Genomic DNA, 144,179 nt, shown 5'->3' with positions numbered 1-144,179 from the left:
TCACATACCATAGAATTCCCTCATTTAAAGTGTACAATTCAACAGTTTTTAGTGTATTCACAGAGCTGTACAGCCATCAATCACCACAATCAATTTTAGAACATTTTCATCATCCCCCATCAAAAACCCCACACACACCATCAGCCACCTCTCACTTTCTCCCGAACTCCCCAACCCTAGGTAACCACAAGTCCACTTTCTGTGTCTTTAGATCTGCCTATTCTGAACATTTCATAGAGATGGAATTATATAATACATAGTAGGAAGGTTTTTAATTATAGATTCAATTTGGCCAGCAGGTATAGAGGTATAAAGATTTTCTATTTCTTCTTATGTTCCTTTTGGTAAATCATATTTTTCAAGAATTTTGTCTGTTTCATCTCAGTTGTCAATAATATTGGCATAATGTTGTAAGTGATCTTTTTATGATTTTAATTTTTGTATGATCTTTTGTGAAGTCCCCTTTTCTATTCATTTTATTGGTAATTTATATTTTCTTTTTTTCCCTGATCAGTCTTTCTTAGGAGCTCTTTTGTTTTCTTTTTAATCTTTTCCAAAAATCAACTTTTGGGTTTGCTGATTTTCTCTATCATATGTCTGCCTTTTCTTCTTTTTATCGGTCACATTTTTCTGGACATTGTATATATTTCCTGGATATTGTACATAAACGAACAGCAAAGATTGAAGTTGTGTTATTTTTCACCAGAAGGGAATCACACTTTTCCTCTGTTAGAGAGTTGAACTGGGTGAGAACGGGGATGCAGCTGTAGTTAGAGGCAGTTCGCTTCTGGTTTTCAGTGTCTTGAAGGTGAGACTGCTTCATCTAGCAGAAATTTGTCTCCTAAGCTTCATAAAACTGTGGGAGCTTTCACTCTGCCTTTTCAACCCATACTCATCCAATGTCCCCAGGGGATAAATAGAAAGGCAAGAGATCTCACCTCACCTAGGGAGGCCTTTTCTCTCTGTTTTGTTCAGATCTATTTATATAGTCAGAGGAATTTTGTCCTCTTATTTTGATGGGTTTTAGTATTGTTTTAAACATAATTTTCTAATTTATTCTTTGTTCTAGTGGTGCAGTGGGATCGATAACATGCCACTAGCTATTACATTCTATCCAAAAGTGAAAATTCCCTGGATAGCTTTTTAAAGAGAGATAAGCTACTAAAATCACTTTCCCTCAAACATCTAACTAAACTGGAAAGCTAACAAAACGTTAAATATATGGCTGTTATAACTTGCACATTCATTTTAGGGATATTGAATCTATGCACAGTGGTTGCACTATTATAGGTTGTATGCACTTTACAGCATATTAGGGTTCCTTGTATAACCAAAATATATGCTACATCTATTATCATATGAGAGGCAGTGGGCAATAGCAGAAAGAACACTAAACCCTTGATAGAATACTGAGCTTTAACCTGAACTCGCAAAAAGCTAGACCAGGAAAATATAGTGAGCACTAATTTCCTGGAGAACATGTGAAATAAATGCTCTCTAAAGTCCTCATTTTACCTGTTTCAATATTAGGACACGTTTTACTGATTCATAAGACAAAAATGTCAGGTGTAAGTGAGATGAACACCTGAGCATCTGCTCTCAGATTCAATAGAACTTACCAATGTTTTGGGGTTTTTTTGTATAAATTTATTTATTTATTTTTGGCTGCATTGGGTCTTCGTTGCTGTGTGCGGGCTTTCTCTAGTTGCAGCGAGCAGGGGCTACTCTTCGTTGCGGTGCACGGGCTTCTCATTATAATGGCGTCTCTTGTTGCAGAGCACGGGCTCTAGGCGCGCGGTCTTCAGTAGTTGCAGCACATGGGCTCGGTAGTTGTGGCTCGCAGGCTCTAGAGCGTGGGCTCAGTAGTTGTGGTGCACGGGCTTAGTTGCTCCGCGGCATGTGGGATCTTCCCTGACCAGGGCTTGAACCTGTGTCCCTTGCATTGGCAGGCGGATTCTTAACCACTGTGCCACCAGGGAAGTCCCCTACCAGTGTTTTTGAAGTACCTCTCTTGATACCTTCTCCCTCCCTCCTTTCCTAAGAAGTATCCATTATCCTGAATTTTGGGTTTCTCATTTCCTCAATTTATAATTTTTGTAGTTTGTTTTTTGGCCACACCATGTGGTTTGTGGAATCTTAGTTCTCTGACCAGGGATCAAACCTAGGCCCTCAACAGTGAAAGTGCAGAGTCCTAACCACTGGACTGCCAGGGAATTTCCCCTCAATTTGTAATTTTTCCCACATCTGTAGGCTACCCCCAAAGAATAAATTGTTTGATTTAAAGGTATTTAAACTTTACATAGCTTTATACTGCACAAGATCCTCGGCAACCTATTTTTTCCCCTCAAAATTCATGCTTGTGAGATGTGACAAGTTGATGTGGGTAGTTGTAATGAAAGACCTAATTCTTGTCCCAAAGTTTTGTGCTTCAGTTTCTGCCACTACAAATACACAAGGAGAGTTTAAATTGAATCATCTATCAATTCTCTCCAGATCTGAAATTCTGCTTTTTACAATACATATAGAGGTGTACAGTTTACTCCAAAAATACAGCACTGATCATAATTATGATTTATCTGAGGTTGACTCGTTGATCAGAAACACAACCCCATGGGAAATGTGTCATGGTATCATTTTCAGACATTTTGGCAAAATTTAAAGATTACCTGAACATGAATCTTCAGTATGTAAGACAAATCATTTTAATACCAGGTTTGAAGCGGCACGGGCAATGATGAGAAAAGGCAGAATTCACAATGCAAAAATGCAAAGTTTATTTTCTTAAATAAAATACTATATTCATATCTATACAAATAATTATTACAACCATTAAAATGTTACATTTACCAATAAAAATTTCAAAACTTTAAACAAGAGCATGGTTCAGAATATTCACACCCTAATACAATGCATTTGTAAAAAGATGTCAAAATAAACAGGACCTATTCTTATTTACAACTGTAGGACAATCCTGACCATATTATACATATCTGCTCTGGATTCTATTACAAAACAAATTAGTTCCCATTAGAATTATAAACCAGGTAATTTACAGTAATAGGACACAGTGCACAGCAGATATTGCTGGCGTGAGAATAGTTACAAATATTACATACACTACTGAAAGCACTACAGTTAAGATTTTTTTCTGGTGACTGCCCTACAGTAAGCTTCTCACCCAGTGTATCTATAAATAATTTGTGAAGGTAACTATGTTCTCAGATTTTTCCACCCACTTATATGTGTGTGTGTGTGTGTGTGTGTGTGTGTATATATACACATATATATATACACATATATATATACATATATATATATATATATATATATATATAAAATCTCCTGTTGAAAGTGGAAGCAAATCTTTTCTTCACAGTAACACAACTGCAGCATTTTAAGCAACACTGTCTGGTCCCTTTCTTCTTGGAAGATCAACAGTTCAACTCCCCCTAAAAGTTACCAATATAGTCATGTCCAGTGCCTCACAGATGAAAAACGGTTTTAAGACTTAGGGGATGGAGGAACAGAGGTCCAGAAAAGTGAAGAGGGGACTGACATGGAGTAAACTTTAAGTTCCTATGACATAGTATGGTGTATAGCTGTACACACAACTGAGGGGAAAAAATTAATCATCTTTTCAAAAAAGTGTTAACAAATGAAGAGTTGTCTTCTATGTCTCATGAGATCCCTAGTGACAGGTTATGCGGTCATTCAAAATAACACCAATTTGGATACTATCCCCAATATTTTCAACCCAGGTTGGCTCATGTTTATGAAGCATCTGAACACAGGCATGTGCCAGAAAATGATTACAGTTGACAGGGTTTGTGCAAATCTAGAAAGAAGAATGTTGAATGGCCACCACATACAAGCTCTGAGTTTAAAAGGAGTCTTGCATCTAACTACTAAGTGTTTTACAAGATCGGCTTTAAAGATGGCTCAGAGAATGATAAGGCAACAGTGAGAAACATCAGCTGTACTTGTCGTCTAGGTGTTTGATTACACAGCATGGACCATCCCGGCCGGTCCTTTGCTGTAACAGAGGAGTGAGTGAGCAGTATGTTCCAATGGCTGGTCCTAGGACCAGAGGCACAGTTGCAGGTAAAGTGCAGTCTCAGGGTAGTGGCATGGGGGCACAACCAGAAGCTCTGTGTCCAAGAAGTTCCTCAACACTTCTTCCCAGAACACCTGGATGGCCTCAATCTGAACCTTATGTCCCCCACAGACTCTAGTAGAAACACTCTTAGGTTCACACAGGAAGTGTAGAATGCAGGGAGGATATTGTTAAGTAAAAAAAAGACCCTTTTCTGTTGAACTCTGGAGGAAGGAGAAATGGTATCCTTCAGCCAAAAAGGTATCGGAGAAGAAACTAATTTCTGGCCATTAATTTGCATAAAGGTATCATAAAATCATCATTTATTATTGCCCTCTGGAAGTACACAGCCATAGGTCATTACCTCTGGGCAAAGGCAGATTTAGAGAGACAACACAATTAGAACAACGACTTCCAGGTTCCGAAGGATATCAACCCAAAGCCGTCTGATTTTGGTACCACATTTGCCCTTTCTTTACTCCTCCATGGGGGGAAACAAAAAAAACTCTCCCAAACAAGGGACAGAACTATATGGCACATTAAACATTTTCAGTCGGTCGTGAACTACTTTTGTTTTGAGAAATTCTTGTTGCCCCTTAATAGAATAGGAGGTATAATGGTTTCCAAAGGCAGGCATTTGGGAATCACTGATTTGGAAGTATGAGTCCCTATCACACACCGATCCAATAGACACTGGACTCAATAAATGTTTCAAGGCAGAGGAGTAATCATCCTCCTAAGGAAATGACCAGATTCCCTGCCGCCTGTTTGACATGGAGCAGACGGAAGAAAATAAGAGCCTAAGTACTCATGTATCAAAGGAAGGATAAAGCTAAGAAGATGCATATTAGTGAGTCTTTACCCTTTCTCAAATTTTAAAAACTTCACTCCCATTAAAATGTATTTCTACATGTTTTGGGGGGTATAAATCTTAGCCTCTCCATGAAATGGCCAATGTTAGAAGGCAAGAGCAAGGCAAATGAATTATCTTTAAAATGTTTAAATAATTTTGTATATTAAGAAGCCTGATTTTTAAAAGTTGATCCTCATTGCAGTTCACCCTGATATGTGACTGAAACTCACTGAAAAAGAACATTCCTTCCTCGTCCTTCTCTTCCCAAAGTTCTGATACATTACATTTTATAAAGCATGATCACTCTGGAATTTGCATTCCTTACTTAGAAAAAGGGTGCCACCTCTGGTACACCCCAAAGGTCTTAAAATAAAAATAAACTTCCTGGAGCAGTATAAAACACCCCGAAACAATCTGTATGTACCAAAAAAAAAAAAAAAAAGAAATGACATCAAAGTTGATTTCTTTTATCCATGATTGACACATTAGAAGTTTTTACGTGATGAGAAATCTGAAAATTTTCACCTCATCAGAAGTTGCTGTGTAAAATGTCTAGAGGAATCAACCACTTTCTGAAACTGATTCTATGGGATCAATAACACTACAAGAGAGAGAAACGATTTAATCAATGACTCTCACTTATGACTCCTACCTGTTAGTGTATTTCTAGAAATTACAAATTTATCTGTGGAAATGGATTTACATTCTATAGACATATATTAGAAAGCCACGAATAACATTAAATTTACTATAACAAAAATTGACTATGTTCTCTGCCATTCCTTTGCCAAAATTATATCCAGAGCTCGTTAGATATTAAATAATAAATTTCCTCCCCCAGATCATGTAGCTCTAATTATCAAATACTTAATACTGCTGGTAAATCTCATATACTCGGGCTTCCCTGGTGGCGCAGTGGTTGAGAGTTCGCCTGCTGATGCAGGGGACACGGGTTCGTGCCCCGGTCTGGGAGGATCCCACGTGCCCCGGAGCGGCTAGGCCCGTGAGCCATGGCCGCTGGGCCTGCGCGTCCGGAGCCTGTGCTCTGCAATGGAAGAGGTCACAACAGAGAGAGGCCCGCGTACTGGAAAAAAAAAAAAAAAAAAAAAAAAAATCTCATATACTCGTGCTTATAAATCAAGTAAGATTACTGTGCTCTGAACACTTTCAGAATCGAGTTTGTGTAAAAAATGATCTCTTACATACATACATACATACATGTCTGTAAGATAATTAGAGCTACATGTAAGCAGGAGCCAAATTATTTGCAGATGGTCGTATCTTTCCTCCAATGGTCAAATAAGCCTTACTTAGGGGGTAGAGACTCTTTCGCGATCAAAGTGTTATATTCCTGGAATGAAAGCTCTAAGGAATGTAAATGCTACCTCTGAACAGAGCTGAGCAGAAAAATACAATCGAGGCAACAGAGAAATATCTGCAAGTACCAGGCTTGGGGCCTTTCCACTGAATGTTCAAATCGAGCTTCTTCTTAGCCTGTTACCTTAGCTCCAATTCTAACAGTCCCCAGTTCTTCAGAACTCAACCGCCACTGTGTGTGTGTTGGCGGGTACAGGAGGAGGAGGGGGAGACAGAGAGAGAAAGACAAGGTAAGAAAGAGAGAGGGAGGAAGGGAGGGAGGGAGAATGAATAGCTGAACACATTGAAACCAGTCTTTGCAATTAGCAGACTAGACCTTTCAAGAACAAAGAAAAACCTGAATGTTAAAGCTTAAAACTCAGTTAGTTTTTCTTTTCTCTTTGCGGTACGCGGGCCTCTCACTGTTGTGGCCTCTCCCGTTGTTGAGCACCGGTTCCGGACGCACAGGCTCAGCGGCCATGGCTCACGGGCCCAGCCGCTCCGCGGAACGTGGGATCCTCCCGGACCGGGGCACGAACCCGCGTCCCCTGCATCGGCAGGCGGACCCTCAACCACTGCGCCACCAGGGAAGCCCCAGTTAGTTTTTTTTTTAAGTTATAAACCTCACATATTTTTTCTCAATTGACTACTGTGTTTATCTGCTGTCTTGTTTAAGTAACTAATTCACGATGCTCTCCTATTCCTCCCCGCGAGCGTTTTGAAGGGAGAAAATACATTTTTCTTATTTTTTTTTGCCCCCAGGAGGCTGCCTCAGCTGGCAGCAGGAAGAGACGGGAAAATTTGGTGAGAACAGTTGAAGAGGCACAGATGACCCTTTTGCTGAGTCTTTAATAGAGGTATTCACTGGAGTTAACTGCTCTAACCAAGCCTTAGGAGGTTTTTTTTAAGGAAAAAAACACAAAATTCTGGTCCGTGGGTTCACTTTGCTAACAGAGTAGACAGAACAGTTTATATCTCCCACTCCATCCCATTTTTGGCAGACTATAACAACAACGAAAGTTAATGGGCTTGAGAATGTGAGTACATATGTTTTCTTAATTAAATTTTCAAAATTCAATTCATGAATTTTGAATATATTTTTAAAATTCATTATTAACTTCAGCGGGGCTTTTAAAAAACGCTACATCAAGTTCTTCTACACTTCAGCAGGTCTCAGGTCCCAACTCCTCATTTTCAGGTGGCAGGCCTATTTTTAAAGAGCCAGTTTATACTTTAAAATCTATGTCCGAGTACACACACACTCACACACATGGACATATGCAAAGACAAGGTTTTGAAGCACCATTTCACATCTACCATCAGGAAAAATAATGAACAAATACATCTTCTCATTGTAATTCTACTATGAAGGGTAATAATGCAATATACAATGCCATATTTTAAATATAAATATCAGTAATGAAAATACTGACAGAGCTTAAGACTCTGTTCAGAAATATTTTAAAAGTAAGGCTCAAATAACTGTGTAGATTCCAAACACGCTATTTACTGATCAGTCCCTAATGATTAAACAAATATAAAAGAACTTATTTCAAGATCAAATAAATAGAAGAGAATTCTACAACAAAACTCAATGGATCAAACAATCTTTAACTGAACACATGCATAACTCCACAATACAACTGCTTTTATCCTTATGGCCTGATGCAAAATGCAAGTACAAAATGGAGAACATCTATGTACTCTGCTTTTTAGCTTTCCACTTTTAAGGCTACTTGTTTAAGGAAGACCTTTGCTTTTACAGGATCTTGGCACATTAAAGGATAACATGGCTCCCTAATTTGGAGAACAAGACATGACATTCAGATAATTTATGAATTGTTATAATTAAGAAAGAAGCCTCTACCTAAACCAAACCTTGGGAACACAGGTTGATTAAACAACTCATTTATTTGCTAACTGCTTGACTTGAATCATGGACATTCATTCTACATTAATTCAACACCTGCCATGGGTAAGAAACTGTTCTAGATGCTGACACTGGCCCGTACTTGGTTATGAGCCATTGTGTTACAACGAACTGTCTGTATTTTTGGAAAGCAACTCAATCAGCTCAACTATTTTACAAATTATCAACAATCAAATTTAAAATCTAGGTTCCTTCCTACCACCCAGGACACACCCAGATGATCTCCCTCAACTTCCAGCCGATTAATATCTAGGGAATGTCAGATTACAGATCAAACTTGAAAATGTAAATCTGCTTGGAAAATTTAAAAAGTACACCATGCAGTTAAAAATGAAAGATAATTTGTTTTCGACGACCCAGTATTTGCCTCATCTCTGACACGGCTTCCCTACATTCAGAAGATAACTGACAATAGATTATACAAACACAAGGAGATACACTCACACACTCTCTCTCTTCCTGTGCACATGTGTGAATACACACACAAATACATTTGTAATCTCACCCATTACATTTATGTACAGTCAGTCAGTATTTAAACAGCTGAACTGCAATCATGACCTAAAATATGGCTTATGTTGTGGGCAGGTCTGTTTGAGGACTGCTTGGAAGAGTCCGAGGCAGAGGAGTTTGCTATCGTAAGCAAAGGTGACATTGCTGAGCCGTCAGGGAGAGCTGTAGCTATTTCTGGAAACAAAGATGTCATATTAAAATTGGATAAGTGAGAGTTGGTCATGTGCATTGGGGGCATGTCAGGGAGAAGAGGAAAACTTGGTTGAGCAAAACCAACAGGTCTGGGAGGAGATAAAATTGATCCAAATCGGTTATTCAAACTTCCACTGTTTACCTTCTCTGTGCTAGGATTCGAGAACATTTGATTAGAAAAATAGGGGATTGAAATATCATTGGACAGTGTAGGATGAGCAGGAGAGTATGGGGGATAGAAGGAGGGGAGAGTATTTTGGGGATCTACAGGGATGAGGGCTGGAGTTCGAGTGGCACTAGGCTGAGTAACCTGTGGAATGAAAGAAGTATTCGCATTTATTGGTGGATTCATGCCACCCTCAGGAATAAACGGAAAACCAAAATTTTGTGATAGTGTATGCTGGTCGGGCGCTGAATTATCATTAGGTACTTGTGGGCCATCGGGCATGAAACGAACAATACTTCCTCTCTTTTCTGTAGCGGGTTGTTGGCGTCCGAGAATCATACTGCCACTAGTAGACAGAGGAAGATGGGGAAGACTTGGATCAAAGACATTACTGTGTCTTTGGTTTCCAGAGCGATTCCTTTCAGGTTGACGAATTTTGGAACCGCTGCTGTCCTGCAAGGGATGCCTTGATCGCTGGGGAACTGAAGAACTAGTTTGACGTACAGGAGGCCCTTGGTCAGCATTTCCGTGAGACACAGACGGATGCAGCAAACCTGGCCTTGCAACCCCATGCATGTTGGTTGTGACTGGAGGGTTCATGTGGCCCTTGGTCCCGTGACTGTCAGTAATCCTCATGGGATTGGACTTCTGTACAGAAACGTTGGGACTTGTGTTTCGACCTTGAATATCTCCTGAGGAAGAAGAACTCGAAAACGGAATATTCAAAGTGCTGTTCCTGGTGTTAATTGCACCCAGGGACATGTCACAACTCTCCCTATTCTGACTCTCACTCTCTCTTCTAATATGGACACTTTCATGAGTTGGGGGACAATTATATTCGATTGCAGAGGAGGGACCACACTGTGTATTCCTCTGATGCTCTGGCAGTGATCTCTGGCTCCCAATGACCTGATCACCCAGGTGAGGGGCAAGTAAACTCTGCATGAAACTTTGGTGACATGTATTTTCACTGTCCCTTGGTGGGACAGCATTTCCTGTTGGGATGCTCTGAACTGGTGGGTAAGGTAATCTCTTTTGGCGGTCAATTGGTGGTGGACCAGGGTTTTGACTAATTCGAAAGGCCTGGGACTGCATACTCCTCAAGGATGACACAGGGTTACCTATTTCATTATTTCTTGAAGACTGTACTTCAAAATTACTCTGGGGCTGCTGACTGGCTCCGCTCGGCTTAAATGTCTGACAGTCAGAAAGGCGGATATCTGAGGTAACAGTATGGTCCACACGACCCTGCATATTATGAATGGCCAAACTCTTATTTCTGGGAACATCAAGGTAGCTTCTCATTTCAAGCTGATCTGAAATTCTGGAACCCTGAATCGATATGCCCATTCTCTGCTCTGAGTTGGAAGATGTCTTTCCAATGAGTGCCTCCGCAGAGTAACTTGAAACTCTGTTTCTCTCTGGCCTGTGTGGAGTACAAGTCATGTCTGAAGGTCTCGTCACGATACTCGGTTGGGACACCATTTGCTGCTCTATGCCTCTTGAAGTCAGAAGCCTCTGCATTGGATTATGCCCAGATACGTGTTCAGAAGAAAGCCCCGCACCTTGCTGCCGGCTCCCCACCTCCTGCTGGTGCATGATGTCTTGACTGAGGTGGTTATGGTGACTGCGGCTTGTGGAAGGATTTTCACGGCTCTTCTCTGGCTGGGAGCTTCCAAAGTGTTGCTGCATCTGTTGCTGCATCTGCTGATGGTGGGGGTGTGGCTGACCGCTCTTGGGTCGGGATTGGTCAGTTCCATGGTGCTTGGGTTGTAGAGGAAGCTGAGAGGCCTGAGTGCCCTGGACAAGAGTCCTCTTTTTCTGCATCTGGACTTCCTGTTGCAGGGTTCTCTGTTGGTGGACGTGGGGCTGAGCGTGGACAGAGCTCTCCGCGTGAGGTGCGTGATGCTGCAGCTGGTATAAGTGATGCCTCTCTCTTAACTGCCCCGCCTGCTGCTGCTGCTGCTTCAAGTAGAGGTGGTTACTATGCAGGAGAGGCGCCCCTTGAGCTGGCACATGCTGCTGCAGGGCCTGCAGATGTTGGCTGGCCTGCGTTTGCTGCTGCTCAGCCACGGAAGGCTGCGAATTGCACTGAACCTCAGTTTGCCTCAACGCAGGGGCCACAAAGTTGTTACCAGGTGGGAATAACCGCGTAAGGCCGTCTCCATGTGCTGGGTTGCTAATAGGTACAACTGAGTTTGACGAGTTGGGAGGGATCTGACTAACCATCATTTGAGTTTGATCGGAAATGCTGTCTGGAGTTCGGCTCATCAGGGACAGACCTTCAAGCCGGAGGGGAGCCGGCTGACAATGCTTTTGACGTTTAGCTGAAGACAGTAAAAGGTCATCTTGGACAGCACGCTTAGCAGAGTTTTTGCGGCTTTCGTGACTTGGCTTTAAGAGTGGCTCTTGAATCTGTGGATTTGGTATGGTACCGGCCATGGTACTGAGCTGTTCTTGGGAGTATTCGGTCATCAGAGATGGGCCAGGAGGCTGACTGCCATAGGAGCTAGATGAAACCGTCAGATTAACCGTGGCAGGAGCAGCTGTTGGCTCTGAAGTCTGGGCTAAACCAGCGCAGCTGACCAGAGGATGGCTGATGCTGCTCTGATGGATAAGATTGTTCACACTTAAACTGGTGATGCTTGGTGGCTGAGAAGTCGAAACCTGTAAAGAGGCATTTGATGTTTTCATCCCTATAGAACAACTTGGTTTTTCAAGCGGCCGACCCACAGTTGCTTCAATCGACTCCTGAGAATTAAATTCATTTGGTGTCGCTTCTGCCTGCCCTGGGCCATTCTCTTTAGATATCTGGGTTTTGAAAGGCTGGTCTCCCTCTAAAGAGGATGCTTCGGAAGGCTTTGAAGGAACTTCCCTTATATCAGCCTGGGCGCCAGCTCTTCCCTTCTCAAGGTTCTCCTGGTCAAAAATAGCTCTTGCTGCAAGAGCGACTATATCAGTTTGCTCTACAAAGGTACAGCTGTCACACGTATTAGTCGTTGCACTGCTGGTGACATCCTCTCTAGTTGTTTCAGGAAGCATGGATGCAACTGAGAAACTACGACTACTGCCAGAGCTGGTTGACATGGGGGAGTCAGCCTGCCTACTGGTGAGCAAAGAACCATTGATAACCTCCTGATCAGAGATGCAGGAATGATGCTGTCCTGGATCTCTGTCCTCACTGCTCATCAGTAATAGCTCCTGTTTGGGATGTAAATCAACACTTGAATGGACTATTTTAGAATTTTCTGAAGAAAAGTCAGGATGGTCCACCTGGACTGAAAGAGGTGATTTCTGAGGGTCTTTTTCTTTAGCAAGACCAGATAGCAGTGCAGTTAAACCCTGCCCCTTTAAGAGACCTGTGGTTTGCACTGTAGCTGATGAACCTTGCTCAGCCCTGCAAGGTTCAGCAATGACTTCTACCTCAGAAACACAGTCAGTACTTGCAGTGCTCGTGGCAGACGACAAATCAGAAACCTGAGAAACCAAAACGTGGGGATCGTTCGCAGACGAGATCAACACGTTGGCTGAAGTGCAGGAGTTGGCAGCAGCTGGCAATGCCAAACTAGCTGCTGGCTTATCCTGAGATGTCTCTCGTTGCAAAACGGGGAGAGAATCTTTGGATTTTGCTGGGGCCATTGTAAAATGTTCACTTGTTACGGATTCTTGGGAGGATGAGCTAGACTCTTCTGCTGACTTAGATTTGGGTATGGACTCAGGTATCACTGATTCAGAATTCAGAACATCCAAAGAATGTGAGCCAGAAACACTTACACTATTTACCTGGGACATAGTGACCGATGGTAACACACCAGGGAGGCTGTCCAGGAGTCCATCATTACACGATGGCTCTGTGGAGCCTTCGGTGCTGGGGCAGTCTAACTTACCCACGTCTCTGGCTGGATTCAGGGTGCAGGCTGACTTATTAGTGGCTACGTGTTTCTTGACACTCGGCTTCTTATTCAGCCTTTTGGGCTTCATGTTAGGCAAACAAGCTACAGTGTTCATTGAGGAAGTAGTCACTAGATTATACGTACTGGGTAGTGTGGCTGAATTCTCCGTTGTCATGGGAGATGCTACAGCTGTTGTTAATGCAACACAGTTCGCTGGGGTGGTTTGACTATTTGCAGCAGTTTGAGGATTGGCAGGCTGGCTAACAGACAGTTGTACACAGCTTTGCCCAGCCATCTGCGATATGCTTTGATTGAGGCTGGCCAAAGCGCCAAATGTATTCAGGGCAACATTGGTATTTGGATCTTCGCTGGTGGTGGGTTGAATAATTTGCATAGGGGTTTGACTTGTAGTTCCTGATGAAGACATGACAGGCTGCAAAGCAAAGAGCTGTCCATTTAAAGAAATCGTTTGAGGCTGTTGTTGGTTTGACATGGTTACAGAAAAAGTCTGTGTTGAATTAGATGCTGATAAAGATGAAGGTCTTGGTAATATGTGGACAAGGTGCTTTCCTCCAAAACTCTGTGGGGTCGAAACATTTTGCACTGAATTGTTAGACCCTATGATAGCACTGGCTCCATTGACAGGGAGGCGAACAGAACCAGGAGGTGGAGCGGAGAGGAGTGGCAAAGGGTTCTGATTAGTTGCCTGTATGATTACTATCTGTTGACCTACTGTTTGGTTGGGAACCTCTGCCCTCATCATTGCTGGGCACGGGGTGGTGCTGGGTGGCTGAAGAATGATAACGTTTTGATTAGCAGGAGCTGCGTTAACAGCCGACCCAACTGGCTGAGCCATCTGAATCACTTGCATTGCTGAATTCAATGGAAGGATACTTTTTGGAGGCTGAGATTTAACTTGTGGCTGGGCAATCAGTGACTGCATAGGTAAAGATGGACAAGAAGGCAAGGTTACAACTACTTGCTCAACTGGCTGCCCATCTGCTGGAAAGGAATTATTCAAGTTGACGCCTGTAGCCACACATCTACTGTGGTTGGCCGTGGTGGGGCTAGTACCAGACTCATTTAATACCGGAGTCACAGCAGAAGATGGTGTCTGGCTTAAGGGCTGAATAGTGTTTCCCGCCAGTTGCAAAGTAGTCCACGTCGTCTGCGTGTTTCCAGCTGAGGAAATTCGGGTAAGGCTATTAATGTTTTTCAAATCTGAAGCACTAACAGCTGAAGAAGGCAAAGAGCAAGAAAGAGTCCAACCACTGTCCACAGGGTTTGCAGAAAGGGTGCTCACAGGGGTGGTGGTCTCCCCTCCTCCAGGGGCAGACGGGGCCACCACCGCAGTAACACTTGTCAAGTCTGCACCCTTGCTAATGCTCGCTGGACAAGAATCACCTGCAGATCTTGGAGGCTGGGAGCAGACTGTCGTGGTAACGGAAACAACAGAGGTGGTCTGAAAGTCACTTCTGCACTCCTGTACGCCCAGGCAGGACTTGCTTCCTTGGTGTCCTTTAGTGGCAGTTGCTGAGCAGCTGGGGGAGATGCTTGTGGCACAAGGGACTGTTTTCTTCAATAATTTGGGGCTCTCTTGCCCATTCTTATTTTCAGAAGAATTTTGATCCTTTAGACATGTGTGCAATGAATGGTGCTGGGGTGGCACAGGCCCGACAGGGACAGTCATCAGTGAGCCACTGCTGGCACCACGCACACTCGACTCGCTTTCGGAGGTGGAAACCTCAAGAATATTTTGAGCAGAAATGGTAGCAGGAAGACAAAGAGGAACAGGCTGGTTGGCAGCCAATGCAGAAACCGTGGTCTGATGCCATGGCTTGTTTTCAGAAGGGTAAACTCCAGAAATAGACACAGGAGTCACAAGATTGCAAGTCCTCTGTACTGGTACCACATTGGCAGTTTGCTTCTGTAAATTATGCCCAACGTTAAAGGTTATCCCCTGAACAGCTGTTCCCTGGCTATTTCCACCAGGCTGACTCCCGCTGGAATAAACAATGATATTCTTTTGAACCTGGTCACTGGGAATAACAACAGAGACCTTTGAGTTTTTAAGATTTCCTTTCCAGTGGATTGTGGGGTCGTCATATAAACATATGTCATTTGCTTTCAGTAATTCAATATATCGGCCATTTTCTTTTTGAATTTCTTCCAGTTGCTTACGTAGCTTTTTAATTTCTTCAGCTACAATATCAAAAACAAAAATGAAAAAATTACCTCTAAGTGTCAATATTTATAATAATTTAAGAAACAGCTGTATACTAAATTACTGAATACTAATTTTAGCATTCTAAATACCTCAATTGAGAATCTTCAGCTCTTTTCTAATATAAGTTCTTTCTTCTTTTTAGAATGGTGTCTCAAATCCCTATCCTAATCCTTTGAAAAGTATGTATCTTTAAAGGTCAACAATTCAAAGGTCAGAAATTACTCATAATGTAGAAATCTCAAAATTCAAAATAGGGCAGCAAGGAAAGACATACTGATGTCATGGTAACATGCTAGGAAAATAACACTGAATATCAATATAATAGCATTTAAATGTTGCAATAACTAACATTACTTTATGGTGGTAAAAGAGAGTTGTTTTTTTTTTTTCTTTTTTTTGGCCCCTCTGTACGACTTTCAGGATCTCAGTTCCCCAACAAAGGACTTAACCTGGGACCACGGCAGTGAAAGCCCAGAATCCTAACCACTAGGCCACCAGGAACTCCCGACAGTCTCTTTTATAAATGGCTTTAAACTGGTTTCTATCTTACCCTTTGAAACGACAGAGACCAAGCAGAACATGTAAGAAGTAAGATGGGAGAGTGCTGAAGAAAGGACCACTTTTTCCTTGGTAGGGCCAATGTGTGTATGCTGGTGAGTAATGAAGATGTCCGTGATGCCCTACACTGTTTTAAAGGAGACAGCCTCAACCACGGATACTAAGGGTCAGCCTTGGCTGTTGGTAAGCATGCTCTGTGACCCTGTACATCCCCACCTGCCGTGCCATAGTAGGTATTCTCCCCCATTCCCTCCGCCAAAGGCAGCCGATCCTCAAGGCCAGTACCTTATGAGGTAGCCTGAAGTAACAAGCTCTGTTCCAACAAGGAGGAGCTGAGACTATCAGATTGTTTTTCTCAGCTATTTAAAGAAAGAGCCACAGAAGAAAGATGCCAATGTGCTATGGACATTAGAAATTAAAGGACAATTATCATGGACCAAATAATAAAGAAGATGGTTCTCACTTATTGTGCACTTACTCTATGCCTGGCGCTTTTCATTCACTGTCTCATTTAATGATAATAATAATAACAACAACAACAACAGGTAACACTTATCAAGCATTTACTCTTGTGCTGCGCTTTAAGTGCTTTACCTGTGTTATCTCTTTTAATCCTCATAACAACCACGAGATGGGACAAACACCTTTGTCATCATCACTTTTAGCTGTAAGAAACAGGTTCAGAGTAGCTATATAATTTGCCTAAAGTCGGCTAGATAGATGCTATGATTATCCTCATTTTAAGACAGGGAAACTGACACTTGGAGAGGTTAAGTAACTGGCCAAAGGTACTGAGTGAGCAAAGGAAGTCAAGGCTCAAACCCAGGTGGGCCTGACTCCCAAGAGCACTGCTGTGGCCACTGTGCAAGACTGTCATGAGGACAGTGAGTATGCGGAGGAAGCTGCTGGGAAAAGAAGAGAGAGCAGATACAAAACAGAACCAAAGAAAGGATCATGACCGCGATGACAACACGGTCGGACTTAAGGGGCCTCGGGTGCTGCCCCAACCCCTGGCCTGGCTGTTCAGCTCTTCCTGAACCGCCTGCAACTTGCATTTCTTCAAGTTTCCCTTTTCCCTAGGGTAACTCGATTGCCTCAGATGCTGGACTGTGAAACCAGAGGAGTCCTCATTAGAAAAGTCTATACATCACTCTAGCCTTACTATCCCTTTTGTGGGTGCCTCAAAATGGTTACCAAATATTGATTATGTATCTAATTGCCTGACAGCATCATAAAACAGGACCTGGACCATAAAAGACAGCTGACTGAGGGGAGGGGTAAGTTGTCAGCTAACTGAAAGTAAACAAGAATTCAGACTGCCGACCTTCTGGATGTGCTTTCCAGCACTTCTTACAATAAACACAGCCCAGCATTGCTCCCACATCAGCAAATTCTGAGGTTTGTCTCCTTTTAAGGTGACCTACTGAGTTGTCACAGGAGATTCTCATTTTTCTTTTTAGCTGTTACAAGGAAACCTTCTCTCCAATGCAAATGGGAAAAGAGAACTCATCTGATAGCATAAAAAAGTCACCTCTAAAAATCAAATGTTATTAAATGACCAGGCAGTCTCACGCACACATTATATGCAGTATAAACAATTATGAACTGAATGTTTTGGCCTTCGGAGTTAACTCCTAGTTAAGTCCTGGCACAGGCGTATCTTTATCTGTTTTAAGTTACACTGAGCAGGACTCCCGCTGCATCCTCTTATGGGATTCCCCTAGCTGGAAGATCCACCTGGAAGGAAGGAAATCCAGTATTATTTGCATCATGATCCAGTATTATTTGCATCATGAGTTTAGCAAACATGAAGTACAAGAAGAGTAAAAAATCAAAATTGTGTATGCCTACAAGGTTAGAGTTGCTCAAAGAAGGGGGAAAAGAGGTCAACTAGGTTGAATTTATTTGCAACACTATTCTCACAGGCCCACCCAATGCATGATCTTAATGAACTGGGGCAAAAAAGCCTTCTGTATCCTAATATAAGTTGCACTGTGACACAAAGGCCTGAACATTGAAAAAACAACAGAAAGTAAGAATCTTAAAATCTTTACCTTGTTCATTGTTTCCTCCATTAAGCAGGAGTTCATCGTTTTGCCTTTTCAATTCTGTTATATACTTAAAGGCTTGGTCCAGGATCATATTCTTGCTCTGCCAAAGAAAATCAACCATTTAAAAGTTTCACTGAAGGGTAAGAACTTGCCACAATAAAGTTAAAGCTTTGGTTTTATCACATATATGTGATACGTATCTTTTCAAAATTTAAAACTGCCACCATATTCAAAACTTCTACTGTTCCTCTTTCATTTAGTAAGTATTTATTGAGGCTCTGTTCTAGGCACTGGGGATATAATAAACTAAAGGGACAAAGTTCCTGACCTTGAGGAATATTATTTATTTATGAGGAACTATTATAAATTAATATCTATTTATATTTATAAATAAAATTAGGTGGTGATAAATATTATGAAGAAAAAGCAAGTAGGGTACTTCACTCACTGTTAATCTAGTCACCTCCCTTGCCCGGTCTAGGTTTGAGTTTAGATGCATCTTTCTCTAGGAACTCTTCCCTGGGCCTCTCTGTTCAAGAACTCTATATTTCCTTGGCTAGATGGTAGGTATTATTCCCCTCTTACTATGATATTTACTGTGTGCTTTATTATTCCAGATCACAGAAGAGCATAATGGATGGGAGCGCAGATTCCCCCACTTAGCATTTCTGTAACTGGGGAAAGTTACTTAGTCTCTCTAAACCTCAGTTTTTCATTTGTAAAATGGGGATAATAAAAGTACGTACCTTGAAGGGTGTGGTAAGGATTAAAGTCTTTAATATAGAGAGAGCATGTAACACTCTGAGAACACAGTTAGTGGGGTATGGAAAGTGCTTAATAATTGCTAGCTTCTTGTAGCTACTGTTTGTCAGGTCCTATGTTAAGTACGTCAAATCCATTATTTCTTGGACTCATTAGAAGAACTATATTGTTTTTCCTTATTTGTTCAGCTTTATTGAGGTATAATTGACAAATAAAATTGTAAGATATTAAAAAAATAATAGTAAAGTAGGGTAAGGAGGGGGCCAGAGAGATGGCAGAGGTTACTCTGTACTGTGGACTGAATGTGTGTGTCCCCCTACAATTCATGTTGAAGCCCTAATCCCTGATGTGATGGTATTTGAAGGTGGGGCCTTTGGGAGGTAATTAGGTCATGAGGATAGATCCCTCATGGATGAGATCACTGCCCTTAGAAGAAAAGACATGAGAGAGGTGATCATTCTCTCTGTCATGTGAGGACACAACCAAGAAGAAAGCCCACATCAGGAACCGAACCCGGTGACACCTTGATCTTGGACTTCCAGCCTCCAGAACTGTGAGAAATACATTGTTGTTATTTAAGCCACCCAGGCTATGGTAATTTTCTTATAGCAACCCAAACTGACCAAGACATTCTGCTACAATCTATTTAATATAGGGAGGCTGGGGAAGGTCTCTCTGTAAGGTGATATTTAAGGAAAAATCTGAAGGGAGTACAAGAAATTATGCCCTGTGGATATGTGGAGGAAGAAGGCTCAGGTATCAGGATCAGCAAGGACAAAGGTCCTCAGGCGGGGCTGAGTTTGGCATGTTGGAGGAATAGTAAGGAAGTGAGTGAGACTAGAGTCAAGTATATTGGGAACAGTAAGAGGAGAGAGGCCAGAGAGAGTCTTCAAGACCATGGAAAGATTTTAGATTTTAATGTTATTCTTTACTCTGTCAACCACAACTACAAACTGTTGAGATAACAATGTCACTTGATTGAGTTTTGGTGTCATGCTCCCAATATATTCCATTCCTAAGTTTTCTCAAAATGATCGTATTTTAGGTCAAAGTTCCTGTATTCTTTACTTAAATTTTTAAAATTGAAAATATAATATATGCATATGGCAAAAAAAATGTAAATAATATGAAGAGATATATAATGAAAAGTACATTCCTTTTGACTTTAGCCCTCCAAACCCCTTTCCGGAGTCAACAACTGTAAGTTACTTATGTATCTTTCCAGAAATATTCTATGCCAATACATATATATATATATATATATATATATATATATATAAATCTTTTTTTAAAAACCCAGATAGAAGGACATAAAGGACATAAACAGTATGTTACATGGATGCAACTAGAGATTATCATACTAACTGAAGTAAGTAAAAAAGAGAAAGACAAATACCATATGATATCACTTATATGTGGAATCTAAAATACAGCACAAATGAACCTATCCATGAAACAGAAAGAGACTCACAGACATAGAGATCAGACTTGTGGTTGCCAAGGGGGAGGCGGGGAGGGAGAGAGATGGACTGGGAGTTTGGGGTTGGTAGATGCAAACTATTACATTTAGAATGGATAAACAATAAGGTCCTACTGTACAGCACAGGGAATTATATTCAGTCTCCTGGGATAAACCATAATGGAAAAGAATATTAAAAAAAAGAATGTATATATGTGTATAACTGAGTCACTTTGCTATACAGCAGAGATTGTCACAACACTGTAAGTCAACTGTACTTCAAAAAAAAATTTAAGTATGTTACATTATTTTGTTTTAATTTTCAAAAATATATTTTGGGGACTTCCCTGGTGGTGCATGGTTAAGAATCCGCCTGCCAATGCAGGGAAACAGGTTCGATCCCTGGTCGGGGAAGATCCTACGTGCCGTGGAGCAACTAAGCCCGTGCTCCACAACTACTGAGCCTGCGCTCTAGAGTCCACGTGCCACAACTACTGAAGCCCGCATGCCTAGAGCCCGTGCTCCACAACAAGAGAAGCCACCGCAGTGAGAAGCCCGCGCACCACAACAAGGAGTAACCACCGTTTGCTGCAACTAGAGGAAGCCCATGTGCAGCAACAAAGACCCAGTGCAGCCAAAAATAAAATGAATTAATTAATTAAAAAAAATATATTTATATATCTTGGATGGTATGGTCATTTTATGGATCTTTGAATCCTTGAGCATGGTATATCTTTCCATCTGTTTGTGTTGTCTTTAATTTCCTTCATCAGTGTCTTAAAATTTTCCAAATATAGGTCTTTTACCTCCTTAGTTAGATTTATTCCTAGGTATTTGATTCTTTTTGATATGACTAAAAATGGGATTGTTTTCTTAATTTCTTTTTCAGATAGTTTGCTGTTAGTGTATAGAAATGTAACAGATTTCTGTATATTAATTTGTATCCTGCAACTTTACTAAATTCATTAATGAGTTCTAGTAGTTTCCTGGTGGCATCATTAGGATTTTCTATGAAGAGTACCATGTGTTCTGCAAACAGTGACAGTTTTACTTCTTCCTTTCCAATTTGGATTCTTTCTATTTGCTCTTCTTATCTGATTTCTGTGGCTAGCACTTCCAGTACTATGATGAGTAAAAGTGGCAAGAGTGGGCATTCTTGTCTTCTTAGAGGAAATACTTTCAGCTTCTTACCATTGAATACGATGGTAGCTGCGGGCTGTCATATATGGCTTTATTATGCTGAGGTATGTTTTCTCTAAACCCACTTTGTTGAGAGTTTTGATCTTACGTGGATGTTGAATTTTGTCAAAAGCTTTTTCTGCATCTGTTGAGATGATTATATGATTTTTATTCTTCAATTTGCTAATATGGTGTAACACATTGATTGCTCTGCAGATAGTGAACCATCCTTGCATCCCAGGGATAAATCCTTCTTGATCATTGTTTATGAACCTTTTAATGTACTGTTGAATTCAACTTGCTAACATTTTGTTGAGGATCTTTGCATCTATGTTCATCAGTGATACTGGCCTGTAATTTTTGTGCTCATGGATTGGAAGGACTAATATTGTTAAAATGAGCATACTACCCAAGGTAATCTACAGATTCAATGCAATCCCTATCAAAATACCAATGGCTTTTTTCACAGAACTAGAACAAATAATTTTAGTATTTGTATGGAAACACAAAAGACCCCAAATAACCAGAACAATCTTGAAAAAGAAGAACAAAGCTGGAGGTATCATGCATGATTTCAAATTATACTACAAAGCTACAGTAATCAAAACAGTATGGTACTGGGACTTTCCTGGTGGTCCAGTGGTTAAGACTCCATGCTTCCAATGCAGGGGATGTGGGTTCAATCCCTGGTCGGGGAACTAAGATCCCACATGCCGTGCAGCATGGCAAAAACAAACAAACAAACAAACAGTATGGTACTATCATAAAAACAGACACATAGAGCAATGAAATAGAATAGACAGCCCAGAAATAAACCTATGCACTTATGGCCAATTAACCTATGACAAAGGAGGCAAGGATACTTTGGGAAAAAAGACAATCTCTTTATTAGGTGGTGCTGGGAAAACTGGACAGCTACAAGTAAGAGAATGAAATTAAAACATTTTCTCAGACCATATACAAAAATAAACTCAAAATGGATTAAAGACCTAAATGTAAGACTGAAAACCATAAAACTCCTAGAAGAAAATATAGGCAGAACGCTCTGACATAAATTGTAGCAATATTTTTTTGGATCTGTCTCCTCAGGCAAGGGAAACAATAGCAAAAATAAACGAAAGGGACTACATCAAACAAAAACTAAGACAGTGTCCTTTCATAAAGCAAAAGTTGAGACAAAGGCAGAACCTGATAATGCCCACCTACTGCACAGTGAATGAAACTATCAACAAAACAAAAAGGCTGCCTACTGAATGGGAGAAGATATTTGCAAATGATATATCCAATAAGGAGTTAATACCCAAATATACAAAGAACTCATACAACTAAATATCAAAAACCAAACAACCCAATTAAAAAATGGGCAGAGGATCTGAATAGACATTTTTCCAGAGGAAATGCAGATGGCCAACAGGCACATAAAAAGATGCTCAACATCAGTATCATGAGGGAAATGCAAATCAAAACTACAATGAGATATCACCTCCCACCTTTCAGAATGTCTGTTATCAAAAAGACAACAGGGACTTCCCTGGTAGTCCACTGGGTAAAACTCCGTGCTCCCAGTGCAGGGGTCTGGGTTCGATCCCTGGTTGGGGAACTAGATCACGCATGCATGCCACAACTAAGAGTATGCATGCCACAACTAAAGATCACGCATGCCACAACGAAGATCCCATGTGCCGCAACTAAGACCTGGAGCAACCAAATAAATAAATAAATAATTTTAAAAAACAGAAAAAACAAACAAACAGAACCCAAAAACAACAAATAAGAAGTGTTGGCGAGGATGTGAAGAAAAGGGAACCTGCATGTCCTGTTGGTGAAAATGTAAATTGGTGCAGTCACTATGGAAAACAGTATGGAGACTCCTCAAAAAATTAAACATAGAATGACCATACAATCAAGCAATTCCACTCCTGGATATTTATCCAAAGAAAACAAAAACACTAATTCCTAAAGATATATGCATCTCTATGTTCATTGCAGCATTATTTACAATAGCCAAGATATGGACACAACCTAAGTCCTCATCAATAGATGAATGGATAAATAAGATGTGACATGTGTGTGCATATATCTATATCTACGCTATACTTTCTAAAGGCTGTATTTATTTTGTTTACCAGTCTATTACTGATAAATACTTAAGTTATGAAAGAAGAATTTCGTTTTTTTTATTCTTCAGCTTTTAAAAATGTTACAGTGAATGTTCAAGCTCTACCCAGTATTTATACTATTAACTATCTCCAGTACTTTATCTGATAGCTCTCTTCATGTAGGAGTCAGTGATTTAGGGCTTTGGTTCAGCAAGTTACAATTTTGGGTCCCTTAGGCTGGGTCCCATCAGAAATCCAGTATAACCCAGGAAACACCATACTTTAGAGAAAGAAACTAAGATAGTGTCCTTTCTTAAAGCAAATGTCGAGACAAAGGCAGAACCTGATAATGCCCGCCTACTGCTTCTCTACTGCAGATGGGGGTGGGGACATGCGGCAATAGTTAAGAAAATCTAAATCTATTCAGCTTCTGGAGACCAAATACTGACTTCCATTGCACATTCTAGGGCACCAAGAAAGAGAAATGATTATGGTTTCCTTTCAGATAAACTTGTAGGAATAAAAGCCAAGGGGAGGAACGTTTTATTGGGCAAACACCAGTGCTTAGTGAGCAGCTACTATACATTGATATGTGGAGAAAGAAAAACAATCAGAAGACATAGTACAGTACCTGCCCTTAAGTTTGCCTGTGTGTTAAGGAAACAGAAAGTACCTTTTTAAAAAGACTAAAAAAGCACATTTATGCAAGACTAGGTATCATCTTGTAGGGGAGAATGAAAAGAAACTGAATTGTAAGACCTTGCTGAGGGAGACAGTGTTGTGAAGTGAACACATTGATCTGGCCCTCCCCACCAAAAGCCTGGGATGGTTTGGGACTGGGAAGCTCCAGCTACCCCAGAAGGTGGGGTGAGGCATGGGTTAAAACTGAGGGGACTGATAGAAAGATTCTTCTTTTGCAGTAATAAGAACTACACACACTCACACACACACACACACACACATCCTATGCAGCTGGATGACTTCCCCTCTTCCCCAACCACAGGAGACAAGTTTATTTTCTGTGAAATTTGAACCAGAAGATTTCAGCCTCAAGGATACTTACTTGGCACAGAAGTGGACAAGATGAGGCTCCTAAATGAAAACAGGGAGGTAAAGTAAAATCCTGCCTTCTAGAGCATGAGACTCTCCAGCACCCCTTCCCCAGCCCAGCTCCCAGAAAAATGGCAATGAGCCTTATAGTTCTTTTCCCACCATTCCCACTCCTAGGTAGGGTGCTGAGGATCCTTCTCCGGAAAATAAAAATTAATAGCTAACCCCGAAAGAAGAAATCTACAAATACTGATATTGTTTAGTTCAGCAACAATAACAAAAACATCAGCTCACTAGCCAATCACCGGACAGTTAGGACCACCAAACCACAAGCCTGTTCAATCAGCTTTTTAATGCCTCGTTCTCAAATATGAAAAAGACAGCTAAGTATCATTAAACATTTAAGGAATGTCTCCAAAAAGAAAGACAAAACATCAAAACAGAGGAGGCGAAAAGGAAATCAGAAGAAACAAAGACAATATAGAAAATAGAAGAAACATTTAAAAAAAACCAAAACCCTATATAATATTCTCAAAGCTGAGATGATATTATATCCATAAAAAACATGAATGAAAAGGAAAAAAGAGAATAAGAAAAAAAAGACTTGGAAATTAAAAATATAAGAGCTGAAATTAAAAACAGAAGAGTTGAAAGAAACCAACTAATTGAGATTGAAAAGGAAGGGTAGAGGGTTCCAGAAGTAAAGGTTCAAAGGAAAAATTGGGAACATGGAAATTTTGTGGCAATTTGACCATATAGAAAGAGACTGTTGGAGGTGTGGAAAGAATTAAAGATAGGCAGGTATATAGAAAATTGAGCAAATGAAAAACAATGAGGCATTATTAACTCTAAAAAAACATTAATGGCAGGGAACAAAAATAATCATTCTGAGCACAGAAACAACTTAGGGAATTATCTGATCACAAGCAATTGGTGAAAGTATGAGTGGATTTCTTACCTGTTTCAGCGCAGGGGAGCATGGGATCAGCTCTCCTATTCTGTTTATCCCAGCATTGATTTTCTTCTTTCTATGCCTCTCCACTAGATAGAGGAAAAATTCATTTATCAAACCTTACAATACTACTGCCAAAGTGTCTCATTCTCCCTGGGTAAAGAAATTTTAGGTAAAGAAATACCTAAGAAAGTCTTATCAAATAGTATCTACTGAATACAAATAACTACAATAAGATTTCTAAGAATGTCATATTCTAGGTTTAGTGTTATGGAAATCAATATAAGCCATACCATTCATTAGGATTTAAAATAATGGAATCTATAATAATTAAATTCAAATTATAAACACAATGTGCTAATACTACATTACTCTTAGGCCATTATTATATTTCAAGTAATTATTAGAGATTCTAATGATAACTAAATTACAAGAACCCACTAGCTATGTTACTAGAAAGCTGCTTCTTTATAGCAAATGGGCAAATTAGACCTTTCTAGACAGATTAAAGAACTTTAACACACCTTTTAGGCTGACTAGAAGGCATTTTTGGAATAGAAACGGCTATTAGTTGTGACTTAAAATAGACAAGAAAAGGCATTGGTTTATTTTTTTCTATGGGGTCTGTGCTGTTCACTTTGGCCCATCTAAGAAACTGAACAACTGACAACTTCTCAATTAACTGAGCAATGTTCCAGGCTTCCGTGTTACAACTTTAAAAGTTGTATGAAAGGGGCAAGAAGATACAAGCGATGATCTAAATAGTTTTTCTATAAGACACTGTAAATAGAAAAATCAGTCTACTTTCTGTCAGTTTTCTAAAACCTTCCTTTTTACAAAGGACTTCAGCGCTTCTAAGAGGATGATCTTTCAGATATAGCATAAGTAGGTCTTGTTTTTCAAAATATATACTTTTTGCTTCATAATCTAGCAGTAAGAACATCCTTTCAATGACATCCATTTACTCTCTCTTAATAAATTACTATCAGGACATATTTATGGTCCTATGTGACATTTGATTCTAATAAAAAGATTTAGTTCATATGGCCAAAAAAATTAGATTTATTGATGTGGCCAAAAAAAAAAAAACCCACAAAGCAATAAACTATAGCTCACCTTTCTTCTGAATTCTCTAACAATAGTATTTGCTGTTATCTAAGAGCATATTTTTTAATGTGTGTAGATAAAACAACAAGAACAACAACATTAAGACTCTATCCACAGTGATAAAAGGGAATTCAAAGGTAGTAAACTCCCATTCTGGGGAACAGCTATGTCCTACCAGTGTTCAACACAACTTTCCATAGATAAAGTTTTCCCCAGGGTCCTTTCCTTAGGGAAGGGAAGAGATTATTTATAGAGTAATAGAAATTGAGTCTAAAATGTATATTTTTAGATCTGACTGTAGTCCCTGATGGAAAATAAAATGTTAAAAATGTACCAAATTGTCAATGTATGCACAATTACTTCTATCAATGTTTACCTGGCTGTGGCCTCTAATTTTGACGTTTGAGATAAAAATCAAATATTTTTTTCTACATTTCTTCTTATAATTGAGAACTCCACAGCTTAATTTAAGACTGTTCACATTTCAAGTACCTTTAAGATTTACAGCTGCTCCCCATTTCTTCCCTACTCCTGTAGGCAGCTAGCCCACTCTAGAATTTCTACAGAGGTACATACTCTTCACTCTTTTCAGAAGGAGTATATCTGAATTCCTCAGTGGGTGAAATCACTTAAAACACTAGCTCCAGGGGTATATTAATCCTTAAATTATTTAATAGACTGTGAATCAGAAAATGATAAGCCATCTTCATGAGACTTAGGGAGTATTTTGTCAACTAAAAACAATATAGAACAAATTATTTTGTATTAAATAAGTAAGATACAAGGGTGTATTGTACAACACAGGGAATACAGTCAATATTTTATAATAACTATAAATGGAATATAACCTTTAAAAGTTTGAATCACTATGTCATACACCTATAATTTATATAACATTGCACAAGTATACTTCAATATAAAAAATGCAAAAAAAAAAAAATAACCCAAACAATAAAGGAACACTTTCCTAAAATGTAATGAATAATGATTCTGTGCTTATAACATAAAAACACAATCAACTGCAGTATAATTTCATTTTGAATGCAAAAAGTGCTAACAAATAAAACTTAAATTGCTGTTTCTACCTGCATTGTGTGTCTCCCGATTTTTCTTTCTGAAACAAAAAGTACAGATAAAAGGAACATGAAAATAATAGGAAAACATTTTACATTATATTTTGAGAACCATAAAAATTAATTTTATGAATTTGTATTTGTTGTATCAATGAGAAACCATTTGAAGGAAAATTTTCTTAATAATATATTATGGTATAAAAACCTAACTGCAGATACATCAATATAAAGTTAGAATTCAAAATTTTCTCAAAGTAACTACAATTCTCCATTTTTCCATACCCAGAAGTCATTGGTTGGGAAGTAAGTCAATCATTGAAAATCTTACCTATTTGAAAAATGTACTTAAGGGGCTAGTCAGCTCTCTAAGTGATGTGCCAAGTACAGCTGCCCCTTGAACAACATGGGTTTGAACTACACGGATCCACTTATACTTGTATTTTCTTCAATAGTAAATACTACAGTACCACAGGATCCATAGTTGGTTGAATCCATGGATATGGAGAACTGTGAACAGGAAGTCTGGCTATACCCCTAGCTACACGCTGTTCAAGCGTCAACTGTTGTTGATTTCTTTTTTTTTATAAATTTATTTTATTTTATTTTATTTATTTTTGTCTGCATTCGCTCTTCATTGCTGCACGCAGGCTTTTTCTAGTTGCGGTGAGCGGGGGCTACTCTTTGTTGCAGTGCATGGGCTTCTCATTGCAGTGGCTTCTCTTGTTGCGGAGCACGGGCTCTAGGCGCGCGGGCTTCAGTAGTTGTGGCGCGCGGGCTCAGCAGTTGTGGCTCACAGGCTCTAGAGCGCAGGCTCAGTAGTTATGGCGCACAGGCTTAGTTGCTCTGGGGCATATGGGATCTTCCCAGACCAGGGCTTGAACCCATGTCCCCTGCATTGGCAGGTGGATTCTTAACCACTGCACCACCAGGAAAGTCCCTGTAGGTGATTTCTGATGTTTGCTCTGGCACCTGGCCAGGGGTAGGGATGAGTATGTACAGAAAACAAGCAATGGTACAGAAGAAACTTGTAATCCCCAGGGAGGGAAGTGTGGTAGTCACTAGCACTCACGCACTAACAACTGGCATCTGAGCCATCTTTTGCATTTATGTACCTTAGGTTATCCAAACTCTTACATTTTCTTAAAAGCTAATCTACTAAAAACACCAATTTTCCCTTTTATGTACAATTACTCAATACATAAGAATTCTTTAATAGCTATTTGGTAAGGAAAGAAAATAATGATTTTAATATTTAATAATGGAAGCGTTGGCCATGCAATTCTAAGCAGAAACATTGCCCAAAATGCTAGAAATTTTGAAGGAGGTATTATACAAAGAACCAGAACTAATACTGTACTAATGTGCGTATTGGCATTAATGGTTTGTAATGTCACAAAATGTCTGTTGAAACAGACTGCAGCCTAAGTGAACTTAGTATCCACCACAAAGACTAATATTGAGGGCAAGTAAAAATTTCAGGAGAAACTAAACATTTAGCATAGATTAGGTATTATACTATTTTAACTACTGATAGTCATTTTATTTCTTACACTGCTAGTAGAATTTAAAGGACAGGTAAATTTTAATTATGTACCCCTTTCAGTAAATCTATTTATATTTATCCACACCTATTTTTGAAGAGTAATGGTTTTCTAGGCATCCAAATGAAAGTTCCCTAAAGGACTACCTATTTAGCAAAGTGGGGACTAATTCTGCCTCTTATCTGCCAAACTATATTATTTTTGGATTGTGTCTTCATACCTGTGCTGCTTTTTTGTAGGAGTCTCATTCTCTGTCATTTCTGGCATGGTTACAGTGATAGGAACCTACAAGGCATGGAAAGACATGTCAGAAAGTCTAAACGCATTCTAGTATCTTGGAGAAACTGATTAATAGCAATTTGGTTTGAATACCAAGACGCTAAGAAATAAAAGTGACATCATGAAAAAGCACTGGATTAGGTGTTGTAGATAAGTACAAGAAGATAGGACAAAAAATATTATAACCAGCAGGTGGAGAACATGGTGAATGTCAAATGTGAGGTATAGCCAGAAAGTGCTTGAGAAGATTGGAGGAGAGAAAGGTCATTTTAGGTTTGGAAATCAAGAAAAGCCTAAAAGGGGTGTAGATTTGAGCAAGACCTGGAAAGACAGGTAAAACACACTTGTTGGGAGAGTATGGGAGTTCTTTGTTCATGATACTGTTTGTTCATGATACAAAATTTAAAACAATGGTCCTCCTCTCTGAATGCAGAAAAAACAAAAGTGACAAGTACACAAATAAATCATATTCCATACATGGAAGCAAGCATTCATTCATTTATTCATTCACTCATTTGCCAGGCTTCTTTCATTTCAAACTGCTAGAAGTCTTAAACATTACCACTTGAGAATCGTTAAAAATCTGAGTTTGAAAATTCTATTTATATTTACAATACCATGATACTAAAGAATATATGTATAATATGGAAATATACACCTATGCCAAAAAAGCCTGAAAGCAAATACATTAAAATATTAATCACAGTTATATAAGGCCAGGAATATTATAGGTGACTTCTTTCTCTTTTCTGATTTTTCAGAATTTTGTAATGACAACTTTAATGCTTTTAAATCCCAGGGATTGACAACTTTTCAAAAGAGGTCTGTCAAGTTGGGATACCTGTTCTGATACACTGGAGGAGGCTGCAAGAGCAGTTTCCTATTTTCTCTTTGAGAGAAAAAGAAGGCAGCAAGTAAGGAACCGAAGTCAGTGTGAGTTTAAAATCTGGTTCTGCCATTTCCTAGCTGTGAGGTCCTGGGCAAGTTATGTAACGTCTTGGAACCTCAGATGCTTCATCTCGAAAGTGGATCATAATCACAGAATCTAGATTATTGGGCTGTTTCAAGAAAGGAATGATGAAATAATGCAGGGAGAGGACAACAGCATGGTGCCTAGCTGGAGTAAGAATTTAATCAACATTGGCCATGGATATTAATGAGGTATTTCAGGTTAAGGCTTTAGCTCTAGAAAGGAGGGGGAAGGGTCCTGGGAAAGAAAGAAGTAGATGCAGACAAGGTGCTGACAGAAAAGTACTAACTGAAACAGCCTGAGGAGAAATGTGTGCTCTAGACCCATTTCCAGCAGCTTATTCCAACCTTCTCCCTAACATTTATGAAGGTCCAGATCAGCCTAAAAAACAAGTTCACATTAGATAACCACAGACTGACAATGCGGGACACGTGAGTAAATAAATCAATCCCTGTCACCTTTCTCACCCAAGGGCTTGCAGAATTTCTTCACTTTTGATTCCTGGCTTCCAACGCCTCCCGTTTCTGATCCAAATCTATCATCTTCTGCCAGAAGATGGTCTATAAGTTATGTTTTCTTCTTACTACGCAAGAGAAAAATCAGTGAATGTTTATAGGTTTCCATTAGCAGCATGGAAAACAAGGACTAGCAACCTAGAGCAGGCAGGCAGATTTTCTGTGGCATACAGAATGATCCTGAATTCTCCCCACCTCTCAAAAGTTAATGAACCTGGTTGCTTTCAAAAGTCACTTCCCCGTGGGTTATGAGTGCTCCACCCTGCACAAAGATGGTAGCACAGCAACCATTGGACAGTCTCCAGGAGGTGATTCTCCCCTTTCTCATGCATGCTCAGTGTTCCTTGCCCTCTGCTGTCCTCAATTCTAAAATTATCTTTCCTTCAATCTCCTACTTCCCCATTCTCTCTTGTGCGAATGACTGAAAACTTACTCGAGGACCTACCACTAAGGCACCAGGAAGACAGCCCTCAGATCTGCACATTGTCTGTGCTCTTAAAAAATGCAAATATGGGGAGGGGAATTCCCTGGTGATCCAGTGGTTAGGACTCAGCACTTTCACTGCCAGGGCCTGGGTTCAGTCCCTGGCCGGGGAACGAAGAGCCCACAAGCCTTGCAGCATGGCGAAAGAAAAAAAAGCAGACATATGGGGGCTTCATCCCAGACAAATGAGAAGTGCTAGGTAGGGCCCAGGAATCTGTATTTTCAACAAGGTCTCTGGGTGATTTTTTTCTTTTTCTTTTCTTCTTTTTTTTTTTTTTTTGCGGTACGCGGGCCAGGCCTCACGGGCCTAGCCGCTCCGCAGCATGTGGGATCTTCCCGGACCGGGGCACGTACCCGTGTCCCCTGCATCGGCAGGCAGACTCTCAACCACTGCGCCACCAGGGAAGCCCTTCTCTTTTTTTTTTTGGACAAACTTAGCTCCTCTTTAGGGCAATATTTCCTAAACATTCCTGATCATCTGAAGGTACTAGTTTAAAAATACAGATTCTCAGCCCATCCCAGACCCACTGAATCAATCTCTAAGGAAGGAATTCAAATCTCTGATGGAGGGATATGAAATTTAATGAGTGCCCCCAGGTGGTTCTTATCAGGACAATTTGAAAGCACAGGCAGGTATCTTGGTGAAATTTCAGGGACCTGACCAATACTCTACTGTAGGAGAGATTGTTTGGGATGTGGTATGAGAGTTGACCAGATAATTTTACCTATAAACCAGTAAGGCCAGATTTGCCTCATACCCACATGAGTCAGCATTTGGTCATTAATATCACAGTTCCAGTTGTTCCCCTGTAGCCCTTTTGCAAGTCTGCAGATTCATGTTACAATTAAGATACATGAAGTAAAAGTTTTAATTTTTTTTAACATCTAGAATCTTAAAGTAAATGACACTAGAGGCCTATCACATAAGTAAACACATTCAATAAACTTCACTGTGGTGAAAGCCAGTAGTTTACTGAAAGAGGAATATAACAGCAAATCAAAATCATCCAGTTTACCAAATGTCACATAAATATCCATCTCAAAGCACATTTTAACCAATTCAATTAATCTAATTCAGTGCAAAATTATTTCCATGTCCATTACCTCCTGATATTAAAATTGCATTCCTGACACTGAAAAAGAACATTTACTGGCATGAAGAACTATATAATATTGTCATAAATCCTTGTCCACTTATTAATTAACCTACTAATAAGGAAATGGCACTTTTAATACAGTATTTATGTAACTAAATACAAATATACCCTTTAAAATATTTAAAGTGCCATGAATTTTTGAAAATTGTCAAAACGTTACATTAGTAATCTATGGATTACTGTTTTTCACGGTAAGAAAGAATTATTTCTGAAATCAGTCAAACCCAGTGGTTCTCAAAGTGTGGCCTTCAGATCACCTGCATCAAAATTACATCTTTTAAAACTTTTCTTCCCCTCAGGGTAAAGCTTACATATTAGTCAAATGCACAGATTTTAGTGTAATATTCAGAGAGTTCTGACAAATGCATACACCTGTGTGACACAACCCCTAGCAAGGTACGGATTATCATCATCAGAGAAAGTTCTCTCATGACCCTTCCTAATCAGTGCCTTCCCCCTACTCCCAGAGAGGTGACCAGCCTTCTCATTTTTTTCACCACAGAGCTTTATAATGTATTAACTGAGAATGCTACTGTTTCAAACTTTTACTCAACATGTTAAAATTCATTTGTAGTTTGTTCCTCTTTACTCCTGAGTATGAATATATAATTGTGTGTGAATTTATAACCCAATTTGTTCATTCATTTTTCTGTTCATGGCCACCTGGATTGTTTCCATGTTTTGGCTACTATGAATAAAGCTGCTACCCAAGAACACTGTTGTGTAAGTCTCTTTGTGGATACAGTCTTTCATTTCTCTTGGTAAATACCTACAAGTATAATTGTTTATCACGTCCCCTTAAGTTCCACTCCTAGGTATTTACCCAAGAGATGTCACACTTTCTCCAGAGTGGTAGTACCATTTTGCACCGCCCACGATGTAGAAGAATTGCTCGTTGCTCCACAGCCTCGCCAGTACTGGGTTTTGTCAGCCTGTTAATTTCAGCCATGCTGGTGAGTATATAGCGGTATCCCATTATAGTTTAATTTGCACTTCTTCATGACTAATGATATTGAATGCTCTTTTTTTTTTGCTGCATCACGCACCTTGCGGCATCTTAGTTCCCCAACCAGGGATCCAGCCCATGCCCCCTGCAGTGGAAGCGTAGTGTCCGAACCACTGGACCGCCACGGAATTCCCTTGAATGCTTTTTATGTGCCTATTAAGACCATTTGTAGATCTTCTTTTGTGTGTTCATATCTTTAACCAGTTTTTTAATTGGACTGTTTATCTTTTTATTATTGATTTATAGGAAGTCTTTATATATTCTGAGTTATTAACTGATATATCTTCTGGACACCTGTCCTTTGTCTGAAATATATTTTGCAAACACTTTCTCCTATTACGTGGCTTGCCTATGCTTTTTCTTATTTTCTTTTTTTCTCTCTTCAAGTTCATTGATTCTCTGATTTGATTTGATTTGATTGATTTTTTGGCTCCACCTCCAACTAAGGGCACGTGGGACCTTAGTTCCCCACCCAGGGATGGAACCTGCGCCCCCTGCACAGGAAGCAAGGAGTCTTAACCACTAGACTGCCAGGGAAGTCCCTGCCTATGTATTTTCTTAAATGTGCCTTTTGGTGAGCAAAATTCTTGATGAAATATAACATCACTTTTTCTTACCATTTTTTTTTTTTTTTTTTTTTTTTTTTTGCGGTACGCGGGCCTCTCACTGCTGTGGCCTCTCCCGTTGTGGAGCACAGGCTCCGGACGCGCAGGCTCAACGGCCATGGCTCACAGACCCAGCAGCTCCACAGCATGTGGGATCCTCCCGGATCGGGGCACAAACCCGTGTCCCCTGCATCGGCAGGCGGACTCTCAACCACTGCGCCACCAGGGAAGCCCCTCAATTTTTTCTTTTACGATTATTTCTCTTTGTGTCCTGGCCAAAAAACCTTTACCCATCCCAAAGATATTCTCCTATGGTTGCTTCTAGAAAGTTTATAATTATAAATTAATTACTAATTAATTATAATATTTAGGTCAATGATCCATATTATTTATGGCATGAGGTAGGGGTCAAAGTTCTTTGTTTTTCATACAGATATTTAGTTGTTCCAACACCATTGCTTGAAAAGATTTCCTTTCTTCAATGGCATCTTTGTTAAAAGTCAAATATCTGTAACAGTGCAGTTCTGTTTCTAGGCTCTCTATTCTGTTGCTCTATATTCTGATCTATCCTTATATTATCACCACACAGTCTTGATTAAGCTTATGTTTAAAATATAGATTCCTACACCCCACCCCAAACCTAATGTATCAGAATCATGGGAGGGAGAGGTCCAGAAATATGCAGTTCTAACAAGCTTCCTGTTGATTCTTATACACCCCAAAGTTAGAAAGTATTACATTACTTTAACACTCCTTCCTCTAAAACTGATACAAATTGGTGAGCTTACACATTAGGGTCCACTTGGAAAGACCAGTGAACTTGGATTTAGGAAACCTGAGTTCTGTCTCAGATTTGCTACTCAATAGCTATATTCCATTTTATTTACCATAACCCAGGGCCTAAGTTTTTTCATGTGTAAAAGAGGGTAGGTCTAGACTCAACTGTTCAAGTATGGATTGAGTATGTACACTGCCTAGCAATTGCAGAAATAAAGATGAATACAGTCTAGATCAGGGCTTTCCAAAAAAGCTTTGTGCAGTGGAAAATCTACTTTCCATATGGTCACCACTAGTCACACGTGGCTATTAAGTGCTTGAAATGGGGCTAGTGACACCATGGAATAAAATTTTTCATTTTCTATATTTTTAAGTAATATAAATAGCTACTTGTGGCTAGTGGCTACTGTACTGGACAACACGGGGAATGTAAAAAATAAGTTAAAAGGTGAAAGATGAATTAAAAGATAGGTTAATGAATGTCAGCTTCCTGGTTTTGGTATTGTCCTACATTTATAAAAGATGTCACCTTTGGGTGAAGCGGGGTGAAGAGCACATGGACTCTTTGTACTGTGTTTGTATCTTCCTTTGAGTCTATAATTATTTTTAAAATAAAAAGTTTTTAAAAGCGAATTTAGGGAATTCCCTGGTGGTCCAGTGGTTAGGACTCCGCACATTCACTGCCGAGGGCCGGGGGTGTGGAGGGCAGAAAGAGAACCTGGACCAGACTGTAAAGGAATTTTCTATGCCTAATGAATGTGTTCAGATTTTACCTTAAAATCAGTGGTTCTTGAATAGCAATCCAAGAAACTAGCCTAGCACCACTGGTCTGAAGTAAAATGAAGTCCCCCGGTCTACAGTAAAATAGAAAAAAGGACAATGCAGTTAGGATATTTTTTCTTTTTTATTGGTAATATAACTTACGTACAGTAAGTCACTAACTTAAGTTCACTGCTCCATGCTTTCTTGGAGGCCACGGCAGTGAAAGCCTGTGATCCTAACCACTAGGCCGCCAGAGAACTCCTCATGCATTTTTATACATGAATACAACTATGTAACCACAACTCTGATCAATATATAGAACGTTACCAGCATCGCAAAAGGCTCTTTCGAGGTCACTGCCACTTAATTCCCTGAAGTTTCTTTTAAAAGTATATATTCAGGGATTTCCCTGGCAGTCCGGTGGTTTAAGACTTCATCTTCCAATGCAGGGGGTGCAGGCTTGATCTCTGGTTGGGGAGCTAAGATCCCACATGCCTTGTGGCCAGAAAATCAAAACATAAAACAGAAATACTACTGTAACAAATTCAATAAAGACTTTTAAAATGGTCCATATAAATAAATAAATAAATATATATATATATATATATATATATTCAAAGAAGAATATATATTTCCAAAGAAGACATACAAATGACCAACAGGTATGTGAAAAGATGCTCAACATCTAATCATCAGGTAAATGCAAATCAAAACCACAAAGAGATCTCACTTCACACCTGTTAGAATGGCTATTATCAAAAAGTCGAAAGACTGTTGGTGAGGGTGTGCAGAAAAGGGAACCCTCTTGCACTGTTGGTGGAAACATAAACTGGTACAGCCATTATGGAAAACAGCATGGAGGTTCCTCAAAAAATTAAAAATAGAACTACCATATGTTCCAGCATCACACTTTTGGGTATATATCCAAAGGAAATAAATCACTATCTCAAAGAAATATCTGTACTCCATTCATTGCAGCATCATCCACCGTAGCCAAGATATGGAAACAACCTAAGTGTCCATTGACAGATGAATAGGTAAGGAAAATACTGTACTATATGAATGTATTATTTTGTATATTGTATGTGATATATATATCTGTATGTATATATCATTTGGCCTTAAAAAAAGGGAAATCCTGACACTTGTAACAACATGGATCAGTCTGAAGGACATTATGCTAAATGAAATAACCCAGACACAGACAAACAAACACTGTATGATCTCACTTATATGTGGAAACTAAAAGAGTCGAACTCATAGTAACAGAGGGTAAAATTGTTGTTACCAGGGGCCAGGGGGTGGAGGAAATGGTCAAAGTGTACAAACAATCAGTTATACACTGAGAAAGTTCTGAAGACCTAATGTACAGCACGGTGACTACAGTTAATATAAGGTATTGTATATTTGAAATTTGCTGAGATAAAATCTTAATTGTTCTCCCCACAAACGGTAGCTATGTGAGGTGACGGATGTGTTAATTAGCTTGACTGTGGTAATCATTTCACAACGTACACTTATATCAAAGCATTATGTTATATACCTTAAATATATATAATTTTTATTTGTCAATCATACCTCAATAAAGCTGGAAAAAATATATTGTATACATTCAGAAGTGTGCTACTACCTCATACATTGCTGGTGGGAATGTAAAATGGTGTGGTCACTTTGGAAAACAGTCTGGCAGTTCCTCAAATAGTTAAACACAGAGTTGCCACATAATCCAGCAATTCCACCTAGGTATATACCCAAGAGAATTGAAAACACATGTTCACACAAAAACTTGTACATGGATATCTGTAGCAGCAATGTTCATAATAGTTTAAGAGTTGGAACAAGGGAAATGTCCTCAAGTGACAAGTAAATAAATTGTGATATATCCACACGGTGGAATATTGTTCAGCAATAAAAAGATGTAAGTACTGATACATGCTACAGCATGGGTGATCCTTTATATTATAAACATTATATTAAATGAAAGAAGTCTGACACAAAATGTCACATATTGTGACCTTTATTTATTCCATTTATAAGAAATGTCCGTAACAGGTAAACCCATAGAGAAAGAAAGTAGTTGCCAGGGGTTGAGAAGGATGGGGAGTGAATGCTAATGAGGAAGGTGGGGTGGGGGGTCTTCGGGGGATGATGAAATGTTCTAAAATTAGATAACAGTGATGGTTGCACAACTCCATAAACATACTAAAAACGAATTACTCTTTAAATGGTAAACTTCATGGTATGTGAATTATGTCTCAATTAAGATCTTCAGTTAAAAAAAAAACTGTTTGATAGAAGTCTCTTTGGGTAATTTGAAACTCTGCCCATTCACCTTTTTCATCACTTTGTACATCTGCTTTCTTTCAGCATATAATTTCAAAATTCTACTTAGTTACCAGTCATCCCCAATTTCCCTAACACAGGGAAAATGTGAAGCCACCAAAAAGTACTGGCATTTACTTAAGAGAAGATTTAGTTTAACTTTCAGTGGCAAGTTGCATTTTCTTCCCACCAAGAAGCAAATTAGTGGTAAAGGTTAATTTTAATTGTGTCTTTAGATACTATGAAGAGAAAAACCTAATTCTTATAAAAATTTCAAGCTGGAATTAAAGTGTCTTAATTGAAAATATTTTATGGCACATTGCTTAAACATCATTTGTCCATGGGTTGAGAAAGATCTTTTCTCAATCTCGGTATTTGTCTTGCTGCTGTTTAACGCATTCCTAAGCATTTTACAGTTACTTAAAATGTTTTAAGAGTGGCTACGTAGATATGCAATTTTAAAATATGTTCCATTTCTTTATATGAGATCTATAATAAATCCTTAGTCCTCTCCAATCAAAATGATTTACACTACTGAACTAGAATATGATCCATGGAAATTACAACGCAATTAAGCATTAATTCCTGGTCTGGGTCACAGTCATTAAAATGTTAGGCCATAGGCAATGCTATGTTCTGTTTTTTACTTAAGGTGGGCATTTCTCCATGTCATTCAAAATTGTGATTACAGCATTTATGTTTAGTATCTTGGATATACGTATGCTATCATCTTATTTAGTGCTTTGAGGCACCTTTGCTCTCTGTATTTTGCTAGATGAGCTACAATTTGCATTTATCTTTTCCAGCATTTTAGGTTAATAACCTCCTACCTGGTCTACGGGGTTCAACTCATTAAATCTTGAAATCTGGCATATATGTATTAATAGTGGGAATAGCACAGGGGTGCTTTTCACACCCAAAAGAATCCTTCTTCTATGCATGTGGTTTCAGCAGTTGCTTTCCATCTTGGTGGGAACTTGAGGAGCTGTTTATGAGTGTGCTGTGTTGTCTTCTGCTTTCTGTAACTGCTATCAGAAGTTCTAATTTTCTCTGCCATTAAAGAAATATTACGTCCTTTAACAATGTCTATTGGCTCCCACCATCATGTTCGGTGCAATCAGTCATGGAGTTTTCATAAATGTCAACCTTGAGATGCTATGACATATATAAGAATATGAAATAATGAAGTCCTGCTTTTACTGGGCAGTTGAGTGAAACTATATTTCAAGAAAAAGAAATAAGCCAAGGGCATAGTAATTTGCTGAATGCAGTTTTAAATTTTTATTTTTAAGCCACACAAGTAAACTGTTTGTATAAAAAAATGGTTTGGTTTTGTTTTGTTTTGTTTGCGGTACGCGGGCCTCTCACTCAACCTAATAGCTCCACCCATACAATGTAGTTATATGTACTGATAGTCAAATTTATTTATTTACCTATTTATTTGTTATGTATTGTATCTCCCCCAAATTCACATGTTGAAGTCCTACTGCCCAATACTTCAGAATGTGACTGTATTTGAGGATAGGATCTTTAAAGAGGTAATTAAGTTAAAATGGGGTCATTAGGGTAGGCCCTAATCCAAGATGACTGGTGTCTGTATAAGAAAAGGAGATTAGAATGCAGACCACACAGACATAGGGAGGACCACGTGAGGAGAAAGCAACCATCTACAAGCCAAGGAGAGGCTTCAGAAGAAACTAAACCTGCTAACACCTTAATCTTGGATTTTGAGCCTCAAGAACTTTAAGAAAATTAATTTTTCTTGCTTAAGCCATCCAGCCTGTGTATTTTGTTATGGCAGCCCTAGCAAATAAGTCAATAAATAAATAAATATCGATAAATAAATAAATGTTACAAGTAAACTTGTATAGAATACCTATCCTTTGGGATGGGGAGGAGAACATATGTTAATAAATGATGCACAGAATTTCTCTGGAAGGACTGTCTTTGAGGAAGGGAAATGGGGGACACAGTACACAGGAGACCTAGTGTATATCTTCAAATGCAATTTTAATTTTTGCCACATGTATGCATTATGAATTAATTTTTGTCTTTCTAATAAACGCATTTAAGGCTATAATATTTCCTCAAGGTACATCTTTGTCCACAGCCCATAAATTTTGATAGGTAATATTTTCAAGTTATTAATTTCTAAATAGTATACAGTTTCACTTAAATATTAAATTATTTTTTAAATGCTATACTGAAAAACAAAAAAATAAACATTACCCCTAACCACATCCCTTTTTTCAAGGAGGAAAATCAAAGTCCCCATTACCACCTATTCATTGTACCCTCTCCCAGTTGGTAATCAAATTTGAGATCAATTTTCTTGATCTTTCTACAGTTATTTACATATATGCATTATCACATGCACAACTTTTTTTATAAAAATTAAATCATGCTCTATGTCACTCTGAAATATGCTTTATTTTTACTTAGAAATACGTTATGGACATCTTTCCAGTAAGTACATATCAATTTAACTTACTCTTTTTCATACCTGCATAGCATTGTGTAACATGGATGAGCCATCATTTATTTAGCTGTTACCCACTGATGAATACTCTTTATCCCTCTTTCTTTTTTATTTATTTTATTTTATTTTTAAAATTTTTATTGGGTTATAGCTGATTTACAATGTTGTTATCCCTCTTCCTTTTTTACTTCTGGGTTTTGTTTTGTTTTGTTTGCTATTAAAAACAATGCTGACAAAAAAAGGGTATAATCAACATCTTTTAAATTTTTCAGTCCAAAGCAACACAAAATATCTTATTATTGCTTAACTTGCATCTCCTTGAGGACTAATGAGGCTGAATACCCTTTCACATGTTATAAATCATTTATATTTCTTTTTTCCATGATTTGCTTGTTTTTATTACCTTGACTTTTTCTTCCTTGTAATTTCAACTTTTATATCCTCTTCAAACTTAGGTAAAGTAAAAAGCTTTCCAAGAAGTTATATTTCTTCTTTTTGGTTCCACTTTTGTTAAGAGTGTGTGTGTGCGTGTGTGTGTGAGAGAGTGAGAGAGTGAGAGTGAGAGAGTGAGAGAGTGAGAGAGAGAGAGAGAGAGAGAGAGAGAGAGAGAGAGAGAGAGAGAGAGAGAGAGAGAGAGAGAGGAACTATTTCCTTGCATTACAACTGGCAATAAAAAATTTTCAATTTTCAGAATTTGAGATTTTCTGTGTAGCCCTGTTACATGATATATTTTTGTTAAGTGTTATATGAGTATTTGAGAAGAGTGTGTATTTTTAGCTCCTTAGGTATAAAGTTTTATCAACTATTTTATCTTTATCAACTAATTAAATGTTTGTTGTCTGGAATTAAATTTTGATAACAAGTTACTATGCATTTTCTTCCATTCAACATTTGCCTGGAGTATGTATGTGTGTATTTTATTTTTAACCTTTCTGCATTATTTTGTTTATATTTGTCTAAAATAACACAAATCTGGAGATTTGTTTCTACATAATTTAAGAGCTTTTTTAAAAAAAATGAGAATGTATTACAGTCATATTTATTGTAACTATTGCTACATTTGGTCATATTTCACTTTTTTTCTCTTCCCTCCTCCACTAAGTTTTTACTTTTCCTTGGCTGGCTTTTTGTTTATTTTCCTCAATATCTTCTTCCCTTCTATATCTATTCTATTCATAAATATCCTTAACAATTTTAAGAAACATACTGTAGCGGACATTTGTTAGACATTTTCTCCTCTCCACTCCATGAACTTCCCCAATTCTCACTTAGGTATGTACCCCTCCCCAGCACAGCCCTTGTGCTTCAGTAGTAGGCCTTGGCAGGTCTTGGCAAATGATTTTTTTTCTGACAACAGTGACTGGTCTCTGACCTATCCAATCAAAGCAAAGCTCAGGACTTTTCTTTGATGATGTGGGTAGCTGTGCCCTTTCTCTCTCCAATTTAAAGAGAAAGCAGGTAATTCCAAATACTGAACTTGCAGACATCTTGCAAAAGAGGGAAGCCAGTATGAGGATGAAACTGACACACAAAGAAAAGCAAAGCTGAGAGGATAAAGCTGACAGAAAAGGAATCACATATCAATAACTTAAGATATACTAATATTAAATTTAAACAAATTTTCTTCCTATTAAAAACAGTATCTATGGTCTCCTCTTCTACCACTACAGAAGTTTTAACACACTCTAATTCTTACCCACCAAATGCCCACCATCTCCCCTCTGCCAAAGACTTACTGAAATTGTGCAGAATTTCAGTTCTAGAGTATTAGTTCTCCTCCTAGATATATATTTCATGTCCAACAGCTCATAGTTTTCTTCTTTGTTCTTTTGTACCACATTTTGAAAGAACTCCTTGGTCTGATCTTCTAGTTCATTAATTCAGTCATCTATTACACATGCTGCTATTCAGCCTGCTATTAATGTTTTTATTTCAGAAAACATGTTTTCAATTTCCAAAAACTGTCTTGTTCTTGTTTCTTTTTCATAGCACCCCATTGTTATTTTATGGAAATTATATTCCCTAAAATCTTTCAGGATTATTTTTGAATAACAAATATTATCTTTTATCTATTATATTCAATTTGTTTTCTCAAAAATCAATTCCTCTGTTCAGCTTGGTGTCCCTCTTTCACCCCCTTGATTTTCCTTAAATATTTAGTGAGTCTTGGTTAATCGAACTGATAGCTAAAGTTGGTTTCCCCAGCACAGTGGTTCTCAACTCTGGATGCACTGTAGAAATCATCTTTTAAAAAAGAAAAGAAAAGAAAAGAAAAGCTCCCTAGGTGCTTTTAATGGGCATCCACCACTAACAACCACTGCTTTAATATACGTGAATATCACTCTTCTCCCCATCATGAAAGTGTATGCTGATTATGAGAGTGCTGGCTATCCAGAGAATCATGCAGAGATGGAGGGGAGCAGCCAGATGGGTAACTTCTGAAGGAAGGAACCCTACTTTCACAGGGGCACTTAGAAGTTCTCTGAGGTATAACCCTGATTCTCTCTCTGGCCCTCAAGCCCAAGATGGAGATACACCCAATTTATATAAATAAGTTCTAGTAGCTTAGCTCGAGAGTAAACACTGTAATTAGCTATCCTAATTAGGCCTAGTACAGTTGTTCTAAACTCCAGTAACTAATTACCTTTTGACCATTGTTACCATCTGAATATTTGCTTTCCCCACCCCCCCCCAAATTCATATGCTGAAATCCTAATCCCTAAAGTGACAGTATTAAGAGGTGGGACCTTTAGGAGATGATTAGGTCATGAGGGATTGGTGCCCGTATAAAACAAGGCCCAGAGAAGTCGCTTGCCCCTTCCACCTCGTGAGGATGCAGCAAGAAGCAGGCGGTCTGCAACTCAGAAGAAGGCCCTCACCAGAATCCAACCATGCTGGCACCCTGATCTGGACTCCCAGCCTCCAGAACTGTGAGAGAGAAATTTCAGTTGTTTATAAGCCACCCAGTCTATGGTATTTCGTTATAACAACCAAAATGGACTAAGACAACCAACCTCAACTTTTCAAAGTCTCTGAGAATTGGGGTTTTCCACAATTGTGTTGGCAAAACTCACTTTTCTAGTGTTTCTGCTTTAAGCCTGTATCGGGTTGCAGATTTCTCAATGCTATAAGGTTTGTCACCAAGCTGCTCCTATATGCTTTTCATTTCTCCTAAAGTCCTCAATGTTTTTCGTCTTTAGATGACACCTTTCCCAGCTTCTCAACACTAATAAGGATGTGCCCTATTCTCCCATTTTCTTATTCTTGTTATTTAACTGGATTTTTTCATTATACAAATAAAACACCCTTATATTAAACTACTCCGATCATTCTGAAGGATTTAAGTTGTAAAAGTAGTAGTCTTCTCCTCAAATGTCCTCAAATTTCCTGTTAACACTCTTTAGTACTTTCTTACTTTTTGGCACTGTAAGATGCTCCAGACTCATCTTGTGACATACATCCTATTGTTTCTCTGGAGAAGCCTGACTAATACAGTGGGTAATCCGTAAGGTGCAGGCAGGAGCTTTTTAAAGCTCCTCAAGTGATTGTGAGGCACGGCCACTGTAATCAGTAACACAGATTCTCTCAAGTTCCCCATATTCTTCACCTGACATTAATGAATGAATGGTAGAGTGGAGTGAGACTAGCCTTTGATATCAGACTGAGGATCAAATCTCAAAGTTGACATTTACTAGCTATTTGCTTTTAAAAATAAGTATTCCTTGAAGTCTTAGTATCCTCACATTTAAAATTGGGAGATTATCACCAACCCCTCAAAGAACTCTTAGGAGTTTACATGATAATACGTTTAATGGATCAAGCAAAGTGCCTGGTATGTAGCAAGAGCTAAAGACACTTCACTTGCCTTTCTTCCATTTCCCCCCTAATTCACTGGGAAGATGAAGGTCATCTGGTTCACGTTCCTTAACTGGATCCTACATTTATCATAATAGACCTCTGTCTATACATCTGTCCTTTCAGGCTACCAGAACATCCTAAAGCTAATTCCACCACCTGTGGAGAGAGATTCTATACTTGATTCTTTCCTCTTTAGTACTATATTCCCTCCTTAACCATTTCTCTCTTGTTTCCAAAATACAGAGTTTCCTCATATTAAACTGGAATTTACTGCCTTTTCTGTCTATCATTCCGTTTCTTTCCTCCTTTCCTATGAAACGTCTCACCTTTCCTTCACTGGCCAGTCTCTTCTAAAGCCCGTGGCAGTACGCCTTCTGATTGCTCCTGCTAGCCAAAACTGCTTTCTTAGAGGTCAGGGACTATTTTTCACCAAGTCAAAGGTCTTCTCCTCTCTGCAGGATTTGAGGCTGCTGATCTCTGCCTTTTCTTGAAATTCTCTCTCCCAGGCTGTCTTCCTCTCTCCAATTATGCATCATCTTTCTCTAACATGAATCCTCGTCTTTCTCTCACTTTGACTTCCAAGGCTGAATGCTTTTTTTCTATTTGCTTTTCCCCTGCAAAGTTTCAAATTGTTTCTGTGTAAAAGCTGTTATGTTTTCTACAATAAAGCCACATTTCAACACTGATCTTACTCCAAATCTTTGGTTAGGCAAAGCTCTCTTCAGAGCAATTCATTTCAAAACCAATAAACAAGAGTCTGTGTGCAACATGTCAAATGGCCTTGCCTCTTAAGAGACCTATTTCCGATTTCTCCATTTTATCAACGACACCAAAATTTTAACATGGCTTTAAACTCAAAAGTAACCTTCAGATCTTCTCACCGAATCCTATCAATTTGTTGCACAATGTTCTTCTCATGTTTGTTACTACCACCTTAGATGAGTCCCCATTTTACACAGGTCTGGTTCTTTCTTGCTCCCAGCCTTTTCCCTATTCTTCAGTGGTTTTATACTCCAATGTCTCATTCATCTTTCCACTGCACTGTATCCTATCACATGCCTGTCCTGCTCCAGAATCTACAGCACCATTTTCCAACATCTACTGTATCAAATCCAAACTCTTGGGTCCTACCTTTCATGACTCTACCTCACATTGCCTTCTTTATTGCAGGGCTCACTCATCCATTTCTACCTAGTACAACACACAGAGGAGCAGGGTTATATAGCTGATCACATCATCTACTCTTCCCTCCTTCCCAATTCAGACAGATGTTTCCCTGTGCTCCTTATCAGCTAGTTTATTTTTTGCTAAATCTATGCTATTTTCCCACTGACACAACCTTTCCACTTTGCTCTGCTTATCCAAATCCTGCTAACTCTTTAAAGCCCAGTGCAAATACGTCCTCTTCTATAAAACCTTCCCTAATATTTCCAGCTAACACTAAACCTTCTACCTTTGTTCTGGACTCTACCACTCCCACTTCTTAGCAATTTTGTTACAAAAATATATCCTTTCTCTCATATATTATTAATTTCTCCTTCCCTATTAGTGCTTTTACATTAAAATATATTATTCATTTTTTTCCTATTTAAAAGATTAAAAAATTTTTTTTCCTTTTCTGACCTTGCCACAGAGTCTAGATGTTCCTATTCTCTTCTCCCTTCCCACCATCGGGCTCCTTGAACAAGTAGTTTATACTCACTGTCCTTTCATCCTCACTTCCCATTCACTCTTCAACTCCCTGTTACATGGCTTTTATTCCTAAAACTGTTTACAACAAGCTCACACATCAAGATCTCCACACTGCCAGATCCTATGAACTCTGTAGGAAATATCTTGGTTGTGGCCTTCTGGCAATACCACCTCGCTCTTCCTTTGGACAGCTTCTCTGTCTGATTCCTGAGGTCTGATATGACTATCAAACATGGGCTCACCTCTGGGGTGGGCACAGGGCTGACCAACAAGACTCTGTGCACAAGGAGGAAAACTGGCTGAGGCTGAGTTAGCCCCACAGACCCATGTGATCCTAGAAGCTGCTTTCTCTGGTCTTCCCAAGGCTTCATTATTCTACCTTCCTTCACTTCCATGAACTTACCAGTATCTATCCATAAATCCCCCTTTTTTGCTTAGGTTAGCCAAAGACAATTTCTGCTGCTCTAACCAAAGAGAAATTGATCCTGCAAGTGGAGTTGAGGTAGAAGTGGTACCTCTCATGGTTACACTACAAATTTCTTCTCCCTGTCACCTTCACTACAGGCTTCTGCTGTTTAAGAAATCATAGTAGCTAAGGGGAGACCGCTTTTGCCAAGGGACCCAATAATGGCTTCATTAATTTGGAGGGAAGGCTGTCTGGGGCTCCTCATGCAGCCAGGTAATAGACAAAAGGGAAGTCACAGGGTGCATAGGTGGGAACCGGGAGAACCCTGGGGCACCTCTATTTACTAATACTAGCAGCAAAATTACCACACTACTGCTACATTACACAGACAAGGTCTGCCAGGGCTCAGACCTCTCAGGAATAAAAGTTTGCATGTCTGACTACACATGTCTGACCCCAAAGTCCATGCTCTTTAACATACCACTTTCTACCATGACAATCTACTTGTAGCTCCTTAATCAAGAAATGCCCTCTCTCATCTCCATGCCTTTGCACCTATCACTGTGTTTGGAATGCTCATATCAACTTTCCAACTGGGAACTCCTAATTATCCTCTTTGAAACTTTCTCTGATCCCTACAGGTTAGTCCCAAACATCCTGACATAATACATACTCCACAATATCTTAACAGGAAATACACTCTATATGCTTATTGGCTATTCCCACTAGACCGTAAGCTTCTAAATGGTAGACACCACATCTTCCATATTTGTATGCTCAACAACTAGTACTCAGTACGGGAATAATAAATGTCTATTGAAGGAATATCTGGTCTTTCTTAATTTTACATGGTATTAATCACTGCATCATCAATTTTGAGTACTTACGTTTAAATTAGCTAATGAATATTGTGTTCAGTCCCTTATTTGATATGATGCTCTCCAATCCTCCCAATAAGTCTAAAAATTTCTTGAGAGCTGAGTCCACACCATTTACTACTTCTGTATTCTCTTTAGCACCTAAGAGTATTTGGACACGTGGTAAGCACTCAATAAATACTTGATGAACTGAATTAAAAACAGGATATTAGCACATTAATAGGAGCAATTTATTATGCCCTACTGATCTAATTAAAAGATCTGGACTTCTGAAGTAGTGCAATTGTACCCGTATGGAAAATTTAATGAGAAAAAGAAAAATTATCTAATTGAACAGTTAACAGCTTTTCTCTTAGAGTTCCACAAATATTTTACAGATAACAAGAGTCGACTTCCAGAGCTCAGAATAAAAGACTCAAGGCATATATTTCCATGCATGTTGGAAGGATGATTACATGTTTAAGCGATCTATCATAACCATAATTACTTAAATTCCACTAATCCCTAATAAATCCATAATAGGAGTCTAGGACATAAAAATATTTAATAGTGAAATCAGTTAATGCCAAATCAACCTATGCTAAAGATGTATATGGTTATCTTTGCATAATACATAATACAACAGTCATTTACTCATTTCACAAACATTTTTTGAGTGCCTACTAATAAGTGCTATGTTAGGTCCCAGAAGTACAAAGATGAAGAGAACACAGTTGCTATGTTCACGGGGTTCTAGCTCCACATGCTGCAATGGTATTTAAGAATACAGTGTGAATCATACCTCCTGGAGCTCTCAATGTGGATGCTCTAGGGGTAGCAGGCTCATGGAGAAGGTGGATAAACACATACTCAACGGCAATGTGATTAGTGTTAACACAGAAATAAGTACAAGCTGTTATGGGGCCACAGAAAATCATCAACCTACTGAAGAAGTCAGGAAAATACATGGAAGAAACTGACATCCATACATGAATTCAATGTGAGTTAAGGTGTGAGGAAGCTACCACGACAGAAACATCTGGGATGGAATCAAACCTGAAACTATGGTTGCAAGCAGAGTGGGGAGGTTTCAAAGCAAATCAATCCAACCTAGAGCAAACTATTGTAGAAGAGCGCAAAATAAAATACTCCTTGCCGTTAAGTTTGAGAATAATGAAACACATATACAAAAGAAGTTATAAATAAATGTATTAAAGAAAAAGAAAGTTAAACCACTACATGATGTAACCACAAAGGGAGTCTTTTAAACAATATGCGGATTAAAAGTTCAAAGGGAGCCAATCACTAAAGAGAAAGGGCTGTCCAGGAAAACCTTCATTAAAGTTTAGGGTTAGAACTGTTGTCACTGGGGAGAGGGCACACAGGGAGGGGCATCCATATGCTGAGAAAGACCAATGTCATTAACAAAAGCAGGGATCTGAACTGCATATCTGTGGGACCACAAGGAGGCTCATGCTGGGAAGTAGCGGGGTGGGGGGGGGAAGCTGGACACATGAGTGAAGGCCTAATTTAGAAGAGCCTGGAAGGCAAGCCTAGTGGATTGGACATTGCTCTAGACACAGTAGTTCTCAACCCTGACTGCTGAATTGAAACACCTGGGGAACTTTAAAAACTACACCTACAGCTGAGGTTAACCCCACATCAAAAGTAAGAGACTCTCTGGGGCAAGCAGTCTGGGCATTAAAATGTAAAAGTACATAAGATAATTCTACTGTATAGTCCAGACTGAGAACCACTGGGTTAGAGGATAAAAAGGTAAGACATGAAAGATATGGTTAAGACCCAAGCTTGATTCAGTCTCTGTTTATAAGCAACAATTTTGAGTTGATTGCCTGTTGACGCCTATCTCCTAACTTGAGTTAAACATTCTCAGTTTTCTTATGTTTCTTTTCCCTTGTTGACAATGCTAAGGTCTGAAAATAGGAAAACAGCAGATCAATTTCTCTTACCTGCCTATTTCACTGACTGCACAGTCTGCAACTTTAGAATTTTATTTCCATGAAATAAAATTCATGGAATTTTATTTATAGCATTTCAATCCTATGCTGCCCTTGAATCCCTGCAATGAGGTGCTTTTATTCCAAAGAATGTTCTAGGCTGCATGCATATCTGGATTTTATAAAACTTCTTTTTTAAATATAGAGAGAATGTAATACCTATGTATAAAAAAGTCATACTGCTTAGATTAGAGCAAAACGTGAGATTAAGTTCTTCTTTACACTGTTCCTGAGACACGATACTGTTCCTGGTTTCATTAGTGCAATGATTACGAAGTATTTTGCTTATTTTGTAACAATTGCTTTTAACGTACTTCACAAATAAAGGGAAACACCAAATGTATCCCATACAGCAACTCTGTACTACATTAAACACGCGTCCTGTGTAGGAGGAAAAAGTCATCAAAGTGATTAGAGTGCATGACAGCCTGTTGATCCTTCAAAAAGCAGATCCTTCAAAAAAGCAAAAAGCTTGTTTGATTGCTTTTTAAGAAAAAGCAAAGGTACAAATATGCTTCAGAATCTGTTACTCGCGGAAGGGTTTATTCAAGAAATCTGTACTTTGATAAGCAACTCTCTTTTTTCCGCAAACTTAAGTTACCCACAACTGTCTAGTTTTGTGTGGTGTTAGGTCAATATATCTACTTAATAGTAAAAACAGCATGAGAACGTAAGCTGGAAGTCATCAGCTGGGATCCCACATATAGGTTTATGCATTCTCTTATCTCCAGATAAAGTTAATAAATTCGAAGGACCATATCCCACTGTAACCGTAGTGGGGGGAGGGGGAAGGGGCCAGCGGGTATGGGAGAATCGTTTCTATTCAGAAAGGAAAAGAAAGGCTTCTAAAAAGAAGACGCAAGCCTAACTCTCCGACACAGATGTCAGAGTTAAAAAGCAAGTCACAGGAGTCTGACCAGTGGGTCCGAAGGAAAATCGGAGGGCAAGGAAAGAAGAGGGAATGAAGGAAACAGGAAAAGGTGAAGGAGGCGGGCAAAGGCCATCCGGTATGAACCTGAATGCCCAGCTCTTTATGCACTCGGGGCAGCGTGGAGCCCTTCTCGCCCCGCGCGCATGTCGGGGGTCGGTACACAGCGCGATCCCCCCACGGGCCTGGCACCAGGGAACGCGGGCGCCGGGAGGTCGGGGAGAAGAGGGGTGCGCGCACCTTCGGCGCTCGCGCCCCACTAGGCTCCGCACGCAGGGGTCCCCAGGAGGAAGACACACTTTGCGCAGCCCTCGCCTCCGGGAGCGGGGAAGGGGTGGGTGGAGCAGAGCCCGGAGCCGCCCCCCGGAGCCGCCCCCGCAGCCCCGGCCCCCGCCCCCCGCCCCGGCTGTCAGCGGCCCCCTCCAGCAGTCACTCACCCCGGGGCTGCGTGGGCTCGGCCGCGGCGGCGGCGGCGACCCCAGCCTGGGTCATGATCCCAAGCGGGTTCCACAGGGTTGTCCGACCGCCCGGGCGAATCTCTCAGTCTGCGGCCGCCGCTTGCTCCTCTGGGGCTGGGGGAGCGCGGGCCCAGGCCCTCCTCTCCCCCCGCCCCCGCCGCCTCTTCCTGCGGCCACTGCCGCAGCTGCGAGCCCGAGCCTTCAAGGCCGGAGACCCGGCGGCAGCACGGCCTCAACTTTCCCAGCCCCCCTCCCCCCGCCCCTCCCGACCCCTCCCCCCGCCCCTCCCGCGGCCGCCGCTCGCCTAGCTAACAGCCTATCCTGGGTGCACCGCGGTCCCGCCTCTGCCACTCATGGCACCAATCCGATCCCGGGGAGGCTGCTGTGGTAGCCGATCAGAACTCGAGACGCCGTTGCGCTCTGCTAGAGGGCGGGAGGAGGTGGAGGGAAAAGTGAAGAGTGAACGGGCCTCTGGCAGCCCAATGAGGAGGGCCGGGGGGCGGAGGTGTGCAAGTTGGGTTGAAGGAACAGGAAATATTCTTAAAGGTAGAGTGATGGGCAGGACGGAAAGCCAGTAGGTGAATGGGAAAGAGGTGGGCCTGGTTCGTTAAAGGGGACGCCTTGAGAACCTAGAAAAGGAGGTGTTTTAAGAAACTTCTTTGTATCATGGTCTCTGTTCTGCTTCACACGTCTTCGGTAGGAGTTTGGAAGTGGAAAAACTGGAAAGGAGGAGGGCACGGAAGGCTTTCAGAAACGATTAGAGAGATCCTCTTAGCCTAGAGGGCAGGAAGGAGGGATGATGCCTCTGTAACACAGGAGGTGGGGAAGAAAAAAGAGATTGCAGACGTCTCCGGCTGCCATTTCACTGGAAGATCGTTGCCGACCTGACGCTGCTCAGATTTGTTGGCTGTGGTCATCTGTCATTTTTCATTAGCCACAAAGGCGGATTCCTGCGAACTGGAGATGACAGTGTTCAGAAATGTCCTGGGGGCCTCCTAGCTGGGGGAAGCGAATATGTGACATTCGGGGATGGGATTTGGAACTTCAAGCTTGGGTTCTTATAGACCTAGATCTGGGAGGTACAGAGCCGCGGGTGATGGCATGGAGACCTGAGGGTCCGCTAATTCCAAGATGGGTTTGGGGCCCTGGAACCGTGGTCACAACTCCCTTTTCCTGGTTTTACTTCCTATTTCGTAACCCCTTCTCCCCTGAAACAGGTGTCCTCCACCTAGTGGTGATGAAAGATTTCCAAGCGCTTCCACCACCAGGTTCGGAAATGTCCCAGATCTTACATGTCCAGGGGCTAGACCAGGCAACTTCCAGAAGGTGCACACAGGGCATGGCATAGTGGGAATTACCTGAGCCTGTGTACAGAGGAAGCTGACCTTGTATTGGGAAAAGGTGTAAAGTTAAACAGTAACCACACCTTATGTTTGTACAGCAGTTTAAAAGCTATGATGAAACAGAAGGCCTTTAGTGTTACTTGTAAACTATGGCATGATAAACAGCCTGGAAATTTTCTTTAACTCTTGCATCTCAGCATATAAAGTTCTAGCCTCTGAATGCATTTAGCATACCCAAATCAAAGCTGCAGATAAGACCCTAGGATTCAGAGCCTAATAGTAATGCTAATATAGCGCCTGAAATTGTATGGTATTAGTTAGTATGTCCAGCTGTAGGAAATAATTTCCATTGTGATCAGAATATAAGGTATTCTTGTTAAAAATTATTCTGGTTAATAAACATCGTATCTCGGGTATGTATGATTTTCCAAGGAAGTGCAATGCGTCGAGCCTAAAGTAAAATAACACAAATAGTTTTGACAGTTCAGAAAACAGTTGTTAAGACCACCATTGGAAACAGTTGTTGGACCACCATTGAAAACATACATGAATACCTTTCTGGCACAGTGTAGAAATGTTAAATTTCTATTTGATAAAAGGTGGGGGTGGTAAATTGGGAATTTGGGATTAACAGATACAAACTATATTAAAAAACAACGAGGACCTACTGTATACTACAGGGAACCATATTCAATATCTTGTAATAAGCTATAATGGAAAACATTGTAAATCAGCCATACTTCAATAAAAAATTAACAACAACAACAGCAACAACAGAAAGGTCTGAATGTTCGCTTTTTAATTTAATCCTCATTCCCGACTGAAACCCAAGTCCCAATCATAGATCTCTTCGTTGACTTTGCCTATTCAACGTTGGTTTACGGCTCTAGATGAGAGGATGACATCAGAATATCGCACCAGTCCAATTCCCGGCTAGCTGACATGTGCTTATAGTACCTACACTGATAATAAAATATGGTGGCCAAGTGAAACTGGTCTCCCTGCCTCTAGGCCAAATCCATTCTTCACACCGCTGGAGTAAATATGATTTTCACCCACGTACTTAAGATCCTTCAGTGGCTCTAAAAGACTCTCTGCATGACTTACAAGCCCCTTGCTTGCCTCCCCAGTTTCATTTCCTGACACCTCTTTTTTCCTGTTCCTGGGGATGAAAGACTAGGGGACGGAGGGTCTCTCTGGGCTCTACTCTACCCAACACCTCCCTGCTCCCAGAAGAGGGGCCGCGCAGAGTGTGCCTCCTCGCAGGGGACCCCTGCGTGCGGAGCCAGGTGGGGCACGAGAATGGGGGTGCGCGCGCCCTTCTTCTACCCAACCTCCGGGCGCCTCGCGTCGCAGGATGCCAGGCCCGCGGGGGGCTCACGCTGGGCCCCTATCCCCAGATGCGTGGAGGGCTAGAGAGGCTCCAAGCTTGCGTGTTCTTTTTAGAAGCTTTCGGAAATGAATGGCAGCGGTACAAGCGAACGGTCAATTGTTTTCCAGGATGGTTGTAGTATTTCGCATTGTCAACAGCAATATATGCGGATTCCAGGTACTCCACATCGCCAACCTTTGATATGGTCAGTCCTTTTCATTGTAGCCCTATGGTGAGCGTGAAGTGGTCTCTTGTGATTTTAATTTGCACTTCACTAATTACTACTGGTGTTGAGCATATGTTCCATGTTTATTGGACAGATACACATCTTATTTGGTAAAGTGTTCAAATCTTTAGCCCATTTTAAAAGCAGGATGCTTGTCTAGTTATTGAGTTGTAAAAGCTCTTTGTACCCTCTGGATAAAAGTTCTTTCTCAGATATATGTTGTGCAAATATTTTCACCTAGTATCCTGGGGGGGAGGGGGACAAAACCAAGATCACTTTTTTAAGGAATCTTCAATAAACTGAACATATTTAAAATGTACAACATGGCAGGTTTTGAAGTTTCTAAGCACCTGTGAAACCATCTCCACAATAAAATATGAACATATCTAGCCTGCCCTCAGTTTTCCTCATCCTCCTTATTCACTCCTTCCTCTTGCCCTCATCCTGTTCTCCAGGCAACCACTAATCTGCTTTCTGTCACTACATTCGTTTCATTTTCTAGAATTGTAAATAAATGGAATCTTTCTGTTTATACTTTTTTTTTTTTGTCTATCTTCTTTCATTCAGCATGGGCGGGGGAGGGAGAGGTTCATCCACTTTGTTGTATCAATAATTCATTAGCTTTTGTTGCTAAGTAGTATTCCATCATATGGATATATCATATATATTCACGTTGGTGGACAGTTAGATTGTTTGCAATTTTTGACTATTACAAATAAAGATGCTAGAACATTTGTGTATAAATTTTTGCATGGACATTTGCTTTCATTTTCCTTGGGTAACAATTTGGTAAATATCCAGTGGAATGGCTGAGTCAGGTGCTAAGTGTACATTTTTTAAACAACTGCCATATTGTTTCCCAAAGTTGTTATACTATTTTATATTTTCACTAGTAGACTCTGAGGATCTGAATTGTACCATAGCCTTATCAACATTTAATATGGTCAATCTTTTAAAATTTTAGTCATTCTAATAGGTGTATAGAGGTATTTCCTTGTGACCTTAATTTGCATTTCCATAATGACTAATGATACTGAGCATTTTTCATGTACTTATTAGCCATTTGTATATCTTTTATGAAGTTCTGTTTAAAGCTTTTGCCCATTTTTATTGGGTCATTTGTTATTTATGGGGTTTTAAGAGTTCTTTATGGATTCTGACTACATAGCCTTTATCAGATATGTGATATACAATATATTCTCCCAGTTCTGGGTTGTCTTTTCATTCTCCTGTTTTTCAAATAGTTGTTCTTAATTTTAAGTCCAATTTATCAATTATGGCTTTTATGAATTATGCTTATGGGGTCATATCTAAGAAATCTTTGACTAACACAAAGTCACACAGATTTTTCTATTTTTCTTCTAGAAGTATTGTAGTTTCATGTTTTATATTTAGATCCACGGTGCATTTTAAATTGCTGTATATCACAGAACTATGGATGAAAAATTCTTTTGTATTGGGAAGTCCAGTTTTTCAAGCACCAATTGTGGTTTTTTTGTTTTTCTTTCTGGCTGCACAGCACAGCATGTGGAACTTCCCCAACCAGTTATTGAACACAACTCGTGCCCCCTGCAATGGAAACATGGAGTCCTAACCACTGGACCACCAGGGAAGTACTCAAGCACCAACTGTAACAACCATCCTTCTTCCACTGAGATGTCTTTGTACCCTGGGCAAAAATCAGTTGACCATATATGTGTGGTTGTTATTTCTGGACTCTATTCTGTTCCATTGATCTATTTATTGATCTTGACACCAATACCACAGTTTTAATCACTTTTTTTTTTTAATTCACTGCAGCTTTGTAAGTCTTGAAGTCAGGTAGTGTATGTAAGTCCTCCAATTTTCTTGTTCTTTAAAAAATTGTCTTAACTATTCTAGGTCTTTTGCATTTCCATATAGACCTAAGCTTGTCAAGAAGAAAAAAAAAAAAGTCTGCTAAAATTTTGAGTGGGATTTATAATTCAATTTGGGAAGAAATTACAACAATATTGAGTCTTTGGATTCATGAATGTGTTCTCTCCATTTATTTGGGTCTTTTAAATTTTTCTCTGAGGAGTGTTTTATAGCTTTATGTATACAGGTCTTGCATATATTTTGCTAAATTTATCTCTAAATATCATATGTTTATGCTATTGTAAATGTTATTAAATTTCTAATTTTAATAGCTGGATATACGATTGATATTTGTATCTTGTGGACTTGTTACTCTCACTTATTAGTCCTAGTTTTTCTTTTAAGTTATCTTAGCATTTTCTACTACATCGTATCATCTGTAAATAAAGACAATTTATTTCTTTCTATCCAATCTACATACAGGCTTATTATTTCTTTTTCTTGTCTTACTGGACTGGCTAGGGCTTCCAGGGCAATATTATATAGAAGTGGTGAGAGCAGTCATCCTTGCCTTTTTCACAATCTCACACATAAAGCATCCAGTTTTTCACTATTAAGTATGATGGCAGCTGTAGGGTTTTTACAGATACCCTTTCCAAGTTAATTTTCTTTTTATTCCTTCGTCATTGAAAGTTTTTATCGTGAATGAGTACTGAATTTTTCCGCATCTACTGAGATAATCATGAGGGATATTGGTCTACTGTTTTCTTGTAATGTCTTTGTCTGGTTTTGGTACTAGAATGCTGTTCTCATAACATGAGTTAGGCAATATTCTTTTTTCTACTATTTCTTGAAGAATGTAGAATTGGCATTATTTCTTCCTTAAGTATCTTTTAGAATTCACAAGAGAAGCCATTTGGGCCTGGAATTTTCTTTGCAGGAAGGATTTTGACTACAAATTCAATTTCTTTCATACATACAAGGCTATTCAAGTTACCTATTCTTTATTTTTTCTAATATTTGGCTTTTTTCTTTTGGTATCAGCTTTATTGAGATATAATCCACATACTTACAATTCACCCATTATGGTTCAATAATATTCCATTATATGCATATGAAACATTTTGTTTATCCATTCATCAGTTAATGAACATTTGGGTTGCATCCACTCTTTGGCTATGATGAATAACACTGCTATGAACACTCATGTACAAGTTTTTGTGTGGACATGTTTTAATTTCTCTTGAAATTATATACTTACATACCTAAGAGTGGAACTGCTGAGTCATATGTTCAACCTTCTGAAGAACTGCCAAACTCTTATTTCTTTTTGGGTGACATGAGTGACTTGTGTCTTTCAAAAAAATTTGTCCATGTTATTTGTTGAATTTATTGAATAAAGTGGTTTGCAATATTCCTTTATTATCTTTTTATTGTAAGTTCTGTAGTGATGTCCTCTCTTTCTTTGCTGATGTTGGTAATTTGTGTCTTCTGTGTAGGGGGTCGGGGGGAGTGGTCAGTCTGGCTAGAGGAGAGGTCTATCAATTTTAGTTTTTCGAAGAAGTAGCTTTTAGTTTCATTTAATTTTCCTACTCTTACTGTTTTCAATTTGATGGCTTTCTGCTCTTTATTATTTCCTTCCTTCAGCCTACTTTAGGTTTAACTGGCTCTTTTTCTAGTTTCTTAAGGTAAAATCTTAGATCTTTGATTCAAGATCTCATATACAAGCAACAAAGATTTACCATATAGCACAAGTAACTAGATTCAATATCTTGTAATAAACTATAATAGAAAATAATCTGAAATAAATAACTGAATTACTGCTGTGCACCTGAAACACAATATTCTAAATCAACTATACTTCAAGGAAGAAAAACAGATATCATATACACACTTAATGCTATAAATTATCTTTTAAGCATTTAATCCTACAGCTTTGACATATTTTGTTTCCTTCTATTCAATTTTTTTCTAACTTCTCTTGCAATTCCTTTTTAGACACATGAGTATTTAGAAGAATGTTGCTTAATTTCCAAATATTTGGGGGATTTTCCAGATTTACTGATTTCTTGTTTAGTTCTGGTGTGGTTAAAGGATGTGGTTTGCATAGTATCAATCCTCTTTAATATATTGTGACATACTTACCAAGAGTTCAAAATCTCTATAACAGAAGATTTGTCTATTTCTCTTGTCAGTTTTCTATTATTAGGTTCATATTCATTTAAGATTATATTCTCTTGGTGGATTCCTTTATCATAAATATCCCTCTTTTATCCCTGGAAATATATTTTGTTCCAAAATCTACTTTGGTATTAATTTAGCCACTCCAACTTCCCTTTCATTTGTGTTTACATGGTGTATCTTTTCTACCCCTCTTCTGGTTCACTTGTATTTAAAGTGGGTTTCTTATAGGTAGCATGTTGTTTTGTTTAATTCAGTATGAAAAATCTCCGCCTTTTAATTGGTGTGTTTGGACTATTTACATTCAATATAAGGATCAATATGGTTGTATTTGAAGTTTCCATCTTGCCATTTGTTTTCTATTTGTCTCATCTATTCTTTGTTGTGTACATTTTATACCTTGCCTTCTTCCACTTTAATCATATTGTTAGTTTTTAAAAGCTGGGTAATACTGAGATACCATATTTTATCATATTTATTGTGAGCATTATACAGCTCAGCCCCTTAACTAACTGTGACCTTGAGAAAGTTACCTTTTCTAAGCCTGTTTCTGAAACTGTAAAATGGAGCTAATGAAAGTTCCTACCACAAAAGACTGTTGTGTGAATTCAGTGAGAGCATCGATCAAAGTGCCTGCCACATGGTAATCTTTCAGTAAGTGTTATAGTAATGAATGAATTCAGTGCCAGACAGTGGGGTTAGGCCCTGAGGATGCACGTATTTTCAAATTCTCATCATTTAGGCAAAAATAAGGACATACTTTTGTAAGCTGCCTTATTAGAGTTTCCTTTTCCATTAATTGTATTTCCTTTGTGAATTATGTCCTTTCACCATCAAAAGATCTCAATGTTTTTCTTAGGTATGAGCTCTTTAGACAGAAAAACTGTGTTAATGCAAAATTTTGCAGTCCCCTTTCTAATACAATTATTTGTAACTGTTAAATCTGACCATATTTTTAAAACTTTATGATTTTTGTAACTTTCCTGGAGGATATGCCTATTAGAATTTTTTTAAACTTCACTCTTTCAGACATTTTTACAGGCATTTTATATTCTTCACATCCACGAATGTGGTATATCACTTTATCTCTTCCATTAATTCATTCAGTTTCAAAGGAACTTCATATTTTGTATAAACTATAGCTTTTACTAAGTCTCTCTCCTCTGTGATCACTGTGAATGGGTTAGTTTCCCATTATCTAGCTGGTGAGCGCTGACAGTATGCTCCTGATACTTGTGTCTAGCTTTTATTAAACTTAGTTGGTTCTGTATTGAAATGTTGAGATAACTTGGGCTTTTCAATTCCAAAGTTTTACAATGATCATTCATCTCTCTTTCTTCCCCCCACTCTTAGGTATAAAAACATTAACAATTATTCATTTTGTATTGAGAACCAAAGTAAAAATTGACTGAAATGTTTTCTCCAAAATTCTGTAAAATGTATTACACCTACCACTCCAACACAGTACCTCATGGCAATTGAAATAATGTAATGTTTGTTCCCTGTTAAGATCACCAGGGCAGGTCTATGCCTATCTTTTTCATTGTTGTATCGTCAGTGCCTGAACCATTGTGGGTACATTCTTTGACCTTATCTCTGTACTAAGTCCCACAAGTTACAAGAACATTTAAAAAAAATAATAACTTTAAGGACTGGCAGTAGTCCAGAAACCATGCTCTAAATTTGTCCAAGGTTACATATTACTAGCTGGATTTCAATTTGGAGTGAAGAGACACTAGACAATCTTATGTAGGGAAAGAGGGTTTTACAAGAGAAGGGGAAGCTTTTAGTATAGGGTAGTTGCAGTTAAAATTGCAGGAGTGGGCTTCCCTGGTGGCTCAATGGTTAAGAATCCACCTGTCAATGCAGGGGACACAGGTTCGAGCCCTGGTCTGGGAAGATCCCACATACCACGGAGCAACTAAGCCCGCGTGCCACAACTATTGAGCCTGCACTCTAGAGCCTGCGAGCCACAACTACTGGGCCCATGCGCCAAGAGCCCAGGCTCCGCAAAAAGAGAAGCCACTGCAATGAGAAGCCCACGCACTACAACGACGAGTAGCCCCCGCTCTCTGAAACTAGAGACAGCCCGCACACAGCAACGAAGACCCAACGCAGACAAAAAAGAAAATTTTTAGAAAATTGCAAGAGTTATCAGTGTTTCAACTATAAGCAACTAAATAAGACGTCTGATGAAACCTGAACAGTATGAACAAAGGTCATATAGATTTACTTCTACGTAAAACAAATGAATTGAATCAAGTCCCTAATAGGTAGTCTTTCCTAGTGTCTGTCATCAGAAGAAATTTGTTAGAGAAGAGAAACCAATGATGAAGGAAGACCTACGGAGGTAGAAGTTTTCTTTGGATTTTGAGGCAGAAGGTCAAATTTTGTGGAAGGTCATTCTTAATTTGGCTAATAGTATAAGCTCCAGCTAAGGTGCCAGTTGAGCTAGTCTGCTGTTTCTAAATTGTAGCTTCCTCAAGGCAGTTTTAGAATGGGATAGGCTGAGAACTGGGGGACAAGCAGAAACTCTACAAAATGTAACTTAGATGGTTTCTGTTGTATAAATTCTGAATTTGTATCCCTTTTGCACTCCCTTTCATATTTTTAGTCTCAGTTCTTCTATTGGAATTAGGCTTTTTGTTTATACTCAAACCAATGTTAAAGCAAGTCAGCATAAAGAATATTCCTCTCCACCAAGCTCCTTCCAAAGTTAAGGTAAAGTCAAGGTCCTTGGAGGCTCTGGTTGTTATTTTAGTAAAGAAGCTGGCCTCTACTTAGACATGAATTCTATGCAAATTAATTAGAATTTTACTTCCCTCTAAAGAGACTATGATTTTTATCTGCCTAGTTCATTGACATATCCCTAAAGCTTAGAATAGTAGGTGTTCAATAAATTTGCAAAAAGTTTTCAACATTTACACCAGCGAAAGGCAGATAACTTTCTCACATTGGAAGATGGTAAGGATAAAGAAAGTCATTAAACTACTTTTAGACTGCTATAAGCAAGCCTTCATCTTACCAGATTTTACTGCTCTATATACTAATTATTTCAAGTTGTGTATTCAAATTTCATCTGCATAAGCAGTTATACTTGTGGTGCCTGTTTTTAGTATACAGTTTTCACTTTAGTACAGAGATTACTAGTGACAAATAGGATTTAAGATTGTTCAAATCTTTATAGAGAACTTTTGATATTACCAGTAAGTACAGTTTCTAAAAGACGAACTAACGAAGTTTGGTCAAGGAAACAAAGAAAAACATTATAATCAGTTATCTTCTTGAGGGTACAGCCATTTAACGTGATTTAATTTATACTACTTAGATTCCTTTATAAAAGGATGTCTTGAGGGTTTTTTAAAATATTTATTTATTTGGTTGCACCAGGTGTTAGTAGCGGCAGGTGGGCGGGCTCCTTAGTTGCAGCATGTGAACTCTTACTTGCAGCATGCGTATGGGATCTAGTTCCCTGACCAGGGAACAAACCTGGGTCCCCTGCATTGGGAGCGCAGAGTCTTACCCACTGCACCACCAGGGAAGTCCCAAGGATGTCTTGAGTTCTTGAAGACAGTAAATAAATAAGAGTAAAAATCGGGACGAAATTCAGCTATGTGGCAGATTAGTTTCAGTATATCAGGAATAACTAATTCCAAGTTCACTCACTCCAAATATCCCTGCACAATAGACTATTCTCCCAAATGTTGGATTTAAGCTTCCATCACAAATTAATATTAAAACAGGCTATAGGGGGCTTCCCTGGTGGCGCAGTGGTTGAGAGTCCGCCTGCCGATGCAGGGGACACGGGTTCATGCCCCGGTCCGGGAAGATCCCACATGCCGCGGAGCGGCTGGGCCCGTGAGACATGGCCGCTGAGCCTGCGTGTCAGGAGCCTGTGCTCCGCAACGGGAGAGGCCACAACAGTGAGAGGCCCGCGTACCGCAAAAAAAAACAAACAAGAAAACAACAACAAAAAAAACCAGGCTGTAAGTCTTTGAGATTTAAATTCCAGCCTGTTTAAGCAGTGATTGATTCATATTAGCTTTATGCTCCCAGTTATTCTTGGAGTAGGCTTTGATTCTAGATACTTTTTACTGAACTGTTTTAGAAAATTGAAAAGGTGAGAACTTCTGCCCCAGTAACAGATTACATATTCTCTTCACTTTACATTCCTCAATGTTCTATCAAGATAACTATACCTATCGATACATTTAAAAATCTGACTCAAGGCTTTTTTTCCATATGGCTATGCTACTTGGCTGTATCTTGAACTAGGAGTAAATTCCTGTAGTACAGCACTGTAAAGAAGTCCAATTCAGGACCCTCTGTCATGGTTTGTTCCCTGAAAAATTCTCAAAGGCTCATCACTCCTACTCATCCCCACAGTACTCAACTTCCCAGGAATGTTCAGATCACACAACTAGAAAAGCACCAACCTGGGAGACAGATTAGTGAGCCCACACAGTTGAAAACCCAACCATAAGAGCAGAACTTTTAGGTCCACTCCCTATTTAACATTTTTTTTCAAAATTAATTTATTTACTTACTTATTTGGCTGTGCCGAGTCTTAGTTGTGGCACGCGGGATCTAGTTCCCTGACCAGGGATCAAACCTGGGTCCCCTGCACTAGGAGCACAGAGTCTTAGCCACTGGACCACCAGGGAAGTCCCTTCTTTAACATTCTGAATAACGGTAAAGTGCAATGTTTTCTAACCCTCATTTAGGAAATCAAGCCCTTCAAAGAGTAAGATTAACAGAAACTTTCCAACTTCCCTGTGTTGGCTGTCAATAAAGCCCAACATTTCCTCCAAACATGACATGGTAGCCAGGTCCACTGATTCCCACCTCCTGGTATTAATATCCTTGTGTATCCCCCTCCCATACTACCAGGCTAGTACAATGGCTGGTCTGTGTGACCAATGCAATATGGCAGAAGTAATAGGTATGTCACTCTGAAGGTAGGTCATAGAAGAGTATGGCTTCTGCTTACTCTCTTGGATCACTCGCTCTGGGGCAAGTCAGCTGCCAGCTGTCACTCAGGCAGCCCTGGAGAGACACCCACATAGTGAGGAACTGAACCCCTCCAACAACCAAGTGAGTCAGTCATCTCAGAAGTGGCTTCTCCAGCCCCGGCTGACAGTCCTGTAACCTGATGAGACCTAAGCCAGAACCACGTAACTAAGCTGCCCTTGGATTCCTCACTCAGAAACCGGGTGATGATGCATGTTCATTGTTTTAAGCTGTTAAATTTGGGGATGATATGATTAAGACACATCGGGCAAAGATCACCCATTGTTTCTTGAATGGAATAAGCAAAATTCTAACACTTTTGACTAAGATACTGAGTTAATTTTGTTAAAGACAAAATTCTAAATTCATATTTGTTTGGTACTCAGAAAAAACTTAAAAAGCAATTCCCAACTCACTCAACTAAACTCCTTCCTCACTGTTAACAGAAAGAAAAAAATCTGAATATATGTTCTCTCTAGTCAATGCACACTGCTAATTAGCTCACAGCCTAAAGTGTCAGGTGCTTTTAACAATTGCGTTCAAAATATAGTAACAGTAAGACAGCTCTTCAGATCTTATTTTTTCTCTCATTGGGACTGAACTGCAGATACCAGGCAGTGTTTCTAGCAAGTTCCAAAAGGTCTGAATTAGGAGGCCTTGATTACACTTGGCCTATTTTAATTAGTTTTAAGTTAGGTCTTAAAGAAAAGTGAAAGTACATAAACCAGTATGGGCAACAGTAAACAATGACTACATATATAGTTGCTGATCTCAGAATTCAACACAATGCATTTACATTTCTTTGACATTTACCAGACATCACAGATTACTACCAGAACATCATGTAAGTTTATTTCAGATGTAACAGCAATGTTAAAATCAACAAGTTTAAATCTTAACTGCACCAAATAAACTCAGCTATTTAAGTATTTTTAAAGTTATTCCCTCCAAAAAACTGAGGGAGCTTTTCTTTTCCACCCCATATGTCATGGTTTCCCAATAGTTCTATTTTTGGAGGACTTTCAATTGATGAGTAAGCCACTTTGGGGATATTTCAGAACTTCTTTCCCCAAATGAAAACTAATCTGGACAAATTATATATTGCATAGATTTCTCTGCAGATTCTTTTCGTTAGAACCTAAATGCAATTACCATACAATATAATGTTTATCTATTTGCCCTACAGAAAAAAACTATCTACCCTGAAAAATATGATGGATATATCCTGTGATCTTCCAGTTAATAGAATTTACCTCAACGATAATTTTTATCAAAATAACCAACTGAACATGGGACATTATTTCAGCCTTTACTGACTCATAGGCACGTGAACTAGTGCCCAGCTTCCACCTCTTCTACATCCTCCTCCTCCGTAAGTGGATGGAATTATTTCATGTAAGTTTGATGTAGGACAATTCACCCTTTACAAACACTTACAATTTAGGTTAAAGTCAGTGACTAGTGTGGAAAAAGAAACACTAAAATGATAGGGAGCCTACACACTCAATTCAAAATTTAATATTTTTTCCTCCATAAATAATATGTACTTAATTGTCATGAGGCAGCTATTCGGTTTTCATTAACCACATTCAGGGATACATTCATAGGACTGATTAGATAGTCCAGGTGAAATGGTTATAGAAATAGAGGCAGTGTCATCTCACAAAACTCATTTATATATCAAAATCTATTCTGATATGCGAAGTTTACAAAAAGGCTGAATCTTCAAACTAATTATGCCTTCTGTAACTCAAGCATTCTTCTCTTGGCAAGAGCAAGCTGAAGCTTATCCATGAAGGTAAAGGTGCTTAATGCTAAACTTTTCTTCTAAGCTTAGATTTGGACTGCTTAAGAAACGGATACCCAAGAAACCAGCATGGTCTTTCTACATTTTTACTATCTTAAGATTATAACCCTATAAATTCATTTATCAACTATCTTCCTTTTCTATATTATACTTGGCACTCAACTAAGACTGCTGAAGTCTATTGTACCTTGTATTTTTACATTCTCAAATAAGAACTTAAGATTATAAAATGTGCATAAACATTGTGTAAAATAATTTTGTCATTCAACATATTTGAAGAGATGAAACTTTTATGCCAGAATTTACATAAGAGGATAAATATTATGAATCAATCTTCCTTTTAAAGTCAAATGACAGAAAATTCAAGCTCTGTGCATTGTTTTAAAGTCTAATGAAAACATTTCTTGGGCCACCAGTATTGGCAATGTAGAAAATTTTAAATATTGGAGATGGGATTATGGAGGAAAACATGAAAATTTCAGATGTCTTCTATCTTACAAAAAGTTATCGACCCGTCAAAGCCACTCCCTATGTGCCAGGAAACGATCTGGCATAAACCAGTCCTGTCAGTAGAGGAGGTCACAGTGACATTTGCGTTATTAACACTTCTAGACTTCTACTTTTTCCAAGAATAGAAGCAATATGTTTAATAATTCCCCCACCCCCAAATCCTTAAACTCAATATCACAGGCACAGAATGTAAGCAAATCTGGGATGTTCTCCAACAGATAAGCAATTAGCACAGCTATGTTATTCTCAAAAATACTGTCTAGATATTCCTTCCTCTAAAATCAAATGCTCAGTGGCCACACTTCTAACCGTCTGCATTAGCTGACATTAAATGCATTTATTGTGCCACAAGTCCATCTAAGCTTCCTTTTAGGTATTTTTTAATATGTCCAAGAGACAACACCTGCTTCAGGTTTATTTAGGGGCATTGACCTATAAGGACATCAACTCCATTTTTAAGGTTTGACTAACTATTGTGGATTTACTGAAGAAAAAGGACAGGAGAAAAAAAAGCAAATCACAACAAACCTCTTTAGGTCAGTTAAAGGCCATTATCTCTAGCTGGGATATTAAAAAAAATTAATCTCACCAGCCCACACTCCTAAAGTTAATGCCACTTCTAACAATCAACAGCAGGAAAAATAAACCTGCTAACAACCAGCCCACTCATTAGCAAAAAACAGTTTAACTCAAATGCTGAGACCAAAGTATAATACTACTTACTCAGACTGTCCCAGCCACCGTCAGCCACCAGCGAGGAAGGAAGAAATAACTGCTTAACAGAACAAAATAAACTTAGTATTTCTTACAAGGATAACAATGGTCCAACTCCTGAGATAATACTCAGAAGGACAAAAGGTGGAGTGAAGGCAATGTATAGGGATTAGTATCCCACAAAATCTTGAAAACCCCAAAGTACCACAAACACACTAAACTTGTCTATGAGTTAGAGAACAAGATATTGCTGCTGCTGCTTCTTGTCCTTTGAAATATACAATATTTTGTAGGCTCTGCCCTTCAATGTGAAAGCAGGACATTAAAAAAAAAAAATGAAATTGACACTCAAGTTTTCGGGACCATATATCTTAACTGTGAAACTAAACAGATCTATACCTTCTCCTTCCTACAATCAAACCACCTCATAAAAATAAGAAAACTAAAACAATCCAAACATGATTAATAAATCCTTAAAAGTTTAAAACTTTTAGAGGAAAGGGAAGGAAGTTTTGAAAGGAGGAAACACAAGAACGAGGAAGGGGGAAAGGTTTAAAAGAAAGGGGGGGGGATCAATGGGTCTCTCTTTTATTTGGCGACAAGCAAGTGCAAGAAAGTTCATCTGTAATTTGTTCAGTTGTCTGTCTTCTGCACATCTGCGTTCTGGCCAGAAGGGACTTTGAGGTTTTTCTGCAGCACATGAGCATCAGCGGGCTCTATCCTCTTATAGTAGTTCTTCTTTGTCTCAATAATCTCAAAGCCAAACTTTCTGTAGAAGTCAATTGCAGACTCATTGCTGATCTGGACATGCCTGAGATACAAGAGGGTATCGGAAAAAAAAAAATTAAGATTCCATCAGCTTTTATGTGTCCTCCACAAATAGCTATTGGTTGGAGCTGGAATACTGCAGACATTTGTTAGACTCTCTTTACAATTACTAGTTATCAACAAAGATTAGGTATTCATTTCAGAGAAACTTTGATGACAAATTTATACTTGTAACTCTTTTTTTTTTTTTGCAGTACGTGGACCTCTCTCACTGTTGTGGCCCTTCCCATTGCAGAGCACACGCTCCGGACTCGCAGGCTCAGTGGTCATGGCTCACGGGCCCAGCCGCTCTGCGGCATGTGGGATCTTCCCAGACCGGGGCACGAACCCGTGTCCCCTGCATCGGCAGGCGGACTCTCAACCGCTGCGCCACCAGGGAAGCCCTCTAACCTAACTCTTAATCTAACATTTGGAAGACAGCTAGCTGAGATGAGGAGATGCAGGAACAGCATTTATTCTTAAAATCAACAAAGGTTAAGGTATCATAACATTTTTTATTTCAAGAGGAGAAAAGGTTTCTGTAACTAAAAGTACGTAGATAACTATAGGGATGATTCAAAGACCATAGTAACACATTAAAAAATAAACAAAACCTAGGGTCTCAAATGCCTGAATATATCTTTCTGATTGATAAAAAACATGTTAGATTTTGAAAATAATTTGTGCTTTCTCAATTACTCCTCAAAACAGCATTATATAATTTAATCTCTCCCAATGCCAAAGTGAAAATGAGAATAATCTCAATATCTGTATTATAAAGAATCCACATAGGGAACTATATTCAATCTCCTGGGATAAACCAAAATGGAAAAGAATATTAAAAAAGAACGTATGTATGTGTATAAGTCACTTTGCTGTACAGCAGAGATTGGCACAGCATTGTAAATCAACTATACTTCAATGAAAAAAAAAAGAAAAAGAATCCATAGTTGCCACCTTAGCCTTACTCTTAAGATTCAAGTATAAATCAGCTAGGTACTCTCTGATTTTGATGATTAAATTCTACTACTAATGAGCATGTCACTGAGAGCCTTGAACAAAACTCAGAGTGCAAACAGATGGCATGATAAAAGTAATATTAATGGTATTAATTTCTTAAATTCTGAAGATCTGAGTTTTAATCTTGGTTTCACATATGTGACTTTGGAGCTCCCACCCCAATGTAATAAAGCAAAACAAGAATGTTTTATCACAGGTTCATTATCTATTATTAAAACAAACTTCATAACTACCACTTCCATGGTATTTCCCAAAGACAATAAGTGACCAGATTTTAAATTTTCTAGTAAAGATTTCTATTGCCAATTTATTAAATTCTTTAGATAAGATCATTAAATATGACTTTACTTACAGATAGATGTTGTCAAAAGTGCCATCTTTTTCACAGATGTTTAAGACATGATTTAACATTTTAGTTCCTATTAACAAGACAAACAGCAAATAAGTAATCTCATAAAAATCAATCTTTAAACTAAACATCTTACTGAGTCCTAATAGAATTTGAGGTAAACACCAGACATCCTGATTTTCCACAATTTTTTTCTCTCTACACTACCTTCTGTGTTTAAAACTGCTAGCAGACAAGCAATCTTTATATACAGCCCTTCCAGGAAGAAGGAAAACAGAAAAAGCAAAAGGGGTATTAGTAACAAATCTATTTATATATAGGGCTTTCAATTCAATTATGTTCAACTGACATATAAAACAGTTCTTTTCCACCTTACTTTATATAATTCAGTAACCCTTTCCCAGTATTCCTAGAAGAAATATTGCCTTAGTGGGGTCAGGAACAGTACCAATGTATTTATGCTTCTTTAAAGAAAAAAACAAAACCAAAACCCACAAATAATTTTACCTATTCCTAGCCTTCGGTATGGTGCCAGACATCCTAGTGTCATGATGTAAAGTCTCTTCTGATTCTGTGAATGATCCACCCTACAGCATACTGCACCTACTGCAATATCATTGAAATAGGCTGCCACGGAAAATATAAAGATACAAAGTTTAGCAGACAGAATAACACATTTTACTGAATCTTTCCCTGCCCTTGTACAACGACTAAATTGTTGTTATTAGCATTAATTAAATTTTATCAGGTACTCTGAGTATCAATAGCCTCAAAAATATCCTATACCTTCAGAATTTAAGACCCCTCTTAAATATGTGAAAACACAGACACAGCCTAAAATAAGAAAAGATATTTAGCATTTCCTTTTGAAATTCAAGTATTTTATTTTATCTTGATTTTTCTAAGAACCTGGATCACCCCCATTTCCTCACTTGTAAAACAAGGAGATTAAATCAGTTAACTCTTTTTTTGTCCTGATATTAAAAACTAGAGGTCAAGAACATGAATAAACAAACGAAGGGAAGAAGAAAAACCATATCATACCAAGTTTTGCTAGCTCGCCAACCTCCAGCACATCCTTATAGAACTTGTCATTGTAGCTGACTGGAAAGATCACCTGGTTTAATCTCTTCAACTGCTTAATATTGTGTGGTGTCACATCTCCCAGCTCGATCCGGCTACTGGAACAAACCAAAATGTACTCAATAAAATATAATTAGCTTCATTTGTTAAGATGGACATATTAAAAGGGTACCAAGTCTTTTTTACATGACTGATAAATCCAACCCTTTCACAGTAACCTTACACTCCTATGAAGATCACCACTAATAAGCAGATTTTGCCAGTCATTCCATCCAGGTTCCAACTCCTAGCTTTCATACAATTGTATACATTTAGAGACAAATACAGTAAACAACAATTACTAAGAAGGCCAGAATAATAATCTACATATAATGTTGAAATTTTCAGAAAAATTTAAAGACATCTATTACTGATCAAAAAGACTGATGATACCTAATCAGCAAAGGGGTGGCAAGTAAGATATTTATACTCTGCTGGCAGGGATGTAAATAGATACAGTATCTCTGGAAGACAATCTACAAATATGTACTAAGAAGCCTAAAAAGTACACCTCCTTTGTCAAAGTATCCCCACTCTAGGAATTTATTCTAAGAAAATAATTAAAATATGCAAGAATCACGTGTATTCTGGTCACTGGACACAGGAACCACATACACCAGAGTCACAGAGGGTGGCGACCAAATCCAGATTCCTGGACGTCCCACCCCCACCCCCTTCAGAAGCAGTCTCTGGAAATGGAACATGGGAATCTACATTTCAGAAACAAAACAAAACCAACCAAACAAACAAAACAAACCCCAGCTTGAAAACTACTTATCAAGAACACAACAGTAGCATCGCTAAGTAACCATACTTAACTAAAACAATCGGCTCCATGGGAAAAGGGATAACCACTAAAAAGTTTCAGACTCATGGCAATAAAGCTGATTTGCCTACAGAGCTGTCAACAAATTTTTAAGCGCTCAAATCAATCTCACCACCACATGCTAAAGGTTGATCAATAGTGACAAGACAAACCTGAATAGCATCTACACAATTTTTCTTCCTATTATCACCAGCACTATCATTTGTAGAGGTTGCTTATATACACTATTTGCCTTCTTAAAAACCTTAACACACCTGAAACTAACACAACATTGTTAATCAACTATACTCCAATATAAAATAAAGAATTTTTAAAAATTAAAAAAAAATCTTAACAGTGGGTCATAAAAACATTTAAAGAAAACAATGTCATCCACCTGACAATGCAGGGGACACAGGTTCAATCCCTGGTCCGGGAAGATCCCACCAGGTGCCACAACTATTGAGCCTGCGCTCTAGAGCCCGCGAGCCACAACTACTGAGCCGACGCGCCACAGCTACTGAAGCCCGCGTGCCTAGAACCTGTGCTCCACAACAAGAGAAGCCACCACAATGAGAAGCCCGCACATTGCAATGAACAGAAGTCTCCGCTAGCCGCAACTAGAGAAAACCTGAGCACAGCAACGAAGACCCAACGCAGCCAAAATATAAATTTAAAAAATAGTATCTTATAAAAAAAATTGTCAAATCAAACTAAAAATGAGTTCAAAAATAAACAAAACAATCTGATGCCAACCAAGCAGCTAGAAAATGACGTATGTCCTACACTAGGTGCTAGTTCCACATCACAACTGCATTAGTCAATAGCAGGAAAATGCAAACAATGCACCCTAATTAACCATTTACATCATATGCACAGAGGTTTTGAAAGCTCTCTGTTACAGAAACGACTAAACAAGAAAGCTAATCATCACACTTTTATAATGGTTAAAAAAAAAAAAGGAAAAGAAAAAAATCTGAGTGTCCACCATTAGGGGACTGGTTAATTAAATAAAGCATGATACATTTATATTAGAAAGACATTGATATAGTTTCCTGGGAATATATATAAATGTATCTCCAACTTTTGTTAACATACAGAAAAATGTTTAAAAGCACATTCAAACAATGTGTGGTTTGTGGATAACTTTTATAACAATATTCTCTGAAATGTTAATAAGATAATCAGAAACGACCAGAATGTATTACAGTTCTTAAAGAACAAAAAAACCTGATTACAGACCATTATACTCATTTGGAACTTTAGCCTTCCTGCCTCAATTATTTCATTTGTATGCTACTGTTTTTCATTATTCACTATTGTGACCAACCACCCTTGTATATCTTGCATGTCTTCTTAAAATGTAAGCGCACTGAGTTTCTTAGCAGCCACACAAAATTTTAAGATGCAGGCATCTTAGTAAAAAATATATAGATCTGTTATATTCTCTTTCAATTTCTAGCCACATGAGTAAATATGAAGTAAATATGGCCTTCTTCCCAAGTATTTGACTAAAATGAATTCCCTTCATGACTCATGTCTCTTTTTTAAAATTTATTTAATTTGTATTTATCTTTGGCTGCATTGGGTCTTCGTTGCTGCGTGTGGGCTTTCTCTAGTTGCCACGAGCGGGGGCTACTCTTTGTTGCCGTGCACAGGCTTCGCAGTGTGCGGGCTTCTCATTGCAGTGGCTTCTCTTGTTGCGGTGCACAGGCTCTAGGCGCGAGGGCTTCTGTAGTGGTGGCACGTGGGCTTAGTAGTTGCGGCGCATGGGCTTAGTTACTCCATGGCATGTGGGATCTTCCTGGACCAGGGATCGAACCCATGTCCCCTGCATTGGCAGGCAGATTCTCAACCACTGTGCCACCAGGGAAGTACTGAGTCATGTCTTCTTTACTAGGTTACGTCTCATTCACAGAAAAACTTCCCTTTTCATTAAAGCACACCCTGGCTTTCTCTTCTTTAAGGCTGAGCTAAATGACATTTCACCTTAAAATACAGGAATCACATCTTACCTGCACAGTCTCTTCTTTTTTTTTTTTTTAAAAAAAGGATTCCTCCCACTTAATTAATACATCCATCACCTACCTTTTTTTTTTTTTTTTTGGTGAGAACATTTAAGTTCTACTCTCTTAGCAAATTTAAATTATACGATACGGTGTTATCAAATATGTTATACTTTAGATTCTCCGAACTTATTCACCTTATAGCTGAAAGTCTGTACACTTTAACCAACCTTTCCCTATCTTCCCCACCTGGAAACTACTTTTCTACTCTCTGTTTCTATGAGCTTGCCTTTTTTTTTTTTTTTTAAGATTCCACATACAAGTAATAAAGTAATACTATGCGGTATTTGTCTTTATCTGGCTTATTTCACTCAGCCTAATGCTACTCTTTAATATCGTACCACAGATTGGGTGCAGTAATTTATTTTAAATATAAGATAGCTTATTATATTGATTATATTTAGAACACACCATTTAAAAATTAATCCAGGGGAATTCCCTGGCGGTCCAGTGGTTAGGACTCCTTACTTCCACTGCAGGGGGCTCGGGATCGATCCCTGGTTGGGGAACTAAGATCCCGCATGCCACACAGGGGAAAAAAAAAAAAAAAAAAATTACTCCACTGCACTTAAAAGCCAGTCTCTGTATTTTAATAGTGATTGAAAAATTACATTATGAAATCTAATAGTAAAAAACAATAAAGGAAAACTTCAGAATCTAGGAAGTTAAGATTCTAGATAATAAGTGAAAGAACTTGAGTTTTTAAGAGTTTAAGAATAACTTCTAGGTAATTACCATGCTTCAAGTATAAGTTTTAAAAGGATAATAACCAGGTATTTCATGACTTCATACAGAAGGAAAAGGTGGTCATGGTGCAGTGTGGTAGACTGAAACTAATAAAAGGTAACTACTAAAAAAATTTCTATTAGGGTGGGCAGATCAAGACTAAATACAGAATACAATATTGAATCATTAGAGAATAAGAAGCTTAATCTTACCATGCCTAATTTAAAAAAAAAGTGTGTCTTGATTAAAAAAACAAACAAACCCAACACCATAGAAATGAGTTAGACATATAGTCTTCTAATATTCTTCTATGCACATATATACTGACAAGTTTTAAAACAGAATTGGAATACTGTATTGTTCGGTAGCTGTTTAAGAAAGAAATTAATCAAGTTTGATTTTTTTAAATTGAAGTATAGTTGATTTACAATATTGTGCCAATCTCTGCTGTACAGCAAAGTGACTCAGTTTTATACATATATACATTCTTTGTTTAATATTCTTTTCCATTATGGTTTATCCCAGGAGACTGCATATAGTTCCCTGTGCTATACAGTAGGACCTTGCTGTTTATAATCAACTTTTATTATTACCAGACTGTCAGCATATACTAGAAACAGAATTATTAAATGTCTATTAAATATAACTTTGTCAGCAAAATTCACCTTCAGATACAGTTTAACTCTCCTGAACATGATATGTCTGACTGAAATGGAACTTTTCTGTAATCCTGATCACTTAGCTCCAAATTATTCTAAGATGTGGATATTCTAAATATATCAGAGTAATATCATCAACTTGTAAATATAATTCAGTAAAGAACATGTAGTACCAAAGGCATAAACATAGTTATGTAGGAATATCAAGTAAATTAGAACATCATTTGACTGTAAACAACCAAAAGCTTTTAGAAGTTAAAAGAACTTGATTAGAAAATAATAGAGATTTTAAGAACTCCATCATGAATCTTAAATTTTCTATAGTTCTTATGAACATAATAGTTGCCTACTCAAAGCATAAATCAGTTCTATTTCAATACATATTTCAACACCTATGTGCTAACACCTGGAATGCAAAGGAGTTTACATTCATGTATTCCCCAAACCACAGGCAGTTTGCTATAGTAAAACAAAGTATGCTTTGTGTACATGTGGAAGCCGGGGCTGGAGAGGAGGGCCTTGCACATCAAGATGGTACTTCATTGTCTTCTCTACATTCTCTCGGTGACCTTAATCTATATATAGTCCTATGGATTTAATGCTGCCAACTCCCAAATTTCTGTCTCTAGCCTAGAAATCACTCCTAAATGCCAAAGCATCTCTAGCAGACAGCTCAAATTAAACATATCCAACACTAGCTATCTGATCTTCCCCACAAAATGTGCTTCACCTGAAGCTTTCCCTATCTAAGTTGGTGGCCTTTCCATTCTTGGCTGCAAGTTTACTCTCTCACCTCCTTTAGGTCTGTTCAAATGGTATGTCAGGAAGTCTTACTCTGACACACTCTTTTTTCCCCTTATAATATTCTTGATAGGTTTTCTTATCAATAAGGTTTCTTGGCCTCAAAGAAAGTTTGGAAGTGTTCTTCTTGCTCTTCAGTTCTGTCAATGCTTGCTTCTGTATTTTCAAGTTATGTTATTAACAGCATAAATATTTGGGACTGTTATGAGTTGATGAATTGATCCTGTTATCATTTTGAAATGTCCCTCTTCGCTGTAATATTCCTTGCCTTAAAGTCTACTTTGTTTATCATAAATATAGACACACTGTTTTCTTCTAATCAATGTTGCATGGTATATCTTCTACCACCCTTTACTTTGAACTTCTGTGGCCCTATATTTAAAGTGTCTTTTTATAAACAGCAAATGCATAAGAGTCTTGTTCCTTTAATTTGGTAATCAGAGTATTTAGTCTGTTCAGATTTAATATAATTATTGTCATAGTGTATTCAAGTCCACCAGCTTGCAATTTTCTAATTTGTATCAACTATTAGTTGCTCCTTTATTTTCCAGCCGTTTTGGGGGGTCAATTTACTTTTTCAGGGAAAAAAAAATTTCTTAGCTAGAAGAAAACAAAAAAAAACTTTTAAAAGTTCACATAAACCTTTTTTTAAATTCCTTTTTTTTTTTTTTTGCTGCATGGCTTGTGGGATCTTAGTTCCCCAACCAGGGATCGAACCCAGGCCCACAGCAGTGAAAGCACCAAGTCCTAACCACTGGACCGCCAAGGAATTCCCTATATAAAATTAAATTAACTTCAGACATATAGTTCTGAGTTTTGACAAATACATATAGTCACCTAACTACCACAATTATCAAGAAACACAATGGTTCTATCACCCCAAAAGTCTCCCATATGACCCTTTGTAGTTCAGCTCTACCACCACTCCCACAGAACCATTAATGTTTTCTGTTTCCCATAGTTTTGCCTTTTCAAGAATACCACATAAATGGAATCACACAATACATTCCCATTTTCTTGGCTTCTTTCATTCAGCACAATGCCTTTGAGATTCACCACCCTACTGTATCAACTTCATTCCTTGCTATTGCTGAGTAGTACTCCATTGTATGGATGTACCATGGTTTATACTTTTGTTGAAGGGCCTTTGGGTGTTTCCAGTTTTTGGAGATTATGAATAAAGCTGCCACAAACAATTTATGTACAGGTTCTTGTGTGAACATAAGTTTTTCTTTCCCTTGAATACATACATAGGAGAGGGGATACTGGATCATTAGTTAAGTGTACAAGAGTTTCAGGTGTTCTGCATCGAAACCAGTGTTTGGCACCATCAACTTTTAAAATTTATGCCATTCTAATAGGTGTGTACTGACATTTCACTGCAGTTCTAATTTGCATATCCCTAAATAATGGTGAACATCTTTTCATGTACTTCTTTGCTACCCATATTATCTTCGTTGGTAAAGGTGCTGTTGAAATCTTTTGCTCTTAAAAAAATCCTGGGTTCCAATTGAGATTTAAGTTACTGTGAATACATGTCCTTTGCGAGTTATGTATGTTGCAGAGGATTTCTCCCAGTCTGTGGCTTTTTTCATTTTCTTAACAGTGTTTTTCACACAGCAGAAGTTATACATTTTGATGAATTTCTTTTGTGGATCATGCTTTTCAGGGTAATATCTAACAAATCTTTGCCTAACCCAAGGCCACTAACATTTAGATTTTTGTTTTCTTCTAGAAGTTTTATTACATTTAGGTGTATGAGCCTCATCCCCTTACAACCCTCTCATTTATTTTTCTCTTAAACAGCCCTCTTGAGGTATAATTTACATACTATAAAATTCACCTATTTTAAGTGTACAATTCAATGGTTTTAAACTATTTATAGGGTTGTGAAATCATCACCTCAATTCAGCTTTAGAGTAGTCACATCACACCCCCAAAATCCCTTGTGCACAGCTGAGATAGATCCACTTACCTACTCCAAGCCAACCACTAAATCTACCTTCTTTCTAAAGACTTGCCATTTCTGAACATTTCATACAATAAATGTGATCTTTTGGACTAGACTTCCTTCACACAACATAATGTTTTTGAGGTTCATCCGTATTGCAATTTGTGTCAGTAGTGGAACAGTACTCCACTGTATGAATATACCACATTTTGTTTATCCATTTACCACTTGATGGGCATTTTAACTGTATTTACTTCCTGGCTTTTATAAACAATGCTGCTATGATTACTGCATACAAGTATGTGTGCAGACATAGGCTTTAGTTTTTTTCTGGTAGATACCTAGAAGTGGGACTGCTGGGTCGTATGGCAAATATGTTTCACTTTTTTTTTTTAATTGGAGTTTAACTGCTTTACAATGTTGTGTTCGTTTCTACTGTACAATGAAGTAAATCAGCTATATGTATACCTATATCCCCGCCCTCTTGGACCTCCCTCCCACCCCACCCATCTAGGTCGTCAACAGAGCACTGAGCTGAGCTTCCTATGCTTTATAGCATGTTCCCACTAGCTATCTATTTTATGCATGGTAGTGTATATATGTCCATCCTTATCTCCCAATTCATCCCACCCTCCTCTCCCCTGCCCCGTGTCCACATGTCCGTCCTCTATGTCTACGTCTCTATTCCTGCCCTGTAAATAGGTTCATCTGCACCATTTTTCTAGATTCCACATATATGTGTTAATACATGATATTTTTCTTTTTCTGGCTTACTTCACTCTGTATGACAGACTCTAGGTCCATCCACATCTCTACAAATGACCCAATTTCATTCCTTTTTATGGCTGAGTAATATTCCATTGTATATATGTACCACATCTTCTTTTCCATTCATCTGTCATTGGACATTTCAGTTGTTTCCATGTCCTGGCTATTATAAATAGTGCTGCAATGAACACTGGGGTACATGTTTTACTTTTTAAAGAAACTGCCTCTGGTAGGCAGAATAATGGCCCCTGGAGGCTGTCCATGTTCTAATCTCAGGAACCTTTAATATGTTATTTTACATGAAAAAAGGACTTTGCAGATGTAAGATCCTGAGATGGGAAAATTAACCAGGATTATCTGGGTGGGCCCCTTGTAATCACACAGGTCCTTAGGAGTCAGAGAAGATATAATTAAGAGCAGAGACACGAGAGACTTAAAGATGCTATGCTGCTGGCTGTGAAGATGAAGGCTCATGAACCAAGGAATGCAAGTGGTCTTAGAAGCTGAAAAGGCAAGGAAACGTTACATCATCTTGAGCCTCTAGAAGAAACACAGGTCCTGTTGTATCAGTTTCCCAGAGCTGCCTTAACAAATTACCACAAACTCAGTGGCTTAAAACAACAGAACTGTATTCTCTCGAAGTACTGGAGGCTGGAAGTCCAAAATCAGAATGTCAGCAGGGCCATGCCCTCTAGGCTCTGGAGCAGAATCTTTCCTTGCCCTTTGCCAGCTTCTGGTGGCCTCAGGTGTTTCTTGGCTTGTGGCAGCATAACTCTAATGTCTGCCTCTATCTTCACATGGTCTTCTGTGTGTATGTATGCTCTCTTCTTAATAAGGACATTAGTCATTTAGGGCCCACCCCAATTGAGTATGACCTCATCTTAATTACATTTGCAAAGATCCTATTTCTAAATAAGGTCACATGCTAAAATTCCAGGTAGACAGGAGTCAACTATACCTACCATCATCTTGATTTTAACAGAGTGAAACCCCTTTCAGACTTTCGGTCTCAAGAACAAAGATGGGGCTTCCCTGGTGGCGCAGTGGTTGAGAGTCCGTCTGCCGATGTAGGGGACACGGGTTCGTGCCCCGGTCCGGGAGGATCCCGCATGCCGCGGAGCGGCTGGGCCCGTGAGCCATGGCTGCTGAGCCTGCGCGTCCGGAGCCTGCGCTCCGCAACCGGAGAGGCCACAGCAGTGAGAGGCCCGTGGACCACCAAAAAAAAAAAAAAAGAAGAACAAAGATGATACATTTGTGTTGTTTAAGCCACTAAATTTGTAGTAATTTGTTACAGTAGTAAGGGAAAACTAATATGTTGCTAAACTGTTTCCCTAAGTGGCCAGACCATTTACATTCCCATTAGCTATGTTTTAGGGTTCCAGTTTCTCCACATCCTCACCAATGCTTTTTACTGCCTTTCTGTTTATAGTTATTCTAGTGGTGTGAAGTGACATTTCAGAAGTAAAAGAGTAGGAGCCCATAAAGATGTCTGAGAAACAATGTTCAAGAGAGTAGGGATAAATCTGGAGAAGCAGTGTCGTAAAATCCAAGACTGGGTTCCAAACCTGGCTATACACCAGAATCATTCTGCCGGTTAAAAACTCAAATTCCCACATCCTACCTTGGAATCTTTACTTCTGTAATAAAGCTTGTTCTTTTAACCATACAAACTAAACACCCACTTTAATCAAGAAACTTCCTACTGCATGTGTGTAAATTTCTAAATCCAAGGAGTCTGGTAAGGGAAATAGAGACTAAAGACAGGCACAGGGAAGTGGAATAGACCACTGCAAAAAAAATACACGATATGATCAGAGTGGGTTTCCATAAAATGCTAATCATTTCCCCATAAAATGTTAATCATTTCCCTTATGCAAGCAGTACAGTATGTCACACTATAGCTTTAATGTATGTGACATAACTGGTATTGAGGAACTGTGACCCAAACTCAAATCAGTCTAACTCTGAAAGCTGGGTTTTTAAAATCACTACACTGACTGCTTACTTCAGGTAAGATTTCAATATAATTTAACAATATAGACTATTTTTAATTTATTGGTTCAAGACCTCTGTTCTGTAGATAAGCCCCAAATTCCTAGCCTAGAAGTCAAATCAGCCATGTGGCCACATCTACTTGACTCAACAATTTTTTGTTTTTCCAAATTAACTTGGTTGCTAATACTTAAATCAGAAGATTTTACATAAAGCCTACGTTTCTTGTTTTATTCATTTACCTTATCTGCTTGGTCCCAGGTCCTGGGTTCCTGTTGGCACTAGAGTTCACAAACTCTAAGTAAAAAACTGAAGACAGTAGTTATTAAAGTAACTAAATTATTCTCTTAGCTCAAGTAAATTCATGTGACATGTTATTTTTTCTTGTTTTTCAAATCCATAACAAACTCTAACGCATCTTCATACCAAAGTTTTGAGACTAAGATCTAAGGAGGGGCGGACAGATTCATACAGCACAAGCATCCACAGAAATGTGAACCAGGCCCTTAGATCTGGAAAACACAGCTACTTGCCTCCTACTTTTAGAGAGCAGCACCACAAGATTAGCCTGTTACTCAGTCAAATCTCAAATAATCTTTGCACTTAGAATATGGTAGTAGGAAACCTTTACCCTTGGCTTAAAAAACAAGTGGTATTTATCATGGGAAAAGTATTTAGTACAGCAACATCAGATAATAAGCACTCAAATGTTTCTAGCTTTTAAGGGTAATGTCAATTATGGCCATAATTACAAAAACAAAATTTAGTGGCAATATTCTGAAAGGCCACAAGATGGAGATACGACTACATAAAAGTGGGTCTTTCTTGGGCAAAGTCTGACTGCTAAAGTTACATAGCAAAAAGAGGAAATGATGTATAGAGAAAGCTTAAAGTCTTTATACTTTAGATGGGTATTTAAGTGCACCCTGGCACAAAATTTTAACTGTCTGGTCACTTCTTATGAAGAGTGTTTGATCTGGAAGGGACCTTAGAACCACTGGCTCTCTTTCCCTTCATTTTGCAGATGATGGAACTGAAGCCCAGAGACAGATGTGCCTGTAGTTATACAGTCAATTATCAATAAAGCCAGAATCAGGCTTATGTCTATGAATTCCATTATAGTGCAAGATTAGCCACACCATATGACTTCCCTCAAAGGAGTCATCTTTACTTCTCAAGGTTAAGAGAGAGAGAGAAATACCCAACATTTATCTAAGGTGTACTGATAAAGGACTTTTGCATAAAATTTAAGTCTTCTGGCAAGGATCAAAGTATGCCCATGGTCCTTTGATTAAAAATTTCAAGGGGCTTAGAGATAATTTTTTCTTAGCTAGCAGTAATCTGGTTCTAAACTCTTGCCTTCAAGTAAATTACATGAAAGAGTGATTCCTCTAAAGTATAAATTCCTTCAACCTAAAAGTAAGCCCTCTCAGCATTTATCAAAGCACAGCTTAAATACTAACTGCTCATGAGGCCTTAACCTGTCATCCTGCTGAGATTTCCACCTCATTTGAACTATATTACAGTTGTACTCTTCCAAGGCACAGAACTTCTGCACTGCTATAAGCATCTGTTTTCGAACCTTACCTCTTCTACTGAACTACAAGACTTAGGGCAGAACCTCAACTATTTCAAGGATTGCTAAATTACTTTTAGTAAATCTAAGAATCTCTAGGACCTTAGTAAAACCGATGAGCTCTCTTTCATCTCATCTAGATTTTAGAGCAGTTTCTCAATCTTGGTACTACTGATATTTAGGGCTTGATAATTTTGTTGTGAGGGCTTTCCCAGAGCACCCTGGGATGTTTAGCAGCATTGCTAGCCTTACCCACTAGATGTCAGTAACCATCCCATCCCACTGTGACAACTAAAAATGTCTCCAGACATTATCAGATGTCCAGAGTGGGGTGGGAGGTGTACCGCTGGTTGAGAGTCACTGTTCTAGAGGTTTAGCAGGTTATCAAAAAAGCAGTGGTGGGTGAATCAGTCCTCCAAGCTGTGTGACTGCAAGTATCAGGTGTGTAAAAATCTCAGTAATTATTTGGTTGGGTACCAGAAATGCTAAACACACACAGAGACACAATATACTCAAGGTTATAACCTAAAAAAGAGTAAAATTATCCTTTGAAAAATTTTTCCATCGTTATCTATATGTTCAATTAGGAGAGCCCCTTCCCAGCTATGGCTCTTTCCCTACTACTACCTAAACACTTATGTTTTTACTTACAAAACTCTGAATTCAAGCACATATTTCCAACGGCTTACTGGCTATCTCTACAGGAATCACAAATTCAACACATCAAAAACTGAACTTATCGTTCTCCATAGGAAATCTGTTCTCTACCTTTCCGAACAGCTCCATCATTCATCCAATACAGACACTGAGCTTCAGATGCACTCTAACATCCCATTTTAATCCCTGATAATTCTGCCTCCCAACTAACTTTATAACCTGTTCCTATACCCTTTCTCTTAGCAGCATGGTTCAGGCCATCATTTCAACCCCTCATTTCAACACATATTTTAATAGCCTAATAAAGGGGAATAAGACTAGAGCCAAGGAGACAAAGCCATCACAATGCAGTCAGAATAATCCTTCTAAAACACAAATCTGACCACTTTACTTCTCTGCATAAAATCTTTCAAAAAAATTGCGCATAATCTACCAAATAAAATTCAAGTAGTCCTTCATCGCCTAGCTGTGGCCACTGGCCTAGCCTACTCCCCAAAACCCCCCCATTGTTTTCTGGCCATATAAAACTACTCAAAAACCCCACCACCCAACAAGCTTTCTTCCCTTCTTGGCCCACCTCTATATTTGTTTTATACTATATTTACAGATACATTAGTAGACTATGGATACTATCTTAGAGCTACTGTGAGGATTAAATGAGACTACTAACTGGCACATTGCCTTAACAGTGCCTCCTCTGTAAAAGGTAATAGTGGCATGGGGAAGGGATGGGAGAGCAGGTCCCAAAAAGCAGACACAAGAGCAAAATGAAGAGTTCAGCTTAAAAGAGAACAATTCAAATATGATTCCAAAGTTTTGTTTCTTGCTATCATAGAAAGCTAGAGCTGACAGAGACCAGGAATGGCAAACGTGCGACACACGTGCCATTAATAATCAATGACATCACTTGTTTTCCCCACAGTCTGAGAACTCATCAAAGCTACCAACAGACTAAATATAATACTGATAAGATACTATCAACAGATTAGAACTGGCACAAGAACTCAAACCTTCAGCCTTTCCTATTCAGGTTCAAGCTGTTCTCTTTAAAGACAAAGAAATGAGGGAATTCCTGGTGGTCCAGTGGTTAGGACTCAGTGATTTCACTGCCGGGGCCTGGGTTCAATCCCTGGTTGGGGAACTAAAGATCCCACAAGCTGCAAAAGAGACAAAGAAATGAGGGCCCAGAAGCCAAGAAACTTATTAGTCAGTGTCCCTACTATTGCTAACTATTATTGGTGGCACACTGAACTATAAAATGTGGTTGCTTTTAGTTCAAATGCCTTCTGCATTATAGTAAGTCTCCTTTTTGAAGCTAAATTATGCTACAAATAACAAACTACATTCTGGGGGGTGGGAGGCATCCAAATATTTCCTTAAATATATCTTAGTTTTCTGGAAGGAGAAATAAGAAATATTTAAAATGCATACAAATGGCCAGTAAAAGTGGGAAATGTCCAACTCCACCAAGTAATCAACAGGAAAGGAAGAAAGAAAGGCCATTTATCACCTAATCAGCAAAGTAAAATTAGAATTAAGGGTATATGTGTATATGTCCTCCAAACCAACTTGTCAAGACACTATTAGTTATTTCTATCATTTTAGAAATGCTCAATGTATGCCACTCATCGCAGACAAAGATAATTTACATCACCCATTACTGAAATGGCAGCCACAATGTCTTCCTCCATTTTCCTTTAAGTTTCTGCAAGTGCTCCTCCCTTTCTCCACTAGCCCTTGAAGAAGAGAAGGGCACTCTCATACACTGCTGGCAGTATAAAGTGTTACTATCTTTCTGGAGGTCAGTTGGCAACAAATATCGGAGCTTTAAAAATGGCAGTACTTTCTGATCCAAAAAATTCTCCTCTAGTGAATTATCCAAAAGAAATAATTAAGGATGTGTGTCCAGTAGTTATACAAGCAAGCATTCTGCTCTACTGAAGACTGAGAGAAGTCTGAACTTGGGAAACAAGGTTTTCCCTTAAGAACAGCTTCAGCAATGACAGAGGTAGAATACAGGTTGTACTAGCTCAGGCAAGGCAAATACATACTTCCAATTACCCCTTCATTTACCCAGAGGATACTACTGGATTATAATATCTTAATTGAAAACCAGGAGTGGTTACCACAGAGGTATAAACAGCCACACACTATGTGTTGTCCCACATTTGAAACATTTACCATCCAGGAACTAGATCCTAAGGGAAGAGATCATGTTTTAGACAAATTTGTTTTTTTCAGGGTCTAGCACAGCACAGTCCAACAGAAATATAATTTGAGTCACATATGTAATTTAAAAATTTCTAGGTCCAGGGTTCAAATCCCTGTTAAAAAAAACTTTTTTCCCCTAATATCTACATTAACAAGGCATAAAGAAACAGCTGAAATCATTGCAACATGTAATCAAAATAAAATTAATGACCTTTTAAAAAAATCTTTTTTTCATACTAAGTCTTTAAATCCAGTGCACATTACACTTACAGCACGTCTCAATTCAGATGGTAATTTTCCTTGGAAATGTTTTATCTGTACTTATATTTCATAAAATTTACAGTGGATTCACACATCCAAGTTGTTCGAAACACACATAAAAATTGTCCAACAACTGACATTTTAATTCAGCTCCTCAGTAACACAAGACACATTTCAACTGCTCCCCAGCCAAACATAGCTAGTCACTACTGTATTGGACAAGACAGGACTAACATTCTGCTAATAAGTCAGGCACTGAATGAATGTAAACAGCACATGATGGAAGAGAACAGCTCAAGAGAAAGGAGTGTTCTGTGATAGCACAATTATACAATTTTGTAAGTAATTAAACTATAATCATACAATTCTCATTTCTATGACGCGAAGGACGTTTCTATTGATTAGTACTGGTATTCTAACGGTTTCTGTAGGCTGCACTTTTAAAACAAGAAAAAAGGACAGCCATTTAAATAATTAAGAAGGTGTATCTTTCCAGATGGCACAAAGCTGGAAGCCATAGCTAATACCTAGAAGAGAAAATCAGGAGTCAAAAGAATTTCTACAGACCAAAAGAGAGGATTTAGCAAAGTGAAATTTAATATAGATATTAGTTTGGTCTGGCAAAAGCACTGGCTTTGAAAGATAATGCTTTATGAGTGCCTTTTAAAAATCTTTCCCAACCCACAGTTCTTGATTATTGTGCGTTTTGTTCAGAACTTTACCAACAGTTGTCCACAATTTGGGGAAGAAATCACAACACTGATGGCAACACAGCATTACTCACCAATGCACACATCTGTACTGGTAGCAGATATACTTTTTAAATTATATAGTTGATTATATTTACAGATAGATGCAAACACCTGGTCTTATGATTTATGGTGGTGTTGTACCTGCTCATCTGCATATTGAAATAGATATCTTACTGCAGTTTACTTTCCTTTTATTCTCCTTTATATTAGTTAGGATATTGATTTTTTAAAATTATGGTACAGACAGATTATATTTTATATGAATTCATCTGAACAAAGCAAGGGAACATTACAAAGTATTTGTTAAAATCCAGTAACTTAATCAACATCCTACAAATCATTGGCTTCACAGAAGCAAGGAGTATGAATTGCAGTTTTACAAAAGTTCCTGAATTCTACATACTTCGGCCTTACTGGCTTTCTTTTTTTGTTTTTTTTTCCCTGACAAAAACAGCAATAAAACCTTTAAAAAAAAACTTTTATTGACATATAAGATACACTCAGTAAAGAGCACAAATCTTGTTACAGCTCAATGGTTTTATACATATGTATACACCTCTGCAACCAATACCCAAGGTAAAGATACAGAATGTCTCTAGCACCTCAGTAAAGTTATTTGTGCCCTTTTCCAGTCCATAAACTGTCAGAGGTACCAATTATTTTCTGAGTTCTTCAACATAGACTCATTTCTACTTGCAGAATCTTATATTTTAACACTTCAATTAGGAAACTACACTGTTCTATATACTATATTATTGCTGTCATCTTTATTTTGTTCACATCTAGTTAAAGACATCTTTATTAGAATTTACACCTCTTTGCTACAATTGAAGGGCAAATGGACTCAGTTTTACTTTCTATTATATCGACTATTACACTGCCATCTCATTTCAGTCATGGCTGTGTATAGCGTACCTTCTTGCTTGAATATCACCCTCCCTACAGGGGAACAGATAAAAATAATCAGCTTACCATCCACAAATTCAACCTATAACGTCCCTGGTTCATAAAAACAAGCAACCTCAGTACAAGTAACACCTCATAATATACTTCAAATTTCTAAACCATGCATATAAATGCATGCAGTAATTAACAACTGGAAGCTTATCTACTATGGAGGAAAGGCAAATACATGCCAATACCATGGAATGTCCTACTGCTACTAATAAAAAACTAAGTAAAAATATGAAGAAAAAGCCAGGTAAAATAGTTAAGTTTTAAAGGTTTCAAAACGATAGACAATATAGGCAACGATGTAAAATATTGAAACAGTAGACTGATTCAGAGTGAGGAGTTCTGCATGTTTTCAATTTTAGATATTTGTATTCAACTTACAGTTGAATTAGCTCCATATACAATAAAACACTTAGCAAATAAAATTTCGTACAAAAACCACATAATCAGGACCACTGTTTCATTTTCACAGGCCTTCATAAACCAAGAGTCAGGACTATAACACTGACTGCATTGTACACGGTGATAACAAATCTTTGAACTCAAGAACCTTAAAATCTTTTAAATAATATCCACTGTCTTCATTTGTTCAGTGCCTTAAGGGCAAGACTAACAAATGAAAAAAATTTTACAGTCCCATCTTACCTGGGAGTTAGTTCACCTTAGAAGTTCCTCTGAAATCATCTTAAAAGTTTACCATTAAGAACATGATCTTAAGCTCCCAATAGTAAGAGGTGATAGGAACTAGACTTAAGGACTCTACATTTTAGGCATAGTTGCTGGCATAAGGTACAGGTTCAGTAACTATAAATTTCCTCTAAATTTGACCAGTTACTCATTTCTGGAGATTGGCCTCCATCAGTTTGTTACATATAAAATAACCATTTTAAATAAAAAGATAATTGCCTCATAAGTATGTTAACTGAAGGTAGATTACTTCTATTGCCAAGTTAGTATCAGGAAGAGCATTACATCCTAGGCAGACTGAGCTAGATCAAAAGATTTTGGATCTAAACATCCAGAATAATTCCTTGGAGGCATTCCTTTATAAATCCGTGCACAAGCTCAACACCAAGAACTCTTCAGCCTCATTTTTATTACTTTAACAAAGACAAATAAGCACTGAGTGCCAATGAGAACACAAAAACAACTAAGAGACAGCATCCATACTCAAGGAAAAAAGAGATAAATCTCGCCAAGTTATATTGGATCATATACAAAACAGCCAAACTTCCTAGATCATGATTCAAGTGCAGCACGTACTTCAAATACCCCCTCAATTAGTATCCTGATTGGAACTCTTTAGAACTTGATGTGAATTAATGCAGGTACTGTGAAAATTTCTTCATGATTTCTAAACTTGATACAAAACACGCAATTCGACATTACAATGGATTCTCAATATTTAAAGCAAAATCAGAGTAAGGAATCACGCTACAGACCTTCAAATTAAACTTTCTTGGACCTCTTCTGCGACCTCAAACACATATACACACCGAAGTAATATACAGACCCTTGTTTTAGGCAGTATGAGATTACTTCGAACAGACTTCTACTTCATCTTCAAAAGGGCTGCTTAACAGTCTGAAAGGCTTCGCTAACTCAAAACAGTTACAATTCTTTAACTGACTTGCTATCGTAGAAAACACTCAGCACCTCAGAAAGCTTTTAACACTGATTAAGATTCCATTTCGTTCTTTAAGGAGGGTAAAGGCAAGCTTCAAAACGGCTCCCTCCGTCAATATGTTAAAACACAGTGTTAGGTAATTAATACTTTAACAGTATGCAATTTAATAGTAGGATGACATCTTATCCAAATGGAAATAGTCGAACCAAAATAATTCCTAACTTTGTCCAAGAGGGAACCTGTGAAAGAATATTCACTTTGCCAAACCCCTGAAGAAAGCTTCACTAGGAACCCAGGACCCCCTCGCGGCACAAGGGCAACAGTAAACGGCTGGAGCAATAGCTCCACCTACTGATCAGCAACACTTCCTTAAACATTTTGGCACCCCAAGTCTTCAGTGCTCACGCTCTCTCCCCCTCCTCCACTCGCTCTGACCCAACCCAAATCCAGTTGAGTCACTAGCTCTTAATACTCCTTTCCGTGCTCTTTATTCCAATTCCTGCTCCCTCCAGAAGGTTCTGCACGGCTTCCAAGTGTGAATAAGCCCGAAAGGTGTCAAAGACCACAGTTCTCAGTGTCGAGCCGGGATCTGAAGAGGACACCCAAACCGCTTCACTCGGAGGGGCGGGCCGGGGGTGGCTCCGCAGTCCGCGCCCGGGCAGGAGGCCCCAGGCGCCTCACGACAGCTTTTCCCCGCTGCCCCACTCAGCAGCTGGTGTGCACTAAACCCGCACTCGTCCTCCAGGCCCAAACCCTAGGCTCCCCGGGTCTCGCCCGCCAGCAGCCGGAGCCAAGCCTCCGCCCCCTCCATGAGCAGAGAAGCCCAGAAACGTCCCTCCGCCGGGTCTTCGCCCGGAGTCTCTCCCTTCCTTCGCAGCCCCTCTCCCCCGCCGGTCGGGCCCTGCCCGGCTGCCCTTCCTCACCCTTTCATCTTCCCCGCCTGCTGAGGCCGTTGTTACCACCGATATCAACGCCGTTGTCGTCGCCGCCCTGAGCTCTCCGCGCCCTCAGCTCGGGCCACTCCACCCCGCAAGCCGGCCTCCTCGCTTAGGGCAGGGAGCTGAGCGGGTGACGGAGGCCGCGAGAGTCGAGCGCGTCCCTGCGTCTCCAGAGGGGGCGGGGGTGCCTCCCGCCGCCGCGCTGGTGCCGCCGCTTCTCCACACGTGCACACGGGGCACTCGCCTCCCGCCCTCCGCCACCGCAGCCGCCAGCCCGACCCGCCGCCGCGCTGTGACCTTTCACCCCGCCCCCTCTGCGCGCCGGCGCGTCGGCAGCCCGGCGCGCAGCCGCACTGCAGGCCTCCGAGTACCCTTCCCCCTCCACTTGAGGACCTCCATCTTTCTACTGGGCTCTGCCTTCCGGCGTCATCTTCCTCCTCCCATATCTTACGACGCAACTTGTGGGGCTTGCCGGGTAGGCCTTGGCGGTAAAAGCCAGATTTTTCCACCCCTCCCTCACCTCTCCCACTTCAACAAGATCAGTCTTCCCCGACCCTGGTCTTCCCAGCTGGTAGTCTCCAGTATGACCTTCAAACGCTCCTGTCTCCTAATAAGATTTTATAAAGCTGGTTCCTCTAAATGTAAAGAAGCCTGTGGGAGACTTAAGTAAATTAGTGCTTTTAAGACAAATAGGTGTATTTAACAATTGGCCGGATAACTTGGCTTCCGTCCAGCACGTTTCGGTTTCGATATCACGTGATGGCCCCAAACCCATAAGCCTGGGATTTTGCCGGCGGGCCCCAGGGGGGCGGAACTTTTATCTCCATTTCCGGCCCCGAGACCACTGCGTGAACGTCACTTCCTTAGCAATGCACTTTAGCCCGTTCCACCCACGCCTTCTACGTTGCAGTTTACAACATAATCTTTGCGGACATTTTTGTTTTGTTCTTGCAGTCCTAAAATCTAATCGCAAGAAAATTAATGTTCAAACGATCCGCAAAAATACAGGCGCCGGAGATGCAGCAAGCCCGGTTGGGGAGAACAGGGCGGAGCCCGGGGTCACGTGACTGTCTAGACCCGCCCCCCTCTGCAGCTGAAGGCTTCCCCTCCCACAGTGACAGAGCCTCTGGGTAGGTGATCGGTACAGTTTCTGGACCTCGCGCCCCGGCAGGTGAGTGGCGACCGGTAACCGGCGGCTGGTTGGGATAGAAGAGAAGAGGTGAGAGGATGAAGAGAAGAGAGAGTGTGAATGGTGGCCTCTGCTGTCCCGGGCTTCCCCCCGCTGTCATCCTGCACCGGCGATCTCATTTCTCCAGTTATCTTGACACCCGCTCCCCCAATGTGGTCGCCCCTACAACCTAGGAGTTCACATGTCCACCCTTCCCGGGGCTGGGGGGTGAGTGCCGCCATTATGGTTCCCCTTTCGAGTCTTTGGGGCTTCGGGTAGTGGGATTGGTTCAGGCATTCTTCGGGGTCTGCAGTAGCCTCCAGGTCTCAATCCCCCGTTCTTTGGCAGAGGCCTTGTAAAGTCTTTACCTTCAGCCCGGGGCTGGGGAGCGGGGAGATAGGAAAAACCCCGGAGGCAGAGGCGTCTCCTGTGAGACCGGCTTGGGAGAGAATGTCACCGATGTGGCCCTCACTGCGGTGTCACTGTAAATCTTGCTTCCGAATGTGCATTTTCAGTTAATTCTTAGCTTTTATCTAACATCCCTGCGAGAGGCGTTTTATAAATGTCCACAAGCTTTGAATGGATCTGGAAGGGTAAAAGGTGGCCGTTTACCTTTCTCTTCTCTGACTTAATGGTGCAGAAAAGGAGAGGACAGTTGAAAGAATAAATATATACTACCTTTAAAACAGGAGGTGTTGGTAATGCGACAGTCTAGATTGAATGGGGAGGCGTTGAAAGATGGTGTTGCGGTGTCATGATCTGCTGGAGACCCAGGTTAGCTTATGGAAAAGTGACCTCCCTGAAAGGGAAGTAATTCTTCAGAAACTAATTGGGCTGGAAAGATAATTAAACTAATGTGTTTGACCATAAACTTAAAGGTAAGGAGGTTAAGTCGAGATATTACTGACTTCATATTTTCTGCCTTTGACATCCTCTTGCCATTTCTCCCTAAAATCCTACGTAATTGCCACTCCCAGTCAATTCCTTGACTAGTGGTAAATTTATGTTAAGTAGCATTTGTATCCCTCCTTAGCTTTCCCCATTTGTAAAAGTCCAGGTGACCTCTTCAGATTTTGATGAACAATATTTTCTGAAAGTGCAAAAAAGATTGTTTAGGTTTTTGCCCAACCCAGTGTACTCCCATTTCACATGTAATATAGTAACCAATGTTTTGACCCCAAACAATGTGCCTTAGGGAAGAGTGTTTTTCTGTTTGGGGTTAAACTCTTGTTTATACTGCAAACTCAAAGTCCCTTGGTTCTTTTAAATTGAAAGGCCTTACAGAAATTACAAATCTGATTTTTTAAATTTAAATTACACTTTTTCTTAATCTGAAAAAATTATATTCTTAGTTAAACCTTAGAGTTTTCTAACCCATGTCATTGAAGAATCCATTAAAAAGACAACTGAAAAATGAGGAAGATGGAATCATTATCTTTGAGTGGTGGGTATGAATGACTTATTTTTGTTTTTCTGGTATCTTCCAAATTCTCTGCAATAAACTGGTCTTATTTTGTTAAGGGGGAAGTTAAAATTCTAGAGTAACATCAGTTTAACAAAATGTTTTATAGTGAGTTCAAAATAGAGAAACTCGCTTATTGATGCTCGTTACTAGAAAACATAACCTTAAAATCTTTCTTGCTTTCTCTAAGTAATGATGAAGGCCACTGTTATGATTTACAGTTTTAGCATTTTGTGCATATAACTTATATTGGACAAAAGCACTAATTTGTTTGAGATGTTTAAGTATCGGTATGCTTGCTACCGATATATAGTTTTATCCATTAGTTTGCTCCAGAGTGAGGTTCCCTGATCACTAGAGGAGAGAAAAATGTAAGCAGTGTTGCTTCATTGCCCAGGTAACATTCCACCAAATAACAGGAGTTCTTGAAGTCTAAACCAGTCCTGTCTGGGTGAGACCAAAATGGAATAGAGAAAACAGGCTAAAAAGGATTGAGCACTAGAGGAGAAAATGTCAATGTGAAAGAGGTTGAATGAGTTTGCAATTTTACTTCACAGTTCCCCTGATTTTAGGGAACTTGCAAAAGCAATAATTTAGACCACTAATGAAATCTGGAAGATTGGCAGCAGGAATTGGTGACTAAATTGCTACTAAAGTTGAATTTGAAAAAGAGCTTTGACGTTATACTCGATTTACACACACAAACAAGTGATGTGAAGTGTGGAAACCATTTCTGAGACGAGCTTTTTATCAATCTATGAGTATTATATGCAGAAATCTTTTTTTTTTTTTTTTTTTTGGCCTGCCACGTGGCTCATGGGAATCTTAGTTCTTAGTCCACTGACCACTGACCAGGGACTGAACTGGCCCCCCCACCCCCGGCAGTGAAAGCACGAAGTCCTAACCACTGGGCAACCAGGGAATTCCCTATATGTAGAAATCTTAACATTCATTAGAGAATTGTGCTGTAGTCCAACATTAAATGGCACACGGGGGTTTTTGTGTTCGGGTCCCTGACACCTCTTGTGTGCTTACTCTGAGGTCTTTCTTATATGTCACTGCCTTTGTAGATTATGGCCACCACCAAGATGCTTTCTTCCTCTGTGGGCAGAACTAGGCACTAACTTCTATAGACTACTACACAATATTTTCTATTCTATTTTCATTTCTAGCACGTTGTATTTAATTACTGTTTGCTGGGCTGTTCCTTAGTAAACTGTAAAGCTCCTAGGAATTCAAGGACAGTGTCTCTACTGTTGTGTCTTTAGTACCAGGATGCAGAAGTACTTGATAGGCATTAAATAAATTGTTCATTGAATGAGTGTTTGACAGTTGGACAGGGAGATTAAACTACTTTTAAAGTTCTTGCAGATCATAGCTCCTACTGAGTTTATGCACTAGGTATTAGCTTTAAGATATAAATTGTTAATAGTAACCATCCAAATCATGGTCAATAGAATAGATATAAACCTCAGATGGACTTTATTAATGTAGTGATCAACTTATTTTCACAACATATGTGTTTGCATGATAGGGAAGGGAAGAGGAGTGAGTTGTGTTTATTGAAAAAAGGGGCACTGTACAGGCTACACGTGATATAGCACTAGACTAAAAGTCAGAAAATCATCATTAAGTACTGCCACTTTAGCTATATGCTTTTAAGTAAAGTTGGGGTGGGGGCTTATGGTTTGATACTTAGGAACCTTTCTATCAAGGGTATTATGATTTCAAGTGAGATAAACCCTAGGTAATCTATGTGAAAGTATTTTTAAAACTAAGTGGTATTTCCTGATCCTATAGACCTGGGTTCAAGTCTGGCCTTACCATTTATTTAAGCTGTGTGACCTTGGACAATTTACTTAATCTAAGCTTAAATTTCCTCGTGTTTAAATCTATGCCATAGATGCTATTAAATTAGATCATGATGCAGAGGGCCTAGTACATACTTTGTACATTTAAAAAATTAACTTTGCTGATACCTAGTTTGATTTTATATACTGAATTTCTAAAGGAGACTTTTAGATATCCTATAAAATTGAGCAACAAGTTTGGGGTATGGAGTAAAGAGTAGAATTTGAAATGAGGCTTATTACCAAAAAATAGCAAGAAAAATATACTTCTAGAAAAGATTCTAAAATAGATTTATTAATAGGAGCTAAGAAATATCAACATAAAGTCTATTATTTTGGCAACTGCAGTGACTTAATATTTTCTATATAAAGATTTTCCAGAGCTCATGATCATTAATATGTGGAATCAATTTAAGGAAGTATTGTATTTCTAAATTATTATCCCTACACAGGATTATAGAAATATATTAAAATTACACCACCCTACAGAGGTGGAACTTTTGAGTTTAGCTTATATTTAAAATTTCTGCCTTTTATTCTAACTGTTTTTATGCCTTATTTTTATCCTCATTTGAAGTAGACATAGGAATATAGAGAACACAATGGAGACGTGAACTAGAGTAAAACTTTTCCCTTCCTAGGTTGACGATTCACAAGGTTTAGTGGTTTTGTATTGGAAAATATCAGTAAATTAAACAATAATTGAAGTGTAGCTATCATGAGTTTATGTTTCACCTTAGTCCTGAAAAAAATAACTCATTTGTTCTAAGGAAAGATTTTATTAAGAGATTATTGAATATTCTCTTTAATGTCTTTAATGTCAAGTTTTCTCTTATAGTGAAATAAATTATGATCAATAACCATATTTTCCATTTAATTTTTCTGTAGAGACTTTAAAATTTTACTATTTTCTTTGTTTCCTGTTGTGAACTGAAAGTGACTTCGGTTTATATAAGTGTATTATTTTATATATATATAGTATATACATATTATATGTATAGTAAATACATATACATTGTGTGTGTGTTTATAAAGATAGCTGAAATAGATGTATATTTTCATAGTAATAAATCTTTATTTTTACCTGTAACTATTAAAGTCATCTTTAGAATTAGTTACTACTGTGAATAAAATTATTTAATGATTAATTTTTTTGAAACGCCCCTTTATATTTGTTCGTAGTTAGCTCTGTTTAATAAATTTCACAACTGCACTTAGCCTTCAAAATTGGTGGTATTTCATAGATATTTTGAGATTTAACCTGTGTTTTTTTTGTTGCTATTTTTTTGGTGTCAATATTATGACCAGCTACTACAATAAAATTTTCAGTTTTTCTGAATCTTAATGCTATCTGTAGAAACCATTGTTCTTTCATTGACAAACCTTTTTAAAAATTATATCAACAGCATGCCATGTTTTCTTTTCTGAAAAATAGTTAAGCTTATTTCATTGAAAGTAAAATGGGTAATGCATGATATAATGCAGAAGAGCTGCACATGTGCTTGAGCAATGAAAAACAACCAGACTTTGTTTTGTTTTAGTTATTTCTTAGTTTAATTCTTTTAAGTGTTTATTTAACAATAAAATAGAGAAGACTAAATTAGAAAACACTTATAAAATTGAAGAAAGGGCATGATACAGAAACTATGTATAGTAATGATTCTATATACATATTGAAAAAGATGGACAGAAATGCATCAAAATAAGTCATCTTAGATTAGGAGATTTAAGAAAGTTTTAAAATTTCTATTTGAGTTCCTACAATCACTGTTTATTGCTCTGGGCAATAAGTTTTTAATTTGGTATGGAGAATTAGGCATTTAAATGATGATTTCTTCTTAATTACTTGGATATCCTAAGTGAAAATGTTTTGACTTATCCAGATAACTGAATACGTTATTTAAGTTTATAGGTGCAGGTATGTTTTTAGCCCTCTGTAAGCTGAGCAGAATTTTAAAAAGCAGAAGTAAATCCCAGCATATAAAATAATTTAATACATGGTGAAGTGATATTTCAATCCAGTGGGAAAAACGGGGACATATATAGTAAATGTAACTGACACAGCTTGTCTGTCTGGAAGAAATTAACTTGAGCCAGTACTTTGCAGCATATGCAGAAACTAGTTTCAAGATGGATTAAAAACTTAAATATTTAAAATAAAATATTAAAAATATTAATTCCTAAAAATTTTTTATATATACAATCTAGATGTAGTGATGACCTTTTAAACCAAGATAGGAAATCTGAAAGTCATAAAAGTAAACACAGGTGTATAAGAACACATAGAAATGAAGAATTTTTCAATGGCAAAAATAGAGGACAAAAGCCAGATTGAAAAAAAATTGAAATATGTATAACAGATAGAGTTGACATTTGTCAGAACTTTTACATATTAAGAAAAAGTCCACACAATAGAAACATGGGTAAAGCATATGACCAGAACTTCAAGAAGAGAAATCCAGACATTCAACAAACTTATGAAAAGATGTATAACTTCACTAGTAATCAATATACTAACAATGAAAAATTTTTTTTCTGATTAGCAGAAATTAAGTGGTAAACCTACCGCTAGTGGTAAAGGATTTTCTCATAAAATGCTAGTGGAGATGTAAATTGTTACAGTTTTTTTAGTAAACAATCAGGCAATATCTGTTAATATTAAAAATACATATTCTTCCATCCAACAATCCCACCGTATGGACTGTTTTCCTTAGAATAAAAACACCAGCAAGTAGCAAGTGTTCACATGAATGTCGATTGAAGCAGTGTTTGAAGTAGCAAAAACCTGGGAACAAAGGGAATGCCTGTCAGTAGGGGTATTGGTATATAACTTATAGATTTTATGTTTTTAAAATCCATTAAAAGTAGGAGTTAAAAAAAAATTGAAGTTAAATCCATACTGGTGAATCGAAAGGATTTCCAAATACATCCTAAAAAGATCCATCATGTATCTTAAGTGAGAAAGGCAAAGTTTAGAGAAAAATATGTAACGAGATCCCATTTTTGTTAAACAGCTGAAAAACACCATGAGTTTTGTATATGCCTATATGATTGTCAACACTGGAAGGAGGAAGTAAGCAAAAGAAAACAGAAAGACAAAGGAAAAAAGGCAGGGTATTCACAATAACACATGCATAAAACTACATGTTTGTGCATATCTGTACAAGTTGAATTGCAGAAAGGATAGTCACCAAAGTGTATGTTTAGTGGTTATCTCAGTACATGGATGGGCATTTGGGGTGGTTTTTATTTTCTTACCCTTTTCTGTATTATGTGTTTTTATTTTTACAATGAACATGTAGTGTTTCTGTAATTAGAAAAAACTACCTTTTTTAAAAAGATGCAACTTCCCTGGTGGCACAGTGGTTAAGAATCCACCTGCCAATGCAGGGGACACGGGTTCGAGCCCTGGTCCGGGAAGATCCCACATGCCACGAAGCAACTAAGCCCGTGTGCCAAACTACTGAGCCTGTGCTCTGGAGCCAGCGAGCCACCACTACTGAGCCCACATGCCTAGAGCCTGTGCTCTGCAGCAGAAGCCCGCGCACCGCAAGGAAGAGAAGCCCCCTGCTCGCTGCAACTAGAGAAAGCCCGCGCACAGCAATGAAGACCCAACACAGCCAACACAGAAATTAATTAATTAATAAGTTAATTAATTAAAAGTAAAAGATCTGTTAGGGCAAAGAAGGAATTAACAAAAGGAAGAATTCCATTTGAAATGGCCAGAAATGGCAATTGTCTGAAATTTTTTTTTGTCTTAATTAGGTATCTGAGGGGAAAGTGTATAAATTACCCTGCTAATTCCATAAACTCTCCTTAATTTTTTGTGTATGTGATAACCCATGGGCATCCAATAAGAAGTTGTCATTAAAAATGTACAGAAAAGTGATAGGCATTACCAGATAGGGTTACAAATTTTATTTTTGGTATGGATATTAAGTCCTCCAGAAATGTTTTCTGCCTTGGAGATAATAGAGCATATTGCACAATTATGGAGTCTGTTACCTGATGTAGTTGTTTGAGGGTCAGCATAAGGGAAAGTCCACATTTGGGTTTTGGTGAATAAAAAAACTAAATACAACGTTAACTCTCCTTAGAAAGCTTCAAATAAGAATGCCTATAAAGAAGCAAAATTAAGTTGCTTAATACTTGATTTCAGTCCTTTTAAGAATCTGAAATTAATATATCATTCAAAGCCGTAATAGAAAATAACAGATGCTTTAGAGCAGCGGTCCCCAACCTTTTTGCCATCTGGCACCAGTTTCATGGAAGACAGTTTTTCTGAAGACGGGGTGGGTGGCGGCGGTAGGGGGGTGGTGGTGGTGCAGTGGTGGGGGGAGGGTTCAGGCGGTAATGGGGACTGGCAGATGAAGCTTCGCTCACTTGCCTGCCACTCACCTGCTGTGCAGCCGGGTTCCAAGGAGTTAGGGACCCCTGCTTTAGAGTGAGATTTGTTATATGTTTAAAGCATTTGTACTTGTTTCTCATGTTGATATTTTTTGTTTCCCCTTTTCCTTAAAAGTTTTACTAACTTAATTATGTATATGTTCTTTATTGTAAACTGTACACATTTTCCCCCTCCAGTTTTATTGAGATATAATTGACATACAGCACTGTATAAGTTTAAGGTGTACAGCATAATGACTTGACTTACATACATCATGAAATGATGACCACAGTAATTTTGGTAAACATCCATCCTCTCATATAGATACAAAATTAAGGAAAGTTAAACAAATTTTTTTTCTTGTGATGAAGACTCTTAGGATTTACTCTCTTGACAACTTTCATATTTAACATTCAGTAATGTAATTATATATCATGTTATACAGTACATCCCTAGCACTTACTTATAACTGGAAGTTTGTACCTTTTGACCACCTTCATCTGGTTACCCCTTCCCCTGCTCCCTTATTTCTAGTAACCACAAATCTGATCTCTTTTGTTTTCAAAGTATAATTGACTTAAAGCGAATACTATGTTAGTTCCTGCTATACAACATAGTGATTCGATATTTCTATACATTTTAAAATAATCACAATAAGTCTAGTTACGACATGTCACCATACAAAGATATTACATACTTATTGACTATATTCCCCACACTATACATTTCATACCTGTGACTCATTTATTTTGCAACTGGAAGTTAGTACCTCTTAATCTCCCTCACATGTTTCTTTCCTCCCTCAATCCCCTTCCCTCTGGCAACCACCTGTTTGTTCTCTGTATCTATGACTTTGTTTCTGTTTTGTTTTGTTTGTTCATTTGTTTTTTAAATTCCACATATAACTAAATCATACAGTATTTGTCTTTCTCTGACTTATTTCACTAATACCGTGTAGGTCCATCTCTGTTGTTGCAAATGGAAAGATTTCATTCTTTTTTACAGCTAATGTTCCATTGTATGCACACACCACATCATCTTTATCCATTTTTCTGTTGATGGACACTTAGGTTGCTTCCATATCTGGGCTATTGTCAATAATACTGCAGTGAACTTAGTGGGGTGCATATATCTTTTCTAGTTAGTGTTTTTGTTTCCTTTAAATAAATACCCAGGAGTGGAATTGATGGATCATATGAGAATTCTGTTTTTCATTTTTTGAGGAATGTACAAATTCCTTTTGAAAAGAGTTGGGATATATGTAAATAAAAAGTAATTTTAGAGTAGTGTTGAGAGGCAACATAGCAAGCAAGGAGGTTAGGGGTGTAGGTACTGGAGCCAGACTGGCTCAAACCCTGGCTCTGTTACTTCTTAGCAGTGTGACTTTGGGGAAGTTTCTTTTATGTCTCTCTATTGCATTTTTCTCAGCTTTAAAATAAGGATATTAAGAGTATATTTATTTCATTAAGTGTTGTGAGGATTAAATGAATAATATAAGAAAAGTGATTAGAACAACGACTGTTACATAATAAGAGCCATGTACATATTTGCCATTATTATTTAGTTACTATGCTCTTTGCTCAGTTAATTAGTTATATATAGTAATTTTATCACTTGACTTAATTGGTTTAGCACTCATCAAATCACTCAATAGTTTTAACTAAGTTGAATGGATAATACATGTACAAATACAGTAAAATTTTTATATGCATACATGTGTGCGCTTTCTCCCCGTCTCTCCATCCTTACTCTTTTTTCTCATGTATTTGTTCACAAAGGTAGCATCTTGTCATGTTATTCCCAGGCCTTACATTTTTCATTTAACAATGTTACCTTGGAGATTTTTCCACATTGATACAGTTAAAGATGCCACATTCTTTTAAATAATAGTCTAGTATTCAGTTGTACTAATGTACCATCATCATCCTACACAACAATTTGTTGAGAGTTTACTCCTGTATCAGGCACTTTTCTTGAATTAAGTCATGCAAGGCTCGCAACAGCCTTATAAGATAGGTGTTAATTTTATCCCTATTTAACAGATGAGGCAGTTTAGGCTTTGAGTGGTTAAATGCCCACCAATGTCACACAGTTCATAAGTAATAGGACTCTGGAGTTGAACCCAGAGAGTCTTTTTCCAGAGATTACTATCTTAACACCACAGCTCTCAAGACGTCGTCTCCATATTAATGGACATTCCAGTCTTTTGCTGTAAGAAACAGTGCTGTAATAGATTATTTTGTTAATAGCACATTTTGTACACATAAAGTAAATTCGTAAAAATGGAAGAGGTGGGTCAAAGGATTTTGAATTTTGGTGGGTATTGCCAAATTATTGTCCAATTTAGGGATGCACTGAAGGTCAGGTTTGTCCTCAGTATTTTGCCAAAATCTGCCCATTTAGCTTGAGTCTTAGGGAAGCTGAATAGCTGAATGCCTTTAAAATTTCTAGCATTCCTGAATTGCGTGTGACCTACCATCATGTGATAGCATAGGTTACCCCATATCTAATCAGTATCTAACAGTGTCAGTATGAGATCAAGGTCTGACAAATGTCATGACTTTTTGTTACTTTCAAATAATGGTAAACATTCTAGATATAACTTGAAGTGCTGTTTATGTGACTCATACATTGAAATTCTATCAATTGAAGTTTGAATGTAAGTTATTAAAAGTAAAATACTACAGTTGTTAATAATTGTGAAAGTTGCTGATTTTATGAACCAAAACAATTATGTTAGAGCTCTCAAATAATACATAGGGAATCAGATTGCCAATTAATACGAACATTTAGAGTGTGATAGCTAGCTAAATGTGAGAATAACTGTATCTTGTGAAAAATGGGTTGTCACTCTATAAGTACTAGTCTTAGGTAATGCAGAATCAGACAGTGAGGGACTTTATTAACATGAGTTACAATATCCACAAATTATTTTGAATATAACATACTTCTGTTCAGTGTCCTCTATTTCATTTGTTTCAAGAAAGAAAAGTATCTCTTATTAATCCAAAGAATAGGCCAAGTGACACCCAAACTCTTCAATGTGATCCAAAGCAGACACTTAAAATACAGAATGCTCGGGTCCCAACTTGGTACACCTGTAGTGCTTGAATGTAGATTTATAGTACCTGCTATTGTTCAGTGGTGTGTGCGTATTTTAAATATGATCTCATCCTCACCCAAAGATGCTGTTGGATAAGGAGGGTGGGGGAAGTACCTAAAAATAGGCAATGATAAAGACTATTAATTCTTTATTGTAAACTATTTCTACCTCAGAGAAGAATAAAACAACAGACAATAACTCCCTCTACCTTCACCCTCCAAATGAATCATTGCACCGTAGCAACTTTGATATCTAAAATATTAGAGCTGAGCCTGAATCTTGGAGGTCAAACCCTTCTATGCCTCATGCCTCATGGCTCGACAGTTCAAGATAATATTCCTAAATCCTCACACAAGATATTGCCATTAAGCCCTGTTCTGAAACAAAGATGAGTAAGTACTTTAGAGGCATTTCTGAAATATACTCCTGAGCTGTTAAGGGACTGGAAATTCTCAGGATTTGCCGAACTTGACTGGACAAGTGGGTGCCCACAGCCTTATCAAGAGCCACATTAGTTCATTCTAAACAGACAAAAGCCTGTGTGGTGGTTTTCAGCTGTTCCTAGGGTTAAGGTTCTCTTATTAGCATCATAGGCATACATAGCATCATGTAGTCTTCTGTAACTGTTAGTTGACAAATAAAAACAAAAGTGAATATGATGTATTCTGTGTAAGCATTATGCCCTTACAGGAGTCATATTGTCAATACTTTGTGCTTTTTAAAAAAAGTTTTATTGAGGTATAATTGACATAATTGCAAACATATTTCAAGTGTACTGTTTGACATTTTGATATATGTATACACCCATGAAACCATCACTACAGTCAATATAGTGAACATACCATCACCCTCAAAAGAAATTTCCTCGTGCCTCTTTGTAATCCCTTCCTTCTATACCTCCCCACTGCCCATCCCCAAGGAACCACTGATCTCTTTTCTATCACTATAGGTTAGTTTGTATTTTCTAGTGTTTTATATAAATGGAACCCTTTGCCCAGGGCGGTGGGGGGGGGTCTACCTCTTACTTTTACATGTTTCAATGATGCATTTCTTTTTATTGCTGAGTATTCACTGTATACCACAAATGCCACAATTTGTCTATCCCTTCACTTGTTGATAGATATTTGGGTTGTTTCTGCCTTTTGGCTGTTATGAATAAAGCTACTATGAACATTCTTTGTTTGGACATAAGCTTTCATTTCTCATGGGTAAATACCAAGGAGTAGAATGACTGGGTCATATGATAGGTGTATGCTTAACTTTCTAAGAAACTGCCAGATTGTTTTTTTAATGGTTGTACATTTTACATTCCTACCAGCAGTACGTGAGAGTTCTAGTTCTACATCCTTACCAACACTTCCTGTGGTCAGTCTTTTAAAATTTTAGCCCCGCTAGGTATGGAGTGGCATTTCATTGTGGTTTTCCTTTGCATTTTCCTAATATTAAGCATATTTTCATGTATTTATTTGCCATTCATGGGTCTTCTTTGTGCCGTATATCTTAAGATCTCTTGCCCATCATTTTAATTGTGTAAAATTGTCCGTTTTAGTCAGTTGTCCATTTCTGTGTGTGGTTCTATAGCCTTTTTTAAAACAATAAATTATTTTTTATATTTTTGGCTGCGTTGGGTCTTCGTTGCTGCACGTGGGCTTTCTCTGGTTGCGGCGAGTGGGGGCTACCCTTCGTTGCAGTGTGCAGGCTTCTCATTGTGGTGTCTTCTCTTGTTGCGGAGCACGGGCTCTAGGCACGTGGGCTTCAGTAGTTGTGGCTCGTGGGCTCAGCAGTTGCGGTACTCAGGCTCTAGAGAGCAGGCTTAGTAGTTGTGGTGCACAGGCTCAGTTGCTCTGCGGCATGTGGGATCTTCCTGGACCAGGGCTCAAACCCGTGTCCCCTGCACTGGCAGGCAGATTCTTAACCACCACACCACCAGGGAAGTCCCTGTATAGCCTTTTTGAGCTAATATTTGTTTGTAAAATTTTAAATAATAATACCAGGCAGAATAATGGAGATAAGATTTTATCTATTCTTTGTATAATTATTTGGTGTTCTAGCATTTATAACATCAAACAAAATAACCACTAAGGGCTTCCCTGGTGGCGCAGTGGTTGAGAGTCCGCCTGCCGGAAGATCCCACATGCCGCGGAGCGGCTAGGCCCGTGAGCCATGGCCGCTGAGCCTGCGCATCCGGAGCCTGTGCTCTGCAACGGGAGAGGCCACAGCAGTGAGAGGCCCGCGTACCAAAAAAAAAAAAAATATATATATATATTTATATTTATTTATTTATTTATATATAAATAACAAAAAGTGGGGTACTGTAGTTTAAAGAGAATTATTACATAAACTATGGTATCCATTTAATGGAATATTGTACTGTTTAAGATGATACTTATTAAAAATATGTCAAGTTGTATTATAGTATTGATTACAGTTATATAAAAAATTGTGAGGAAATAACATCAAAGTCAACAGTATTCAAGTTGTGAGACTTTTCTTTGGGTATTTTAAAAATTATAAGCATATTGCTTCTGAAAATAAATTTTAAGCAGAAGTATGTAACAAATGCTTATTTTCTTTACTGTTTGTATCATTTAGCTATCTTTTTGGCTGTTTACATTCTTGGTAAGTTAAAATATAAAATCAGTGACTCGTTTTTTTCTTTGTAATCTGAAATCAAGAAATCTTCTAAAAATTCACATAGAAGTCTTATGGGATATTAATGTTAGCTTCACTATAACTTTTAACTCTTTAATAAGTTTTGTCTTAGAGATAAGAAAAATAAGAGGAATTTCTCAGATACTGTTTCAGGTAAATTTATTATTCCAAATTTATGACAGACTATTAACCAGAAATTTTCTACTACTATTCCCTGTAGCAAAATTATATTGGGTCTGTTTTCATTAATATTCTTATTAGTTCCAAATATGCCCATTTACTTTACAGTTAAATTTATTTTTACTATTATTATCAGTTATTTATGTTTGTGTTATAAAGCTAGGCATTAATAAAACACAGCATTGTGTGTTGTTCTTTAAAAATCTTACTTCTTTAGGAGATGGATATTCTAGAAACAGTCAATTCTTGGTTGTTATACTACTTGCTCTTTAGTTTGTGAATGATCTGTTATATCATCTCTTTTTCATCTTCTCCCTTTTGCCTGCATATTATTCTTTGCCATTCTAACATAGAGTCAGTTAATAATGGAAAAGAGGCATCCTGGGCTTTTTTTTTTTTTTTTAAGATAATAGAGGTTAAAGCTACTGGCTAAATAAGGTCTTTTGAATTATTTGTTATTATTATAAATGCTTAGATGTTAAAATCAGACTAAATTCGGACTTCTCCACTCCATAGCTCTAGTCTTGAGCGGGTTGCTTAAAGTCTCAAAACCTGTTTCGTAATCAAACCATACCTGCCTCCTAGGACTGTTGTTAAAGGTTAAATGAGATGTGTTTATTTTTTAACATAATGCCTGGAATGTGATATGTGCTTAACAAGTAGTAGTTTACCTGTTTTTAATATCAGAACATTTTATTGAGTTACTGCTGTGCAAGGCTCCATGCTATGTGGAGGGAAGAGAGTTAAGAAAATGATAAATTTATGCCCCTTGAAGGCAGGGATACTTGAGTCTGTTCATATGACAGTTCTACCATTGGTCATAGGCTTCTAGCCTATAAATTTCAAACCATAGAACTTATACACTAAATACAGTATTTTGTTATTCTGGTTAATACTTTGGATTATCATCTTAGTATAACCCACTTTTATTTATAAAATTTTGAAGTGAAAGGAATCTGTGATTGTTTATTTCTAGAAATGCTATCAAAATTGTTTATGGATAAGCTTGTCATCAAAGCATAAGAATATGTAGCCAATAAGATTTGAATTCTATTCCCAGCTTAATTGTCCACCCTACCTTTTATCTTTACTGTTTCTTTTACAGGATTAGTTGTACTTTAATAAGTGAAAGGGTGTTATCTGTGTGTGCCCTCAAAAAATTTTATTGTAGTAGGAATAAATTTTTTCTGATTCTGTTAGTCCAGTTTGCCATCTGTGATCTTTCTATACTTCTCTACTCTGATTCCCACTTTTGTCTGCATATTTCCTTGTAGTCCATCTCAAGTAATTTTTTGTGAACTATTTAAGTAATGACCTTATAGATGCCTTTATTCTTAACCTTTTGGCCTATCCTTTAAAAAAAATAACACTATGAAATATGTATACCATATAAAAATATTTATTCTTGAAATCCTCTCCTTTCTGTTTTGTTATAAAGGCAACAGGGACCCAGATGCTTTCTGTCTTTCAGTTTTGCTGTCCTTAGCAAGGTGGCCTGGCTACTTAGATTTGCTTCTTTCAAGGTCCCAAGATGGCTGCATGTCCCCCGCAGATGACCAGATCCCAAGGGAAAAAGTGTTTTTCATGGCCTGTATATTTTAAAAGAGCAAAGAAATCATTCCCAGAAGCTCCCCAGTAGACTTTGCTTTACCTCTTATTGGTCAGAACATCATAACATGCTCATTTCCAAACCAGTCATTGACAGGGGACCTGGAATTACCTTGATGTGTCTACCAAAATTTCAGCCAATTTAGGGTTTTGGTAACAAGATAAAAAGGGGGAACTAGTTATGCTAGTCAGTAATCTGCCACGTAAGCCTTTCTTTTTTTTTTTTTTTTTTTTTGCGGTACGCGGGCCTCTCACTGTTGTGGCCTCTCCCGTTGCGGAGCACAGGCTCCGGATGCGCAAGCTCAGCGGCCATGGCTCACGGGCCCAGCCACTCCGCGGCATATGGGATCTTCCCGGACCGGGGCACGAACTCGTGTCCCCTGCATCGGCAGGCGGACTCTAACCATTGCGCCACCAGGGAAGCCCACACATAAGCCTTTCTAATGGTGTTGCTAGGGAGGTAGGTTAAATAAAATGAATAGAAAAGTACTTCACAAAATGATTGTGTACTATACTCTGAATATAAGGTAGTGCTATCAGCTGGAATTCTACCAATTCTATAACTTTCGTTATAATTTATAGCAAGCATAAAAATATTAGATTCTTGATGCCTTTCCCCAAGAAGGTAAATTGTGTATGAAAATAAGTATTTGCTTTTAATCAACTAGATTCTTCATCTTAAAAAAAAAAAATCTATTATTTCCAAAGATAGTCTTCAGTCCGTTGGATAGGATGTACATTTCCAAGTGTTATGTTAAGTATCAGTGAAGTGCCCCGGTATCAATTAAGGATTTTGTATGTAAATAAATCTTGTCTTAGAACCTTGGTATTTAGCTTTTACATAACACCTTACCCTTGCCTCCAGCAATTGTATCATCCAAGACTGGTAGTGAAAACATTTCTCTGGGTAATGAAATTACTAGGTATAGTGCATTAACCAATAGCAATTTGTAAGGGATCTTGTAAAACAGAAGGAACAAAAGTGGGCCTCTGGTGTTGTGATTTGCCACTGCAGTGTTTGCAGTGTTTGGAGGAGAGACTGGTGACTCATTAGATCCGATGGTTGCCTGTGCTATCTGGATTTTTCCCCTTCTACAGCAGGGTTTTTTGTTTTGGGGTTTTTTTTTTTAATCTTTCACAAATATGGGGGGTGGTTACAGTTTGTGACTATTAGAATTTTGGATTTTTTTTGTTTTTTTGGGTTTTTTTGGCTGCACTGGGTCTTCATTGCTGTGTGTGGGCTTTTCTGTAGTTGCAGTGAGTGGGGGCTATTCATCTTTGCGGTTTGCATGCTTTGCATTGCGGTGGCTTCTTGTTGTGGAGTGCGGGCTTCAATAGTTGCGGTGTGTGGGTTTCAGTAGTTGTGGCTCGCAGGCTTTAGAGCACAGCCTCAGTAGTTGTGGCGCACAGGCTTAGTTGCTCCGCGGCATGTGGGATCTTCCTAGACCAGGGATCGAACCCGTGTCCCCTGCATTGGCAGGTGGATTCTTAACCACTGCGCCACCAGGGAAGTCCCCAGAAGCTTGGTTTTAATTGCATTTACTTTTTATCCTTAAAAGAGGAGTCCAACAACTAAAGCCAATTTTAAAAATATAATCGAGTTGATTTCTCTATGAGCGCAGGTACATATAACACATTGTTTTATCGGAAGCAACTGTTTTTAAAGTAAATACCATGCTTTTATTTTTTAAACGATTGAAAGCAACAATAATAGCTGCATATCGTATTAGAAAGGAGTTATTACATAGCACATAAAACTTCATGTAGGATTAAATCATATCATGATAGTTTGAATCTTATGGAGATTTGGCATGAGATTAACTTTCAGTATAATCTGACTTGCAGTATCATTTGCTTATAGCAAGTTAAACTGTTTTGGGAGGTTGTTGTCTTAACATTTTTAAAAGCCTACGTTGGGAATTCCTTGGCAGTCCAGTGGCTAGAACTCCACGATTTCACTGCCAAGGGCATGGGTTGAGTCCCTGGTTGGGGAACTGAGATCCCGTAAGCCGCTCGCGCAGCCAAAAAAAAAAAAAGCCTATACTTTTTCACATAGATACATAAGGATTCAGTAGTGAAGCAGAAGATTTTAGTGGGGTATTTTTATTTGCACTCTTTTCATAGATAACAATGAAGGGTGGTTAATGGATACAAATTAGTACCTTGTATGACCATGTCTATCAAACTGCTATATGCTTTGCCCTGTTCAGTAGTTGTCAATATAATATGTCTACCTAATTTATCATTTTTATTTTATTTGTGGGGAGGAAACACTTCCATATTTTTCTTGTAAAACACACGTTGTGTATGATGATGTAGAGGGCAAAACTTGTTTGGATTAAGAGGGTATACAAGAGCAGACAAAGAAACTTGGCTGCTTACAGTAGACTGCTGTAACATCCTGTTGTCTGTCAAGATGCTGGGGAAGTGGTGGGGAGGTATTTATTACTTTAGTGCTTACTTGTTCTTCTGCAATTGGGGTGCTTTGATGAAAAAGCTTTAGAAGTATATTATCTATGTGTGTGTGTGTGTGTGTGTGTGTGTGTGTGTGTATCCTTATGTCAGTGCTGTGGGAATTGCAAATTTTAATGTTCAAGAAAGCCTAGTACCTTGGACTGATCCTTGGAAGTTTCTCAGTGTTTAACTGTTAAGAGGTTGGAGCCTGAAACTTATGGACCAGGAAAACATATTTTCCAATATCAGAAAATAGTACTTTAGACTTCTTTTCCTGCGACTGCTGGTGATGGGCTGTATCTAAGGTTTATGTTGAAGGAGGAGGAGCAAGTTCCTTTCAGAAACTAAGGCTTTCGTTGCATGGGAACCTTAGCCGGAGAATTGCCTATTGGGCTGTGCTTTCTAAACCCACTTTTGTATTGTTTTTTCCTTTTCCCAAAGTAACCAGTTACAAGATTACTAAGACAGAAAACAGGCCAAAAATTGTAGTGTTTCAAGTGTGAGTCTATGTTTCAGTTATCCAGGAAGTAATTATTCAGTTTGTTCATTGTAAGTATTTTAGGTTCTCTGGAATCAGATGTCTAAAAGGAGTCTGGTGTATAAGATTTTCTTAAGGATCAACACATGTGAAAGGAAGGGGACGGAAACAGAGTTGGTCTGGGGAAGAAGTGCAAATGCAATGCAAGCCCGACAAAGCCTCAGCTGACCAGGTGGGATGATCTGGAGTGAGCATTTATTGCTTGTGACCTCCGCATTGGGCTGATAGGGCTGGGCCTTTCTTTATACCTCCACTTTGCTCAGTCACCTGGTGCAGGTTCCTCTGTGAAGGGTGTGAATGTGGGCAAGGCAGCTCTCTGCATCCCTGAAGGGCTGACAGCTGTTGGCTATCCACTTCCTTGAAGTGGAATCTGAATGTTGCAGCTCTGTGTCTAATAAAATAAAACATATAGTCTTGAGGTAGAGACTATTGTCCTCTGTTACACATAGGATTGTTTAGATGTATACAACAGAAATCAGCCTAGTTAATTGAGGAGGCAGAGTGCAGTGCTTAAAGAGCATAGGCTTTGATGTCAGACTGCCTTGGTTCATAATCCCACCTTTACTGTTTGCTGGTTTTGTGATCTTGGGCAAAGTTACTTACATCTCCATTCTTTAGTTTCCACATTTGTAAAATGGAGATGGTATTAGGGGGTATGAAGTTATTCAGTAACTATTCACTGAGTGCTTTTTTCTTTGCCCAGGCACTGTTTTCTATACCCTCATGAAACTAAGTATTCTAGGGAGTGATACAGATGCTTATACTAACCACAGTAAACAAGTAAATTAAAAAGAACAAATATTCTTTCAGGTAGTTAAAAGTTCTATGAAGAAAAGCAGGGTAAGAGCATCGAGGATGACAATGGGAAGAGAGGGACTATTTCATGAGAGTGAGGAAAAGACATTCTAGGCAGGGCACAGCAAATATAAAGGTCTGAATTGAAGCCGAGATTAAAATTTAACATGTTGAAGCATCAAAAATGGACAAAAGTGCCTGGAATTCCTACATTTTATACTTTAAAAACTGGTGTTTTCATAATTTTCTTATTTTATCATGAAAGATGTGTTAAGAGTTGGTTTTTGAATGTATTTGTAACCACTTATCTGAATATCATACAGTGGTGTACAAAAAGCTAAATTACTTGTGACCATCATCATGTTTTTCTCCTCTTAACATTGACCTTTTTTTCCTTCCAGTTTTATACTTACTGACTGTATTCCCCGCAGTGTACATTCATGCCTGTGACTCATTCATTTTGCAACTGGAAGTTTGTACCTCTTCATCTCGCATTTCTTTCCTTCCCCCACCTCTTTCCCCTCTGGCAACCACCTGTTTGTTCTCTGTATCCATGACTCTGTTTGTGTTTTGTTATGTTTCTTCATTTGTTTTGTTTTTCTTTTGGCTGCGCAGTGCAGCATTCGGGATCTTAGTTCCCCGACCAGGGATGGAACCTGTGCCCCCTTGCAGTGGAAGTGTGGAGTCTTAACCACTGGGCCACCAGGGAAGTCCTGTTTTGTTTTTTAGATTACACATTTAAGTGAACTCATGCAGTATTTGTCCTTTCTGTCTGACTTATTTCACTAAGCATAATTCCCTCTAGGTCCATGTTGTTGAAAATGACAAGATTTCATTCGTTTTTTACAACTGGGAAATATTCCATTATATTTGTATACCACATCTTCTTTACCTATTCATCTATTGATGGGCATTTAGGTTGCTTCCATATCTTGGCTGTTGTAAACACTGACTTTTTATTTTATTTTATTTTATTTATTATTTATTTATTTATTTATTTGCGGTAGGCGGGCCTCTCACTGCTGTGGCCTCTCCCGTTGCGGAGCACAGGCTCCGGATGCGCAGGCTCAGCGGCCATGGCTCACGGGCCCAGCTGCTCCACAGCATGTGGGATCTTCCCGGACAGGGGCACGAACCCGTATCCCCTGCATTGGCAGGCGGACTCTCAACCACTGCACCACCAGGGAAGCCCAACACTGACTTTTTAAAAATTAGAATCATCTTGATTTGTTATAAGAATATTAATCAGATGAATGGAAATTTGTGGATCTGGTGAAAAGCATATTTAAGTGAATTTATAGAATTATCACTTAGGCTCTTGGTTCACTTATTAGTTTGATATCACTGTTCCTAACGCCTGCTGCCTTTGGCATAGATTAAACAATATATGCCTAAAAATAAAGTTTAAAACTGTAGAATCATCAGTTTCCTATGGTGGCTAGGATTATCCAGCTGAGTGATAAATTCACAAGGCAGCGGAATCATGAACAAACTCATTTGATTTCCACTAATTATTGCTCATACATTTGGAGGCTCTTGTTGTTGTTTAAAAGGGAAAATATGTAAACACCTGTTTTTAAAAATCAGAACAGATACTATTATTGCCTCATGAACGTTCTAGAACACCTTCATGAACCCTAGGAGATTTAAAGCATCTGTAAGAAAGTTCTACTGTATACTCTAATGCCTCCTCATCTTTCAAGTTTCAGCTTAGCCTCCTCTAAGTCACTCTTGTCCTGCCCAAGTCAAGGTTAGATGCCTCTTCTAAATCACTCTGCACTGCTCTATGAGAGCACATTTGTTACCCTATTGTAACTATTCTTACTCCACTGTATTTTCAGTCTATGGTACAGCACCTGGCATATCACTGATGCTTAAAATAAAATCTTAGTTTTAGAAAATAAAGTTATGGTAAAATACACATAATGGCTAAGAAAAAAACTAGCCACTTGACTAGATTTGGTTCATATAACAAGAAGATAAGAATATGTTAGGTTCTTTTTAGAAATATAGGCAATATTAGCTTGTACTAACAGAATAAAGTTAGTAGTCATCAGTAATACTTTTCTGTTAGGCTTACTGTTAGGTGCTTCACAACAATCCCAGTAGATTTTACAGATGAAATGAGTCTCAAAAGTTTGAAAGAATTTGATTTGCTCAAGGGCACAATTTATAATTTCAGACTTCATTTGTCTGACTCAAATCCTTGGTCTCTGTTTCTCAATAAAAAGAAAGCAGCCAGAACAGATGAAAGTGGTACTCTTCAGAACTTACTCATATGACATTTAGAATACAGTTTTTAATTTTGTTTGCTCTGTTTTAAAAGAAACATTGATATCGTGAAATACTTCCGGAAGAGGGTAGGCTCAGGGGAGAAAGATCTGAAAAAGGCTATCCTTTGAGGGACAGTTGACACCAAAGAGAATTCCTCCAGGAAGGAAGATACTGTGTGTGGCTACAGTAGTTGGAAGAAACGGCCAGAGGGTAGAGGTTGGGGAAGTAGATTTAGGCTGGATACAAAACAACTCTCTAAGAGGCGATTTCTGAAAATAGAATGGCTTTTTCAAAACTGAAGCCCTCTTTAGATGGTAGGTATTACAGATGAATTTTTTGTGAGCATTTTACATCTCACAGGGAACATTTTGACAAACTGTAATTTAATCATAGCCCCAGGGTAGGTGGTACTTGTGTTTTTCAAATGAAGATATTAAGAGATTTTGATTTGTCCAAGATCTCCTGCAGTGTGTCACTGGTAGAATCAGGATATTTCCTAAGCCTGCTGACTCAATATTTCATGATATTTCCACTTTAATAGGCAGATGATCATGTATCATAGGAAATACCCATATTTGGGGAAGAAGTTAGACTGTATTATTATAAAGTTCTCTTCTGACTTTGAAAATCTTTGATTTTCTGGAGATTAAAATTTGACCTCCTTTGCTTATTTAGTACTTCTTTGAAAACTTTGCCCAACCCATTTCCCAAATAAATGCTTATCTTTAAACTTTGTTTTTTCCCCTGTTATCTAAGTAGTTTCTAGAAAAACTTTCATCTTTTTATATTCTAATCTTTTGCAGTCCCATTCCTACTTACTCAACAGTTCCCTTCTGCATCTTTAGGAGGCTGGAAAATCCTAATAAACCAGTTTCCCCTTTTCTTTACTTCCTCCCTCAACTGCCCTTCCTCCAATTTTCCTACTGACACCAAAATCCTTGTCTCCTTTACATTGACATTTGTGACTGTAATATCAGATTTATTATTATTTTTCCATGATTTCTAAGGACTTATACACTAACTTCATCTTTATCAATAAATGACCAAAGTGATGATAGTCTCTACCTTATCACTGATACCATCTTTAAAGTGTTGGTACTTTTCTTGCCCCTTTGATCATATTCTTCTCACTTGGAAGGTCTCCCATATTGCCATGTGGTTGATTTTTGGGTTTTTTAACATCTTTATTGGAGTATAATTGCTTTACGATGTTGTGTTAGCTTCTGCTGTATAACAAAGTGAATCGCCATATGGTTTTGATCTTTAATTGTTTTTACTCTTGCTTGTTTCTTTAATCACTCTTTAATTCTTCTATTATCCCTGTACACCGTCCTGCTTCTGAAGGCACTAAGTGTATCAAACCAGAATTCCACTGTTAATGACTTTATTGTTGCACGCCCTTCCCGAATTCTTTGATACCTTGGTTAATGGATTACAAATTGTATTCCAAGGAGTGTAGGGTTCTGTAGCCATCCTTCAATGACTCCAGAAAGACTGAAAAACACCACTGTACCCTGCCTGAATTAATACCTAAACCTCAGGGTTTGATTTTCCTCTCTTTCTGTATTCTTTCTATTTGGACTCAACTCAGCCTTGAAACTTACTTTCCAGTTCTTACCTGTTCCCCTAACTCATCCCCATTGCTTTACACTTCTCCCACATCTGAACCAATTTCTTCTTTTCTCCCAATGTATTGTCATTTTGAACACTTAAGTAATTTTGTCTTATGGTACAGTTGTTTAAAACCAGTGAAATCTCCTTTTATTCATAGTCTTTATTCCCTAAGTTTAACACAGTACCTTTTCCTTGGTAGGAGCTCAGTAAACATTTAATAAATTGAGTCCATTTGTTACCAGTTAAGTTGTATGGACCCCTGCTCGGGCCCTAGCCCACTGAGGCCCTCTGCCTCCACAGAGAAGGTTTTTTTCCATTCGGGTTCCAGCAGCCAAAAAATGAAACCAAAGCAGAAATTGAAGCAACAGAAGCTTTATTCAATGGCCAGAGAATGGATAAGTGGGAACTTAGTTCACAAATCAAGCTCTCGCCTTAATGGCAAGACGGATTTGCTTTTAAGGAATAAAGACAATGGGGGGAAGGAGTGAGACTAATGATGGGGATGCATATGCATTAGTTTTCTGGGAAAGAGGCAGGCTTTCCTGGAAATGGGATGCCACCACTTTTCTGTCCTTTTTTGGTCAGTGACTTCCAGTCACGGCTGCCAGTAGGTGTGTCATTTGGTACACTAATGTAGTAAAATCAGTGTAGAGACTCGGAGTCTCTTGGAGTTAAGATTCATCGCCATCTTGGTTTCAGCTGGTTCTGTCCGGTTTTTGTTTTTCTCTTCCTATAGCTTCCTTTCTTTGTGTCCAGACCCTGTGATGAAAGATATATGTTAGTTCCTATTCCAAGGAGGGGTTGGTGGGTTTTGAGCAAGGGTCTGGTGACAACTCTGGTAACATATTGACACTCACCCCATAACTATTTCCGGAGCTTTTCAACTTCTCTTCATGCCTGCATCCCTTCCCCTACTTAACGTTAGATTGGTTAAACATCATTATTCTCATAACAGTTCTCCCTCAATTTTCGGTTATTTCCTATTGTTTGTAGGATAAAGGCCAGTAGGCATTCATTTCAAGACCCACAAATTAGTCTCCCTTATCCTTATTTCTCACTGTTGCCATACATAAACCTTTTATTCCAGTCAGGCTGTTAACTGTTTCTGAAATTTTTATTTCCCTTCTTTTGTTCTTGTTATTTCCCCACCTGAAATGCCTTTTGCTCTCCTTCTTTTCCTATGCTAATTATACCTGACCTTCAAGATGTTTTCCCCAAACATTCTAATCGTTGAACTTTTAGTAAATAAGTGTGTATTATTTGATACTTTATTACATATTGATCTGTGACCTTTACTTTATGGTTGTTTGGAGACAACCAACCAAGTTATTTAGCTTTTTAAATGTACATATATTTTATCTTCTTTATTAAATTGTCAGTAATAAGTTAGACCAGCAGTTACATAGAAACATTCTGCTTTGGGGTCTGTAACCAGTTTTCTATTTGGACTTGAATAGTTCATTGTTTGGGTTTTTCAGATTGCACATCTCTAAAGTAAAGAAGTTGAACTAAATTTCTTACACTATTCTGTGTTCTGCTAAAAAAAGAAAAAAGGGAAAAATGATCCCAGAAATATTTTAAAGGTAGATTTTACATTTAAACATTTCTTAAATGTAAGATATAACTTGTTAGATGATAAAAAAAATAAAGCAGAGAAGGAGGGGAGGTATTTTAAATAGATGGGCAGATAGGCAGAGAAGCCTCTCAGAGAAGGGGACATTTGAGGAAAGACCTGAAGGAGGTATATAGAAGCTGACATCTGGCAGAAGAGTACTCCAGACAGGGGGAACAACATGTACAAAGACCCTGAGGCAGAATGTGTATGTGCTTTGAGTAATGGCAAAGGGTTCAGTGTTTATGCAGCCTGATTAAGGGGAAGAGTAGTTAGAGAGGAGGTCAGAGAAATAATGGGAGGGCAAGATGTTGTCAGGCTAGATAAGAGGTTGGAAAGAATTCACAGTCTGTTACATTTCATGGGGTATTTTCTATTGAGTGTCTTGCATACGGATATATAATTCTGAGTTTTAATAACTGTAGACTATCCAAGAATGAGGTACTTTTAACCAAATCTTAAGAATTTTATATTTTACTTTGAAGAAGTGGTAATAACTCAAGAATACACCAAAGTTCACTACCTATATTGGTTCTTTTGCTTTAAAGTTTGTAATTATAACTTAATTCTTTTTTTTTTTTTTTTTTTTTTACCATAGGTAAGTTAACATGATGGATTTCTCCAAGCTACCCAAAATACGTGATGAAGATAAAGAAAGCACGTTTGGTTATGTGCATGGGGTCTCAGGACCTGGTAAGTAATACATAATAATCTCAATAGTAAAAATTCCTAACATCAATTAATGTCTTTTCAAGATGTTTTAGGCAGAAATACACAAGTTTCTGTTCACCTACATAAATTCTGTCTTTAAAAGATTTCATAGCTGCTGTAAGACTGAGGTAATACCTCCATCATAAGGGCTACTGTAACATTTATTATCTAAATTTGATAATTATTGAGGTACTAATTTGTGATATCCTGTTTATTATATAAATGTATAGTTGGTGTTATATGTCTTAATTTTTTTGTTAAGCGTGAGGTTAAAAAACTATAAAGTTTATAGGTTTTAGTATGTGATACCTAGATGTCTGTTAATTGGATTTGAATTTTAATAATTGCTTTTAAAGCATTTCTCAGAAATATCAACCTTGGCTCTTTGCATGTATAAATCTTTCTGAATGGTTATTCAGATATCACATAACTAGCTACCTATAGGAAAATAGTCTTATGACATGATAATGAGAATGGAAAGCAGTTTATGTTTGTTCTGCCCACACTTGGGGTACTGCATTTTAAATAATAAATTTTGTTCTAGTATTCATTTTATTATTCCACACTTCTATTGCAAAATGTGGTTCATAGTTTCCATAGGTAAAGCTGCTCATTGATTTGTATCTTTAGTGCCATGGAAATTCATTTTTCCTTATATCTTTTTACAAAGTCATGTTGTAGTCTTTTTCTTGTTCTAATCACAGAAGAGGTGATGACACTTTTTGGTGTTAATGCAAAGAAAACACTGTCAGTCACTGTGCCTATTTCTCCCTAAGAAGCTTCTACCACTTAGAAATTGGTGTTTGAGCTTGAACTTATTAGCAGATAATATATTTCACTGTTTTCAATCTCTTTTGCCATTCGGAGAAACAATTTTTCCCCTTGAGGATCGTAAGGTCTTCAGGAAAGACAGGCTATACACATCTTAGGGAAAAGGCAAAAGAACACTATCAAAAGAGTTTAGGTAAAAATATTTTTCTGAAACTTGTAGTTAACTGCTCTTGGAACCTATTTATAATTTTAAGTACTTAACGAGGTAGTAGAAAAATGGCATACTTTTGTTTATGAAATATGATTTCAAACGTTAGTGATCTCTGGTATTTTGGTGCATCTTAACTATTCTTATATATAGGTTCAGAGGTAAGTATTTAAAAAATTAATAAATTTCCATTGTTCAATGTTAAATAAATATTAACATCTTAATAGTTTTCACTCGAATATTACCTAATTCATAGATCTAATTAATTGTATCAGAAGGCTAAATATTAAAATAGACTTATTCCATTGAGGCCTGCGCAGGTCCCAACCTATCTGTGGTTTGGGGTTGCTATCCGCCTCATAAAGCACAGTAGAGGCTTTGTCTTCTGGGAAGACAGAAGTCGTCTTCTCCTGAAAAGGCCTCTTACATAGCTGGCTTTGGCATCTTCCAGGAATAGGAGGGCAGGGATTGAGGCCTCATGAGTCTGGTAGAGAGACAGATAGAGGTAGATGTAGAGAGGTTGAGGTTAGAGAGAGAAGACAGTGGTTATAACCAGAAAGTCCAGAGTGGGATGTTGTTACTTCCATAACTTGTCACTGTTAACTCAGCCTGGGCTTCATGACAGTCATAGAAGTGGATTCCTTAATTAAAAAAAAAAGACTTATTTCTACATATCTGAAAATGTACAACATTCCCCTCATTCCAGAAAAGTAGTTTTTGTTTACTAGACAACATGATCAGGACTTCTCTGGTGGTGCAATGGTTAAAAATGCGCCTGCCAATGCAGGGGACACAGGTTCCATCCCTGGTCCCGGAAGATCCCACATGCAACTAAGCAACTAAGCCCGTGCACCACAACTACTGAGCCCGCGCCCCAGAGCCCACGAGCTACAACTGCTGAGCCCGTGTGCCGCGACTACTGAAGCCTGCATGCCCTAGAGCCTGTGCTCTGCAACAAAGACAGGCCACCGCAACGAGAAACCTGCGCACCGCAACGAAGAGTAGCCCCTGCTCACCGCAACTAGAGAAAGCCCACGCACAGCAATGAAGACCCAACTCAGCCATAAATAAACAAACAAACAAATAAATAAACCAAAATAATAAGTGTAAATTCTAGTTCAGTATTTATAAGAAATAGGGATTTTTAATTAGGATTTCACCCAGTGGTGGTGACTGATTATAAACGTCCTATGGGATATGAAATAAACATCCTATGGGATATGAAATAAACATCCTGTGGGATATGAAAAAAATCTTTGATGCAAATGGGAGGTTTTCTAGATAGATCTGTCATTAGTTTATCAAGAGTCTTTGTTCCAGAAGAGTTTTAAGAACCACTGGTATAAAGTGTTAGAAAGTAAAGATGTTGTTTTATATAATATTTTTCAAAGCGATGGTGACAACACAGCAAACTGATAATTGTGTGGCATTCTATCATGCAACTAGCTAAAGCTCTTGTTCTCATTTTAGTTTTAAAGGTTTTTTTTATTACTCTTGTTCCAAAACCCATCATTCCATATATTATAGCAACCTAGGTTGATCAAAACTTGCCTCAATGCTACTAGGTAAGAGTTTGTCATATAGAACTTCAAAATGAATATAGTTTTCATGTATATTATGTAAATAAGTAATCTTTAGCCTAACAAGTTTTATTGTTTACCCCAACTATGTCATATGCTAAAAATGTCTCTTTTTTTTTTTTTGGCTGCGTTGGGTCTTCATTGCTGCGTGCGGGCTTCCTCTAGTTGCAGCGAGCGGGGGCTACTCTTTGTTGTGGTGCACAGGCTTCTCATTGCAGTGGCTTCTCCTGGTGCAGAGCACGGGCTCTAGGTGCACAGGCTTCAGTAGTTGCAGCACGTGGGCTCTAGAGTGCAGGCTCAGTAGTTGTGGCGTACGGGCTTAGTTGCTCCATGGCATGTGGGATCTTCCCAGACCAGGGATTGAACCTGTGTCCCCTGCATTGGCAGGCGGGTTCTTAAACACTGCGCCACCAGGGAAGTCCCTAAAAATGTGTCTTTTGATCAACAAAACGAAAAGACAACATATGGAATGGAAGAAAATATTTGCAGATGATGTGACTGACAAAGGGTTAATGTCCAAAATATACAAACAGCTCATGCAACTCAATATCGAAAAACCAAACAACTCAATCAAAAAATGGGCAGAAAAAAAAAAAATGGGCAGAAGACCTAAATAGACATTTTACCAAAGAAGGCACACAGCTGACCAACAGGCATATAAAAAGATGTTCAGCATCACTAATTATTAGAGAAATGAAGATCAAAACAACAGTGAGGTATCTTCTCGAAGCAGAATGGCTGTCATCAAAAAAGTCTGCAAATAATAAATGCTGAAGAGGATGTGGAGAAAAGCGAACCCTCCTACACTGTTGGTGGGAATGTAAATTGGTGTAGCTACTATGGAAAGCAATATGGATGTTCCTTAAAAAACTGAAAATAGAGCTACCATATGATTCAGCAGTCCTACTTCTGGGTATATGTCCAGCAAAGAGGAAAACTCTTAATTTGAAAGATGCATCTACCCCAATGTTCATAGCATCACTATTTACAGTAGGCAAGACATAGAAGCAAACTAAGTACCCATCAACAGATGATTGGCTTAAGACGATATGGTATATATATACAATGGAATATTACTCAGCCATAAAAAGAATGAAATATTGCCATTTGCAGCAACATGGATGAACCTAGAGAATATTATACTTAGTGAAGTAAGTCAAAGACAAATATTGTATGATATCACTTAGATGTGGAATCTAAAAAATAATACAAATAAATCTGTATATGAAACAGACTCACAGACATAGAAAACAAATTTATGTTTACCAAAAGGAAGAGGGAAGCAGGAGAGGACAAATTAGGAGTATGGGATTAACAGATACAAACTATTGTGCATGAAATAGATAAGCAACAAGGATTTACTGTATAGCACAGGGAATTATATTCCATATATTGTAATAATCTATAAATGGAAAGTAATCTGAAAAAAAAGTATATAACTGAATCATTTGCTGTACACCTGAAACTAACACAGTATTTTATTTTTTTATATACTTCTTTGAATTTTTGCATGTTATTTTATTTTTTTATACAGCAGGTTCTTATTAGTCATCCATTTTATACACATCAGTGTATACATGTCAATCCCAATCTCCCAATTCATCCCACCACCACCTCCACCCCACACCCCCCACTTTAGCCCCTTGGTGTCCATACATTTGTCTTCTACATCTGTGTCTCTATTTCTGCCCTGCAAACAGGTTCATCTGTACCATTTTTCTAGGTTCCACATAAATACATTGATATATGATATTTGTTTTTCTCTTTCTGACTTACTTCACTCTGTATGACAGCCTCTAGATCCATCCACGTCTCTACAAATGACCCAATTTTATTCCTTTTTATGGCTGAGTAATATTCCATTGTATATATGTACCATATCTTCTTTATCCACTCATCTGTCTATGGGCATTTAGGTTGCTTCCATGACCTGGCTATTGTAAATAGTGCTACAATGAACATTGGGGGGCATGTGTCTTTTTGAATTATGGTTTTCTCTGGGTATTTGCCCAGTAGTGGGATTGCAGGGTCATGGTAATTCTATTTTTAGTTTTTTAAGGAACCGCCATACTGTTCTGCATAGTGGCTGTATCAATTTACATTCCCACTAACAGTGCAAGAGGGTTCCCTTTTCTCGACACCCTGTCCGGCATTTGTTGTTTGTAGATTTTCTGATGATCCCCATTCTAACTGGTGTGAGGTGATACCTCATTGTAGTTTTCATTTGAATTTCTCTGATAATTAGTGATGTTGAGCAGCTTTCCATGTGCTTCTTGGCCATCTGTATGTCTTCGTTGGAGAAATGTCTGTTTAGGTCTTCTGCCCACTTTTTGATTGGGTTGTTTGTTTTTTTAATATTGAGCTGCATAAGCTGTTCATATATCTTGGAGGTTAATCCTTTGTCCATTGATTCGTTTGCAAATATTTTCTCCCATTCTGAGGGTGGTCTTTTCATCTTGTTTATGGTTTCCTTTGCTTGCAAAAGCTTTTAAGTTTCATTAGGTCCCATTTGTTTATTTTTGTTTTTCTTTCCATTACTCTAGGAGGTAGATCAAAAAAGATCTTGCTGTGATTTATGTCAAAGAATGGTCTTCCTATGTTTTCCTCCAAGAGTTTTATAGTGTCTGGTCTTACATTTAGGTCTTTAATCCACTTTGAGTTTATTTTTGTCTATGGTGTTAGGGAGTGTTCTAATTTTATTCTTTTACATGTGGCTCTTCAGTTTTCCCAGCACCACTTATTGAAGAGACTGTCTTTTCTCCATTGTATATCCTTGCCTCCTTTGTCATAGATTAGTTGACCATAGGTGCATGGGTTTATCTCTGGGCTTTCTATCCTGTTCCATTGATCTATATTTCTGTTTTTGTGCCAGTACCATATTGTCTTGATTACTGTAGCTTTGTAGTATAGTCTGATGTCAGGGAGTCTTATTCCTCCAGCTCCGTTTTTTTCCCTCAAGACTGCTTTGGCTATTCAGGGTCTTTTGTGTCTCCATACCAATTTTAAGATTTTTTGTTCTAGTTCTGTAAAAAATGCCACTGGTAATTTTATAGGGATTGCATTGAATCTGTAGATTGCTTTGGGTAGTATAGACATTTTCACACGATTGATTTTTCCAATCCAAGAACATGGTATATCTCTCCATCTGTTTGTGTCATGTTTGATTTCTTTCATCAGTGTTTTATAGTTTTCTGCATACAGGTCTTTTGCCTCCTTAGGTAGGTTTATTCCTAGGTATTTTAGTCTTTTTGTTGCAGTGGTGAATGGGATTGTTTCCTTAATTTCTCTTTATGATCTTTCGTTGTTAGTGTATAGGAATGCAAGAGATTTCTGTGCATTAATTTTGTATCCTGCAACTTTACCAGATTAATTGATTAGCTCTAGTAGTTTGCTGGTGGCATGTTTAGGATTCAGTATGTATAGGATCATGTCACCTGCAAACAGTGACAGTTTTACTTCTTCTTTTCCGATTTGTATTCCTTTTATTTCTTTTTCTTCTCTGATTGCCGTGGCTAGGAATTCCAAAACTCTGTTGAATAATGGTGGTGAGAGTGGATATCCTTGTCTTGTTCCTGATCTTAGAGGAAATGCTTTCAGTTTTTCACCATTGAGAATGATGTTTCCTGTCAGTTTGTCGTATATGGCCTTTATTATGTTGAGGTAGCTTTCCTCTATGCCCACTTTCTGGAGAGTTTTTATCATGAATAGGTGTTGAATTTTGTCAGAAGCTTTTTCTGCATCTATTGAGATGATCATATGGTTTTTATTCTTCAGTTTGTTACTATGGTGTATCACCTTGATTGATTTGCATATATTGAAGAATCCTTGCATCCCTGGGATAAATCCCACTTGATCATGGTGTAATCCTTTTAATGTGTTGTTGGATTCTGTTTGCTAGTATTTTGTTGAGGATTTTTGCATCTATATTCATCAGTGATATTGGCCTGTAATTTTCTTTTTTTATAGTATCTTTGTCTGGTTTTGGTATCGGGGTGATGGTGGCCTCATAGAATGAGTTTGGGAGTATGCTTTCCTCTGCACTTTTTTGAAAGAGTTTGAGAAGGATGGGTGTTAGCTCTTCTCTAAATGTTTGGAAGCATTCACCTGCGAAGCCATCTGTCCTGGACTTTTGTTTGTTGGAAGATTTTTAATCACAGTTTCGATATCATTACTTGTGATTGGTCTGTTCATATTTTCTGTTTCTTCCTGGTTCAGTCATGGAAGGTTATACTTTTCTAACATTTCTTCCAGGTTGTCCATTTTATTGGCATAGAGTTGCTTGTAGTAGTCTCTTAGGATGCTTTGTATTTCTGCAGCTAACACAGTATTTTAAATCAAGTATAATTTTTTAAAACTGTCTTTTTATGAGATAGTGTGTTCCATAGTAGGTATTTTATTTTTCCTATGAATATATGAGAGAAGTGTATTATAGTATTTATTGGATGTTTTAATTATCTTAATACTCATTTGTTCTTTTCAGTGGTTACAGCTTGTGACATGGCAGGTGCAGCCATGTATGAACTGGTGCGAGTGGGCCACAGTGAGTTGGTTGGAGAGATTATCCGATTGGAGGGTGACATGGCCACTATCCAGGTGTATGAAGAAACCTGTATCCTTTTTGGTTCAATTTCTAGCCATTTTCTATAAATCATATTTGAAAGATTTATGGCAAAGGTATAAGCAGCACCAATGGTATCAGAAACGTGGAATATTGGTGTTTTGAAGAAACCCGATATATAGGAGTTTATTGAAGAAAGGTACTAAGAATTAGTGCTCTTATTTTAAGAAATTAGTATTATCTCCTGACCTTTCATTGCTCTTAATATTTCATTGCTCTTATTCTCAAGATCAGTGTTACTTCTTTGGCTACTTAATTAAGTTTTATTTGGTACAGCTTTTTTGCCATATTACAATATATGCTTATGGTACCTGTTCTCTCTGTCAGTATTGGAGTGCTAATTCTAAACAAAATCTGAAAATTTTTAATAAAATTAAATTTTTTAATTTGAAATTTTTAATAAAATTAAGAGTCTTCATAGCTATGAAATCATCACTAATCAAAAGGATTTTTTTCTATTGTTAGGTTTATCTTTTATTTAGTCTTCTACATGGCTTGAAGATTTAAAATAAACTAATGACCATGTGTATAGTGAGAACCCGCTCTGCCTTTGTTATCCTGTATTTGGCCAGTTTTCAAAACAGACATGCATTCATGCAGCTCATTTTGTTAGTTCCATTTATTTTGTATCCTTCTAGTTTGTTATATGAACCAATATAAATATATATTTTTATTTTTATTTCCTTTTTTCCCCAAAAGATAGCATATTATATGCACAGTTCTGCACCTTGTTTTTTTCACTTAAAAATATATGTATGGTGGAAGATGGATAAATATGTGATAAATATAGTACAATGTTTATGGTAGATCACTGTAAAATTCTTTCAGCTTTGCTGTAGGTTTGAAATATTTCATAATCAAATATTGGAAATATATTTTGGAGATCTTTCTTGAAAAATTCGTAGAAGTGCCTAGTCTTTTTTACGTCTACATAGAATTCCAGCTTATGAATATACCAACATTTATTAATAAATCTCTTAATGATTGTTAAGTCTGAAGATTTTTTTGGTTGATTCTTAGTCTTAAGAGTTTACGTTTTTGTCCAGGTCCTAATATCCTTTTTAGGGAACTGATATTCCTCGCCAGTATAGTGGAAACAAAGTATGATGGAGCGGCTTTTGCTTCTATTTTTAAGCCTGTGGCTCCCAAACTGTGCCCCAGGGCACTCTGGGCAGCTGCAGCAAACTCACGTGGGTGCCCCAGGATATTTTAAGGTTTTAGGGTAAACACGGGGATATTAGACATTTTGTCAGACACCATGAGAACTAGTAGCTTGAGATAATAAACACTTTTATTATTTGACTGTACTATATTCTTGTTGATGATATCATATCTTTGTGAAGCTGAGTTTTGGCAGTTGCTAAGCTAAAAACCAAGTGTCATACAAAAATGATGTGGAATGAGTATTCAATCTGACTCCAAGGTTTGGAAATTGTAGAATACCCAACAGGCACATAAATCCCATTTGTAAGAATTGAGATTATTTTATAATGAAATTAAAATGTTCTTTTTTCTTTCAATTTATGTATATTTTTCAAAGTACCACTTAGTTGTTAGGACATACACATATATTAAGATGTTTGGACATAATTATTTAATAGATGGAATTATATATATATATATCTTTTGTTGTAGGTCACTATGAATAAGTTACTGAAACACTAAGGATGCTGTGGACTAAAAGTTTGAGAATCGCAGGTTTAGCGCCTTATGTATCATTTCCTGTTAAACTGTGGTATTTCCTTTTTATAGTATCTCTAATCTTTCACAGTGAGTTTTTCTCAACTGCCATTTCCAGCTGGTGTGTCTGTTGGAGATCCTGTACTCCGCACTGGTAAACCCCTCTCAGTAGAGCTTGGTCCTGGCATTATGGGAGCCATCTTTGATGGTATTCAAAGACCTTTGTCGGATATCAGCAGTCAGACTCAAAGTATTTACATTCCCAGAGGAGTAAATGTGTCTGCTCTTAGCAGAGATGTCAAATGGGATTTCACACCTTGCAAAAACCTACGGGTATGTCTTTGTAACCTAAATTTCTAAAATTGGTGAAAGAATGTGAAAAGAGTGTTTACTGAACTATTTTGTACTCTTAGTCAAAATAAAAATAGACCACAGAAGCATAGTTTACATCTTTTTTTTAGCTCCACTAGAAGGATTATAGAACAAATGTGTTCTATTGATAAGTGAAGCAAATGATTTAAATAATAGCAAGGGTGAGTCTGCTTGACGTTTATTAAACATTAAATGGTTTGACATTTATTTGAACATTAAACAAGTGCATTTGTTCTCTAGGTTGGTAGTCACATCACTGGTGGAGATATTTATGGAATTGTCAACGAGAACTCACTCATCAAACACAAAATCATGTTGCCCCCACGAAACAGAGGAACTGTCACTTACATTGCTCCACCTGGAAATTACGATACCTCTGTAAGTATCATATAAACTTTATCTCACAAGAGTGGCCCCCCTTATATGTGACAGTTGCCCCGTTTTAGTACTCTGAATAGTTACAGAATTCATATTTAATGTGTATGTTTTAAGTTACTCCCATAATTATTTTTTTATTTAAGATTTTTTTCTTTAAAACTTGAGCTTTGGAATACAAAAAGCAAAATATATTATTTCTTTTTGAAGAGAAATAGCTAGTATAGTATTTTCCTACCTTCTTAACTTATGCTACATTATTTAAACCTCTGATTCTTTAGGCATAGAATAGACTGATCTTTTTGTCAGTCTCTATTCACATAATGAATTGTAGAATGGATTATATAAGTTCTTACTCTGGGTGAGCCACTTAAAACTTAGTCCTTTAATGTTATTGATAGTCACATCACACCAAATACAGTAGATGCATGATAATCTTTGTGGGTATGAAGATAGCTTTATTGAGAAGATCATTATAGCATATAATTTTTTCCCAATAAAATATGATAAAAGATAATAATTTTCTAATCATTTCACAAGAATCAGTCTGTGCTCTACAACATATACAGAGCAAAAGAATTAAATCGGGATTCTGGGCAGTCAGCTAACCTTACTCACTAGCTTAGAGACTCACCTATACTTTAAAGAAAACCCTGAAGTAGACAGTTCAGATTCATGCATCAACAAGATTACAGATTTCTATAGGTCTATGGACTTTGAGATTGTTTGTGAACAGTTAAAACCATCTCAGTGTTCACAAATGTTAGAGTATTACTCATTATCTTTTTGCTTTTGTAAATAATTTAAAATATTTAACTTTATTAAATATGTTAGGGTTCTTAATAGATTAGTATTTTTCATTAAAGCAGTGTCAGAGCATTATAATAAAGTAAGCAAAATAAAGAATGGAAAATAAATTATGAAAGCTTTCATTTCTTCCCTCCCTCAGTCCCAGGAGTATCTTCTGTACCCTTCAAGAATTTTTCCTATGCATATTCATGTAATGTATTTAACTATCCCTCTATTACTTGAGATACTCCTTTCTCCAAAACTTCTAAGCTTTTTAAAAAAATCATTAAAATAGTAACAATGCACCTGGTTTAAAAAAAATTAGAACAGTATGTAAAGATTTACAATAAAAAAGTATAAATCTCCCTCCCCACTTCCACATACCACCTCCCTAACCCCCCAAGAGAAATCTGGCGTTACTTTGATGTTAGAGGAAGAAATGTTTATAGTGTACTTAAAGTCCTGCTGTATTTTTGTAGGATGTTGTGTTGGAGCTTGAATTTGAAGGTATAAAGGAGAAGTTCAGCATGGTCCAAGTATGGCCTGTACGTCAGGTTCGGCCTGTCACTGAGAAGTTGCCAGCTAATCATCCTCTGTTGACTGGCCAGCGAGTCCTTGATGCCCTTTTTCCGTAAGTTTGATTTGTGTCCCGTGGTTTTCCCTCAGAGTTATTATATGTGCTTATTGTTTCACTTCTTTATAGGTAAAGATTTTATGTGCTAATCCTATAATACATTTTATCTAGAGAAATATATTTTACCAGTGCTTATTTAGAGAATGAAACTGTTGAAGAAAATTTATTTTTTCACAGTTGCAAAAGGAAACCATTATTTCTAAAACTTTCTGAAAAAATGAAATTTCCAGAAGGAAATCTGTGCCAAAATAATGTAACTATTTTTCTTAAGTTATCCTAGAATTAGTAGATTGGTGTCACTATAAATTGATGACTTCTAACATCAACTGGGTTCTCTATGCTACCCAGCAATCTTTCTTACTTTGTAGTCTGCTCTTTGCCATTTTCTTCATCACCTGCTTAAAAACCTCCTTTCTCTTTAAATCTTAGGCATTAGCATACCCTGCTTTACTTTTAACAGTTAACTTCATCATTTAATTCACAGAAAGGACTGAAGCAGTGATGTAGTAATTCTTCCAACTTCTGATCACCAACCCATGTATGTCTCACTCTTCAGCCTCTTACCTTTAAACCTACTCTGTGTGTTGTTCTCACTATTCCTCTCTCATAAGATCTTCAGTACTTTGACTCTTCTTATTTAGTCAGTACCTCCTGTTTCCATATCCTTCACTATCCAGTTTAAGTTTAATAGTCTATCACTTTTACTAACATCTGTCAGTATATTAAATTTTCTTGGTTCCTTTGTCTTCTGCCACGCCCACCTGGCGAAATATCAACTGTGAATCAGTCCTGCTATCTCCTTCTCCCAAATCTACACACAACCTGCTGAGAAAAATAAATAAGGCCAAGTTGGTATCTCACCACTGTGGCACAGTCGTTCAGCATTTCCCTAATTATCATTCTCCTGCTCTCCTCAGTGACTATTTCAAACCTCTCCACTTGCCTCAGAGCTTGAACTCCAGTCTTCTTTCTCCTTCATTCTCAACAAATGATCATGCTAGATCCTTCACAGAGAAATGACAGGCCATCAGATTTGGAACTCCATCAGTTAACATACATTCCCATCCATCCCTTACTTCTCTCCTTTTTCTGGAGTTTATCCCACCTCATGTTTCCTCAAAGACCTCCCATTAAGTGATATTCTCTTTATCTCCCATCTAATGAGAAGAAATCTACCTTCGACCTTTTCCCCTTTCTACCTTCCACTACGTTTCTCCCTATCTTCACAGCCAAACCTCTTAAAAAAAGTAAATTAGTTGTCTCCACTTTTCCCACTCTAATTCACTGTACTGATCTGCCCATGGTGCCACCCCTCAACCGAAACTACTCTCACTAACATCATCAGTCACTCCCAATTCAATAAGTACGTTTTAGTGTTTTCCTAATTCCTACAACTTTGGATATTGGATATTGCTTTCTACTCCTTCCTCTTTGAAACACCCTCTTTCTTTGCTTTTCCAGTTAGCTTCTGTCTACAAGAAGCTATTGCTTATTCTCCATTGCAGGTTCCTTCTCCCTTAATTTTGATATTTCTTAGAGGTTTTCCCTTTTCTTTCCTCATTATACGTCTTACCCTCTGTGGATGACTTCATTCTCTCTCGAGACTTAAATGTTCATCTATATATGATGATTTCTAAACCTGTATCTTCATCCCAAATCTCTTCTGAGTTCCAGACTCATACATCCACTTCTGATTATACCTCTCCTTTTGAATATCTTATAGGTGCCTCAAAGTCAGTATGTTTAAAACTAAAATCATCATCTTAATCACCACTCCTTTCCTTGAAACTTTGCTGCCTCTCTCAACCAATGTCATTATCATACATCCAGTGAATGCCTAATCTAAAATCTGACTTCTCTCAAGTATCATTTTTACCCTCCCACATCTAATTAGTGAACTAATGCTGTTACTCTATTCCCTAAATATTTTTTGTCTGCATCTGTCATCTCTACTCCATGACTATAATTAAGGATCTTACCCTAATTCCTGTAATAAACTCATTTAATCAGACTTTCCATCTTCAGTTTTGCCTTCTTTCCAAGTGGTTGTCCATGTTACATAGTGATCCAACTAAAACACATATGTGATCCTGCACAATATTGCTTGAAGCCCTTCAGAGCTCTTTATTGCTCTCAAGACAAACACACACTCCTTAACTCCTTACAAAGCCACCCATGATCTGGCTGTTGCTTACCTTCCAGTATTGTCTCAGCCACTTGCCTGCCCAACTGCTTCCTTATACACCATCTTCCAGGCTTAACGAAGGACTTTTAATTCTTCAAGCAATGCTCCCTCTTGCCCCTGGACCTTTGGGCATTCTATTCCCTCTATGTGGAGTGTTATTTCCCTGTATCTGGCTAATTTCTATTTTCTTTCAGGTCTTAGCTTCTTTCGGAAAGAATTTCCTAATCCCACTCCCATCCAGTGTCAGACTTTGTACTCCTTCCGGTGTACTCCCACAAACCTTGGATGGTCTCTATGATAGCACTTTTCACATTGGATTGTTGAACTTCTAAAGTGGGGCACACCCAGCCTTGCCTCCCCACCCTGGCTTAAAGGTGATTTGAAAGACGTATACAAAGCCATAGGCTGAATGGACATGGCTTCTTAGTGTATCAGAGTCACTGAAAGGTTTGAAGGAGAAAACATTTTAATGCGTATTAGTTTCATATGAGAAAAGTCTGTTATTATTATTAACGATGCAGTGTTTGTGTGAATTTTATGATAAAACACACTATTACCAAGGAATTTCCCTTAGCATTATGTCTCATTTCTCCTGCCCAGATACTCCTGCCTGACACACACATTCACCCGCACACACAAACACACCTGTGACATTCACTTCCCTCTGCTCTTAACTTCCTTCTGCCCTTAACGGTATTTCACTCTCCACTGACACTTTTTAGGGAAAGTTTGAAAGTGGTTGCTAAATGTAATCACAAGCTGACTCTCCAGTTGACTCCACTGGAATGTGAGCTCTTTGAATACAGAAACATGGCTATTTTCTCCGCTGTTGTCTCTCCAGCATCTCCAAGCATAGTTTGTAGTACCTTGGAAGTACCTCATAAATCGTTATTGAATGGATAAAAGGGGGTTGACTTAACACCTTAACAAAAGTCTTCATTTATTAACCTCTGTAACAAGATAGGAATTTCTTAGATCTTATTTTTTACCTCAGAAGACAACTTTCAAAGTGTTTATATTTTTCTTTCAGCTTTAATTCTTACATTGTCCTTTCATAAACTAATTGATTTAAGCATTCAGAATATCATTAGTACTATTTTATTTATTTTCATATTCCTCTTCCCCAGTTACCTTATGGAATATACTTTCACTTTTTGCTATTAAAGATGATAGAAATGATTAATTTATAATAAACAACATATACTACTATAGGTGGAAACTAGGGGAGCAATTGTTATATATCTATCTGTATATCTATCTTTGTAAGTACATATATAGATACAGATGACAGTATTATAAAGTGCTTTCGTTCTTTAACTTGTATTTCTGTGTCACTTACCTACTTTATTTATTGGTATGTATTAGCGAGTAAAGTAATCCGTGCTTGTTTTATTTGTATAGATGTGTACAGGGAGGAACTACTGCAATCCCTGGGGCTTTTGGCTGTGGAAAGACGGTGATATCGCAGTCTCTATCCAAGTATTCCAACAGTGATGTGATCATCTACGTAGGATGTGGTGAGAGAGGAAATGAGATGTCTGAAGTCCTCCGGGACTTCCCAGAGGTCTGTATTTATAACGCTTCCAATACTAATCTAGAGAAAATACCACTAATCAACTTTAATTGGCAATTAATAAAGCTTTGTGTTGAATCTGGAGCAATGCTCTCATTTGTCAAGGATCTTTTAAGGAATTTTTCTGATTATATCTGTGATTCAGTTTGTATACTCAAGGAGACGAATTTCAATTTTTCAGTGAAACACTTGAAAGTTTCTTTTTGTGGTCTGGTGGTTTTCAGTTATTGGGAGAAAGATACAATAGGCAAAATATTTATAGGTGTGAACTTTACATAGCCTTTATATGATCTACTAGGTTACTGTAGTAATATTCCTTTTTCTATAAAATAATGGGCTTCATTTATGAAATGGAAATACTGGCTGTTTTCTTTACCACACAGTGGGATAGAGGGAAGAGGTTGGAGTGATGGGAATATGGCTTTGGGAATACAGATTATCAGAGGGATTAAATATAAACAAGTTGTGAAAAGGGGACTGAAATGTTCTAGGGATCACTAATAGATTGTTTGCCTCTAGCTCACGATGGAAGTTGATGGTAAGGTAGAGTCAATTATGAAGAGGACAGCGTTGGTAGCCAATACCTCTAATATGCCTGTTGCTGCTAGAGAAGCCTCTATTTATACTGGTGAGTATATGAATTGGAATAAAAGCGATTAACATATCTGTTCTTAAGTTTAAATCTAGCACCAAACTTTTTCTTTGCCAAAGAACTTTTCTTTCATTCTAAAGTACATACACACAACCATGTTCCTAGAATATTTTTTTTAATATTTCACATATTATTATATCTTGAGAATATGTCAATTTAAGACATTAATAGAGCTGCCACAATCTTTTTGATGACTTTAAAATGATGTATCTTCTACTACTGGTTTTCCTTTTTTCATTACCTGTTTTACCATTGCTCTATCTCTGAATATATCTGTATCTCTATAACTTGAATTATCAGCTTTGAACTGTAATACTTTGAATATCAGTATGTTTATGTATTATCTTCCATCTTTGCTCCCACTTCCATCCAGCTTTTGGTGCTTTGATTTCTACATTTTCAGGATTTATAATGTTCGTATTCTGTTCTATAACCATAAATCCAGTATTTGTATTAGCCTTAGACCTAGTGAAATGGAGTCATGCCCACTGGCAGTCCCTTGACTACAGTTTTTCCATTTGTTTCATGGTTGGACAAAATTTGAATTCTTGTTTTTTTGTAAGTCTGGGTTTTTTCAGCTGCCTTTAAATTTTAACAGTTGGGCAGAGTATAAAATTTTTTGATCAGTATTTCTTGCCTAGAGAACCCTTATTTCAGCATTAAGTGCTGGGGAGAGATCTGACGCTGGCCTACTTTTTTTCCTTTTATAGGTGATTTTTCTTTTCACCCAAAGGAATGTCTCTTTAACTTTGAAGTCTTTTTTTTTTTACTTATTTTTTGGCTGCGTCAGACCTTCATTGTTGGTCTTCGTTGCTGCGCACGGGCTTTCTCTAGTTGCCACAAGTGGGGGCTACTCTTCATTGTGTTGCACGGGCTTCTCATTGCAGTGTCTTCTCGTTTCGGAGCTCGGACTTTAGGTGCGCAGGCTTCAGTACTTGTGGCACATGGGTTCAGTAGTTGTGGCTCGCGGGCTCTAGAGCTCAGGTTCAGTAGTTCTGGCACACGTGCTTAGTTGCTCCGCGGCATGTGGGATCTTCCCGGACCAGGGCTCAAAACAGTGTCCCCTGCATTGGCAGGCGGATTCTTAACCACGGCGCCACCAGGGAAGTCCTAACCTTGAAGTCTTATAACTTTATTAGGATATATCCCAGTATTGATAGTTCTGATAATTTTTTCCTGAGACATAGTATACCTTTTCAATCTATGAATATGTCTTTTATTTTGGAAAATTTTTGAGAATAGTTTCTGAAACTTTTTCTCTTCCATTATGGTTATCTTCTTGAAGCTAAACATAAAGCGTCTCCTTTAGCTGTTTCCATATGCATCATTTCCTCTCTAATTCTTTTTATTTAGCCTTTTATCCATTTTTTAACAGGATAATCAACGTGTATTCTTTGTATTGCTTCCAGTGAAGCCTTTATGTTCTTCTAGCTCTTTGCTGAGTTCTGCTGGCTCATGAAACATCTTTTGTGATCTTACTGTATACTCCTTGAGATTTTTATTTTGTGGTAGGATGCAATATTAAGATTTTCTTTTATTAATTAATTGTGGTCACAGTTTTCATTTGTTTCTTGGCAGGTTCATTGTTGTACTCTGCTCTTCTGTCTCTTTTTTTCTTTTATTTTTGTTCCTGTGCTGATGTTTATTATTGCTATTACTCATCTTTGCAGGAGATGGGAGGGAATGGTTGTTACTATGGTCCAGGGTAGCAGGAATTCTTCCTGGTAATCTGTGAAGTTTGTTATAGCATAGAGTTGTGTAAGTTATTTTACTTTTTCTTTCCTGCCAACAAAAATCCGCAGCTACAAGGCCACTTACAATGAATTCTTTCTCTTCTACCCTGCCTCATTCACTTTTTACTTACTGAAAAGGAGTGCCTTCCTTTTTTTTGGGTCCCCATCTCTCTACTTCCCCTTGATGCCAAACTGGGTCCAAGGAACCCCTGCCACTAGACCTGTACCCCTCTTACTGTGTTCCAGACAACGGATTCTTGGTTTTACCCCTCAGGATGTACCTTCTGGTTTGCAAAAGCTTAATCTGAGATGTGCAGCCTCAGGTGAATTCTTGGTGTCTTTCCACTCCCTTGTTTGTTTTTTATCTCATTTAGTTGGCTTTCCTCATTATTTTGTTGTGAAGCTAAACATGGCCCCTAGTTTTTGACTATGGAGTTTGTGTTTCTGTATTTCTTGTTCTCCTTGTTTGGTGGTTACTCTTATGAGAAGAAGGAGAAAGTGACATACTCATCTACTATTTTAGGACAAGAAGTCTACCTACTTCTTTTAAATGGCTGCACAGTATCCCTTTGTATGGATATATCGTAATTTATTTAACCAGCATCCTTTTAGGGGGCACTTGGATTATTGATAATTTTTTTGCTCCCACAAACTTCACACCATAAAACATTCTTAAGCATGTTTTTTTACACTGTGGCTTTGTATGTTTTATGCGCATGTTTCTTTGTATTTTTGTCAGGTAAGTTCTTAGAAGTAAAATTGCTAAGAATACAACTGTTAATATAGATTTTAGTTTTTAATAGCTCTTCAAAAGGAATAACAGTGGACAAGAATTCTGCTTCTTCACATACTCACCAATGCTAATTTCTTCAACACTTTCTTATGATCATTATCATACAGAAAAGTTGAAAGAATATTACAGTGAATACCCATGTACCCCACACCTAGATCTGATAATTAGCATTTTACCGTTCCTGCTTTATTAGATGCCTATTCGGTCTGTATTTCTTACAGTGAGCTAGCATCTTTTCTGTGTGTATTCACCATTTGAAAACTGCCTTCTGTCCATTTTTGTATTGGTAGTAGTTGTTTATCACATGGAGGTAAAGTTCTTTGAAATCAGTCTTTCATCTGTTATGAGTTGCAGATATTGTCCTAGTTTGCTTATCTTTTGATTTTGTCTGAGGGTTTTTTTTTTTTTTCTTGTAGGCACTGATATCTTTAGGTCTATGAAAGTGGTCTATGAGACTTCTTTGAGGTTTAGTCATGTGTATCTGTCTGTTCTATCAAGTCTTTTTAATAAACATACACACAGGCATTAGTGAATGTTATCACAGAGACATAGCGTATTTGTATAAGAGAGGATCTGATTCTACCATCAGATTGAAATATGTGATAATTACTGTGTTTTTTAAGCCTTAATAATGATAAGTGGATTTCTTAAAGACTTTGTTCCTTGGATCATATTTTGGAAGCCTAAGTCAGTATTTTTTATTCTGAAGGATGTGATAAATAGTAAAGTTCTGAGTTTTCCAGCAACTATTTTGTTTTACTTATATAAGCATCTGTTTCTTTACTGGTAAAATAAGGGAATTAGGGCAGTAGACTTGCTGGAATCTACTGTTGCTTATGATGTAGCAACAAATATACATTTCTAATATCTTAGAGTTGTATAGCACTTTGTACTTTGCAGAGGGCATTTATAGAAATCTTTTCATCTGATATGTGTAGATAGATAGGGTGAGAGTTATTCCATTTTCACAGATTAGGAAACCACACTGGGAAATGAAGTTATTTTGCTAAGATTAATGACAGAATAGGAAGTAGAAACCAGGACTTCTTTCTGTATATTAGCTTCTTCTAAGTGGTTTACTGTATGTGATTTTACAGGAGAGGACCCAGTCTGCATAGCAGAATGATCTGGATAATTAAGATTATTACTCACGTTAATAACATTTGTTACTTTTGAAAAATAATCAAACAAGCTAATTAGTTGAGGATTTTTTGATGCCTATGTCTAATTATCTCAACAATGAATGGGAGGAAAGTCTTTTCCTACTTTTAAAAATGTATACTAGGCTATGATAAACCCAAACATATAATTGCTCAATATAATAGACATTTATTTCAGATGATCCAGGCAATCTTCATTATTCTGTCATTTTGGGGCTGGGACGCAGGCTGAAAAGAGCTCTTTCATTTCGACACATATCTTCCATGGGTCCTGGGAGTTCTCGCCCTCTCAGTAAGCCAGAAGGAAGAAGTAGCATGGAAGGGTGTGTGACTTGCCTGGTGGTGGAACACATGACTCTTACATTCCATTAGATAGGGGTCAGTTACTTGCCACATCTAAATGCAGAGGAGGCTAGACAATATAATTCAGCTGTGTGCCCAAAAAAAGCAGCACAGATTATGGTGAACAGCTAGCAGTCTTAGGAACTTATTGCTTTAAATTTTTCTTAAGGGTGAAAAAGTCAGGATTATACTTTATAGGATTATAGCTTGTAATATTCTTCCCAATTTAGGAATTACACTGTCAGAATATTTCCGTGACATGGGCTATCACGTCAGTATGATGGCTGACTCTACCTCCAGATGGGCTGAGGCTCTTAGAGAAATCTCTGGTCGCTTAGCTGAAATGCCTGCAGGTAAGTCTTTGTATTGCTTATTACATAAGCAAGACTGTTAGGATTTGGGGATTGGTTTATAACCTCTCCTTAAAATTTCTTTTCATTTTTCAGATAGTGGATATCCTGCATATCTCGGTGCCCGTCTGGCCTCATTCTATGAGCGAGCTGGCAGAGTGAAATGTCTTGGAAATCCTGAGAGAGAAGGGAGTGTCAGCATTGTAGGAGCGTAAGTATCAAAACTGTACTTTTCATAAGAAAAAAGGTTATTTATTTTAAAGAGACAATATTTAGCCCCCCTGAGAGCAGTGATTTTTTTTTTTTTTTTTTGTGGTACGCGGACCTCTCACTGTTGTGGCCTCTCCCGTTGCGGAGCACAGGCTCCGGACACGCAGGCTCAGCGGCCATGGCTCACAGGCCCAGCCGCTCCGTGGCATGTGGGATCCTCCTGGACCGGGGCACGAACCCATGCCCCCTGCATCAGCAGGCGGACTCCCAACCACTGTGCCACCAGGGAAGCCCGAGAGCAGTGATTCTTAACCAAGGTTGCACTTGAGTCATCCAAGGAGCTCTTTAAAATGCACATGTTTAGGTCATCTCTACATGTTCTGGTTCTATAGATTTGACTTGACTGATGTATTATATTCAAGTCACAATACCATAGAAATAATTTAGAAAATTATAGACACGTTAAGGTAAGACTGTATCATGATAAAAACAATGTGAAGATTTACGATCCCCACATAAAGCCATATTTTGTTCTCAGACCTTTTCCTTCCTTCCTGTTTCATCTGTTTGATTAGAATAGTGAAACAGATTATAATTAAATCTGTCTCATTTCTCAAACTAGAAGGTGTTTAATAGTTGTCATTCTTAATTTTCAACTTAGTACTGGTTTTTATTTAAGATTTTTGTATAAGATTTTCTTTCCGAAGGTCATATTTCTAAAGTTATTTACATTAAAACTGACTTGCAAAAAATTGCTTTTATATACAAGTTATTTTCCATAAGCATTTCTAATGACTTTTTCTTCTTTTAAATTTAGAGTTTCTCCACCTGGTGGTGATTTTTCTGATCCAGTTACATCTGCTACTCTTGGTATTGTTCAGGTATATCTTTCCCTAGTGTAGTCAGCTTCTGAGCTCCACCCCACCCCAGGCTGTCCTCATGTTATCCACATCACTGTGAAGTATTTCATTTGGTCACTGACGAGTAGGCAGCGGTAAAGTCTGTTTTAGCAACATTCTTACTACTGAAAGTCTTCCGTGCTGTCTGTTCTTTCTTAGCTCTTTATCTAGAGTTTATAATAGATTTAATATTCTGTAAGTGGAAAATACATCCGGGTAGCAAAGTTTTATTCGTGTTAGAGTAATACTACACTTTGAGTTAGAGTAACCCTAGGAGTAGAAACAAATGGGCCCAAAAAAGATATAATGGCAAAAACCCCACAGAAGTTTCTCCTCGTGGTATGGTCCAAGGCAGGTAACCCTATTAGAGGGCAGCTCTTTTCCATTCCACAGTAATCCAGAACCAGCGCTGCTTCTACCTTGGGCTCCACCTAGCCTGGTAGTTGTCTGCATCTGGCTGGTGCAGGCAGACTGTGTAGAAGGCACACCTACTTTGGGCTCAGGCCTGGTCACTCCACTCATTCTGTTAGCCACACCCAGATGAAAGCAAAACTTGGAAAGTGTAGTTTCTGCCTAGGCAGCTTCCCGGTGACAAGGGCATGAATTCTAGTGGATAGCCAGCCAACTTGGCCATTAAAAGTAAGCCTGGGGGGTGTGGGGGGTGGGGATGAACTGGAAAATTGGGATTGACATGTATACACTAATATGTATAAAATAGATAACCAATAAGACCCTGGTGTATAAAAAATAAATAAAAAATTTTTAAAAAGTAAGCCTAAATGAAAGATGTATATAGATCAGAGCTATAATTTTTTTAATGTTGATACATTTATAAGCATATGTATTATTCATATGGGAAAAATAGAATATTTGCCTATATTTCTGTCAGTTTCAGATAAAAGGAAGTGGTAGAGGCTAAATTTACAACTTTCAAGATGTTTAACCTTTGCTGAAATTTTGAATTTTTAATTGCAGGGAAATGGGGAGCAAAGTTAGGAACGCATAAAATACATATGAATGTTTGGCCTCAGAAAAATGACTGTCACATCTTTTAGGATCGGCCCTTAATGATAGGGAACTGAATTTATTCAGAACATTTAGAGGTTTTCATTAAAGTGAAGTATCTATCTTAATAAGCATTTTCTGGTTCATCTGTTTATATTGCACTGTCATAATCTTCAAAGGAGTCAGTGTTTTTGCTATCAGATTTGACATACTATTAAGGAAATTTTGATTTGTAGATATTACCCATACTGAAACCAAAAGAAATACATTTTCCTATTTGCAGTTTTATTCTATTTCATGTATACTTGTTATATACTAAAAAGATAAATAATTTGACCAGAAAAGTATAGAATTGCATATTTAGGACAAACAAATACATTTCAATACTTCAAAAAAAATTGTATTTAAGAAAAATTTTTATGTTTTGTTTTTGATTTTGTCTTTAAATCAGGTATTCTGGGGCTTAGATAAGAAACTAGCTCAACGGAAGCATTTCCCATCTGTCAACTGGCTGATCAGCTACAGCAAGTACATGCGTGCCTTGGATGAGTACTATGACAAACACTTCACAGAGTTTGTTCCTCTGAGGACCAAAGCTAAGGAGATTCTGCAGGAAGAAGAAGACTTGGCAGAAATTGTACAGCTTGTGGGAAAGGTAAGTTGTAAAATCTTGTGGAAGACAGGTCTGTGAGTTGCAGTGAAGCTTTTTAAGGACAAACAGAACCTTGGATATGCGGATTCTTGCTGGGAGAATTAGTATTTATTAAATATTTTTTAAACTAATAGGATTTTAGATTATTCCTTTATCCAGAAGATATTTGAGGGACCTGCTTGTGTTATGGAAAATAGAAAGATGATTGGTGTTTAGATTACTATTGAATAACAAACCACTCTGACATATCAGCCTATTTGTGTACCCACGTTCATAGAAACATCTAAGCACTAAAAGGTGGGAGCAACCCAGATGTCCTTTGCAACACACTCACGTGCGCACGTGCACACACATGCACACACAATGGAATTAATATTCCATTTCAGCCTTGAGAAGGAAGGGAAATTCAAACACATGTTGCAACACGGATGAACCTTGAGGGGACATTATGTTAGGTGAAATAAACGAGTCACAAAAAGACAAATACTTATATGTAACGTATCTGAAGTAGTCAAATTCATAGAAGTAGAAAGTAGAGTAGTGGTTAACTGGGACTGGGAGGGCAGAAGGGGAGTTGTTGTTTAATAGGTATAGAGTTTCAAATTTGTAAGATGAAAAGTTATGGAAATCTGTTTCACAACAATGTGAACATACTTAACCTACTGAACTACACTTAAAAATGGTTACGATGGTAAATTTATGTTATGTGTTTTCACAACAAAATCCGAAAAAGAACATCAATCAGGAAGCAGTTATGAAGTGAATTTATTATTTTTAAAAATTTTTTTTTAATTTTTATTTTTTTTGCGGTACGCGGGCCTCTCACTGTTGTGGCCTCTCCCGTTGCGGAGCACAGGCTCCGGACGCGCAGGCTCAGCGGCCATGGCTCACGGGCCCAGCCGCTCCGCGGCATGTGGGATCTTCCCAGACCGGGGCACGAACCCGTGTCCCCTGCATCGGCAGGCAGACTCTCAACCACTGCGCCACCAGGGAAGCCCCTGAAGTGAATTTATTAATGATAGGTGATCGTGTGTTGATTATGTGGTTTCTGCATGCTAACTGGTTAGAACTATTGGTCCCACGTTGTGGCAGTAAATTTCTAAAAATGTATTTTTTCCTCTTCTAGGCTTCACTAGCAGAAACAGATAAAATCACTCTGGAGGTAGCAAAACTTATCAAAGATGATTTCCTTCAACAAAATGGATATACTCCTTATGACAGGTAATCTAGCCTGATTTTCTTTTTTTAATTTGAGGATATTCTATCAAGTTTTGAAGAAGGAGCTGCCTACACATTAAAACCCTCCCCTCGGGGCTTCCCTGGTGGCACAGTGGTTGAGAGTCCACCTGCTGATGCAGAGGACACAGGTTCATGCCCCAGTCTTGGAAGATCCCACATGCCGCGGAGCGGCTGGGCCCATGAGCCATGGCTGCTGAGCCTGCACGTCCGCAGCCTGTGCTCCGCAACGGGAGAGGCCACAGCAGTGAGAGGCCCGCATACCGCAAAAAAACCCCAAAAAACAACAAAACCCTCCCCGCCTTTTTTTTCTCATACAGACACACTCTGACTCAGTGTATAGGTTTATTTTATATTTTCATAGCAGACATCTAGTGATACAGTATGTTCCCTTATCTTGAGTTGGCTCATTTTTCCAGTTATGACAGTGTTTTCACTCATTATCCAGCCATCTTTAATTAGATTAAATTGTGGCTTAGTGTACGGAGCCTGGGGATCATTGCCTCTTTCAGAAGCTTTTCTCACTACCTGTTACCACAGCCTGTGCCTCTTCTACTCTTTTCCTAAATAATATACTTTCGTGCCTCATTTCCCAAGAGTTCTATTCTTTGTATATTTATTTATTTATGGCTGCGTTGGGTCGTCGTTGCTGTGCGCAGTCTTCCTCTAGTTGCAGAAAGCGGGGGCTACTCTTTGTTGCAGAGCACAGGCTTCTCATTTTGGTGGCTTCTCTTATTGCAGAGCACAGGCTCTAGGCATGCAGACTTCACCATTGTGGCACGTGGGCTCAGTAGTTGTGGCTCATGGGCTCTAGAGTGCAGGCTCAGTAGTTGCGGTGCACGGGCTTAGTGGCTCCGCAGCATGTGGGGTTTTCCTGGACGAGGACTCGAACTCATGTCCCCTGCATTGGCAGGTGGATTCTTAACCACTGCGCCACCAGGGAAGCCCAAGAGTCCTATTCTTTTCCTTTCTACTGAAGTCCCTGTCGGACGTCTCACCAGTCCCTGCTACTCCTGCTCAGTGCTTGTTTTTCATTATTGTCTCTGCTACTTCCATGGCTTATTTAAAAGTTCCCATTTCTTTTAAACTTTGATAATTTGAACCGTTTCATCATAGGCTAGTTTTTCTCCCTCAATCATATTTGGCCCTGTATAAGACTAAAGTGGAAACTGAACACATAGGAAGATTACCAGAATGTAAGACAAGCAGAAAATATGACAGTATAATCAGTAAGGCTCAAAAAAAACGTATCAGGAACTTAAGAAGCTCTAGGAAGCATCCACACAAAGATATCTCCACAAAGGGAAAATTATTTGAAGAGAGTGTAATGGAGAGTGTGCATGAAATTGTGTATGCAAGTAAGTTTAAAGCGTTGGAAATTTGATTAGAATGCATGTGATGCAAGTTGAATATTAACTTCTGTGTCTTCAGTATTAAAAGATATGGGTAAATGAAAGTGAACACATTAATGGAGAAAGGAAATGCTTATTAACTTTAGGAAATTGCAGTTCCCTGCTTTCCTACTATTTATTAAACCTTCACCGACTGTCACAAGGGAGTCTTTACAACTCAGTTATTTTACCATTTGGGTAACTGCTTTAACTGCACTGTACAAACACAAACCCTCAGAGGTCATTAGATTGTAGCAGTACTGTTTCATTGTTCTTCCTGTTTGATTGTGTTAACAAAAATTAACGTCACTCTTTAAATAAAAGAATACATAGCTCCATCTCTCCATCCACCCCCTATTCCTGAGACATCTCTGTCCAAAAACTCTGGAAAAGTATTATTGATCTTTTCCACTATTCTTTTTTCATTCCTTATGTATCATGCAATAAATGTAAGTAGTGTGCATATCTAAATAAAGAAGTTAATGCTCTGGTATTTTACAGATGAAGTAAAAACTATGACCTTGCTTTGGATTTTGTTTTTGTTTATTATTTTAACTTTCATTTATCCTAGGTTCTGCCCATTCTACAAGACAGTCGGGATGCTGTCCAACATGATTGCATTTTATGATATGGCCCGCAGAGCTGTTGAAACCACTGCCCAGAGTGACAATAAAATCACATGGTCCATTATCCGTGAGCACATGGGGGAGATCCTCTATAAGCTTTCCTCCATGAAATTCAAGGTATATTTGTTTCTACCATAAACTTTTTTTAGTAGTTTCTTTTTGATTTTTTAAAATATTTGGGTCCAAAACCTGGTGTGTGAAACTGGCATTTATCATTTTCATACATGCTCGGGTTATGTAAAACCAGAAGAGACCTCAAAGCTATGTTCAAATAGGAATTCACATGATAAAGACTATAGTATGTCACGTCTAAAATAAACGCTGACGTGTTTTCCCTTTTGTCTTAACTGCCAGGCAATTTAGAGCTAAAATCATTGCTAAGCAGCAATTACGTTACCTCAAGTGCCTGTTAATATCTAATCCCGATGCTCCTCTGAAACGATTTCTGCTGCTTACTTCAAGTATCCTATTACACATCATTTTTACTTTTAAGTAGACTCTCATTCTTTGGGAAGTACACAAGACATAAATAGATAATTAAGTGAAATTATCTGTAGAAACTCAAATGTGTAAGATTGTTTTTAAAATACTTGATCAGTTGAGTTGTATTTAATTATTTCTAAGTCATGACATCCAAGTATATTTACTAATCTCCTACTGAGAAATTAAGAGTGATTCTCTGAATGTGTATGTTATACACTATATATAGTGTTTGCATTATAGATTGGAAGTAAATTTGTATAGACACTCACTGTATCAAGGATTTTAAAATATTCACACCCTTTGAGTCCTGTCTTTCCGTTTCAAAACATATAACCCAAGGAAATAGAGATTTTGATATGGATGTATGTAAAAGATTGTATATTAAACTTTTAAATGTCATCCAAAAGTGAACGGAGCCATTGTGGCATGTACATTACAGCAAAAATATTATAAAGGCTTAACATCTTTTTTTCAAAGAATATCCAAAGACACAGGGAAACGCTTATGGTATAATTAGTGAAAAAAGTTGGTTGCAAAGAAATTCCATATGTAATTTGATCCAAATTTTATTTTTTAAAATTATACATTCATAGGAAGATGATAAAAAAATATATGCAATAATAGTGATGAATTCTGGTAGTATAACTAAAGGTGCTGTCTTTTTTCTGTTTACAGGTATATTGTATCAAATTAACATTTCAGTTGTTCTTTAATATCATTAAGTATTTTTCTATAGCACTATTTTGTGGCTGGAGAATAATATTTTCCTATTCTTAGGCATTTAGGAAATTTCCAGTTGTTGGTATGGACAACTTTGTTCATGTAGTTGGTTTTGTGTATTTTCCTAGTATATGTTCTCAGAAGTGGAATGATTGGATCAGAGGGCTTAAACGCTTTAAGGTTTCTTTCATACATTTTACTCAATTAAGTTGCTTTCCACACAAATTTTAAATGGGGTGCATTTTGAGGTTATTTTAGAAATTTTACTCCCCCTGTCCCAAGGTGATACTACCAGACCTTGAATAGTAAATTCTGTTTTGATTAAATTCCAACTATCATATACACAGAGAGGAATGCATCTAATACACATTGCTGCGTAATTCCCTAATATTTTGCATATCATTGAGGGTAAATCCATTGGTTGTTGAATACAGTTAGCAAGCAAGACACAAAACGGAAATTTTGTCTTCTGTTTGGTTGGACGACTACTTTATACATTTCTACCCTTAAAGGAAAAAAGAAAAATAAGGTTAATTCTGCCTCCTGCCTGTGTTTTACCAGTGTACCTCAACCTAGTACTCAAATATAGTAAATATAAATAACTCACTATGTGTTCTGAAAATTATTTTCCAAAGGTAAATTGAATTCTGTCATGTCTTCTTTCAGGATCCAGTGAAAGATGGTGAGGCAAAGATCAAGGCCGACTATGCACAGCTTCTTGAAGATATGCAGAATGCATTCCGTAGCCTTGAAGATTAGAACTGTGATTTCTTTCCTCCTTTTCCTCAGCAAGCTCTCATATGTGTATATTTTCCTAAATTTCTCATCTCAAACCCTTTGCTTCTTTATTGTGCAGCTTTGAGACTAGTGCCTATGTGTGTTATCATTTGTTTCCCTGTTTATTTGGTAGGTCTTATATAAAACAAACATTCCTTTGTTCCAGTGTTTGAAGGGCCTCCCTGATCCTTTCTCCAAAGTGGTGAATGTAGTAAATAGGATATACAATGGCTACACTACTGTAAACGTGTATGTACGATGACGTCTCTCCTTGTCCTAGGTTTGCCCTTTCCTCATCGCCATTAAATTGTAAACAGGACTACCGCGTGTACTCTCTGCAATGGCTTTGGAATGGAAGGCCAGACTTCTCTACATTTTGTCAGGTTCATTGTGAAATGACTCAACATCTGTCTGGTAAAGTTATTTGCAGCTTAGCATTTTGCTAAGTAACCTGCTTTGTAGGAAATACTTACTTTTTTAAAACGTGAATAATTAATGTTTCTATTATGTGTTGCTTCCCCCAGTATAAATCAAGAATATTTGTGGGAAACTGTTGAGAACTGTACTGTTTTTAAAGCAGGCATTTGTGGGACTCAGCACAATAGATGAATCAGTGACCTCTAAAAAAGTGAAAAAGGAGCCAGGTGATCAAACTTAGATTAACATCATCTTGTTAAAGCCTATTTTACTTCACTAGGAAAAATTCGGTATCAAGGACTATTATACTACATTACTAGGAAATTCTTTTTAAAATTATGTTTAAAACAATCACCGAGAACTTGATCCACATCACACCCTCTTTTTTTTCCTCAAACATCGTAGAACCCTAAGCTTCTAAGAATCATGTGGCAATGTGATAGGCAGTAAAATGCCACAGAGAAGATATTTAGTAGTGGTTAAAGGCTGTTTGCACCTTTAAGGACCAGCTGGGCTTTAGTGATTCTTGGGGCCAGAGTGGCACTATGTTTTTACAAGATAATGACATGTGTCACATGTTTGTTTGCTAATTGAATTTTTGAACAACCAGCTTCCTGATCGTAAAAAATATTATTCTTTCACATGGTTTTTGATTCACTGGCTCAAAAGATTTCTCAGAATACCTGTAGCTGTAGCAGCATAACAGTTTCCATTCTGTTTCATAGGGATGAAGTTAATTCTTATATCTGCTGATAACAGAATCTGGGTCATGTGAAAAAAAGATCATTTCTTCCTATCTTTTAAGTATATGTTTTAAAATAAAAGTTTCTGTGTTTGTATGATAAGGCACATTAGGTAATGTATTTCTTTTGGTCTGTTAAGGAAAGATGCAGTTAGAGAATTCAGCTATGTTTGTTTAAATCCTTGCAGATTACATGTTCTTACAGTGGCCTGCTGTTCAGGATAAGTATTCTGCCGTGTATCTTTTTTTAACCTTTCAGAATATTGGAAGATAAAAATTGTGCAGTGATTTGTTGAGACGTGGATGTAATGGTGCTGCTGAATCAGTTTGCTTTCCAATGTGGCCTCCTACCCAGAGGCCCTAAGACCAGTGGAAATTAAAAGAATTTCAAAAACTTTCAATTCCTACCTTAAAGCTACCAGCAAACTAGGATTGCGTTAGTAATGAATGATATGACGAAGAAAGTTTGACCAAGTTTCTTTTGTGTTTTTCTGAATTTGCAATGTACATTCTTACTCCTTTTTAAGAATGTTGATGTAAGGGTGTGAACATGCTAGAGAAACTGCTCAGAGCCTCACTGTAAGTGTCCCTTCACCCATATGTTGTAGAATTTCACATTGGTCACTGATCATATTTCTTTAGTAAGAATGTGTTAAAGTTAACAACAGTCTTTTAAAAAGATGATGCAGTTCTATATTTATTGTGCTGTGCCTGATCCTAAGTGGAGCCAGTTAACAAGTTTCATATGTATTTTTCCAGTGTTAAATCCCTTTGGAAACTTCCTTCCATCCTGACGAACGAATAGAAGAGGTCATATGTATTGCCTTCTTATCCTTGAGGTTTCACTATCTTTATGTTAAAAGTTGTGTATAATTGTTAAAATCTATGAAAGAATAAAAAGTGGATTTAAATTAACATTTTTCCTTTTTTCTGTGGGTGTGGCAAGATCTACTAAAAAAAGTGCCACCTAATTGTATTTCGGCTTGTTTTCAGTATGAACTTCAAAGTTTTTCATTTCCCTCTTTATAGATTGTTACTTAAGATCATGAAATTGAATTGGCGCCCTCACTATAGACTGCAAAAAGTCCTATAATCATGTACCACTGTGATTTGGAAATATAGTACATGGAA

The 144,179-nt window shown here is 38.0% G+C and overlaps 3 protein-coding genes across 5 annotated transcripts; 1 reads left to right on the top strand and 2 right to left on the bottom strand.

Moving 5' to 3' along the window:
* Window positions 1-6,889: 6,889 nt before the first annotated feature.
* Window positions 6,890-50,787, bottom strand: USF3 (upstream transcription factor family member 3). Of its 2 annotated transcripts, none has more exons than XM_060150594.1 (7): window positions 50,606-50,787; window positions 30,762-30,886; window positions 29,275-29,339; window positions 27,526-27,554; window positions 25,340-25,422; window positions 17,836-17,932; window positions 6,890-15,198 (listed from the first exon to the last, which is right to left on the bottom strand). In XM_060150594.1, exons 3-7 carry the CDS (start codon window positions 29,319-29,321, stop codon window positions 8,768-8,770), a joined length of 6,687 nt encoding a protein of 2,228 aa, XP_060006577.1. In that variant the 5' UTR covers window positions 29,322-29,339; window positions 30,762-30,886; window positions 50,606-50,787; the 3' UTR covers window positions 6,890-8,767. The 2 variants fall into 2 exon arrangements, with proteins under 2 accessions (XP_060006577.1, XP_060006576.1); XM_060150593.1 differs by having other exon boundaries at window positions 30,771-30,886.
* Window positions 50,788-63,424: 12,637 nt separating this feature from the next.
* Window positions 63,425-87,965, bottom strand: NAA50 (N-alpha-acetyltransferase 50, NatE catalytic subunit). 2 transcript variants are annotated; one of them, XM_060150591.1, is made up of 5 exons: window positions 87,653-87,965; window positions 68,846-68,982; window positions 68,309-68,428; window positions 67,805-67,871; window positions 63,425-66,436 (listed from the first exon to the last, which is right to left on the bottom strand). In XM_060150591.1, the coding sequence occupies exons 1-5, from the start codon at window positions 87,658-87,660 to the stop codon at window positions 66,259-66,261; spliced, it is 510 nt and encodes a 169-aa protein (XP_060006574.1). In that variant the 5' UTR covers window positions 87,661-87,965; the 3' UTR covers window positions 63,425-66,258. The 2 variants fall into 2 exon arrangements, with proteins under 2 accessions (XP_060006574.1, XP_060006575.1); XM_060150592.1 differs by having other exon boundaries at window positions 68,846-68,979.
* A 726-nt stretch (window positions 87,966-88,691) lies between these two features.
* Window positions 88,692-143,963, top strand: ATP6V1A (ATPase H+ transporting V1 subunit A). The gene is made up of 15 exons (XM_060150590.1): window positions 88,692-88,838; window positions 113,963-114,057; window positions 121,115-121,243; window positions 123,051-123,265; window positions 123,545-123,682; window positions 124,948-125,099; window positions 128,689-128,851; window positions 129,380-129,488; window positions 133,771-133,893; window positions 133,987-134,101; window positions 134,918-134,981; window positions 136,456-136,659; window positions 137,783-137,877; window positions 139,855-140,026; window positions 141,779-143,963. Exons 2-15 carry the CDS (start codon window positions 113,973-113,975, stop codon window positions 141,869-141,871), a joined length of 1,857 nt encoding a protein of 618 aa, XP_060006573.1. The 5' UTR covers window positions 88,692-88,838; window positions 113,963-113,972; the 3' UTR covers window positions 141,872-143,963.
* Window positions 143,964-144,179: the final 216 nt, after the last annotated feature.

This window comes from Lagenorhynchus albirostris, chromosome 5 (genome assembly GCF_949774975.1).
Source record: "Lagenorhynchus albirostris chromosome 5, mLagAlb1.1, whole genome shotgun sequence".
NCBI lineage: Eukaryota > Metazoa > Chordata > Mammalia > Artiodactyla > Delphinidae > Lagenorhynchus > Lagenorhynchus albirostris.
The sequence above is the reverse complement of the archived record's forward strand: the minus strand, read 5'-3'. Positions and strand labels throughout refer to the sequence as shown.

What these genes read in the sequence shown, in the direction of transcription:
- USF3 (XM_060150594.1), bottom strand. Translation starts at nt 29,321, where the DNA reads ATGCCAGAAATGACAGAGAATGAGACTCCTACAAAAAAGCAGCACAG. An exon ending in TCGGGAGACACACAATGCAG is followed by an intron (nt 25,423 to 27,525) that starts GTAGAAACAGCA and finishes TCCTCTATCTAG; the next exon opens with TGGAGAGGCATAGAAAGAAG. An exon ending in GCTCCCCTGCGCTGAAACAG is followed by an intron (nt 17,933 to 25,339) that starts GTAAGAAATCCA and finishes TTTCTTTGGCAG; the next exon opens with AGCAAGAATATGATCCTGGA.
- NAA50 (XM_060150591.1), bottom strand. An exon ending in ATACCGAAGGCTAGGAATAG is followed by an intron (nt 67,872 to 68,308) that starts GTAAAATTATTT and finishes TCTTGTTAATAG; the next exon opens with GAACTAAAATGTTAAATCAT. An exon ending in ACTTTTGACAACATCTATCT is followed by an intron (nt 66,437 to 67,804) that starts GTAAGTAAAGTC and finishes CTTGTATCTCAG; the next exon opens with GCATGTCCAGATCAGCAATG.
- ATP6V1A (XM_060150590.1), top strand. Translation starts at nt 113,973, where the DNA reads ATGATGGATTTCTCCAAGCTACCCAAAATACGTGATGAAGATAAAGAA. An exon ending in CTTAGCTGAAATGCCTGCAG is followed by an intron (nt 133,894 to 133,986) that starts GTAAGTCTTTGT and finishes TTCATTTTTCAG; the next exon opens with ATAGTGGATATCCTGCATAT. An exon ending in TTGTACAGCTTGTGGGAAAG is followed by an intron (nt 136,660 to 137,782) that starts GTAAGTTGTAAA and finishes TTCCTCTTCTAG; the next exon opens with GCTTCACTAGCAGAAACAGA.